Raw genomic sequence first — 123613 nt, forward strand, 5'->3', positions numbered from 1 at the left:
TGGGCGGACGAAGAGAGAGCAGTAGGAGTAGCAGTGTTATCTGTGGTGATCCATGTTTCTGTCAGTGCCAAGAAGTCGAGGGACTGGAGGGAGGCATAGGCTGAGATTAACTCTGCCTTGTTGGCTGCAGATCGGCAGTTCCAGAGGCTACCGGAGACCTGGAACTCCACGTGGGTCGTGCGCGCTGGGACCACCAGATTAGGGTGGCAGCGGCCACGCGGTGTGGAGCGTTTGTATGGTCTGTGCAGAGAGGAGAGAACAGGGATAGACAGACACATAGTTGACAGGCTACAGAAGAGGCTACGCTAATGCAAGGAGATTGGAATGACAAGTGGACTACACGTCTCGAATGTTCAGAAAGTTAAGCTTACGTAGCAAGAATCTTATTGACTAAAATTATTAAAAATGATACAGTACTGCTGAAGTAGGCTAGCTGGCAGTGGCTGCGTTGTTGACTTTGTAGGCTAGCTGACAGTGGCTGCGTTGTTGACACTACACTAATCAAGTCGTTCCGTTGAGTGTAGTAGTTTCTACAGTGCTGCTATTCGGGGGCTAGCTGGCTAGCTAGCAGTGTTGATTACGTTACGTTGCGTTAAAAGAACGACAATAGCTGGCTAGCTAACCTAGAAAATCGCTCTAGACTACACAATTATCTTTGATACACAGACGGCTATGTAGCTAGCTATGTAGCTAGCTACGATCAAACAAATCAAACCGTTGTGCTGTAATGAAATGAAATGAAAAATGTGATACTACCTGTGGAGCGAAGCGGAATGCGACCGGGTTGTAATCAACCCACCCAGGTGACGCATCCCCCCCCCCAGGGACGGCACGAGAGAGCCCCAGCAAGCCAGTGACTCAGCCCCCGTAACAGGGTTAGAGGCAGAGAATCCCAGTGGAAAAAAGGGGAACCGGCCAGGCAGAGACAGCAAGGGCGGTTCGTTGCTCCAGAGCCTTTCCGTTCACCTTCCCACTCCTGGGCCAGACTACACTCAATCATATGACCCACTGAAGAGATGAGTCTTCAGTAAAGACTTAAAGGTTGAGACCGAGTTTGCGTCTCTGACATGGGTAGGCAGACCGTTCCATAAAAATGGAGCTCTATAGGAGAAAGCCCTGCCTCCAGCTGTTTGCTTAGAAATTCTAGGGACAATTAGGAGGCCTGCGTCTTGTGACCGTAGCGTACGTATAGGTATGTACGGCAGGACCAAATCAGAGAGGTAGGTAGGAGCAAGCCCATGTAATGCTTTGTAGGTTAGCAGTAAAACCTTGAAATCAGCCCTTGCTTTGACAGGAAGCTAGTGTAGAGAGGCTAGCACTGGAGTAATATGATCAAATTTTTTGGTTCTAGTCAGGATTCTAGCAGCCGTATTTAGCACTAACTGAAGTTTATTTAGTGCTTTATCCGGGTAGCCGGAAAATAGAGCATTGCAGTAGTCTAACCTAGAAGTGACAAAAGCATGGATTAATTTTTCTGCATCATTTTTGGACAGAAAGTTTCTGATTTTTGCAATGTTACGTAGATGGAAAAAAGCTATCCTCGAAATGGTCTTGATGTGTTCTTCAAAAGAGAGATCAGGGTCCAGAGTAACGCCGAGGTCCTTCACAGTTTTATTTGAGATGACTGTACAACCATTAAGATTAATTGTCAGATTCAACAGAAGATCTCTTTGTTTCTTGGGACCTAGAACAAGCATCTCTGTTTTGTCCGAGTTTAATAGTAGAAAGTTTGCAGCCATCCACTTCCTTATGTCTGAAACACATGCTTCTAGCGAGGGCAATTTTGGTGCTTCACCATGTTTCATTGAAATGTACAGCTGTGTGTCATCCGCATAGCAGTGAAAGTTTACATTATGTTTTCGAATAACATCCCCAAGAGGTAAAATATATAGTGAAAACAATAGTGGTCCTAAAACAGAACCTTGAGGAACACCGAAATGTACAGTTGATTTGTCAGAGGACAAACCATTCACAGAGACAAACTGATATCTTTCCGACAGATAAGACCTAAACCAGGCCAGAACATGTCCGTGTAGACCAATTTGGGTTTCCAATCTCTCCAAAAGAATGTGGTGATCGATGGTATCAAAAGCAGCACTAAGGTCTAGGAGCACGAGGACAGATGCAGAGCCTCGGTCCGATGCCATCAAAATGTCATTTACCACCTTCACAAGTGCCGTCTCAGTGCTATGATGGGGTATAACAGTATAATTTTAAACCGTCCCCTCGCCCATACCCGGGCGTGAACCAGGGACCTTCTGCACACATCAACAACAGTCACCCACGAAGCGTCGTTACCCATCGCTCCACAAAAGCCGCGGACCTTGCAGAGCAAGGGGAAACACTACTTCAAGGTCTCAGAGCAAGTGATGTAACCGATTGAAACGCTATTTAGCGCACACCGCTAACTAAGCTAGCCGTTTCACATCCGTTACACTGGCGCGAACCAGGGACCCTCTGCACACATCGACAACAGTCACCCTCGAAGCATCGTTACCCATCGCTCCACAAAAGCTGCGGCCCTTGCAGAGCAAGGGGAACTACTACTTCAAGGTCTCAGAGCAAGTGACGTAACCGATTGAAACGCTATTTAGCGCACACAGCTAACTAAGCTAGCCGTTTCACATCCGTTACACCAGGATGTTACCAGACTGTGTTATCAGGCTGTGTTATCAGGCTGTGTTACCAGAATGTTCCGAAGCCGTTACCAAGCTGTGCTACCAGGCTGCACTACCAATCCATGCTAATAGGCTGTGCTACCAATCTGTGCTGCCAGGGTGTGCTGCGAGGCTGTGCTATCAAGCTGTGCTACCAGGCTGTGCGACCAAGCTGTGCTAATAGGCTGTGCTACCAATGAACTCATCACATGGTTTCAACAGCAATGCAACCATTTTGATATTAGAGAACTGCATTCATAACCACAGACTGTCATTCATATAATGTGGCTCTGGATGTTGTGGCCCATTGTTTGTATCTGTGTTCTATTATGTCCCAAAACAGTTATGAGGCGTCTTTCCAAACCATACAGAGACATGGGTTACAACAATCTCTGTAAAGTTAGCCATTTCCAGCAGTTAAACTGATAAGAACATTCAGGAATGCAGCATTTGACACCCCCTGGATACTGTATCAAATAATGACTGTGTGTTACCATGGCTGTGTTGATGCATTCACCACATTTGTTCTCCTTTATGTGATTAAAAATATGAATTTATCACAGTTCTAGTTAACATTTTTAGGAATGCTTTATACTTAATTATAATGTATTACATATGCTTTAAAATACTCTCAAATCTCATTCACAGGAAGTGAATTAATTGTCCCAGAATTCCCCATGAGGGATAATGAAGTTGTTTTGAATTGAATTGTCTTTACCTTGGCACCAGGGATTAAACAGCAGAAGGAGCTTTCCCAGACTGCTGCCCACTGAGGTGGTGGCGCTGTTCTTTACAGACAGGCTGTACTCTCCCACTGGGGCATCTGCTGGGCTGGTGATGTCCAGGGTGATTGAACCCGCCGGGAGCACTGAACCCTGGTGTACCTTGACCTTCCAGGAGGAACCCTTCCCACAGCCCTCAGGTAGCCCGAACACTGACCTGGTCCCCAATGCCTCTGAAGGCTGGGGTCCTGGATGGAGAAGGGAGGATGTTGTGTCCAGTAGGAAAAAATGGAAGAACATTTAGTTGTCCCCATTTGCCCTCAGACCAGCCTCAATTCGTCGGGGTATGAACACTACATGGTGTCGAAAGCGTTCCTCAGGGATTCTCGTCCATGTTAATGCCAATGCTTCTCACAGTTGGGGATGTCCTTTGGGTGGTGAACCATTCTTGATACACATGGGAAACTGTTTTGTGTGAAAAACCCAGAAGCATTGCAGTTCTTGACACACTCAAACTGGTGCGCTTGGCACCTACTACCATTCCCTGTTCAAAGGCACTTAAATCTAGTCTCTGTTGTCTCAAGGCTTAGAAATCCTTCTTTAACCCTCTCCTCCCTTTCATCTACACTGATTGAAGTGGATTCAATAAGGGATCATAACTTTCATCTGGATTCACCTGGTCAGTCTATGTCATGGAAAGAGCAGGTGTTCCTAATGTTTTATACACTGTGTATTTGATTCAATATTTTCTGACAGCGTAACTTTGATGTCAGGAGTACAGTACATATACAGTACAAGTGGAGGTATCTCAAATCCTGTCAGTGGTGCAATTCAGTCTTTAGATAAGATTGAATTGACCCCAACTCAGCTATCTACAACACATACAAGGATTAGTTTTAATATCTTTAATATCTTTATTACTGCACGTGTCTGTCTTGTCAAAGGGGACTAACATAGTGCCGGTTTCCCTGCCCTAGCCTAGATTCATCCTTGTGTTTTAGTCCAGGACTAACATATGGGAAACTAATACAAACAGCACTAATAAATAGCAGAGATAATTAAAGTTATTCTATTTTCTATTCTAACTCACCTGTCTCCACCGTCAGCTCCAGTAAGTCTGTTGTGGATCTGAAGGAGCCATGGAAGTCAAAGGTGACCAGGAAGGACTGGCCTCTCCTGACTATCAGTCTGTTCACTGAGATGTCATTGGTTTTGTGGGCTTTGTTGTTCTTCTCACAGTGGAGCTCTAATTTTCCAACGTCTTCAAGAAAGAAAGAAATTAATAAATATATAGATACTATATATATTTTTAATTTGAAACTGAATTATCCCAAAATTCAGATTTTACATTTTTCCTGATAATACAACTTTTTTTGTTTTCTAGTGTGGGTGTCTGTTTCTGCATTTTCCGTTGTCTTTCCCAATGTTTGTTTGTCACATTTGTTTCCTGACAGCAACATAGCAGAAACAGAACGTCAGTTGGGCTAGTTTAGACCACTGAATAGTAAAAACACTTGTGACCTATGACCTTGCATAATGCAGAAAAAATATGCAAAAAAACAAACTTGGTGAAAGACCATACATAGACTTAGGAATTAAGACTATAATTGAATATGTTCTCTATGTAAAAGACAGCGTTGGGCCAGTATGAAATGGAATGAGGAACCTATGACAATAATTCAAGTGAAATATGGCAGAAGATTAGTGATCAAAACAGCCCCTTAAAGGCAGGGAGAATCCCCCCCCCCCCAAAAGTAAGCCTGTATATTGCACAGGTAACACATTATAGTAAACTACAGTATACCTGTCTTCAAATACTGTATGTACAAAGACAGCAGCAGATCTACAAGTCCAGCTGTAACATTTGCTGATCTGCCCCTATCTGTAAATGTTTATATAATTTGCTGACGTGTTATCTATGCAAAACACTACAGACCAACGTTGCATATTTTCTCTAATGGCTCATAAATAATAAAAGCTGTCAGAAATCATATTAATTTAACAGAAGAACAAACACCAACAAGGATGATCTTCCATTCTACAAGTCAAGTTACCCAATTACCCATTCACTGTACTAAATTACCCTCTGTCACTAAACATGACATAGGCTACCTTGACAATACAATATCCACATTTTTCAGCATCTGAAAAATCTTGCAACGAGCAGTGTTTGTTGACTTACCAAAACCCATTGAAGCTGTCTCTCACGTGGTTGTGTTGGTAAGTAGATGCAGTTGCTTGTTGTAGTACTGCAGTAGTGTAAGTAATGAAAGGATGCCAGGGCTTTTAAAGGGAGCCCTACCCGTGTCATAAGAATGTCTCAAACATCACACAGAAAAATACACACCCTTTCACTAGAACGGTCTTTCTGATTCCTCCCCTGTGTATAGGTGAAAATAACTACTTTACATTTTTGGGCAAGTGATCATAATCTCCGTGCCTTTCAGACCTTAATGTCATTCCCCTTCCATGATTCTGGCTCAAATGGACATTTAGACCTTCTACTGGCCAAATTGGCAACTATTTCAGATCGAATCAGAGTGTATCTTTCAGTTGCACAGACTACAGCGTTGCAGTAATACTATGTCATATAAAATAAATACACACGAGAAATGAACAAAAGGTACAGAAGAATGAAGGAAATACACAGGAAAATATTGACAAGTAGAAGATAATGACATGGATGATATATTGATATGGGTAATATATTGATATGGGTAATATATTGATATGGATAATATATTGATATGGATAATATATTGATATATAGAATATAATGACATGGATAATATATTGACATATAGAATATAATGACATGGATAATATATTGGCATGGATAATATATTGACATGGATAATATATTGATATGGATAATATATTGATATGGATAATATATTGATATGGATAATATATTGATATGGATAATATATTGACATATAGAATATATTGGCATGGAGAATATAAGACATGGAGAATGTATTGATATGGATAATATATTGACATATAGAATATATTGGCATGGATAATATAATGACATGGAGAATGTATTGATATGGATAATATATTGACATATAGAATATATTGGCATGGATAATATAATGACATGGAGAATGTATTGATATGTATACAAAATCAAAAATAGACACTATTGAAATCTATATACATCTGGACTTCTATGCAGGGCAAATGACACATCAAATATTAATACTACCATCACTCCCCTGTATTCAGTGCATTTTGAAAGTATTCAGACCTCTTCACTTTCTCCAGAGATGTTTGATCGGGTTCAAGTCCAGGCTCTGGCTCAGCCACTAAAGGACATTCAGAGACTTGTACCCGAAGCCACTCCTACATTGTCTTAACTATGCGCTTATGGTTGTTGTCCTGTTGGAAGGTGAACCTCCGGCCAGGTCTGAGCGCTCTAGGAGCAGGTTTTCATCAACCATCACTCTATAATTTGCTCCGTTCATCTTTACCTTGATCCTGACTAGTATCCCAGTCCCTACCGCTGAAAAACATCCCCACAGCATGATGCTGCCACCACCATGCTTCACCGTAGGGATGATGCCAGGTTTCCTCCAGAAGTGACGCTTGGCATTCAGGCCAAAGAGTTCAATCTTGGTTTCATCACACCAGAAAATCTTGGCTTCGGTCTAGCCACTCTATCATAAAGGCCTGATTGGTGGAGAGCTGCAGAACTCTGGAGCTCTGTCAGAGTGACCATCGGGTTCTTGGTCACCTCCTTGACCAAGGCCCTTCTACCTCGATTGGGCAGTTTGGCCGGGCGGCTAGTCTTGGTGGTTCCAAACTTCTATTTAAGAGTGATGGAGGCCACTGTGTTCTTGGGGACATTCTATGCTGCAGAAATGTTTTGGTAGCCTTTCCCAGATCTGTGCCTCGACACAATCCTGTCTCCGAGTTCTACGGACAATTCATTCTACCTCATAGCTTGGTTTTTGCTCTGACATGCACTGTCAACTTTATATAAACAGGTGTCTGCCTTTCCAAATCATGTCCAATTTAATTTACCACAGGGGGACTCCAATCAAGTTGTAAAAACATCTGAAGGATGATCAATGGAAACAGGATGCACCTGAGCTCAATTTTGAGTCTCATAGCAAAGAGTCTGAATAACTATGTACCTACAGATAAGGAATCTGTTTTTTAAAATACATTTGCAAAAAGTTGCTTTGTCATTATTAAGTACTGTGTGTAGATTGATGTGGAAAAAAAGAACTTAATACATTTTAGAAAAAGGCTGTGAAAAAAAGTAAAGGTGTCTGAATACTTTCCGAAGGCACTGAATGTTGCCATGGTGGAACGGCAATACATTTGTTTGATAGAACAGTTCATAACTACAATCATTTAAACGTTAAAGGTACGTTAAACTTAAAAAAACATTTTTTTAAAGGTACTTTAAACATTAAAGGTACTTTGTTCTCATCTCTCTGGTTTCTACTTGTATTCACCAATAAGCAGTGTCACATTCTATCATCCAGGTTGCTCAAGACATCTTATTCCCCATCTCTGACTAATGTGATTACACCTTTTTGCTGCACCTTTTTTTCACTGGTTTATCTTGATTATAAATGTCAGTTCATCTACTTTTCTGCTTCTTGATAATTTCATGAAGGGAGTTTTGCTGCTCGGAACCATTGCGAAAGCACTTACTCAACGTCCGACGTAGGCAAACTTCTGACTAAATGAACAAGGGGGAAACATTGTCTGTTAGCAGGCTTTTGTTCCAACCCAACACTAACACATCTGATTCAAATGATCCGACTGCTCATGCGATTCAATCCAGAGTAGTTAGGAACTGGTGTGTTCGTGCTGGGCTGGAATAAAATCCTGTGTACATGGCTCTCCAGGACCAGGCTCTTGGCCATCTGCCCTGTTCTTGACATGCAGCTCTGGTCACGCATCCCCCATCCACGCCCTCCTTGCCTGGGCCCTCATGGCCGTGTTCTGCGGCGGCCCCAGCTGCCTCACTTCCACCCTTCCCTCCACCCCACGGCTACAGCGACCCAGGTGGGCCATGTATCTCTGAGCGTGGGCACCGCGGTGCCAGGTGCGTAGCTGGGAGTCATGTTTCTGGTGGGCGAACAGCTCTGTCTCATCCAGGTGAGGCTTGAGGCGCACGCCCTGCGCACGCTCCTGCCAGTGGAAGAGGAAGAGCTGCCGGGTGCTCTTCCTCTGGCCCCAGCGCATGGCGGTTCTCCGAGCTGTCATGCCCTCAGCGTCCTCCAGTTGGTGTGGGGCACCGCGCACCAGTAGCTCCTGGATAGACTGCAACTGGCCCTGGGCGGCTGCCGCGTGGAGGGCCCCGCGCCCCAGGGGAGTCTGGCCCTTAACGTTGGCCCCTAGATAACAGGGTCAATTTTGTTAGGCATACAGAAAGAAAACGGACTAGAACAACAAACTGGCTTGACTTTTGCTTTCTTCTGCCAAACGTTTCTGTTGCATGGCCTAATTAACATAACCCAGATATTGCCAGCGTACCAGAACAACCCTGTATCTCCAAAAAGTGAAATGTTTAGGAATTAAAAATAATAAATCATCTTTTTCAGACGTATTGTTATTTACTAATTAAAGTTCACAAAAGGCATTTTTTATTATTATTTATATTAGTCCTACAGAAAAAAAAATTCTTTCACAGAGCATGGAGGGGAATCAGGGGCATCATGCACACACAAATCTGAGGGGGAACAAAGTATGTGAGGATGGCTGGGGGTGGTAATGGTAGCAAAATTACAATATTATGTTTTAATATTGTTTATGCAACTAATGCTTGTTTTATGCAATATTTTAGAGTTTTTAGATAGTTCTCATCTATGTCTGTGTAAACTGAGAGGAGCCTAAAAACCCACAGCTGGCATTCCAGAGATAAGATGTGGTCAGTGTAAGCGAGATGGCCTGGAAGAGTTTAGAACAATCCCTTATTTTTCTAATCATCCTGGAATCTGGGAAACTAAGCCAAGGTGTGGTTAAAACAACACCCCCGTGCAAATGACCACAGGGTAGCCTAGTGGTTAGAGCATTGGACTAGTAACTGAAAGGTTGCAAGTTCAAATCCCCGAGCTGACAAGGTACAAAATCTGTCGTTCTGCCCTTGAACAGGCAGTTAACCCACTGTTCCTAGGCCATCATTGAAAATAAGAATTTGTTCTTAACTGACTTGCCTAGTTAAATAAAGGTAAAATAAATAAAAAACCCAAAGTGGCTTATGGAGCTCTGCAATTGAGGGGTGAAACCAGCCATGACTAAGCATTCTTTCTATATAAAGATCATTTCTGTGAAGGTTAGGCTGCTCGGCCCAAGAGTGTTGGGTTGACTAGTCTCATTATTCCAATAATGAATCGATATTGAATGAAGACGATTGTTTGAAGAAATGACAGTCTCTCTCACTTGATTAGAATATTCCACGACTGTAGTCTGGAGGGGGGCTAGTTCCCTCGTCCATAAATTGTAGAGTTTAGCTTTTTCAAACACTTGAAACAGCTTTTTTTCTGCAATCTACAGCCATAATCATTATGCCTAATTCCATGTAAAAAAAAAATAGTAACTCAATATATTTCTGCATATCTAAGCATAACTCTTGAGCTGTCTGTATCCTCCTGACTGGTGGTTCTTTTATTCTAATGAAGTAAATATGCTTATCTGCATTTCTTCCTAAAATCTGGGTAAAAGATTGAAATGAATACGAGTCTTAGTCAGTACATTTAGTGCTTGCGTTTCTAATGTCTACCAACCTTGCCAGCAGGCATGCCAGCTAAGATAGTTACAGTACACAAGCTAGCTACTCTTACTTGATTGATAGGCTGAATTGGCTTCTTGGTACTTGGGAGATCGGGAACCAATCTCTGCTAGCTAAAGCCAACTTCATAAAATTGCTAAGTGGCTAGTAGTATAACAGAGAGTATTACATGTTTTTTTGTTAAATATCTGAGGGGGGGCCTCCCGGGTGGCGCAATGGCCAAGGGCGCTGTACTGCAGCGCCAGCTGTGCCATCAGAGACTCTGGGTTCGTGTCATAACCGGCCGCGACCGGGAGGTCCATGGGGCGACGCACAATTGGCACTGCGTCGTCCGGGTTAGGGAGGGCCTAGCCGGTAGGGATATCCTTGTCTCATCGCGCACCAGCGACTCCTATGGCAGGCCGGGCGCAGTGCGCGCTAACCTAGCGTCGTCCGGGTTAGGGAGGGCCTGGCCGGTAGGGATATCCTTGTCTCATCGCGCACCAGCGACTCCTATGGCAGGCCGGGCGCAGTGCGTGCTAACCTAGCGTCGTCCGGGTTAGGGAGGGCCTGGCCGGTAGGGATATCCTTGCATGGTGTTTCCTCCGACACATCGGTGCGGCTGGCTTCCGGGTTGGATGCGCGCTGTGTTAAGAAGCAGTGCGGCTTGGTTATGCTGTGTATCGGAGGACGCATGACTTTCAACCTTCGTCTCTCCCGAGCCCGTACGGGAGTTGTAGCGATGAGACAAGATAGTAGCTACTAAAAACAATTGGATACCACGAAATTGGGGAGAAAAAGGAGTAAAACTTCAACAACAAAAAACAACAACAACAAAAATATATATCTGAGGGGGTACCTGCCCCTGTGCCCCATATGGGCATCATGCCTCTGTGAGGGATGTCTACATTTATGTCAAAATAATATTTATCAAAATCACCCCAAGTGAGATACAAGGTTTTTCCAGTGTGCCGGTGATATCCAGATGTTTTGCCTCTACGGTGGTGGGTACCTTGTTGGAGCAGGAAGCGGACAGCGGGCATGTGTCCACGGTGGGCACTGATGAACAGAGCAGAGAAGAGACGGTGAGAGAGCCAGGAAGGAGATCCACTCATAGAACCGATAGCACTGAGATGGGAGGAATGTGGCGGTGCTGGTTTGGACATCACACTCTTGAGCTACATGAAATAAAGAGAATTTATATGTGTGAAAAGTTGTGTGTGAAAAGTTGATGGAAAGTTGATGGAAATGTTCATCCTAAAAAAAGGGAAGAGTGAAGTAAATAAGGTTTACAGGTTGTAATAACAGCTGTGACATGCTGTTTAGATGTGCAGTAATTACAGGCTAGACACATTAGATCAAATAAGGAGGTGGATCATTCAGCAAGTCTTGTAAAGAAATGCAGTAATGCTATTAGGTGATGATGGTTTTTAACCTTTATTTAACTAGGCAAGACAGTTAAGAACCAATTCTTATTTACAATGACAGCCTACCCTGGCCAAACCCCTAACCCGGACGACGCTGGGTCAATTGTGCGCCGCCCTATGGGACTCCCAAACATGGCCGGTTGTGATATAGCCTGGAATTGAACCAGGGTCTGTAGTGACACCTCTTGCACTGAGATGCAGTGCCGTAGACCACTGAACCACTCAGAAGCCTACTTTTAAAAAAACTATGATCAATAATGACCTGAGACATAGAGAGTCTCTGTGTAGGACTGCTGTAGACTATTCTAGGTTCTTCTTTCAAGCCACATCACCTTGAATACATCCCCAGTAGCTGCAGCGATCACAAGCTCAGACCATCCATCATAAGGCCAGATCATCAGGGTGACAGTAGTTCCAGGGACGATGTCATTACAGTGGATAGTGGTGTCATCACATAGGTCACCTGTTGGTTGGAGAGAGTATACATTAGGTCTGGTCAGAGAAGCACATCATTAGATAATTAGTCTGACTGGAAAACACCCTCAATAAAATGTTCACCATGACGGGCCTGTCACTGCTAGCCTACGTTTGAGATTTATAAGGTCCGTGATTCTAACTTCATTAAACCCAATAAAAATCTATGAATACATATCTAATCAATTAATCAACAACATCTCCCCATTTCTCATTAACATATGTCAACAGTTAAACAAGCAAATTACATCAAAGGTATTTATTTTACCATTATCCAGGTAGCATACTCTCTGGAAGTCTGTGGGAATCCCAACCACTAATTCCATGGTGTTTTTTAGCTCTCTGATGCTCATATTGTGGTGGCAGTCGGGCACAACGAACATCTCTCCCGTTTCACGCAGCCTGGCACCAAGACTGAACTTGACTTTCTTCGACGGGTCACGGTAAACTGCACTTTTGGGCCTCGGTACACTCTTCGAGTTGATGTCGCGGTTAATCATCGCACTTTTGGGCCTCGGTACACTCTTCGAGTTGATGTCGCGGTTAATCATCGCACTTTTGGGTCTCGGTACCTGAAGTGAAATCTTCTTCGTTGTGGTGTAAAAATATGCCATTGGATTGCTCATAGAAACGCGCTCAATAATTTTTGTAGATTGCAAAGGATTTAGAATTCTGAAAGAATGAATTAATGAATTCTCTTCCATTTGGAATGTTGTCTGACTATTACTGTTGCTGTGGTGATAGACGTTAGAGTCCCATTGTTGCGCTTTCGGCTCATGTGCGACAGTAACATACACAGAGTTGAAAAAATGCCTATGTTTTTGACATGAAAGATATATGTTGCTATTGCAATGATGATAAGACCACTGAAATGATTGTTCGTTTTTTTAATTCTTGTTGCCAAATACTTTATACACAAACAAAAATTCCAAAATCCTATACCAAAATTACACATTTTTCTGATTTAATTTAATTATCTTATTAAAACATTAACCCCAGTGAATAACAACAAGAATAACATCTTCCTGAATCATTATAATAAGATATTTTCAGAGTGAATACAATTGCACTAAAATGGTTTATTTTTTGTATTATTTTATTTATATTTAGTGTGTTTTTGAGTATTTTCTTTTTAATGCCTGTGTTTTGTTTTGTTAGACATGTTTGATGTAGCAATGTAAGTTGATTTTTGTATTGTGAAAAACAATACACACAGTTGAAAATATCTAATGTTTAATGATAAACTGATACTTAGTATCAGTTTAGTTATATTGACTTGGAAGTCCCTGGTATATTATGGTCAGGAGGCAGGCCCACCTTTTAATGGATTTGCGACAGCAGTCCCACTTTAAATTCTGTACAACTTATTTCTGACTTTGTAACGTGATTGTCTCAGCGGTGACAATTGAAATCGGCTATATAGTCAGTGGTGAAATGGTGATTTTTAGGTGAGGGAGCAGAACAGTTTGATCTCATCATTTTCTCAATCAAAGCTTTACCCACCAGTGGTTTTGAGCCACACCTACTAAATAAAAATAATAATAATAATCTGAAATCTTTTTTGGTGTCACATATAAGTTTGCAAACAATGTAAAAAAAAAATATATATATATATATTGAGTTAATAAAGCCACATACAAAGCCACATCTTTCTGCTTTCTTAAGTAAATTTAAATAGGCATGTCCCTTAAGAACAAATTCTTATCAACAATGACTAAGAACAGTGTGTTAACTGCGTTGTTCAGGAGAAGAACGACAGATTTTTTATTAACTTGTCAGCTCGGGGATTCAATCAGCAACCTTTTGGCTTCTGGCCCAATGGTTTAACCACTAGGCTACCTCCCTAGTGGCTAGGCTACCTGCCTAGTGGTTAGAGCTAGAACGTTCAAGCCCATTTGGGTGCCGCCATAGATTTACAGTAGAAGTGCCCAACCAAGAAGGCTGAAGGTCATTGGCTAAAGATAAAATTACATCAAATCACATTTTTTTTCTACCGTTTCTACCGTAGCTTTGATTGGACTGATCATGTCAACATCATACTTTCAAAATCTTAGCAAGCAAGCTAGACAAGCAGTCATCATCATGAATCACGTTGACAATCTACTGGCAAATCCTTTTCCATGCTTATCATATGAAGAGAAATTATAGATACAACGTCTCTGTGTTCATTTGCCATAAACATTACACAACAAGTCGGAACTCACAAACTCAACTACGAGTGGTTTGGAAGGAAGCAGTGGCTAACTACAAGGATCTCAAAGCAATCACTATTTGATTCCTTTGCCTGCTATTCAATGGAGAGTGTGCGTGGTCCAAGTCTGGTTTTAAGGATTTAAAACATCTGTCTGAAAGGGTCTCTAAACATGGGAATTGTGCATCACATATACACAACGCTGTTAAACTCGAACTACTGGGGAAATCAAATGTTTTGACTCAGCTAGACACCTTATATACGAGCCATCGACCTTTTGTTTTGTTCATCGTTTGAATGAGGAGACCAAGGTGCAGTGTGGTAGGCGAACATCTTACTTTCATTACAATGAACACTGAAAAAAGAACAAAATACAAAACGAACGTAAAGTTCTGCAGGCTACACAGCAACTATACAAAATCAAGATCCCACAAACTAAGATGGAAAAAAGGCTGCCTAAGTATGATCCCCAATCAGAGACAACAATAGACGGCTGCCTCGGATTGGGAACCATAGCAGGCCAACATAGAACTACAAAATAGATTGCCCACCATAGTCACACCCTGACCTAACCAAATAGAGAATAAAAAGGCTCTCTAAGGTCAGGGCGTGACAGTGGCTCTGGACTGCAGACCATCGCTGGAGGCTCTGGACTGCAGACTGTCGCTGGAGACTCTGGACCTTGGATCGTCTCTGGAGGATCTGGGCCATGGATCATCACTGGAGGCTCCGGGCCATGGATCATCACTGGAGGCTCCGGGCCATGGATCATCACTGGAGGCTTCGGGCCATGCATCATCACTGGAGGCTCCGGGCCATGCATCATCACTTACTGTCACGCTCTGACCTTAGAGATCCTTTTAATTCTCTATTTTGGTTAGGTCAGGATGTGACTAGGGTGGGCAATCTAGTTTTCCTATTTCTTTGTTTGGCCTGGTATGGTTCCCAATCAGAGGCAGCTGTCTATTGTTGTCTCTGATTGAGGATCATACTTAGGCAGCCTTTTCCCCACCTTAGTTTGCTTATTTTCCACCATAATTTGCAAATAAATTCATTAAAAATCCTACAATGGGATTTTCTGGATTTTCATAGTTGAAGTGTACCTATGATGAAAATTACAGGCCTCTCTCATCTTTTTAAGTGGGAGAACATGCACAATTGGTGGCTGACTAAATACTTTTTGCCCACTGTGTATGGACGGAATTAATCGAACAAAAGGACCAATTGTGATGTTTATGGGACATATTGGAGTGCCAACAAAAGAAGCTCGTCAAAGGTAAAGCATGTTTTATATTTTATTTCTGCGTTTTGTGTAGCGCCTGCAGGGTTGAAACCCTCTTTGTTTACTGTTGTGCTATCATCAGATAGTAGCTTCTTATGTTTTCCCCTGAAAAGCATAAAAAAAATCTGACATGTTGGCTGGATTCACAATGAGTGTAGTTTTAATTGAGTATCTTACATGCGTGATGTAATGAAAGTTTGATTTTTATATAATTTATTTAAATTTGCCGCGCTGCATTTTCCCTGGCTTTTGGCAGAGTCAGACGCAAGCGTCCCCTATACCATAAGAAGTTAAGTCAAACAGCAGTTATATCAGTCAAATACAGAGTAGCCAGTTTCTGCTCTGCTTGCTTTTACAACTTAGAGAAAATGCACAACACACAGACAACAGCTGCCTCTGTTCGCAGGCTCTTTGGCGTCCGCACCGTCCTAAATCCAGCCGGCTGATACCGCTCTAAGGCGTCTGCATGGTCCTAAAGCATACTGATACTGTTTAAAAAAATGTATAACAGTGCAATGAAAAAACTGGGGTGGTGGTACAAAAATGCAATATCAGAATGTGTGTGTGTAGGGGGGGGTGAAAGTTGCACCCCTGCATAAAACAGTCCCTCCCTCTACCACAATGGCATCAATTCTTCAACACTAACAAACTTCTAAACTTCTTCCACTATGCACCATCATATTTCTCTCCCCAAATAAGCCTAAAATGTTTGTTATTCCTTATGAGTAAAAGTGTAGTAGTCTGAGTGCAGTTACTTGTGATGAAATATGTGATCTAAGTGCCCCACACACCAACGTAATAAGGTTGATATTTGAACTGAACACAAATATAGAACGCAACATGCAACAATTTTAAAGATGTTGCTGAGTTACAGTTCAAATAAGGGAATTAGTCAATTGAAATAAATTCATTTGGCCCTAATCTATGGATTTCACATGACTGGGCAAGGGCGCAGCCATGGCCCACCCACTGGGGAGCCAAAGCCAGTCAATCAGAATGAGGACTTGATTGACAATGTGTATGGGAATGTTCTTAAACAAATTATAACCTGGGTGGTTCGAGCCCTGAATACTGATTGACTGACAGCTGGTACAGGTACTCTCTCCTGTTCTCTGCATGGAGCAGAGACAAGACAGAAGACAGAAAGCTTTAACACCACAGCAACAGATCCAAGTTATGGGTCGTTCCACGAAAAGAGTGCCTTTTGTATTGCTTTGATATTTTCAGTAGAACTTGTGCACCGATATTGAATTTTTAAAAGCCTGTTATATTAAATGAAGTGCCCCTTAATATACACCAAATAGAGAATTCAATAAATCACCCAAAAAATGATGCATTTTTACCATGTCACTCTGTGCACACTGTGACTTCTAGGTAGATTTGAATCCACATAACCTTAACATTTCTCTAAGTTTCCACCATCATTGTAAAGCCCTAGTTATTTTGTTGCACTGTAAAATCACCCATGGCTGCGCCCCAGCCATGGGTGGGCCTGGTAGAGCATAGGCCCACCCATTTGGGAGCCAGGCTGACCCACTGGGGAGCGAAGCCCAGCCAATCAGAATTAGTTTTTCTCCACAAAAAGGCTCTATTACAAAGATAAATACTTTTCACCCCCTCTGACGATCCTGCAGGGAAAGAAGCCGGAGTTGGAGGCCCTGGGTTGGCATGGTTACACGTGGTCTGTGGATGTGAGGCTGGTTGGACGTACTGCCAAATTCTCCAAAATAACGTTATGGTAGAGAAAATAACATTGAATTATCAGCTCTGGTGGACATTCCTGCATGGCAATTGCACACTCCCTCAAAACTTGAGACATCTGTGGCATTCTGTTGTGTGACTAAACTGGATTATCTTGACAAAGGATAAAATGCTCAAACAGGGATGTAAACAAATGTGCACAAAATTTGAGAGAAATACACTTTTGGTGCGTATTACACATTTCTTGAATCTTTTATTTCAGCTCATAAATCATGAGACCAAGCACTTTAAATGTTGCGTTTATATTTTTGTTCAGTGTAGTAGTCTGTCGGTAGTAATCAGAACATAGATTTTACTGACTATATTTCACCGCTTCACTTTACGTTTTCAAACTTCAAGTATCGCAACAAAATACTTTTAAAGAAGCAAGTAAAAATTATTCTTCATGGAAAACTCACCTAGCTGAGTTTTATATTTATCAAAAATTTGTGCTGCAGGTGTTTTGAACCTTTGTGACAATGATATGACACTCATTTGCACAATTCATTTGTTGGTTATACAAGGTAGTTTGGAGACAGGCTACACATGTCTTGATTTTTCTGATTTATATTATTAATTTAATTACAGAATGCTAAAAATAACATTACATAAAAAATATTTTAAAGAAATTATTGAATGTTACAAAGGTTGTGAAATGCAAAGTTCGGATATAAAATATTTGAACAATGGTACATATTTGAAAAGAAAAATACATTTCATAAAATGCATATATATATTAACAGTCCTACCATAAAGAAAAACAAGATGGGGAAAATTGCTGATAGATGTGATGCGTTAGGTAGTCTACAGCAGTGAACATTTCCATAAGATGGAAGACAGACTTGAGATGCACGCCCCACCACAATCAGTTTAGGATCTCAAGTCGTGTTTATTTATGGTCAAAAATGGGTTGCCATGTGAACAGGTGAGAAAAAAAGAGAAAGACTACAAAAGTGACAGCTCTCATTATATCCACATTCATGTCTCTACAGAAAACCCTAAAACTGGCCTTGGATCCCCTGGCTATACAGGTTAAGCTATACAATGAAAGTTATTTATTCTCCAACATACTCATTTCACTACTAATGAGATTTACTAGTCAGAGCATCTTGGAACACAAACCCAGGCCACACAACCATTCCTATACTGTACAATTGATTGTGGTCAGTGCAGTGGTCTGACTGAAAAGCCAAAATGGGATTAGAATCCACAATGTTGAAGTGGATTTACATTTTTAAATTAATTTAACTTTATTTAACTAGGCAAGTCAGTTAAGAACAAATTCTTATTTACAATGACGGACTACACGGTGGATAAGGGGGGAGTGCTTCACAGGTCTTTACCAAACTATCAATCTCTTTTTCTGCTTCTTCTTTCTACAGGTTTTACAACAAACTCTGTTACTATATCATAAGCCCTTGAGTCGTGAACACCCCAAATAAGCCCAAAACACAATTGAAGGGCTGCATCCAATATGGCACCCTGTTCCCTATACAGTGCACTTTTTTGACCATTGCCCGATGGGCCCTGGTCAAAAGTAGTAACACTATAAAGGGAATAGGCTGCCATTTGGGATGCAAAATTGACTGTCCCGCTGACACCCGAGGTCCCGCTGACACCCGAGGTCCCGCTGACACCCGAGGTCCCGCTGACACCCGAGGACCCGCTGACACCCGAGGACCCGCTGACACCCGAGGACCCGCTGACACCCGAGGTCCCGCTGACACCCGAGGTCCCGCTAACACCCGAGGTCCCGCTAACACCCGAGGTCCCGCTAACACCCGAGGTCCCGCTAACACCCGAGGTCCCGCTAACACCCGAGGTCCCGCTAACACCCGAGGTTTATTCAGGGGAGCGCAACGTTACAGAATGTACAGATGCATTGTATATAGATGAATCACAATTCTAGTGAGTCTGTCTATAACTTCTATTTCTATCTGTGACGTTCTAAAGCGCTGCCCCTGTGGCGAAACTGGCCTGAGTTATGTCCAATCAGAGGTATTTCATTGGTCTCTGGGAGACTTGGATCACATTATTGACATAGTAAACAGACAGAGGGAAGATGCCATGATTTCATTAACATATTTTGTGGTGCGGTTGTTCCTTCTCCTAAGCAGTAGTGGTTACGGAGGTCATTGAAGACAAGATGAAAAGAGAGAGAGAAACCGTGATGAAACCAGAGGACCTGAGAGAACCAGCTGGATGCAGATTGGTTGAGGTGACTCGATGACGGGACCCGAGCCGAGCCGCATGGTGGGTTGTTTTCCACCTGGAATCCGATGCCATTTTGCTGTGGCTATTTTAGCTTAGCGAGGTGCGGTTTTCAGATCGTGTGTGTGTGTGAGAGAGAGACAGAGACAGAGCACATGACTGATTCTATGCATGTTTATGTATCAGTGCCTTTATTTCCTGCAGGCGAGTGTTCTGGTCAGGTCTGATGCTGGTGATAGTTATTGGCTGTGTGTTGGAGCAGGCTGGAAGGTTCTAGATTAAAGCAGAAGTGTCCATAAGCACCATGTCGGGGTCCAGGCTGGCAAAGAAGCGTACGTCTCGGTCCTTGTCCGCCTGCAGGGTCATCACCGTCTCCTCCAGCTCTTCTAAGTAGGCACGGCCCGGCTCTTTGAAGTACGCTGCAAGTACAAGTCAAGTCACTATTTATTTAAAGTGCATTTTACATGGGTCACAACTATAGAAATATAATTACTAGAATGGGTGTCCCAATTCAAGTCAATGAGGCCCTAATGGGTGGACCGGTGGGCAGTACTTAACATAATTAAATATAAGAATGTAGGAAACTGGGGAAATATGGAGAACGATAGGGAACCATGAGGAATAGAGGGCAAAACATGAACAACAAAATGAAGGGAGAAAATAGTCCACAGAAGAGAGAGGGAAAACAATATTCTAAGTGGTATGCTCGTTTGGATATCAGAAACATACGGCACAACACATTTTGGGAGGATGAAAAACAACAACATGCAACGAGAGAGAAAATCTGTTGGAACTGGGAAAGACTCACAAACAGGAAGTCGCTCTGGATAAGAGCTAAATGATTAAAATGTAAATGTACCTGCAAGACCAGTCACCATTTATTATCATGTACTGTGCTTGACTTGCCTATTGCTATTGCTCTATTCAATATAATTAGTAGTAATGCTCTTCTTCTGCTATTTATTCATTTCATGTGTATTGCATCATACGTCTATTTATGTTTCTATTTAAGCAATAAGGCACGAGGAGGTGTGGTATATGGCCAATATACCACGGCTAAGGACTGTTCTTAAGCATAACGCAACGCGGAGTGACTGGATACAGACCTTAGCCGTGGTATATTGGCCATATATCACCACCCCCAGAGCTGCCTTATTGCTATTATAAACTGGTTACCATTGTAATTAGAGCAATAAAAATACATGTTGTCATATCCATGGTATATGGTCTGATTACAGTACCACGGTTCAGCCAATCAGTATTCAGGGTTCGAACCACCCAGGTTATAATCTGTTTAAGAACATTCCCATACACATTATGTCAATCAAGCCCTCTGTTTGAAACACTTTGGAGGTTGCCTCATATCACTAACATGAGATAGCTCACACCCCATTTTAACATGCTCCATGGCTTAGGACAAAAGGATGTTTTGGCTCAGCTCATTTGCTAAGAGGAAGAACTTTGCAGCTGTTTCTGATTAATAAACAAAGTCATGCTGGTGGGTGGTAACATTTAAATAAAACCCAGCCCTGAAAATAAATGTAGTCTGAAAAGAATTTGCACGTTATCTCATAGGAAAAGACATGGCATTGACACAGATTTCCACAAATGTCCCACCTTGGATTTCCCACTTCAAGGACAAATAATTGACACTTTCACCAAAATGATGACCTATTGAGGTAAATCATATACAACACCATGGGTAAGCTCTGACCATCTTTCATCTCGAAAAAGTGGATTTATGGTGTGGGCTTTTAAATGTGTGAGACATATTCCCTCTCGAAGACAAATTATGTTCTATTCCATTCTTGACTTCCTCAATAGCATAAAGCATCTCATGCATGAACCATATTCTTGGGTCGATAAGAGGACCCAGTCTTTACCTTTCTCCATGACACTCTGCCGCAGTGCTTTGGCCACCAGCACGCGGACGTTGGCCACGGGGTCTAACGACAGGCTGAGGAGACTGGGGAGGAGGTGTTGGGCAAACTGGTCCATGGGCATACAGTCCTCCTCCACGATGGCCTGGGGAACACAGTGGAGAGTGAGTGAATAGAAAAACAGATTTAGATAGAAAGATAGATGACAGATGGTAAGCAGGGTCGTTCGTGTTCATTAGGGAATGCAACAGAAAATGTTTCAAAAATCAGTTTCCCTTCTGTTTGGTGCCTAATGAACATGACCAAGCAGTCAGGCATACAATTCTCACTTCCACCTTCTTTCAGAATAGTTCTATGGCAAGCATGGCTGATGCAATTTCACACTAAACATTATTTTGAAGGCAGCAGCTATTGGGATTAGTGTTTGTAAGGATTTATTTTCAGAAATACTGTGTGTGTCCTGACCTGGCAGATGAAGGCAAAGGCCTGGCGGCCCACCCATTTTGGACAGTGGCAGAAGCGGACGATGAGCTCGTTGCTGAAGTTCAGGCCCAGCTCGTGGGCTCCACACGCATACATCTTCTGTAAGATCTCCACCACCTGGGACAGACAAGATGATATTTGATGACATTTCCACAATACGAGGTCTTAATAACAGTATAAAATTGTGTATGAGCCGTTTGAAGAAAATGCCTGGAATTTCAGCCTGTTCAGGAAGGATGGATCTTTTGGCCCCACATCATGACGTCACAATGTGATCTGATCATAATAAACCAATGACTGTTCATCTGGGTAATGGGGTTGGCTGGAGAACATCCTATCAGGGCTGTGTATGTAAATACAATACATGACCAAAAGTATGTGGACACCTGCTCGTCGAACATCTTATTCCAAAATCATCAGCATTTATATGGCGTTGGTCCCCCCCCTTTGCTGTCATAACAGCCTCCACTCTTCTGGGAAGGCTTTCCACTAGATGGTGGAACATTGTTGTGGATACTTCATTGTCATGATGAAACAGGAAAAGGCCCCCAAACTGTTGTCACAAAATCATCTAGACATTCCTTGAATGTTGTAGCATTAAGATTTCCCTTCACTGGAACTAAGGGGCCAAGCCCAAACCTTGAAAAACAGCCCCAGACCATTTTTTACAGTTGGTAATTACGCATTCGGGTACCTAGCATTCTGCTGGCATCCGTCAAACCCAGATTAATCAGTTAGATTGCCAGATGGTGAAGCGTGCTTCATCACTCCAGGGAACGCGTCTCCACTGTTCCAGAGTCCAATGGCGGCGAGCTTAACACCATTACATCCAACGCTTGACAGTTTGGAACTCATTAGTGAATGTTGCGACTGAGGACAGATTATTACACGCTACAACACTCGGCGGTCCTGTTCTGTGAGCTTGTGTGGCCCTACCACTTCGCGGCTGAGCCGGTGTTGCCACTAGACGTTTCCACTCCACATAACAGCATTTACAGTTGATCGGGACAAACTGACTTGTAGGAAATGTGGCATCCTATGACGGTGCCACGTTGAAAGTCACTGAGCCTTTCAGTAAGGCCATTCTACTGCCAATGTTTGTCTATGGAGATTGCATGGCTGTGTGCTCTATTTTACACCTGTCAGCGACAGGTGTGGCTGAAATATCCGAATCCACTCATTTGAAGTGGTGTCTACATACTTTTGTCTATATAGTGTATGTGGGATGCTGGGCTGAAGGGAGTTGTAGTTTTCATGAAGCAAATATCCAAACTAGTTCAGCGCATAAACGTGGTAATTAAATACAATGACCACAATCCATTGTGCCTGTTCTTCCTGGCTCGGACAGAGCCCGCACAACAGACTGCATGAGAGTAATGTACACAACATGACGAGAGGGATAGAGACAGTACGCGAAGTAGCTCTACCCGATTGATAGTTATAGGAGCTGGATATAAGCAGTCTAGAAAGTATGCCATGTCTTCTTTAAAGAACTAGTCAAATGGTTTCGTCAGACAGCTCTGCAGCATACTTAGGCAGCTACCAGCTAGCCACTAGCCTTGCTAAGTAGGATGACTAAAAGACTGTTGAGTATGGGAAGCACAGAGATACCGTTGGCTGGCTGCTATTGCCTGAGCAGAGATGAGATGATCAAATAAAAACTAATAAAAAAGTAATATACACAACTGAAATATTTTGTTATTTCATAGTCGTTTCCTGTTTTTCTATTGATGTTTACCTAATGTGGACCTGACACAGACAATGGAATATTTTCAGCCATTTGTGAGGCAAACCATGTTTGGGTGCTTCCCATTCTTTAAGAAAGGCAGGTCACTGATGAGATGACTCACTTCCACAGACATTTGTCACAATACAGACATGCGAACACAAGCAGACCTCATATCATTGAGGACAATATGAGTACTTGAGGCTGTCAAACAATAATAAAGAAAACATTGTTACATCATTTCACCCCCCAAACAAATTCAAGTGCAAATGGCATGCCTACCAGCTGGTAAGAGATCCACCGGACCTCTGACACTTTGTCTGAGCAGAGGGTCAGTGCTATTTGTCTGAGGTAGTTATACACATCATCGTGGCTGTACAACTCCATGATCAAGATCAGCTGCCTGTGGACACACACATGAAGACGTTCTGTTCAACACACACGGGCTCTTCAGGGGGGTCATCCTAAAAATAAACATTTTCTTTCTCTGATATCTTCACTCCCCAAAGAAGTCCAAAAATACTTATATATGCATTGGGAGAGCAGAGTAAATAAAACCAAGAGGGTGACTGCTTTTGTGACAGCATGGAGCGCCATGTTAACCTGAGTGACCTGTCATTCATTGTTGTGTTTGGCTTGATGGAGTAGACAAGAGTACAAACAGATACGGGGCCAGGACCTGAATCCACAAACTGTCTCAGAGTAGGAGTGCTGATCTAGCATCTGTCCATATAATCTTATTACGATCTAAAAGGCTAAACTGGTTCTAGTTCAGCACTCCTACGCCGAGATACTGAGGATACGGGCCCAATGTTAGTGATTTATTGTCATATGCCGTCCTGCTCAGGAGCATCATTCATTGGCTGATCCACCCTGCTGACCTGGATGAAACCCTGTGATCATTGGAAGGCCCATCCAAGTGGAATACTAAAATTGTGCATGACATCAGTCTGGTGGCAAGTGCGCCCTCTATTGGGAGAAATCTGGAGGCCTCGATCCTAGATGAATGAGAAAGACTAGCCCTGATCTAAATGAATGGGAGACTCACCCGGCCAGCTGGTATCTAAATGAATGGGAGACTCACTCAGCCAGCTGGTATCTGAACCTCCAGTTGCGGCTGTTGTCCGTCACCATGAACTCCTGAAGCTGGTACAGGTACTCTCTCCTGTTCTCTGCATGGAGCAGCTGCCACAAGACAAGACAGAAAGCTTTAACACCACAGCAACAGATCCAAGTTATGGGTCGTTCCACGAAAAGAGTGCCTTTTGTATTGCTTTGATATTTTTGGTAGAAATTGTGCACCGATATTGAATTTTAAAAGCCTGTTCAATTAAAGTGCCCCTTAATATAGACCAAATAGAGAATTCAATTAGTCAAAATGTTTACATAAATAAAGACTTACTAAAGTGCTAAAATGATGCATTTCTACATGTCGCTCTGTGCACCCTCTGACTTCTGGGAAGATTTGAATCCACATAACCCCAAGTTTAAACCACCATTGTAAAGCCCTGATTATTGTGTTGCTTTGACAAAGTCATTTGTGAAGATTACTAAGATGAAATCATCAACCCTGTTATGTACAACCCAGTTACTTTATTCGACACTTACTTGAGATGGGAAAATGAGTTTGTTATGACAGAATGCTAAAATTGGGTGAAACCAAAAGTTACGCATCTCAAAAGGCACCGAATTGGTGGAAACACCCTCATCATGTTTCCCCATCATTACAAAACCCCTGGACAACAAATTATAATTTATTAGTGACGCAAGGCACAAGTATCAAAAGAAGTGGAGACAAACGAAATAAGAGTAAAAGGAGTCAACCTGTAAACTAAACATGTTGTTATTGTGAAAGAGAGATTGGTTCTATGACAACCATATGAACTCAGTACACAGGTCAAGTCAGGCAGACATCCACATTTAAAATCCACTCTAGATTTACCATGTGATACGTATTATGGTAGCCTGAGTTCCAGTCTGTTTGTGCTCTCATGACAACACCTTATCAATGTTTGGCTCGACAATGAGCAATGGAGTTGGTAAGAAGAGCACAAACAGATCTGGGACCAGGCTAGTAAAAGAGCACAGCAGGTGGACCAAATGTTTGCATTTTAATGTGTAGCCTATGTAGATGGCCGATTTAGAATCGCTACACAGATGCTCGTTACACGTATGGTGGTCTCACCTTGAGGAAGTCATAGAGGTGTTTGAGCACCCCGATGCGCACCTCGTCCAGGTCCTTAAGGAAGCCGTTGAAGATGGGCACCAGGTCGGCCGCCGTCAGCTGGTCCCCCAGGATCAGGGCCAGATCGTGGATGGAGAATGCCAGCGTCCGGCGCACTTTCCACTGTAGGGGTAATGAGTACAGCAAGGAGGTTAGCTTGACTCGTCACGAAACAAAACGTTTCCATGTTAGAGAGAATTAGGAGGAGTTTTGTCAACATGACCTTTGTCAGGTCAGAGGTGGTAATTGAGAGTTTAGCCACTGCTACTTCAGCACACTCTCTCCTCTCCATCGCTGTCCCATCTAATTTGGCCAGAAATAAGCAAACATTTGAGGGAACTGAAGTTCCGTACAGCCTCCAAGTCAAAATGACAAGCTGTATTGCTTTTGGTTGCAAACTAACACGTCAATATTACGTCATGAGACCTGTGACCAAGCAGTCACTGGACTGGCCATTAGCATAGCAACGTGCATAAGATTTCTAACAGAAATGTAACGGTTGTTTTCTGACGTATCAATCTCCAGTGATGAGATGATGTCAATACATAGTGTGTTGTTCACTTTTCGTTCCAAACCAAGCTCTTATCATTGAAGAGCCCGACTTATCTCTGTCGTGTTCTTGGGCACACAACGGAAAACTTTTGAATCCAAAAGCACCCACCTGTACGTCGGTGGCGAGGGTCTCGTACGTGTCCTTTAGGCAGTGCCAGTTCTGTCGGCCCAGGGTGAGGGCCACGCCAGGTAGGCTGAACGCACAGTGCTTGGCGATCTCGGTGTCCACCGTCTGAGCCTGTGCCGGGTCCGTCATGGAAAGATACTGGTCCAGCAGCTGCTGGGGAATCACATTCTGGAGGAGGAGGAGGAGGGGGCAAGAGTGGTTCAAACCTGTTACTATCATATCCATGGCAGCAGCTCTCAGATGAAGGGAGAAGAGGAGCTGATTTCCCCAGACACGGACGAAAGCCCGATTCACATTCAACAGCTGAGACGAGAATGGACTGCTTTACGTGTTCGTGATCTGAATGGTGTAGTTTCAGAACGTCTCGTGTCGGATGCTGAAGATTCCAAAATTCCACACGTCAAATCTTAGCGAAAGACTAGATGTGTCCGTTTAGCCAATACGATAACAGTGCGCTAACCTTCCGTGTTTAGCCAACCAAGGTTTCAGCCAGATATCCATTTCTGTGGGGCTAGCTGAAGTTAGCTAGCCTGGCTTGCTAATATTTCGTTGTCAAGTCACAAAGTGAGCTAGCCAGTGGCTGCATGTATTTCATGAAACTTGTTTGCTAAATACCTTGCTACAAGTAGCTAGCAACTGTGTAGCAAAGTTTCAGCACTGTGCTCAACCTTTTGCATTTCAATTCCCCAGTCAGCTGTTTTACAACATAGAATTCCAATTCTATCTTGTTTTGTCTCGTCTTTCCTTTTGTTGGCTGCTGGATCTGTACCAGGCTTAAGCCCGTCCAGGACTCAAATGCACCATCAATGGAGATATGCATTCTAGACCAGGACTAGACCAGGACTAGACCAGGACTAGGCGGAATCTGGTTCTGGAACACTGGCCCTAGATCTTGTCAATCGCAATTCCTTGGACACTGGATCATTTTACTATTCTCAGACAAAACAAATTAAAGATGTACCTCAGACTTGACTGGAACATAAATGTCCCTCTATGTGCACAGCAAGGTTTATTAGAAATTCAGAAATTCAGTGTTTGACAGAACTGACTAACTGACCTGGACCTTGGACTTCTCCTCACACACCTGGTTGAAAGCAGAGTCCTCTTTCCCCTCCAGGCTCTCCATCAGCTCCGGATCCTGACCAACAACAGGAGTAGATACATAGACAAATATACCAGTCAGCTAGCACAGACAAATATACCAGTCAGCTAGCACAGACAAATATACCAGTCTGAGGTCCGGACAACAGGACCACCGATTTGACACACTTAACTCTATCTGAGAAGTAGTTGGTGAACCAGGCGAGGCAGTCATTAGAGAAACCAAGGCGGTTGAGTCTGCCAATAAGAATACGGTGATTGACAGAGTAGAAAGCCTTGGCCAGGTCAATGAAAACGGCTGCACAGTACTGTTTTTTAATCAATGGTAGTTATGATATCGTTTAGGACCTTGAGTGTGGCTGAGGTGCACCCGTGACCAGCTCGGAAACCGGATTGCATAGCGGAGAAGGTACGGTGGGATTCAAGATGGTCGATGATCTGTTTGTTCACTAGGCTTTTGTGTCAAAGTTCAATATAGTCTCATTAACAGTGTCAAAGTTCCATTTAGTCTCTCAGTGTCAAAAAGCAATTAATCAAAATAATTTTGACTCACCACGCTGCTGTGGTCCGAGTCCTCCCGTACTAGGACAGGCGAGTTGGAGGGTGACTCAAAAGGCTCTGGCTCCTTCTCAGTCTCAGCTTCTGCCTCTTTCTGTTCCTCTGTGGGTGCTGGGTCCTTGGCCTGCTGGGTTGGTGGCTCAGGTGTCTGTGTCTCCTCTGTGGTCACTCTGTTCTGGGAGGACTCCTCATCTGGTTCTCCACCCTCTGGTGTCTGGCTCTCTGACTCACCCTCCTCCTCAGACTGGCTCTCCAGCTGGGCAGCCTTTAGGGCGGCTGAGAGCACCTGTACTTGGGCTGGGAGACACATGCGGAAAGACACACACACAGTTGTAATGTGACATAAAAAAGGTACCGGAGCTCCAAGTCTAGGACCAAAAAGCCCCCAACAGCTTTTACCCCAAAGCCATAAGACTGCTGAACAATTAATAAAAATCGCCACCCAATTAATAAAAATGTTGTACACTGATGCTACTCGCTGTTTATTATCTCTGCATAGTCACTACACCCCCACCTACATGTACAAATGACCTCAACTAACCTGTACCACCGCACACTGACTCTGTACCAGTGCCCCCTGTATATAGCCTCCACACTGACTCTGTACCGGTGCCCCCTGTATATAGTCTCCACACTGACTCTGTACCGGTGCCCCCTGTATATATAGCCTCCACACTGACTCTGTACCGGTGCCCCCTGTATATATAGCCTCCACACCGACTCTGTACCGGTGCCCCCTGTATATATAGCCTCCACACTGACTGCTGTACCGGTGCCCCCTGTATATAGTCTCCACACTGACTCTGTACCGGTGCCCCCTGTATATAGTCTCCACACTGACTCTGTACCGGTGCCCCCTGTATATAGTCTCCACACTGACTCTGTACCGGTGCCCCCTGTATATAGTCTCCACACTGACTCTGTACCGGTGCCCCCTGTATGACTCTGTAGCCCCCTCCACACTGACTCTGTACCGGTGCCCCCTGTATATAGTCTCCACACTGACTCTGTACCGGTGCCCCCTGTATATAGTCTCCACACTGACTCTGTACCGGTGCCCCCTGTATATATAGCCTCCACACTGACTCTGTACCGGTGCCCCCTGTATATAGTCTCCACACTGACTCTGTACCGGTGCCCCCTGTATATAGTCTCCACACTGACTCTGTACCGGTGCCCCCTGTATATATAGCCTCCACACTGACTCTGTACCGGTGCCCCCTGTATATAGTCTCCACACTGACTCTGTACCGGTGCCCCCTGTATATAGTCTCCACACTGACTCTGTACCGGTGCCCCCTGTATATAGTCTCCACACTGACTCTGTACCGGTGCCCCCTGTATATAGCCTCCACACTGACTCTGTACCGGTGCCCCTGTATATATAGCCACACTGACTCTGTACCGGTGCCCCCTGTATATAGTCTCCACACTGACTCTGTACCGGTGCCCCCTGTATATAGTCTCCACACTGACTCTGTACCGGTGCCCCCTGTATATAGTCTCCACACTGACTCTGTACCGGTGCCCCCTGTATATAGCCTCCACACTGACTCTGTACCGGTGCCCCCTGTATATATAGCCTCGTTGTTTTTCTCATTGTGTACTTTTTCTTATTACTTTTTATTTTATTTTTTCTATTTGGTAAATATTATCTTAACTCTTCTTGAACTGCACTGTTGGTTATGGGCTTTCACAGTAAAGTCTACACTTGTTGTATATGGCACATGTGACAAATAAAGTTGGACTTGATTTGAATACACAGGTCACGCTCAAACTCCTAAATGTCCAGACTATTAAGTTCACTGTGTGTTAAATAATGTTGTGAAGGTTGGATGATATCCAGCGCATTGTGTCACCATAAAACACAACTTGTCCAAAACCAATTTCTTTACTTAATTGACAACCTTTGACGAGACATGTTTCCCTCAATCCTCACCTTGTACATCAGGGTCGTCCATGTGGGGCTGGAGGCAGTCCAACACCTTCTGGATCTGAGAGCAGGTGGCTGGATCCAGACTGGACACCACCACCTCCTCCTCCTTTTCTCCCTCTGTCCGAGTCCGAGGACCCTGGCCCTTCAGCATCTCCAGCTCCTGGCTGATATCCACTAACGGAGGCCTCCAGTAGAGGAAAGAGTTAAAATTCTGGTCTGTTTGTTCCGTCTCCTTGTTTTTATTATTTGTGGGAGGAAGGTTGTTGTTGTTGCACGCCTGGCCTTCGTGTTGGTTTTGGGGAGGAGTGTGTGTGGAGTCGCTGTCGCTGTTCCCCCTGGACATGGATTCCAGGGATGGGGTGGAGCGGCCATCTTGGTTAATGGGTGTGTGTGAGGGTCTCGCTGTGGGGCCGTTGGAGGACTCTATGCAGAGGGGGGAATTGCTGCAACAGAGAGCCAACAAATATCAGAGAGCCCCATTATCTCCCTCTAACTATATCAACATTATTTAAAAACAAATGCATTTGGAATAAATTATCACAACACAACTTTGTGACACAACACAACACACATTAATTCAAACCCATTTAACACTAGTGATTTTGACTGCTCATGAACTGTATTAATTTATTACTCCATTTTTTTTCTCATGCAGGCCTCTGTCCTCGACTTTTCCAAAATAAGTCTATATAACACACTGTCGTTGTTAGAATCTTAATATCAGGTACTGGAGTTTACAACCAGTTGATTGAGGTAATGTCATTCATTGAATGGTTTTCCCCCATTGCTCCGCTCCTCCCAACAGTAGGGCCTGCTCCTTTCTACCTCCTTCTCCCAACAGTAGGGCCTGCTCCTTTCCTCCCAACAGTAGGGCCTGCTCCACTCCTCCCAACAGTAGGGCCTGCTCCACTCCTCCCAACAGTAGGGCCTGCTCCACTCTTCCCAACAGTCCCAACAGTAGGGCCTGCTCCACTCTTCCCAACAGTAGGGCCTGCTCCACTCCTGCTCCACTCCCAACAGTAGGGCCTGCTCCACTCTTCCCAACAGTAGGGCCTGCTCCACTCTTCCCAACAGTAGGGCCTGCTCCACTCTTCCCAACAGTAGGTCCTGCTCCACTCTTCCCAACAGTAGGGCCTGCTCCACTCTTCCCAACAGTAGGGCCTGCTCCACTCTTCCCAACAGTAGGTCCTGCTCCACTCTTCCCAACAGTAGGTCCTGCTCCACTCTTCCCAACAGTAGGTCCTGCTCCACTCTTCCCAACAGTAGGTCCTGCTCCACTCTTCCCAACAGTAGGTCCTGCTCCACTCTTCCCAACAGTAGGCCCTGCTCCACTCTTCCCAACAGTAGGCCCTGCTCCACTCTTCCCAACAGTAGGCCCTGCTCCACTCTTCCCAACAGTAGGCCCTGCTCCACTCTTCCCAACAGTAGGCCCTGCTCCACTCTTCCCAACAGTAGGCCCTGCTCCACTCTTCCCAACAGTAGGCCCTGCTCCACTCTTCCAAACAGTAGGCCCTGCCCTCCCACTCTTCCCAACAGTAGGCCCTGCTCCACTCTTCCAAACAGTAGGCCCTGCTCCACTCCTCCAAACAGTAGGCCCTGCTCCACTCCTCCAAACAGTAGGCCCTGCTCCACTCCTCCAAACAGTAGGCCCTGCTCCACTCCTCCCAACAGTAGGTCCTGCTCCACTGCTCCCAACAGTAGGTCCTGCTCCACTCCTCCCAACATTTGAAAGTGCAGTGCCCAGCTGATAATCACCCAGATAATGAAACTGAATCTAAACTAATTTCACAAATAAAACAGATTAAATATGTTTTATTTATTTATTTATTTTATTTTACCTTTATTTTACTAGGCAAGTCAGTTAAGAACAAATTCTTATTTTCAATGACGGCCTAGGAACAGTGGGTTAACTGCCTGTTCAGGGGCAGAACGACAGATTTGTACCTTGTCAGCTCGGGGATTCGAACTTGCAACCTTTCAGTTACTAGTGCAATGCTCAAACCACTAGGCTACCCTGCCGCCCCAAAAATTAAGTGAAGTATGTTGGGAAGAAAGGGGGAGAATGGGTGAGTTGATGAGCGGTCTTATCAGTCTACTCTGGCCTACAGGGAATACAGGCTAGACAGCGAGAGTGTGCGTAAATGTACATGCTGAACTGCTTTCAATATCTGGAAAGATATCCACATGAGGCAGCAGGTGAGAGAGTGTGGGAGAATGTGGTGATGAGGCTTATGGAACCTTATACTGGCAAGGGGACGAATGTCACCATGGACAATTTCTTCACTTCACTGTCATTGGAAAATAAGTTGGCTTGTAAAGAAAACAATTCTGGTCGCACCATGAACAAAGTGAAACAGGAGCTATCTCCCTCTGTGCAAAATTCAGCACCTACACAGCCATGGTGGAGTACAACGGTGCTGAAAAATGTCAAGATGATGGGAACAAAAAGAGAACCGTAGACTGTTACGCACTACAACTAAACAAAGGTATGACAAAGTGTCAAGCAAGTGAAAGTTACCAAAATTGTGTCAACTGTTAGGACAAGGAATAATAGCTGCTAAAACTCTCAACCATTGTTATTCTACCTTCCAGAATGCATATAATGCCCTCCCCCGCTCTCCATTCAGCAAATCAGACCACGATTCCATCTTGCTCCTCCCCTCCTATTGGCAGAAACTCAAACAGGAAGCACCTGGGGTGAGGACTATTCAACGCTGGTCTGACCAATCGGAAATCACGCTTCAAGATTGTTTTGGTCACTGGGATATGTTCAGTGTAGCCTCAGAATATAATAGACACATACGGTGAATTAATAACAGCTAAATGAAATCCAACTGATGCCATTGCTTGAAGACGCACACAAGATGATATTAATTGACTGATGTCCTATCGACACTTACATTCATTATAACTATAATAAAAATCACAACACTCAAAACTCTAAATTCAAAAGTGAAAACAAGAAAAGGCTAATGGTTCATTTTCCTAGTATGGTACATTTCAAATAGGGTTTTTTTGGACCCAGAGTGGTGCGGTGACAATGTGTGTGTTTTGCTGTTGGTTTGTGTTTGTGTCCTAACCTGTCAGAGGGACACGTGGGGACCTCCAGCAGTGTGCCGTCCTCTTTGAAGTAGAGGCCCGTGCTGGAGGGGTTGGCAAAGGTGGAGATGAAGCGTCCCAAAGACTGGAAGGCAGCCTGGCGCACCTGGAGGGTCAAGAGAGCGTGTCGACCACGTCATTAAACACACATAATAATATATGCATCTCTATGATGTTCACCGTCAATCTATCATCACTGTTATTATTGTAATAGGTGGTCATTCATGCGGAAAAATATCTCATACAAACAACACCAGAATAGAATGATGTTTATACTGTGTGTGTGTGTGTGTGTGTGTGTGTGTGTGTGTACAGTCTCTTACCCAGCGAGACTGGTCACTGATGAGGCTACTGAAAAGGGGGGACAGTTTAGTGCGTCGCACCTCAGGGGAGGTGGAGTTGGAGACTATCATGAAGCAGTCGGCGCATGCCTTCCGGATGCCCCACAGGCTGTCAGAGCACAGGTCAAAGAACTTGGACATCTGGGCAGTGACAGAAGATAATCATTACAAGGGATGTATTCATTAGTGGAGATCGTTGCAAACTGTAGCAAAACATTTTCCAATGAAAAACTAGAATTTCTTATTAGACAAAGGTAGGTTGCACTTAAGGAAATCACAAATATCATGGATATATGGAGGATTAAATGTCCTGACCTAGTGAGATATACATGGTGGAGGCTCCATTAGGCTAGTCACATTGACTACTTTCTTATGTCATTCTCGCTGGCACCAAAAGTTTGAAAAGTGTTGATACGGGACAGAATGCAGTAGGACCATAAAATAATTGGCATATACATACAGTGCTTTGCAAATCATTTTGCACGCCCAATTTTTCAGTTTTTGATTTGTTAAAAAAGTTTGAAATATCCAATAAATGTTGTTCCACTTCATGATTGTGTCCCACTTGTTGTTGACTCTTCACAAAAAATACAGTTTTATATCTTTATGTTTGAAGCCTGAAATGTGGCAAAAGGTCACAAAGTTCAAGGGGGGCGAATACTTTCGCAAGGCACTGTATATCATCAAGGACAACAACCACCCGAGCCACTGCCTGTTCACCCCGCTATCATCCAGAAGGCGAGGTCAGTACAGGTGCATCAAAGCAGGGACCGAGAGACTGAAAAACAGCGTCTATCTCAAGGCCATCAGACTGTTAAACAGCCACCACTAACATTGAGTGGCTGCTGCCAACACACTGACTCAACTCCAGCCACTTTAATAATGGGAATTGATGGAAATTGATGCAAAATATATCACTAGCCACTTTAAACAATGCCACTTAATATGATGTTTACATACCCTACATTATTCATCTCATATGTATATACTGTACTCGATACCATCTACTGCATCTTGCCTATGCCGTTCTGTACCATCACTCATTCATATATTTTTGTGTACATATTCTTTATCCCTTTACACTTGTGTGTATAAGGTAGTAGTTTTGGAATTGTTAGGTTAGATTACTCGTTGGTTATTACTGCATTGTCGGAACTAGAAGCACAAGCATTTCGCTACACTCGCATTAACAGCTGCTAACCACGTGTATGCGACAAATGAATTTGATTTGATTACATTACTCTTACATAATGTCCACGTGGGCGAGGATTTTGGAAACTTGTGACAGAGTGTGCAAAGCTGTCATCAAGGCAAAAGGTGGTTTCTTAGAAGAATCTCAAATATATGTTGATTTGTTTAACACTTTTTGGTTACTACAGGATTCCACATGTTATTTCATAGTTTTGATGTCTTCACTATTATTCTACAATGTAGAAAATAGTAAAAGTAAAGAAAAACCCTTGAATGAGTAGGTGTGTCCAAACTTTTGACTGGTACTGTGCTTCTACACCTGCATTACTTTCTGTTTGGGGTTTTAGGCTGGGATTCTGTACAGCACTCTGACACCAGCTGATGTAAGAATGGCTTTATAAATACATTTGATTGATTGATTTATTGATACTGCATCTTTGAGTGTGATGATGAAATAAAGCAACATCCTAGTGACTCACCAGTAGTTTCTCTGTGGCATCCCGGCCCACAATGGAACAGAACTCTCCGAAATTGGCTGCACACACCTGAAGGAAAACAGTGTCAAAAACCTGTTAAAACTGGTTTGTTCATGCAGCTTTTTTGCTCACTCGTACGACTGGAGAAAAAAAAAAAAAAAAAAAACTTTATTCTAAAAAGTATTTACCCGTGTCGGCCTTATAGACTTAATACGGTTGGTTCTGAATAATAAGGGGCAACATTGGGACACACCAAGGCACATTACAGTCGTTACAAGCTCAGGAAAATCTCCAAAATAAATACCCCTCCCCAACTGGCACTAAGTTCCCAAGGGGATTACAATTCCAAACAGATAGTTTAGGCAGTCATACTGAATCATAAAACACACTGCATTCATTCAGTTTGTGAACATTTCAGAAGATTCAAGATGGGAAACACAATCCTTGAGCGACTACCATAAACAGTGAGTCATGTTTATTGTCAAAACTGCGCTCTAGTTGGATCCGGAGAACTGTGTGTTTGAGTTTACCTTGCGGACTTGGAAGAGCCTGGCGTCGCTGCACAGCTCACAGAAACGCTGCAACAGCTGCTCCACGGTCTCTTTGCTCAGCATGGTTACCAGCTTACACATGATCTACAGAGCAGGGAGAGAGGATCACAATCAATGGAATTCTAATGGAATCCACAGGGGCTCCAGAGTACAGATTTGGGATCAGCTTCCCCTCCCCCAATCTTAAAAAATGTTTGCTGGGGAAAATGCTAAACTGACCCAAGATCTGCGTCTAGGGGCACCCTTACACCTCCACATGGATCAGAGCACAAAGGAAGCACAGTGCTTGATTCTCAAACAGCACTGTTGGACTTGGTGGAGGATTCAGCTGGGCATTCCACACAGCCTTACCATTCCACAGATAACCGTATTAGAGAAGGCATCATCAAGGTTACAAAAATAAACAATTTTTATAAACACAGTACTGGTGATAGTGACCTTGCATTTATGCTGACTTGTCTACCCACTGCAAATTCCTCTGAAGCTGCATCTCATATTGACTTCAATATTGTGGCTAGGGTCCACTAACAACCATCCTCATTATTCCCATCCAGGGATCAGTCTTAGCCAATATCCTCATTCTTCCCATCCAGGGATCAGTCTTAGCCGATATCCTCATTCTTCCCATCCAGGGATCAGTCTTAGCCGAGATCATCTTTGTCTGACGTGTTTTTGGTAGAATGCCTCAGAACCACTACTCTTGCATCTGTGTCCTGTATGTCTTTGTGTTGTGCTTTCGGAAAGTATTCAGACCCCTTGCCTTTGTTCCCCACATTTTGTTACGTTACAGCTTTATTCTAAAAATGATTTTATTGTTTTTTTCCCTTATAAAATCAACACACAAGAGCAAAGCATTTTTTTTGCATATTTATTCAAAATAAAACCCATAAATATCACATTTACATAAGTATTCAGATCATTTACTCGGTACTTTGTTGAAGCACCTTTCAGAGTGATTACAGCCTCAAAGGCTTCTGGGGTATGACGCGACAAGCTTGGCACACCTGTATGTGAGTTTCTCCCATTGTTCTCTGCAGATCCTCTCAAGCTCTGTCAGGTTGGATGGGGAGCGTCGCTGCACCACTATTTTCAGGTCTCTCCAGAGATGTTTGATCGGGTTCAAATCAGGGTTCTGGCTGGGCCACTCAAAGACATTCAGAGACTTGTCCCAAAGCCACTCTTGCATTGTCTTGGCTGTGTGCTTAGGGTTGTTGTCCTGTTCGAAGGTGAACCTTCACCCCCAGTCTGAGGTCCTGGGTGCTCTGGAGCAGGTTTTCATCAAGGATCTCTCTGCACTTTGCTCCTTTCATCATTCCCTCGATTCTGACTAGTCTCCCAGTCCCTACCACTGAAAAACATCCCCACAGCATGATGCTGCCACCACCATGCTTCACCGTAGAGATGGTGCCAGGTTTCCTCCAGACATGCCGCTTGGCATTCAGGACAAAGAGTTGAATCTTGGTTTTGTTAGACCAGAGAATCTTGTTTCTCATGGTCTGAGGGTCCTTTAGGCAAACTCCAAGCGGGCTGGCATGTGCCTTTTACTGAGGAGTGGCTTCGGTCTGGCCACTCTACCGTAAAGGTCTGATTGTTGGAGTGCTGCAGAGATGGTTGTCCTTCTGGAAGTTTCTCCAATCTCCACAGAGGAACTCTGGAGCTCTGTCAGAGTGACCATCGGGTTCTTGGTCACCTCCCTGACCAAGGCCCTTCTTCCCCAAATGCTCAGTTTGGCCGGGTGGCCAGCTCTAGGAAGAGTCTTGGTAGTTCCAAACTTCTTCCAATGATAACAAATCATTTAACAATGATGGAGGCCATTTTGTTCCCGGGGACCTTCAATGCTGCAGGTATTTTTTGGTACCCTTCCCCAGATTTGTGCATCGATACTATCCTGTCTCGGAGCTCTACGGACAATTGTTTTGACCTCGTGGCTTGGTTTTTGCTCTGACATGCACTGTCAACTGTGGGACCTTATATAGACAATCAGTTTAATTTACCACATGTGGACTCACAGTTGTTGAAACATCTCAAAGATGATCAATAGCAAAGGGTCTGAATACTTATATAAATAAGGTATCTGTTTTCATTTTGTCATTATGGGTTATTGTGTGTAGATTGATGAGGCTTAAAAAAAAAAATCAATTTTAGAATAAGGCTGAAACGTAACTAAATGTGAGCTTTAATCATCAATAAACCCAAAGCCAAAGTCATATTACCGCGACGGCCTCTATCTTGTAGTCGTCGTCGCTGCTGGGCTCGGTGAGGTCCAGTAGAACAGGACACACCTTGGTCTCCATGTCGCCTTTGCAGATGAGGCCCTGCTCTAACAGCACCAACAGGGCCGCCTGACTGGTCTTCCTCACCTGGGGAAAAATACCCTCTCTGTAAGTACGGACGGCTTTACTTCAAAATATGCTATACAATATATAGTGTTTACTTAGCCTGGAAATGCACACTGATTGTGCGCTGCACGTGTTCTGTTCAGTTCACTATGGTAGCCTTTTTTCCTAGAATTTGTTTAATGTATTATGAGCTCGTTGAATTTCCAATTGCTTAAGATAATGTCACGGTTTTGTTGTGGTCTGTTGGGAATCCTGTGTGTTCCTACCTGGTTATTGGGGTCTGTGAGATAATGAACCACGATGGGCACCAGATATCTGGAGAAGGCTGCTGGGAAGTTGGGCTGGCTCTCGTGTAGGAACATTGCGATGTTGGGCACCTGCTCCATCAGCTCAGCGCGCACTGTGGGCTCTGAGGGCACACACAAAGAGGACACAGACACACACATAGGGAGATGGTCACAAACATGCGTACAAAAAAAGTTCTAACAAAACATTTTTATTTGGGGTTAATTGCATGTAAAAGTTAGTCAATTGACCCCAACGTCACAAACAATTGACAGATGTCAAATAATATGAGACAGATAAAAACAACATCTACCTCCATCTTCAGACATTCGGGCAACTGTCTCCATGACACTGATAAAGTCATTCTCATTGTCACTGAACTCTCGAAGCACATCAAGCAACCCACGTGCCACGATCTGCCTAGAAAGCAACACAAGCCCCAAGTTAGTGCCTGTGCCAAGATCTAGCCCAAGTAGCACAACACAGCGTTACCGGCCCGTAGCTGATGAGAAAATTACACACATGCACTTGGAAATCACCCCAATTACTCAACAAGCAGAGCATGAAAAATTCATTCCCATGAGTGGAGTTCAACTGGGGGCAATGGAGGTGTTTGGAGAGGTGATGTGCATGCTAACGTCTTTAAACCCACTGAGGGCATCAGGCTTTTATCGTTGATTGAGCAGAAAGCAAGAAGAGACCAAATCAGAAACACCAAGGTCAAACTATGCCCGTCATAACAATCGTGGCGCCTCATGAGTTCATGTCTTGAAGCACAGGGTGAAAAGACCTGGTAGTATGGAATGCCCAGCCTACACTCAGCCCATTCACTGATGCCAGACATCTGTTATATTACAGCCATGCCATGGCATGAGCTCAGGTTTGGTGAATTCACAAGAACCAGAACTTTTAAATCCAATGTGTACTGTGGTCATTACATTGCAAAAACAAATGGCAGTCATCATGAGCATCACATTACGTCTAAACTTTTGCTTCCCTGTGCCGTGTTTGCAAGTGCATCATCATTTCCGTTCCTACCTGTTGAAGACATTTTCGCTGAAAGCGTATTTCTCTAGTCTCCCCAGGGGGGTGAGATTGTCCTGCCCTGCATCCAGAAAAGCTGTGATCCGAATCCCGTCGCACTCTGATCCGTAGTCATCAAACCCAACTATCCGGGAAAGAAAATTTAAATTTAAATCACAACTTCACAAACATGTTTGATTCACGCTGAGGTGAGTGAGTGTGGAGACAACGTACGGTGCAGTCGGGAAAGTTACTTTTTCCACTTTTGTTACGTTTCAGTCTTATTCTAAAATTGATTCAATAAAATGTTTTTCTCATCAATCTACACACAATACCCCATAACGACAAAGCAAAAACAGGTTTTTAGATTTTTTTTTGCAAATGTATGAAATCTTATTTGCATATGTATTCAGACCCTTTGCAAGGAGACTGGAAATTAAGCTCAGGTACGTCCTGTTTTCATTGATCATCCTTGAGATGATTCTACAACTTAATTGGAGTCCACCTGTGGTAAATTCAATTGATTGGACATGATTTGGAAAGGTACACCCTGTCTATATAAAAGGTCCCACAGTTGATAGCGCATGTCAGAGCAAAAATTCTGCAACATTGAAGGTCCCCAAGAACACAGCAGCCTCCATCATACTTAAATGGAAGAGAACCACCAAGACTCTTCCTAGAGCTGGCCACCCGGCCAAACGGAGCAATCGGGGGAGAAGGGCCTTGGTCAGGAAGGTGACCAAGAACCCGATGGTCACTCTGACAGAGCTCCAGAGTTCCTCTGTGGAGATTGGAAAACCTTCCAGAAGGACAACCATCTCTGCAGCACTCCACCAATCATTCCTTTATGGTAGAGTGGCCAGACCAAAGCAACTCCTCAGTGAAAGGCACATGACAGCCCGCTTGGAGTTTGCCAAAAGGCAACCAATTGACTCTCAGACCATGAGAAACAAGTTCTCTGGTCTGATGAAACCTAGATTGAAGTATTTTGCCTGAATGCAAAGCGTCACGTCTGGAGGAAACCTGGCTCAGACTGGGGCGGAAGTTCACCTTCCAACAGGACAACGACCCTAATGACACAGCCAAGAAAACGCAGGAGTGCCTTCGGGACAAGTCTCTTAATGTCTTTGAGTGGTCCAGCCAGTACCCAGATTTGAAACCGATCAAAGATCTCTGGAGAGACCTGAAAATAGCTGTGCAGCAACGCTCCCCATCCAACCTGACAGAGCATGAGAGGATCTGCAGTGAAAAATGGGAGAAACCACCAAATACAGGTATGCCAAGCTTGTAGCATCATAACCAAGAAGAATCTCAGCTGTAATTGCTGTCAAATGTGCTTTAACAAAATATTGAGCAAATGATCTGAATACTTATGTAAATGTGATATTTCCAGGTAATTTTTTTATACATTTGCAAAGAAATCCTAAAAAACTGTTTTTGCTTCATCATTATGGGGTTTTGTGTGTTGATTGATGACATACATTTAATTTAAAAAACATTTTTTTAGAATAAGGCTGTAATGTAACATGTGGAAAAAGTCAAGGGGTCTGAATACTTTCCAAATGCACTGCAAGTAAGCACTTTCACCCAGACAAGGAACCACTGCTGTCAGATTAGGCTCAGTGTTAGAATTATAATGTTGATATAAGTGCGCTTTGGGTTAACCCTGGCGCAAGTAGTAAGACACCACATTTAACCTCAATATACATAGTAAGCAAAGTGAGAAAGTGACAGCTATTGCACTGCCTGTTTCAGTTACAAAATGAGTAGCCTATGACAAGAGGGATAGATGGATATTGGTAATAATAGCTTGCCTGACACAAAGTTAAGGGGTAGCCTAGCGGTAAAGAGTGTTGGGCGAGTAACCGAAAGGTCGCTGGTTTGAATCCCCGAGCTGACTAAGTAAAGAAAACTATGTTGATGTGCCCTTGAGCAAGGCACTTAACCGTAATTGTTCCTGTGGATAACAGCATCTGCTAAATGACTACAATGTCAATGTAAAATGCAACAGCCTTACATTTCATGTGGACCAAGACGGTCAACCAGAAACTACAGGCTTCCCTCACCACACTTTGGAAGGTGTCAGTAAAATCCTGCATTGTATGTGCCTCGGTAAATCTTATCTACATGAACTTCACAAGAATTCAACATGGCATTTGAAACATATTGGTGAGGGGGAAATACTCACAGTCATCCAAATCATCATGGCCATCTTCAAAATATAAAGACAGACCTGCAAAATGGAATGGCGATGAGGACAGATTTTTACAAACATAAAACCATTAATACCTTCAGCCAAATGCCAGCTATACGACGAGCTGGGGATTAGCAAATACATCAACTGTTGCTATGTTACGTAAGAGAGAAAAGGGGCAAGCTAGCAAAAAAATAGCAATCATTCAATCTTGTCTGTAACAGTTGACATAATGGGAAAATTCAGAGTACAACGCATTTCTCATCCTTGGATTGAGGTATGTTTTCCACACCGTATCGTGCACCAGCTCTGCATAGTCTTAATCCTTAAGAGTCTAAGTCAGAATAAATAGAAAAATAAAATAGATTAAAACAACAACCGTTGGTAAGTCATTTGTAATGTCACACTGAGTATGTTTTGAGATGATGGCCATACCAAGGATCATTTTGCTATTTGAAAAAATATATACAGTACCAGTCAAAAGTTTGGACACACCTATTGATTCAAGGGTTTTTCTTTATTTTTAACATTTTCTACATTGTAGAATAATAGTGAAGATGTTGTAGAATCACCGAGCAAACAAGGTACAAATCTGTCATTCTGTCCCTGAATAGGCAGTTAAACCACTGTTCCTAGGTCGTCATTGAAAATAAGAATTTGTTCTAGTTAAATAAAAGGTTAAAAAAATAAAAAAATAACAAACATCACAACTATGAAATATGTTTTTCAACAGGACAAAGACCCAACACATCTCCAGGCTGTGTAAGGGCTACATGACCAAGAAGGAGAGTGATGGAGTGCTGCATCAGATGACCTTGCCTCCATAATCACCCACCCTCAAACCAATTTGAGATGGTTTGGGATGAGTTGGACCACAGAGTGAAGGAAAAACAGCCAACAAGTGCTCAGCATGTGTAAGAACTCCTTCAAGACTGTTGGAAAAGCATTGGATTGCAATTGTTGGATTGCCAAGAGTGTGCAAAGCTGTCATCAAGGCAAAGGGTGGCTACTTGGAAGAAGGTTCTTGGAGTTTGCCAAAAGGCACCTAAAGGACTCTCAGCCCATGAGAAACAAGATTCTCTGGTCTAATGAAACCAAGATTGAACTCTTTAGCCAGAATGCCAAGCTTCACGTCTGGAGGAAACCTGGCACCATCTCTACGGTGAAGCATGGTGGTGGCAGCATCATGCAGTGGGGATGTTTTTCAGAGGCAGGGACTGGGAGACTAGTCAGTATCGAGGGAAAGATGAACAGATTAAAGTACAGAGAGATCCTTGATGAAAACCTGCTCCAGAGTGCTCCGGACTTCAGACTGGGGCGGACGTTTACCTTCCAACAGGACAACGACCCTAAGCACACAGCCAAGACAATGCAGGAGTGGCTTTGGGACAAGTCTCTGAATGCCTGAGTGGCCCAGCCAGAGCCCAGACTTGAACCCGATCGAACATCTCTAAAGAGACTTGAAAATATCTGTGCAGCAACGCTCCCCATTCAACCTGACAGAGCTAGAAAGGATCTGCAGAGAAGAATGGGATAAACAGATGTGCCACGCATGTAGCATCATACCCAAGAAGACTTGAGGCTGTAATCACTCCCAAAGCTGCTTCAACAAAGTACTGAGTAAAGGGTCTGAATATTTATGTACGTCATTATTTAAAAAAAATACATTTCTAAAACCCTGGTTTTGCTTTGTCATGGGTTGTTTGTAGATGAGGAAAAAAATCAAATGTAATCTATTTTAGAATAAGGCTGTAATGTAGGAAATGGGAGGGGAAAAGTCAAGGGGTCTGAATACTTTCCGAAAACACTGTACTTATATAATAAAAAAATAAAAAACTGGTACCCATCTACATCCAGACTGGTCTTGTGAGTGTCCTGGAGCTAAACAACCAATATGTATACTACCTTTCAAAAGTTTGGGGTCACTTAGAAATGTCATTGTTTTTTAAAGCATTTTTTACTTTTTTTTGTCCATTAAAATAACATCAAATTGATCAGAAATACAGTGTAGACATTGTTAATGTTCTAAATGACTATTGTAGCTGGAAACAGCAACAACAACCAAATTATGTAATATCTACAAGAGGCCCATTATCAGCAACCATCACTCCTGTTTTCCAATGGCATGTTGTGTTAGCTATCCCAAGTTTATCATTTTAAAGGGCTTAATTGATCATTAGAAAACCATTTAGCAATTATGTTAGCACAGCTGAAAACAGTTGTTCTGATTAAAGAAGCAATACAACTGTCTTTCTTTAGACTAGTTGAGTATCTGGAGCATCAGCAATTGTGAGTTCGATTACAGGCTCAAAATGGCCAGAAACAAATACCTTTGAGCTGAAAATCGTTAGTCTATTCTTGTTCTGGCCTGTGTGACATAGGATGTAAAATCTGAAAACAATTGAACCCTACGTCACAGCCACCGAGTTCCCTGCCATCCTTACATCGTAACTCAGCAGGAGAGACTGGTTTCATCACTGTAGCACATTCAGAGCTTGATTTATAGCCATTTGTCTAAAATAATTCAGATTTTAAACAAGATTAATATAAGATGAAAGGTGAGTTCCTAATGAGTTTAGGAAGCCAAACTATAGCTCTGTGAGATGTTCACAGTGATGGGGGCAGATGTTTTGAACAAGAGAGACCTTTAGAAAATATGCAAATTTTCTCTAACACTAAGCATACAAATATGTATTTTACAGTTAAGGTCAAATCTTAGTTAGTAATTTTATAATTTAATTAAACAATATTTAGAAAGCATAAGTAATTCCAAGCCGTATTCATACAGTTTTGTTGAATTGGAAATACAAAATATTTAATGGTTTCATAATTATTATATTTGTACTGTGTACTTGAGCTTGTATCCTCAAGCGACTACATGTCAGCAATTGTATAACTATAAATAATTACATTTGAGATTACTTTTAACTGTTTTTAATACAACCTCACATTTGTTTTGAGCCAACTTCGCTGTCAGACAGAGAGGGGCACCTGGATGACAGCTGGGAGGCAGCCAGGTTCCAAATCATATGCAAGGGGGTGATTAATCGGACCCCTCAATACACACAGGAATGCTGTCTGACCCTAGTACAGCTGTAAACAAGCGGTTCGGATCTGCTGGCTAGTGGGGCATTTAGCCTAATCCAGTGGTAACAAGTAAAACCAAGAGAACAGTGGCCAGCCAATGTTAATAAAACACAGAACTGGGAAATGTTCATCCAACTCAAAAAAAAAACCTTTCCAATAACAATTTAATGTATGCTGTTTCAGCCAATGAAAATAACTAACTAACATGAGCCACGGACCTAATTTGCGCTAGTATTGGAAAGGTATATACGGTTGCCAAATCACAAGGTAGCTTGCTTGCTGCATACCATTGTTTTAAGATGGATTTGGAATGCCAAGATATCGATGTAAAGGCTAGCAAGCTAGCTAGCAAGATACAGTAGTTTAGGCATGAAAGCAAGTCGACCTGACATTTAACTAACATTACATTTTAAATTGACCTAACACACAATACATTATAGCTACAACCCATACCTAGAAACATGTGCAGTGTTTGTGTTGTCAACAGGCAGATATAAACACTAGAACTGGCTAGCTAAGATATCCCTTTCGCTTGAAAACACAGCTTGCTGCCCATGTAACGATAGCTAGCTATCCTTATTGCTTGAAAACACACAATAAATCTAGAAACTGTGTCAATGTAGGCTACTTTTCACAAGACACCCTAAACAGTATTTGGACAAAAACGATTTCGTTAAAGTTTCGAATAAACGTTATTATCATAGCTAGCCACATACCTGCCATCTTGATGATATGCTCGGTGATCGATTGTTTGGTCTGTCACCATAGAGAATGATATAGAGGCCTCTGGTGGCCAGGAGACTCTCGTAGCAGGGGCAATGCCAGTGAGGGCTTCCACCATTTTAACAAATACAGTATAGCTGCAGTCCAAACAACATTTATTTTTATTTTTGATCTCCTCTGCCCTCACACTACCCACTTTGATTGCCATCTTTAAGTGAAGGTCCACTTCACTAACGTTATCCCCTCACCCTCGTTTTAGCTCATGGCAGCGAGTGAAGAACTTTGATCACTTGTGGGGTTGATATGACCCACAATTCAATGCAAATTGTAGTCACGAGTCATACTCTGGAGGCCACACAGTGTGGAAATGAATCGACACGGCTGCATTTTAACCACTAGGCTACCTGCCGCCCCGGGTGTGACGATGTAAAATGTTATTTAAGGGTTTAGGGCCGAGGACTGTCTACTTTGAATTTGGACTGCAGGCTTTGAAGATAAGGGTTAGATAAGATAAGGCTAAAACTACTTCTCACTTCTTCGATACAAAGTAATTTCACAAGGTTGGAGTAATAAGCCGTTCAACTACTTAAGACATTGGCCAAATCTAGGTTTTGGCAATAAATTATAAGAAAATTAACAACTAAGGTATCATTATTCACTTCTCAAACCCCAGCCTGATCTGTTTGGCAAGCGTTTCTGGAAATATCGCGATGTTGCGCCTCTGGGTTTAGAAACTCCACAGCTGGGCATTTTGTCACAGATACGAAGACGAGTCACCTATCTATCTCTATGGCTTTACAATCAACGTAGCCAATACTACTTCCTGAAAGTACTTCCTGATTTAGTTTTTCAAGTTTAAAATAATAATAATGTAAACAATAATGTCGTTAAATATGTAGGAGATATACGTTGGTATTATTAAAACGAACATAAAGAAAGCGTGTTGGCTACATACATTTCTAAACTAAAAATAACTACGGAGTGTCACGTGACACGACATTGGACCGTAGTTCAAGATGGAGTCTGCGCCTTATTTTGTAGCTTTCCACCTACAGTAATCATAATATGGCAAATTATATCAGTGATTTTTAAAGTTCTGAGTTTGAGAAGTTCATTTTTTCTTTGCTTCTCGTCAATCTGTTTGGGATTTGAATATAGGTATTTGATGAAAAGAGAGGTTATTTGCTAAAAATCTTGTCTACTGAAACATCTAGCTAGGTAGCGATCGCTTAAGTGGTTGGAATGTTCATAAACGTTCTATTAATTCGGAGATCGATATGACGTTGAGAGAGTTAAAGGTTTGCCTTCTTGGGGTAAGACAATCTGATTTGTATTCATCTAACTATCTGTTCATTCAGATTGCAGTATGTCAAGTGACAGACGCCACAGCAATGCTACTAAACGTTTTGTGCACCGCACTACCTAATATGTAGCTGGCTGAACTCTCCTCCATGGCGAAGTAAGTTTCTGATTAACTCCACCAACGGAGTGGGGCAGAGACCAGTTCGTCAAACTCCAATAACCGTGGAGTTTAGTCAGTTAGCTAATATTTAAATGACATCACTCTATTTTACTCATCAGTAGTAGATTAGTCGTCCAGACTAATGTTGATAAACATTACATGTGTATGTATTGCACAAGTGTTGCGAAATATTTGCATCATATCAGTAGGAATATTTCTTCTTCTTGAACCAATGGGGTATTCTCTTCACATAATGATGTTATCCTGACGATGAGTTAATGGTCTGTGTGGTCTTGGCAGTAACCGAGTATGGATGAATTCTAACATTCACTAAACTCCTTTCCCTTGTGATTCTTCAGGACACTGGGGTTGGAAAGTCAAGCATTGTTTGGAGGTTTGTGGAGGACAACTTTGACCCTAACATTAATCCAACTATTGGGTAAGTGTTATAGTCCTTCACCCACTAAATATTCTGGAAAGATGATTTCCTATCCTACAAGGTCCAACTGAAATTTGACTTACTCTTTCAAACCCAACCGCTCCGGAAAAAATACACACATACAGTACACACACAGGTTTTGAAGAGGTGGGGGGGGGGCTGCCACACTGGGTGCCCAGTGAGCTGTTACACTGGGTGCCCAGTGAGCTGTTACACTAGGTGCCCAGTGAGCTGTTACACTGGGTGCCCAGTGAGCTGTTACACTGGGTGCCCAGGGAGCTGTTACACTGGGTGCCCAGGGAGCTGTTACACTGGGTGCCCAGGGAGCTGTTACACTGGGTGCCCAGGGAGCTGTTACACTGGGTGCCCAGGGAGCTGTTACACTGGGTGCCCAGGGAGCTGTTACACTGGGTGCCCAGGGAGCTGTTACACTGGGTGCCCAGGGAGCTGTTACACTGGGTGCCCAGTGAGCTGTTACACAGGGTGCCCAGGGAGCTGTTACACTGGGTGCCCAGGGAGCTGTTACACTGGGTGCCCAGGGAGCTGTTACACTGGGTGCCCAGGGAGCTGTTACACTGGGTGCCCAGGGAGCTGTTACACTGGGTGCCCAGGGAGCTGTTACACTGGGTGCCCAGTGAGCTGTTACACAGGGTGCCCAGTGAGCTGTTGTGGGAAGTTAAGTGTAATGGCATGTAGGATTTGATTCCAGCAACCCTCCGGTTGCCAGCTCACTTCCTGCCAGATTTTTCCCGCGGATCCGGGATTTGAACTGGCAACCCTCCGGTTGCTGGCTCGCATCTCTAACCTGCCGCTTACTGTACTGTACTGCCTGCCAATGCATTGAGTAATACATTTAGAAAAATGCATGCACATATTGGGATTTACTGGGAGTGATGTCATCCCAGTCTTATTCATTTATAGCCTAGCTTCAGATCTGTTTCTGCTATCATGTCAACTCATGACAGTGAGAGGCAAGGAGTTGACATGATCGCACAAACAGATCTGGGACCAGGCTAATCAATCAATGTATCACTTCTGTACTTTTTTGTGTAATGTGGTAAAAGGGTGAGCCTTATTGTACACTCAACAAAAATATAAACGCAACAATTTCAATGATCTTACTGATTTACAGTTCATAAGGAAATCATTCAATTGAAATAAATAAATCAAGGCCCTAATGGATTACACACGACTGGGAATACTCATATGCATCTGTTAGTCACAGATACCTTTAAAAAAAGATAGGGGTGTGGATCAGAAAACCAGTCAGTATCAGGTGTGACCATCGTTTACCTCATGCAGCATGACACATCTCCTTCGCATAGAGTTTATCAGGCTGTTGATTTTGTCCTGTGGAATGTTGTCCCACTCTTCAATGGATGTGCGAAGTTGCTGGATATTGGTGGGAACTGGAAAACTGTCAAACACTTAAATCCAGAGCATCCCAAACATGCTCAATGGGTGACATGTCTGGTGAGTATGCAGGCCATGGAAGAAATGGGACATTTACAGCTTCCAGGAATTGTGTACAGATCCTTGCCACATGGGGCTGTGTATTATCATGCGAAACATGAGGTGATGACAGCGGATGAATTGCACGACAATGGGCCTCAGGATCTCATCACGGTATCGCTGTGCATTCAAATTGCCATCGATAAAATGCAATTGTGTTCGTTGCTCATAGCTTGCGCCTGCCCATACCATAACCCCACCGCCAACCATACCTCTTGCCCACACAACACTATACATGCTGTCTGCCATCTGCCCCATATAGTTGAAACCAGGATTCATCCTTGAAGAGCACAGTTCTCCTGCGTGCCCACTAAAGTTGGTTACGACGCTGAACTGCAGTCAGGTCATGACCTTGGTGAGGATGGTGAGCACACAGATGAGCTTCCCTGAGATGGTTTCTGACAGTGCAGAAATTGCAGTGCAGAAATTATTACATTGTGCAGTCCCACAGTTTCATCAGTTGTCCGGGTGACTGGTCTCCGATGACCCCGCAGGTGAAGAAGCCGGATGTGGAGGTCGTGAGCTGTCGTGGTTACACGTGGTCTGCGGTTATGAGGCTGGTAGGACGTACTGCCAAATTCTTTAAAATTATGTTGGAGGTGACTTATGGTAGAGAAATGAACGTTACATTCTCTGGCAACATCTCTGGTGGACATTCCTGCAGTCAGCATGCCAATTGCACACTCAACTTGAGACATGTGGCATTGTGTTTTATGGTGCACTTGTGTAATTATTATGCTGTTTAATCAGCTTCTTGATATACCACACTGGTCAGGTGGATGGATTATCTTGACAAACAAGAAATGCTCTCTAACAGGGATGTAAACAAATTTGTGCATAAAATTTGCGAGAAATAAGCTTCTTGTGCATATGTACAATTTTATTTCAGCTCATGAAATATGGCATCAACACTTTACATGTTGCACTTTATATTTTTGTTCAGTGTCATAAACTAGTTGTTACCAACTCCGGTCCCCGAGTACCCCCAACAGTACAAATTTTGAATGTAGCCCCGGACAAGAACTACTGATTCAACTTGTCAACTTTATCATCAGGCCCTCTTGAGTTGAATCAGGTACTGTATATTTGTCTGGGGCTACAACGTGCTGTTGGGGGAAGTCAAGGACTGGAGTTGGGAAACACTGTATTAAACCATGTTAACATTATTTTGAAATGTGACTCGCATTGTATGGTTGTATTTTTGTTTTCCAGGGCATCCTTCATGACAAAGACCGTGCAGTATCAAAATGAGCTTCACAAATTTCTCATCTGGGACACTGCAGGGCAAGAGAGAGTTAGTAATCTTCTATCTTTTACAATATATTTTTCTCCAGATGAAGTGGTCCCTGTTAGATATAGGCCTTGTTTGAATAAAAATGCATCCTTCATTCCTCACTTCATTGAGGTAGCTTAATTACTGATATCACATGATATGTAAAATCAACATGTTGGAAGTATCACTCTCACTGACCTATCCAATCAGATAAGAGATGACATCAAGAAAGAAAGAGAAGAAGGAAAGAAAGAACACCACATTTCTAAGGAATTTGACCAGGGCCATAGAGGTCTATGTTAGGGCTCCCGAGTGGCACATCGGTGCAATAAGCAACACAGTCCCTGACTCGAATCCAGGCTGAATCACATCCGGCCGTGATTGGGAGTCGCATAGGGCAGCGCACAATCGGCCCAGCGTCGTCCGGGGTAGGCCGTCATTGTAAATAAGAATTTGTTATTAACTGACTTGCCTAGTTAAATAAAAAATAATTTATATGTTGAAGGTACATACTCCAAGTGCAGTATGTCATTGTACCTGATAGGGGGCGATATTTAGCTTACATTTAGCTGCCCCCACCAAAACATCAGCTTCTCTTTCCTCTCTCACTCTCTACCACAGCAAAGTTTCACTTTCAGCTATTAGTGAAGGGGGGGGGACATTGATACTGTTTAATATTTCAATATTGTTTTTGAGGGTATTATATAGATATTTTGACTCCAGATATCGTCGCTCTGGATAAGAGCGTCTGCTAAATGACTTAAATGTAAATATCGATTTGTAAAGTTGCGCTTTGTCGACTAGCGCTAGTCGACTGTACCTGTGCCAAAACTCTGGTAATTTTCATCCTCGGGCTTGTTCTCCATCTTCTTTTTAAATAGTAAGCCGCTACCATATTTTACAGTACTTTTATTTTCATGACTGATCAAAACAAATTTTCTCATGGCTCTCTCTTGTCCCTCTGCAGCAGACATATAATGAGCTATATGTTTGGAACATCAAATCGCAATATCGAGTTGCAATACATATCATATCGACACCGAAGTATCAAGATAATACAGGATCGTGAGGTCCCTGGCAATTCCCAGCTCTATCATCTATGTGTACTGTGTCATTGGAGCGCACTCCACATTATGCTAAATCATGCCTTCCATGTGCATCGTCCTTTGAACAGTCCAGACGAGTGGCTCATCAGCAGTCATAACGTGAGAGGCGAAAGTCTAGGGGCCACTCGCAACATGATCTGCTGTGATGTTAAATCTGGAATGCCTTGTAGCCCACACAGACGGACGACTGAAATAGATTATCTTTCAAAAGATGCACCACTTGAGTAATATAACACGATGTAGAAACCTATCATACATGTACACTAATATACTCTGTTGAATACAGTTCTGAAACCAGGTTAATATACAACAACTGTGTTGAATACAGTTCTGAAACCAGGTTAATATACAACAACTGTGTTGAATACAGATCTGAAACCAGGTTAATATACAACAACTCTGTTGAATACAGTTCTGAAACCAGGTTAATATACAACAACTCTGTTGAATACAGTTCTGAAACCAGGTTAATATACAACAACTCTGTTGAATACAGTTCTGAAACCAGGTTAATATACAACAACTCTGTTGAATACAGTTCTGAAACCAGGTTAATATACAACAACTCTGAATACAGTTCTGAAACCAGGTTAATATACAACAACTCTGTTGAATACAGTTCTGAAACCAGGTTAATATACAACAACTCTGTTGAATACAGTTCTGAAACCAGGTTAATATACAACAACTCTGTTGAATACAGTTCTGAAACCAGGTTAATATACAACAACTCTGTTGAATACAGTTCTGAAACCAGGTTAATATACAACAACTCTGTTGAATACAGTTCTGAAACCAGGTTAATATACAACAACTGTGTTGAATACAGTTCTGAAACCAGGTTAATATACAACAACTGTGTTGAATACAGATCTGAAACCAGGTTAATATACAACAACTCTGTTGAATACAGATCTGAAACCAGGTTAATATACAACAACTAGTCTGGCTCCGGATGGGTTTGTGCCATATAGCCAACTTTTTATGGTCGTTATCGTAACAAACATGAAGTTTGGCATACCTGTTTACGGTGGTGAGATAATGGTCTGTTCCTCTGTGTTGTGTTCTAGAGAGGGGTGGTGAGATAATGGTCTGTTCCTCTGTGTTGTGTTCTAGAGAGGGGTGGTGAGATAATGGTCTGTTCCTCTGTGTTGTGTTCTGGAGAGGGGTGGTGAGATAATGGTCTGTTCCTCTGTGTTGTGTTCTGGAGAGGGGTGGCGAGATCATGGTCTGTTCCCCTGTGTTGTGTTCTGGAGAGGGGTGGCGAGATAATGGTCTGTTCCTCTGTGTTGTGTTCTGGAGAGGGGTGGTGAGATAATGGTCTGTTCCTCTGTGTTGTGTTCTGGAGAGGGGTGGCGAGATAATGGTCTGTTCCTCTGTGTTGTATTCTGGAGAGGGGTGGCGAGATAATGGTCTGTTCCTCTGTGTTGTCTTCTAAAGAGGGGTGGTGCGATAAAACAGGTTTTTTTCTTCAGTTCTTTGAGCTTGTCTGAGGGCTTGGCCTGAAACGACGCTTACATTTGATTTTCCCTTAAGATAAGACACTCTCTCTGCCTGCTCCCTAGTTCCATCTGATCCACAGCCACTCTCCCTGCCAGCTCTCCTGCTCTCTCTCTCTCTCTCTCTGCATAGGTATATTCAGGGTAGTGGTGAAGGCCACACCATATTGCTGAGGCGTTCAGATCTACTCAGAGGGTAGAGCCAAAAGGAAGGGATTTGGGACTCTCTCGCACACACTCACTCCGTCTCTCCCAGTGTTCCACGGCTGTGAGTGAGAAGACGGGAACATTTCTGGCCTGCTTCACTGTTGTCTTCCTTCATTGTAAATCTGCAGCTGCCTTGTTTCGATGCTGATCGCCTCTGGAGAAGTTGTGGTCATCAGAACCAGTTTGTGTAAATAACAGTATTGGAGTTCGGTTAGAGGTTTAGTAGAAGCCGGTGGAATGAGAGAGAGCTGTGGTTAGAGCTGTGATGATGCACCCTCTGATGGCCTGACGGGTGCATCATCTTAGCTGTGCTTGTCAACACCCCTGTCCAGAGACCTCCCATCTCACCCTGCTGCTGCACAGAGAAGAAGTTGGGTCTCCCCTTTGCTCATGCATGGATGGGCACCTTTCATTGGGTGCCAGGCTCATAATTTCAGTAAATCATCTACACATGTTTAGCAAAATAAGGGCCGCTTTTTTTTAATTTTTATTTTTACAGCTCTGGTGTGGCCGGATGTCTGGGCCCGTATCAACAAAGCCTCTCGAAGTAGAGTAGGCAGTTTCACCTTTTTCTATCATAATGAAATAACATTATATGGACAGGTTGGGACCTGATCCTAGATCAGCACTCCTACTTTGAGATGCGTTGTGGATTCTAGCCCTCACTGTGAAAATGCTCTCTGGATACACTTTGGAAGGGGACCACACAAGACTGGCTGTACTGCGTCTAGCTACACATCGCTAGCCAGTCAGACAGGCAGCATCCCTTTCCGCCATCTGCCAAGTATCCCAAGTTGGACTCCCTCCGGTAGTCTCGGGGCCAGTAACAACTATAATTGCAAGGAATGTGTGCTTTTCCAGAGGTAACCGTGTCATTCCAAGCTGGGATAGTTTATTCCTTTTTATCGTAAAGGAAAATGAGAATTGGCCCAGGTCGTGCCAAGTCAATGTATGACTGGGATCACTCCTGTTTGTTTTAAAGCTAATCTCTTTATTTCATTAGCTAATAGATTACATGCCTATTATTCCTTTCATGGTTAAATATGCTAATTATGTTAGAAGATTTGTGTGGTAGATTATCCTAAGATGTAGGAGGATCTAGTCTAAATGTTAGCCTAACTTATGACAGGTGTGTTACCTTCCACTTGTTTGTTTTTCTTCATACAGTAGATGGTCTGAATACCATTCATTGTTACTTCTCAGTATATGCGATAACAATCATACCACATCAAACATATGCTGCATGCCTTTTCAACAATATCAAAATACCTGTGTTCACATAATTTGAAAGAGGGAGTCTGAAATTGATTGTGAATGAAGATACTTTTCTGCAGGTAATTTAGGCTTTAGCCTGCACATTTTTAGAGATATTGGATTTGGTATTTGGACAAGAATGCTTAGGTTCGCATTTGGTGACAGCAGCTAGGTAAATGAAACCAAAGTATGGATCGCTGTCTCTCCTGGTCCAATAGTTAGGTGAACTATCCTTAAGCTTGACAACAGGTTTAAAAACAGTCATCGCAGAGACCTTTTGCATTTACCCATCCAGTGGGAGGAAAGGTCTGAAATATGCATTTGATTTAGAGTTCTATGAACACAGGCATATGCTAATTGCGTTGGCATTTTCAAGCCAGAACTCATAAGCTTTTGGAAAATATTATACCAGAAGAAATGGAGAACTGGCAAACATCAGGCACCCCCCCCCCAACAATGGAATGGGAAACGCTGTAAACTCAGCTTGTTTTTATTATGCAGGGATTTGTGATCTGCTGGGTGAAGACCAAATGTATAGTTGTCCATTAATATGAAATGGCTAACTGCCTTTGACACATTGTGCTCCTCTTTATCCTGATGCTTACCACATGTGAGTCCTCCATGGAAAGGCTTGCCATACTTCCCATGTAACGAAAGCCCAAAAGGAACAGAATTCCTTTTGGGGTTTTCAAAAAGGTCCATCGTTTCTCTTTGCTTTAGTTTCACCCCTCCATTTTGAGTTTGATGTTTTATCTCGTAACACGTTCAGGTAAAACGGAAAGTGAAGTAAGTTACGTAACGGTGACGAAATGTAACCGTATACGGCTTAATAAAGATTGGGTAGTTTGACTGTGTAATATTTTGGAAACGGGCGGTAGAACGTATTGCAATGCTATTTTGGTAGCCTTTGATTTTTCTCATGGATGTCCTAAATAAAAAATTATGAGCGATCTAGATACACAATCCTTGAAGATGAGCCAAAAATGTCTGTGACTGTTTCTTTAAAGCATAGCATCTCTTAGGATAAGTCATGTACTGTTACTTTAATTATGATCTACACTACCACAAATGCATACATGGCCCCTTGACCTCACTATAACAGTGCAACCGGTTTGGCTGTAGATAAATCCCTGTTGAAAGCTTTAGAAAACCAACTATCTTCTCTGTCCAGAGGGACAGCCTCTTTATCTGAAGAATGGTTGCAGTCCATTACTCACCGTGCTCTTTCTCCACTTCTCTCTGCTTTCCCATAGTTCCGTGCGTTGGCGCCAATGTACTACAGAGGCTCTGCGGCAGCCATCATTGTTTATGACATCACTAAAGAGGTCAAGTTTTTCCCTTTGGTAACATGCTGTGATATGACATTTGTTTAGTTGTTGTTTTTTTCCTCATGTTTAAAAGGACACTGTACCACTCTTTTCCTGTGATGTCATTTTGCTAAATTATATTTTTTTTTACCACAGAAAAAAATCTCTAAATAGATTGACCTTTTGCAAAACACAGGTATCCATGCACAGAATTCTGCTGTCAACTGTAGGCAACTATGGGGGCCCACTGGTCACTGAGTCCAATGTAGGCATGTTCAGTAAACATCTGATACTTGCCACTCTCACATTCCATGTGGAGAGAGGCATACCCATTTGTCTGCATATCATGTTTACATTGCCTATGTTTTTCATGAATGTTTAAACCACATACTCCCACACAATCATGCATTGCATAACATTTTCTCAAACTCTGACATCTTACAATATAAGATGTTTACTAGGCCTATATACTGTATACTATAAAGTTAGTAAGAATGGCTCGAACCGTTGTTTCTCAGGACTCGTTCCAGACGTTAAAGAACTGGGTGAAGGAGCTTCGTCAGCACGGCCCGCCCAACATCGTGGTAGCCATCGCTGGCAACAAGTGTGACCTATCCGATGCCAGGTAAATAAATCCCTCATGTCCCCCCAGGAAGACATGGTTGCGTCCCAAATGGCACTATATTCCATATATAGTGCACTACTTTGGACCAGGGTCCTGGTCAAAAGTAGTGCACTATATAGGGAATAGGGTGTCATTTGGGACACAGACACTGGTTTATTGTTACAAATCAGCAGCATGGCTTCCATACTCTCATTTTACCAGACGAATTGCTGAATTGTTGACACGAGATTTGCTTGTGCTACATTTTCTAATGAAAGTTAAAGGACTCATTCCACACTTTGTTTGTGCAAGGGACGTCATCGGCCGAGCCAAGCGTGTATCTTGAAACTTTCGACTCTCAATAATTTGAACATACCGAGGAACGGTAACAAGCTCTCTGCTGGAGATACACTTCTCCCAGTTTATCTAATGTCACTCAAACATGCTGGCTTTAGATGAGAGGACTAACTACTAGAGTAGCTTAATTTGCATTGAAGCAATGGAGAGAACTGATGCTTGAAAATCGATGACATTTTTTTCCCATCTACTATCCATTAGTAATAGTCTTAATTGACAATCTAAGCAGTTGTTAGACATGACTGTACATGGAAATGTTATACAGCACAGGTCTGGTTGAAATAGAGAAACATGGATATGCTATTGTTTGCAGTCGGGAGTGAACTCTGGAGCGTACGATGCTTGTTCGCCTCCATGTAGTCCACTGTAATAAGATGAGCATTAGCTGGATTGAATGACAGAACAGTAGCACTGGGGAAAGAAATCTAGCAGAGATGAGCACTGTGATACTGGTGGGGTGGTGCCACCTTGGGTCCCATTCTCTGTTCATCTCCCTGTTGGGTTCGTCTCATGTTTGAAGGGGTGTGTCCTCGTGCCTCCTCTTTCTCATCTGCACTGATGTGAAACAACTGGACAGGCTGACGTGAATTCTTGGCTCATGTCTCCCCAGTATTGAGCTGCACCCATAAAAATCCCCATTTAAAAGCTTTCTGTTTAAGCTAGAGATATTTGTTTTTGCATTGGATGTATCTCAAGAGTGTGCAAAGCTGTCATCAAGGCATTGGGTTGCTATTTTGAAGAATCTCAAATATAAAATATATTTGGATTTGTTTAACACTTTTGTTGGTTACTACATGACTCCATATGTGTTATTTCATAGTTTTGATGTCTACAATGTAGAAAATAGTAAAAATAAAGAAAAACCCTTGAATGAGTAGATGTGTCCAAACTTTTGACTGGTACTGTATATGAAACCTTTTTTTTACTGTACTCAGAGGACCTTTATTAGCATATGGAGACTGTTTAGTGCCAAGAAAATAAGGGGTTAAATACATGTAAAAATGTTTTAAATGTTTCCTGGTTTTTCTTATATCTCTCAGATAAAGGACAGACACTTCAGAACAAACTTACTTCAGATTTTTGGGGGACTATCTGTTGTTCCATGTAGTGAATCTGTTATTCAATGTGTTTGTATGGGCTAATAGCAGTAAGGACTACCTGTTGTTCCATGTAGTGAATCTGTTATTCAATGTGTTTGTATGGGCTAATAGCAGTAAGGACTACCTGTTGTTCCATGTAGTGAATCTGTTATTCAATACGTTCGTATGGGCTAATAGCAGCAAGACACCAAAAAATATTCTGTATATATTTTTTTTGATACTTTGAGTGGTCTTAAAATTCTAAATCAAATGGCTAAATGATCCTTGGTATGATCTTCTTAAAACAATTGCACATAGCTTAGTAGAACCCCCTTCTCCGTCTGTTACTGGTTAAGACTTGAACACACCCGTCTTTTATAGGGAGGTCTCGGAGAAGGATGCCAAGGACTACGCTGACTCCATCCACGCCATCTTTGTGGAGACCAGCGCCAAGAACGCCATTAACATCAATGAGGTCTTTATAGAGATAAGTAAGTGTGTTTTTTTTTTTTTTTCACTAGCTTTTGGAGGCATCCAATATTTTAGGCCAAATATATGCTTTATGGTTTACCATTTTTATTACTAGTGGTGTATAACGGCTGAAATTGTCCTTGTTTATTTAAGTGTACCAAGCAATATTGTGTGAGCTTCTGCTGATGTTTCCTATTTTAACCAATGGTTTCTGGGTGTAACTTTGTTTTTTTCTGTCCCTCTTGCACATTTTGTTCCCGCCTTCAGGTCAACGGATCCCTGTCCTAGATGCAGGGGGAGGGGCTGCAGGGAATGGCTTCAAACTGCGCCGGCGGCCCTCAGAGACCCGGACCCGGACCTGCTGCTGATGCTGCCAGTGATTCCTGACCGTAGTCCCCACATTGACCCTTGACCCCTGACCCTTCTCTGCTTGCAGCCTCCATAATCCCCCCCCCCCTAACCACAGACCTGCGTCACAGAGACCTGGGAGCTGTAAATTCCACTCCTCCATCAGGAAACCCTGATTACTACCGCCATTGCGTCTTGCGTCTAATGCTACACTGTAAAGAGAGAGCAGCCGAGCAAATTACAGTTCACTGGGATATATGACCATATCTCATCGTTCTATGCGGCTAACTTTGGCTCAGTTATTGTGAAGCTGTAGTCTTGTGTTGTTAATGCCTATCTGGAGCCCAAAAGGTTCAAATGAAGTCCACAGCCTTTAAAGGCGCTGTATTTGTCGTGCAGCATTTACAGTGATATGACCTCTGCAGAAGTCATGGCATTTTATTATTCTTGCTCTTAACCAAGCAGCACAGAGCTGTTGTGAAGGAAGTTGTCAAGGTAGTGAGTTTGTGTTTATGCAGGACCTCCCGCCCACTCCTACCGTCAACCAATCATGTCACTGCGGAGTTATACGGAGCACTCTGTATTGTTACAAAATTTGAGATGCGCACAGCGATGTGGTGTGGAGCTGATGTGTGTCACACCATCCTTACGGTGAATCCGACTACATTTTTGGATTAAGCATAAATTGGATCTCAGTATTTAGCCTTTAGGATCGCCAAGTAGGTCTATGGCAGCTATTCTTTAGGATCGCCAGGTAGGTCTATGGCTGCTATTCTTTAGGATCGCCAAGTAGGTCTATGGCTGCTATTCTTTAGGATCGCCAAGTAGGTCTATGGCAGCTATTCTTTAGGATCGCCAAGTAGGTCTATGGCAGCTATTCTTTAGGATCGCCAAGTAGGTCTATGGCAGCTATTCTTTAGGATCGCCAAGTAGGTCTATGGCAGCTATCCTTTAGGATCGCCAAGTAGGTCTATGGCAGCTATCCTTTAGGATCGCCAAGTAGGTCTATGGCAGCTATTCTTTAGGATCGCCAAGTAGGTCTATGGCAGCTATTCTTTAGGATCGCCAAGTAGGTCTATGGCAGCTATTCTTTAGGATCGCCAGGTAGGCCTATGGCAGCTATCCTTTAGGATCGCCAAGTAGGTCTATGGCAGCTATCCTTTAGGATCGCCAAGTAGGTCTATGGCAGCTATCCTTTAGGATCGCCAAGTAGGTCTATGGCAGCTATCCTTTAGGATCGCCAAGTAGGTCTATGGCAGCTATCCTTTAGGATCGCCAAGTAGGTCTATGGCAGCTATCCTTTAGGATCGCCAAGAAGGTCTATGGCAGCTATCCTTTAGGATCGCCTAAGCTATCCTTTAGGTCTATGGCAGCTATCCTTTAGGATCGCCAAGTAGGTCTATGGCAGCTATCCTTTAGGATCGCCAAGTAGGTCTATGGCAGCTATCCTTTAGGATCGCCAAGTAGGTCTATGGCAGCTATCCTTTAGGATCGCCAAGTAGGTCTATGGCAGCTATCCTTTAGGATCGCCAAGTAGGTCTATGGCAGCTATCCTTTAGGATCGCCAAGTAGGTCTATGGCAGCTATCCTTTAGGTTTGCCAAGTAGGTCTATGGCAGTCTCACCCCCCTCCTTGCTGTGTTCACTTCATCCTCCCGTTTTCCAGATCTGTGGCTCGTCCAAGCCTATGGCACCAGATTCCTATGTGGCTCTGGTCAAAAGTAGTGCACCTAATACAGCGACTGTACAAAACATTAAGAACACCTTCCTAATATTGAGTTGTCAGTCTCGTTTCGTTGGGGCATGGACTCTACAAGGTGTAGAGTCCTCTGAATGGCACACCACAGGATGTTGGTGGCACCTTAATTTAAGAAGAACAGGATCGTGGTAATGGCCGGAGCGTAATCAGTGGAATGGTATCATGTACATTAAACACATGGTCTCCAGGTCTTTGATGCCATTCCATCTGCTCCGTTCCAGACATTATTATGAGCCATTTTCCCCTCAGCAGCCTCCACTGTGGCACACAGACAATACATGTCTCAAGGCTTAAAAATCCTTCTTTAACCTGTCTCCTCCCCTTCATCTACACTGATTGAAGTGGATTTAACAGGTGACATCAATAAGGGATCACCTGGTCATTCTCTGTCATGGAAAGAGCAGGTATTCCTAATGATTTGTCCACTCAGTTTAGAGAAATGGGGTACCATCTGAGAGGAATCCTACATCTGTCCTGTCCTTGAAGCTTTTCTGCGTGAATTGTCCCCGAGTGGTCCAAAGCCACAGCAGTTGCTATGGTTTCCCCAAGTTGTAAGAGCTCCCCTCCCGGCTTTTTTAAAAATATGTCTTGTAATACTTCTGAAAAGTTTACACAGATTTTTATTTCCGTTCTTATCTTGTAAACCTCTACACGGGTCATGGCATCATTGGATCTGCAGCATGCAGTGCTTCTTCTCTTGAAACAACCACATGATCTATTTTCCAACAGGAGACTAAATGAATGTTCTATTTGTTAAATTGTGCTAGTGTAAAAGAAGTCATTGTTCCATTTGATTTTTCTTCCCAAATTTAAGAAGAAACATCCCCAACTCTAACTCTTGTGAACCAGGTAGATGATCAGTCAGGTGCATGATGGGAAGTGTAGTTGTGTAGTCTGTTACATTTTAAGGACCTTCACACAGTGCTTTGCAGCACAGGGCCACGGCAGGTGTTTGCCAAACCGCTTGATCCCTAATGGGGGTAATGTGTGCTTTTTCTGTCATATTGTTTCTCCATTACAATTTCAGTGCTCATCAATATCATTGTCTCTCAGTGACTGCTTTAGCCTTGACACTTTGGAGGGAAAATGTGTTTGATAAAAGGGATTTTAACTTGGCTGGTTGATGGTTACCACCGAAAAGGAGTCATTTTATTGCTGTCTTCTACATTGAGGCCTCGTCTCTTAGAGGGCCAGGCTGTTTGAGTGCTGACAAGACTGGCAGTCAGCAAGTGTGCGGTTATAACTGCTAACGTTTTCCACTTTAATAGTTGACAGTTGGGGCGGCAGGGTGGCCTAGTGGTTAGAGCGTTGGACTAGTAACCGGAAGGTTGCAAGTTCAAACCCCCCGAGCTGACACGGTACAAATCTGTCGTTCTGCCTGTGAACAGGCAGTTAACCCACTGTTCCTAGGCCGTCATTGAAAAATAAGAATTTGTTCTTAACTGACTTGCCTACTAGTTAAATAAAGGTAAAACATTTTTATTTTTTTATTTAGCCAATCGCTGAAATTCTGTAAATGAATTTCCCTGGAGTGCTTGGAGTATACTGCCAGCCCTTTTACAGTGTTTTCATTGCGTTTCAATGTTTTTGAAATGGCATTTGAACTGTTTGTGTTAGTTGGCAACCCCCGTCCGTCTGCGATCTCTCACTGTTTTTTTTTTGTTGTTATGACCGTTTTACAGGAGAGTGATTTTGTGAGGTCCTGCCAATTCTTTAATTGTCCCATAATTTTTTTTTTTTTAAATCATCGTTCTTTTCTCATTCCTTTACAGAATAAGCACTGGCTCGCACATCCAACATAGTTTTACTACCTGGCCAGAGATAAAAAAGGACCATATCTGGAAACTGGACTTGTTCTAAGAAGAACAAGTCGACAATCTTTAGATCTTTCTAAAGAAAAGGTTTCCCGCAGAGAACCAGGCACAGCTTTCCATTGACATGCTGACCCGCTGATGAACCGTGCTCTCTTTTCAATTCCAAATGATGTGCTCTACTCCGGGGACCTGTTTCATTCGTTCCCCTTGCTTCTTCTTTCTGCTGCTGGCTGCCTTCACTACGCTGTGAAGCAAGCAATTAAGGAAATCTTGAATATGGTGTGCATCTGGAACACCTTGTCCAAAAATACAAAGAGAAGCGATGAAGGAACACTGAGCAATGTGTTCACTCTTAAATTGCTCCTTTGTGTCGTACAGTAATGTAAAGTCTCACATTTTAGTTCCTGACCTATTGCCATTTGACAGGCAATTTAGGGATAATGCCTAGCATAGAGTGATCCATGTAGTTGTTCCCCTTTTGATTTCCTCCTAGTGTCTTTCTCTCTTGCCGAAAACACGTGAATGGGCCACATTTAACACCAGTTGAGGACTGGCCAGCCTGCCTCTAGCTGTGGACTGGCCAGCCTGCCTCTAGCTGTGGACTGGCCAGCCTGCCTCTAGCTGTGGACTGGCCAGCCTGCCTCTAGCTGTGGACTGGCCAGCCTGCCTCTAGCTGTGGACTGGTCAGCCTGCCTCTAGCTGTGGACTGGCCAGCCTGCCGTCTGAATTGTCTGTCCTTTATCGTAATGTGTGCATTTGTTCACTTCCTTTCATTGATTTAAAGGAAACGACTGGTTTAAGAAATATGATGTAAAAACTCTGTATTCAGTGGACACCAATCTAACCCAATGCTTTTAAATGAGCGGGGAGGAGTACACAATTGCACCCTGTTTAAGGGATAGGAGGGATAATTGTGTTTCAGGGTGGGTCTCTTGAGGTGAAGTTGTCTTAGTCTTTTGTCCTTTCCATTATAATCAGTGCTGATGGGAAGGTGTGTTAATAGCAGGGTTGACTAATGTTCTTCAGGATTTTTTTTTTTGACAACCATGTCAGTGCAATAATTGTATTTATGGCAAGGGTTACTAAAATGTGACAAGAATTTTTAGGTATTGAGAAGATCTAGTTTCAAGTTTTATTGTCACATGCACAAGTACAGTGAAATGCTTGACTTGCACGCTCTACCCAACAGTGCAGTAATCAATATCAAAATAGTATAACTCATTTTTTTTGTGTGTGTGTGTGTGTGTGTGTATATACTGAACAAAAAATATAAACGCAATGATTTTACTGAGTTACAGTTCATAAGGAAATCAGTCAATTGAAATAAATTTATTGGGCCCTAATCTATGGATTTCACATAACTGCTTAGGGACACAGCCATGCGTGATCTTGGGAGGGCATTGGCCCACCCACTTGGGAACCAGATCCAGCCAATCGGAATGAGTTTTTCTTTTTCACCACAAAAGTGCTTTATTGCAGACAGCAATACTCCTCAGTCGATCCCACACGTGAAGAAGCCGGATGTGGAGTACCTGGGCTGACGTGGTAACACGTGGTCTGTGGTTGTGAGGCCGGTTGGACGTACTGCCAAATTCTCTAAAATGGAGGCGGCATATGGTACTGAAATTAACATTAAATTCTCTGGCAACAGCTCTGGTGTATATCCCCGCAGTCAGCATGCCAATTGCAAGCTCCCTCAATTTGAGACATATGTGGCATTGTGTTTTGACAAAACTGCACATTTTAGTGGCCTTTTGTAACCAGAACAAGTTGCACCTGTGCAATGATAATGCTGTTTAATCAGCTTCTTGATATGCACACCTGTCAGGTGGATGGATTATTTTAGTAAATGAGAAATGCTTACTAACCGGAATGTAGACAAAATTCTGCACAAAATTTGAGATACACACTAAAAGTTTATAATGGAAAATCTGGGATCTTTTATTTCAGCCCATGAAACATGGGACCAACACTTTACATGTTACGTTTATATCTTTGTTTAGTGTAATTAAGAAACCACATGGCAAGGGGCTGATGAGTCTGTTTGTCTGAGCCTTGATACACCAGTATCTTCTACTCAGTCACCGCCTGGCATGTATGTCCTGGATGGCTGGGAGCTCACCCACAATGATGAGGTGGAACTGTCCGTACCACCCTCTGTGGGGCCTTCCGGTCGAGGGCGTTGTAGTTGCTATATCAGACAGTGATACCACCAGGCAGGATGTTCTCGGTGGTGTAGCTGTAAAAGTTCCTAAGGATCTGATGGGCCATGCCAAATCATTTCAGCCTCCAGAGGGAGAAGAGGCTCTGCCGTGCCTTCTTTACGACTATGCTGTTGTAGGAGGACAATGATAAGTCTTCAGTGATGTAGACATAGAGGAACTTGAAGCTCTTGACCCTCTTCACTGCAGCCCCGTTGGAGGGGCCCCTCTTTCCTCAGTTCCAGGATCAGCTCATTGGTCTTGTTGACATTTAGGGAGAGGTTGTTGTGCTGACCTCTTCCCTGTAGGGTTTCCCAAATGCGGTCCTCGGGACCCCAAGGGGTGCAAGTTTTTAGTTTTTTGCCCTAGCACTGCATAGCTGATTAGTTGATTATTTTAATAATCAAGTTTTGATCATTTCAATCAGCTGTGTAGTGTTAGGGGAAAAAAACAGAATGTACACCCCTTGGGGTCTCGAGGACCGAGTTTGGGAATCGCTGCTGTAGGCTGTCTCATCGTCATTGGTGATCAGGCAGACCACCGTCGTGTCGTTAGCAAAGCTATGAGTACAGGAGGGGGCTAAGCACACACAGTTTGGGGGTCCCCTGTGTTGAGGGTCAGCTTGTTGACTGTGTTGTTGCCTACCCTCACCACCTGATGTCGGTCTGTCAGGAAGTCCAGGATCCAGTTGCATAGGGAGGTGTTCAGTCCCAGGGTCCTGAGCTTGGTGACGAGCTATAATATGCTTACATGTTACTTTTAGTGATTGATTAAGTAAGTTTTGAGCTTCTGATCATCAATTATTCAAAAGGCCTTTAAAAATACAATGTTTTTATTGTTGTGGCGTTTTTAAGTGTTCCTCAATGATTTCCACTTGAAATGATAGTAGTTAGCCAGGACAGTGCATTTATTAAAAAGGGAAATGTATTTCTGGTACTTTACAACTGCACTTTCAGATGAAATATTTGTGTACCTTACCTTTTTAGGTATTTTATTTTGCTGACATTTTTCTGCAGCAAACCTATCTGAAAAAATATTAACCAGACAAGTCCCAATACGTCTTGTACTGTTTGTTTGAGTAAATCATTTTCTTTCTTTTTTTTCATAGCCTTTGTAATGGCATTGCATCATATGCCTTTTGTATTCCAGCAATCATTATTTTACAGTATGACTTTTTATTTTGCCCTCTATCTTTGTAGAAGATGAGGCAGCTTCTTCTCTGTGACATTTTAAAATGTTATTTCAATAACACACATCACAATTGCATTGCTCACATTTGTTCTAATGCTTAACAGTTGGAAATGTAGATATTTGTAACATAAATAACAGTGTAATGTCTAGGTGTACTCATTTTATGTCTGGTGTGTGAAAAGATTAAGTTACTGAATTTGACATATTTGGCATTTGAGTGCTAAGGGCCTATCATAGAAAGACAACCAGTTGCATTAATAATTTTTGGGGAAAAATACCAACAGTCTTAGGCTGGTCCTGAGAGGTTTTGCAGCAACACATTATGTGACTTGTCTTATTCGATGTAGATGCCACCAAACATGCACACAAATCAATGACTATTTAGCCTGTAAGATTGAATATAATGTATGTTACATTGTCGGAGATGCTAGACCAGGCATATCTACACATGTATAGTAACTCCACCACTACTTTGTCATATTTAGCTTTCATACTTGTCATAATGACTGTTAAACAATAACCACACAAAAAAAGAGAGTCTGAAACATGTTAGCATTGTTTTGTTGAATGTCTAAAAGGGAATTGTCAAGCAGTTTACTAATAAATAAAAACATATTGAAGGAATGTGTGTGTGAGTGGGATACCGTCTGCTGGGCTGGGCTGTGAATAACTCTGGTCCAGGGTGTTGGTGCACATTCCTCTTCTAAGTTAAGAGGTACAGGTACGACCTGGACCAGAGGTACCTTGGAGGCTGTGTGCTTATGTGAGACAGGGAGATAAAGTGAAAGTGGTGTTATGTAATTGGTCCTCTTGCGCCAGTGGCAGTTAGCCTTCTGGTTATTTATATATATATATTTAATACATGACTCTTCAGGCATGTGTATCACTGGGATAGGATTCCATGCTGCACTTTGAATAGTGCTGAGGATGCTGAACATTCACCTGACAACCTCTCAACACGCCAACACTGGGGTCAATCAGGTTAGTTATTTTAAGTAAACCTGTGTGTCACATGCATGTTATAAAGGGACATTGTGAAGGGTGATAATTTGCACTTGCCTGAAACTGTACAGGATTAACAGGAATGCCATTATAGGTCGTTAGAAATGCATGATGTATGGCATTAATTATAAGAGGCCATAACACTGTGATAACATGATACATAAGAAGGTCCTGAGAAAGATTGATGAGCATGAGACACCTGTCCCTCCCTCCCAGGCTTAGGTGTCCCAACTCCCAAGCTTTGCCCGGACTCCGTCTCGCATCACCTCTTCACTCCTCGTTGAGTGGCTATGCAGGGGCTGTGACGTTGCACAAAGCCTCTCTCTCACTCCTTTCTTGCTGCATCACAACCGCCGCTAGTAGCTCCCTGGCTATTTGCACTGACCGGGGGACAGGATAATCGCATAGCTAATTAGCATAATAATAACTCTAACGAGAACACTAGCTAACATCACCACAACAGGAGTAATCTACGGAAACGATTTACATTGAGCTATCCCCTTGGAACCGCTGGGTCATGGCCAGACAAGATCAGGTCCTGCTCTTGGAGCCACAGCACGAACTGAAATTCCGAGGTAAGATACTACTGAGGAGGGGAGGGCCCAACTCTGAAGGGAGGGAGGGGGGGAGACATTTTTGTGAGTGGGGTAGTTAGTAACAGGCCCATTTAATAAGGAGGGGGCACACCATATGCCCATTAATTTGTAAAATAACAGTGAGCTAGGGAGGAGAATAATTTCAAACGACTGGTTGGCAGCGTACACAGCCTTTCCTGAACATTAACCTGTGCTTGCTAGCTAGCTAGCTATTCCTGCAGCTCCCTGACAAGTCTTTACTGCTAATAATGTCGAGTTGACCTTCTAGTAAGGTAACTAGTTAGCTGGTAGCTAGCCTAGTAACATCAGTTAGTGCATTACGTTTCAGGTGCATTGTGCAATATCGTTCCAGTGATTTAGGCGAGTCAGTCTGTTTATTATTGTGCTAGCTGTGTTTCAAGCACAATGTCAAAATACAATTACTGGTTGAATCGCAGCTATTATCGTTCATGTCCGACGACAATCATGTCAGTGTAATTTATGAGTTAACAATGAATAGCAGCTGTTTGTCCCAACATGCATGTTGAAAGCATCATGATAGGCAGCTAACGTTAACTAATTTGTCTAGTTTGCTAGTTACTGTAATTAGCTAGCGGTTAGTCTAACTGCTAGCAAGATGGAACTGGGCATGAAATACTAGCTAACATTAGCTATATTGCTATCTGGCGGTTCTTCTCATCAATTGGCAAGTGTTGTTCATGACCAGGTGTGGAAAGCAGCAATATGGGTCAGGATACCATATGGACACTTTGTACTGGGCATCCTAAGAATTACAATGTGTCCAGTTAGTTAAATATTAATTTATTGACTCCACTCAATAGGCAACGTTCCCTGAAGCATTATCACAATGTGACTCTAGGCCATTTTTGAGATACAAAATAACAAATAGCCTTTCATCAGTGTTTGTTGAATTATATATATATATATATATATATATATATATATATATATATATATATATATATATATATATATATGGTATTTCCACAGTAATTTGAGATGCCCTATTGCCTTGTCAAGCCAATATAATCCATTGCTTAAAGGTGCAATATGCAGACATTGCTCTGCCATTTCCTGGTTGCAAAAATTCTAGTACCTCGCCGAATTTCAGTTTGTGACAAAACAAGCAACATATAGTGTAGAGAATCATTGTACCATATAAACCGCTGTGAAATATATTTTCAATAACCAAAAATATTGTATTTTCAGCTGTTCTAAAGCTGGTTTACAAAAATGAAAGGAAGCGATGCAAAAACTAAACTTAAGAAAGGGAAACATAAATAGAGCACAAAGAACAGATCTACCACGTCTTAGACTTGCTTTCAATGACAATGACAGATCTTTAACTCACATTTCTATGTGAATTTGGTTGGGTCCCAGAAAAAGTTAAAGCAGCTTTAAACTGCACTGCTTGTTCTGAAGGTAGCCATTTTGTTTGTCTTGGCTCATTGCAAACAAACTAAGCCCGCGAATTGATAACTAGGACAAATAGGTTTACCTCAAGGAAATCCCAAGACACCCGGCCAAGTACAGGGGTTCCCAAACTGGGGTTCATGGGCCCCCGGAGATCCGCATGGGGCTTTCAGGGTATTCATTAAAGTGACAGAAATAACTAAAATGTCAAGACTTCTGTTAGGTCAAATCACAATCAGGTATAAGCCTGATAGTGTTATTTTTGTTATTTACGGGGCCTCAACATGAACAAGTTGGGGAACCCAGTGCTAACATGCCTACAAAGTCATTGTCAATATAGAGCAGGAATGGGCAACTGGTGTCCCTTTTTGTAGGTCCGTGGATCAATTTCCCCCAAAATGTATATTATTTGTATTTTTCATGGGAAGATATTCTACTAGAATAGGTGCAATTCTGAAATTTGGTTCTGCATCAGCACTTTTTCTCTCATTATGTTATCTCGTTATGAGATGAGTAATGCAGCTTATGTAAACATTTATTCAAGTGGCATTATTAATGTGACTAGTGATCCATTTATTAAAGTGGCCAGTGATTTCAAGTCTGTATGTAGGCAGCAGCCTCTCTGTGTTAGTGATGGCTGTTAAACAGTCTGATGGCCTTGAGATAGAAGCCGTTTTTCAGTCTCTCGGTACCAGCTTTGATGCACTTGTACTGACCTCACCTTCTGGATGGTAGCAGGGTGAACAGGCAGTGTCTCGGGTGGTGGTTGTCCTTGAAGATCTTTTTGGCTTTCCTGTGACATCGGGTGCTGTAGGTGTCCTGGAGGGCAGGTAGTTTGCCCCCGGTGATGCGTTGTGCAGGAGGGTCTTGCGGTTGTGGGCGGTGCAGTTGCATCAACAAAGCAGAGTGGGTGGACACCCTACACTATGTTACCATGAAATTATGGCCATGTTTTGAGAACATTGCAACACATCTGAGCTAAACTATTGAAGCAGTTTTGAATGTCTATTAGTAGTGATATTGTACTTATAGCCATTTTCCATTGTTTGGTAACACCTAAATTACTAATTAAAGTATTTGACTGGACAGATAATCAAATCACCTAACCTCTTAGACTAAAATTGCCCATTGAAAGGAAGGCCTGTGTTGACAACAAATCCAGCTTAGTTCCTTTCGGGTTCTTTATAAATTTCCTTATTCTTTATTAGTATCAATTTGGAACCGCACACTCAAGGTACACAGTCTTGCTCTTTCTCAATAACAAACCTTTCAGACGACACAACAGCATTAAATATTTTCTTCAGAACTCTCTTTTTGTGACTATTTTTTTTCTGCCAGTTGGAAAGCTGTTGTAGATAAGGTATAGGCTACAGTAGTTAGCTGCATGAGTCGTTTCATTGAACAATGTTTCACCAGTTGTGAGGGTTTAAAATTCGCCTCTTGTCTTGGCTCTGTGTGTGAAGGGAAGTGTCAGTTCCTGTGGACATTTGCTGGCTGAAACCTTATCTTAGTCTATGTGCTAATTCACACTACGAGGCAGCTCCCTTCCACATTTCCATCCACAATGCACCTTTGTTTCCCTCAAACACAAGGGTTTCCTCTACACCAGCTAGTAGGGCTGGGAATTGCTAGTAGGGACCTGGCAATTCGGCAGTGTAGCCTAGTTGTTAGAGTGTTGGACTAGTAACCGTAAGGTTGCGAGTTCAAACCCCCGAGCTGACAAGGTACAAATCTGTCGTTCTGCCCCTGAACAGGCAGTTAACCCACTGTTCCCAGGCCGTCATTGAAAATAAGAATATGTTCTTGACTTGCCTAGTTAAATAAAGATAAAATGTAAAACAAAATACGATATCATAATACTTAAGTGTCAATATGATATGTATTGCGATTCTCACGATTCTATATATATATATATATATATATGTGTATTACAATTCAATACTGCGATTTGATATTCCAAACATACAGTGGGGCAAAAAGTATTTAGTCAGCCACCTATTGTGCAAGTTAAAAAGACTTAAAAAGATGAGAGCCCTGTAATTTTTGTCATAGGTACACTTTCAACTATGGCAGACAAAATTAGGGGAAAAATGCAGAGAATCACATTGTAGGATTTTAAATGTATTTATTTGCAAATTATGGTGGAAAATAAGTATTTGGTCAATAACCAAAAGTTTATTTCAATACTTTGTTATATACCCTTTGTTGGCAATGACAGAGGTCAAACGTTTTCTGTAAGTCTTCACAAGGTTTTCACACACTGTTGCTGGTATTTTGGCCCATTCCTCCATGCAGATCTCCTCTAGAGCAGTGATGTTTTGGGGCTGTTGCTGGGCAACACGGACTTTCAACTCCCTCCAAAGATGTTCTATGGGGTTGAGATCTGGAGACTGGCTAGGCCACTCTAGGACCTTGAAATGCTTCTTACGAAGCCACTCCTTCGTTGCCCGGGCGGTGTGTTTGGGATCATCAAACTATTTTCACAAAGCCAACGTTGTAGCTGACCTGAGTCATTCTGTTGAGGCTACTGTTTTGTTGTCTGGTTAGTGAGCTCACCCGCGTAATGCAACCCGCATGATTACAAGTTGTGAAACAAAAGTAGTTTAATGTTGAGCAAGTCCACAACAGAGACGTGGATCTTCAGATGACTCTTCAGTGAAACAATTGGGGTGGTTTATTATCATTTACAAATCGGATTTGATTTACACTGGTATGTGTTGGGGCGGCAGCGTAGCCTAGTGGTTAGAGCGTTGGACTAGTAACCAAAGGTTGCAAGTTCGAATCCCCGAGCTGACAAGGTCCAACCTGGTAGTGAAGAAACCTAGGCTTATGAGTGTCTTAACAATGTGGCTGAAGATGTAGGCCGTTTCCCAAAACACCACGGCACGCAGAGAACGTTGGCTAAGTGCGTCAGCAAGACGAAGGCGCTGAATGTGGACCACAGGAAACGGAGGGCCAAGCACCCCCCCATTCACATCGACGGGCTGTAGTGGAGCGGATTGAGAGCTTCAAGTGTCTGTGTCCACATCACTAAGGATCTATCATGGTCCACACACACCGTGTTGCTGAAGAGGACACCACAATGTTAATTTCCCCCTCGGGAGGCTGAAAAGATTTGGCATGGGCCCTCAGATCCTCAAAATGTACTATTGATAGCAGGCGGTGTCAGAGGAAGTCCCTAAAAAGTGCTGAAGACTTCAGCCACCCAAGTCATAGAGGGTGGTACCGATGCACCAAGTGTGGAACTAACAGCCATAAATAAGACTGCTAAATTATTAGTCCGGGTAGCTGTTTGGTTAACTTTTTAACCACCTACATTGACCATTTTTGTACTAACTTTTTAAACTCGTCACAAACGTTGCTGCTACTGTTTATCACCTGTCCTGTTGCCTAGTTACTTCATTCCTAGTTGCATGTACGTTCAGTGCCTTTAAGAAAGTATTCATAACATTTTGTTGTGTTAGAGCCTGAATTCAAAATGTAGGGTACAATTATTTAATTCAATGTTAATAAATTAAATTAAAAGTCCAAACCCTATGTCTTTACCATAAATGGTTCACAATTTAATGGTTCAGATAATTTAGCATGATTAAAGTGAATAGAATTTCGTTATGGCCACAGTAAAGTGGTTGCTGCTCAATAGAATTATCACTGCTCCACGGGCAGAATGGCGCTAGTTTTGAATGTCAACTGACAAGCTAGCTAGTGGCTGCAGGTTGCTGTGTGAGAACATGGGGTTTTTCTAAATTAATACATCCGCAGAATACAAAACAAAATTGGGTCTATATATTTATTAATTTACAAAGCTAACAGACTGTCTTCGGGGAAGATATACATTGAAACTCAATCTGTTCCCTTTATAATGCCATGGAAACACCCCCTCAACGTTGATTGACTGGGGTTAGAGGAATAGAAAGCCACAGATTTGCTGATTAAAAATCACGAGGCCATCAAGTTGATTTTGATTCGTCCAAACTGTGGAAACAGCTCCAAGTGTTACCACCTCCCAACGGCGAAAAATGGAAGATACAACCAAGAGTTGGGCGGTTTAAACGAGCAACGGTCACAACAAACTAACGTTCTTATTTAATCAACGCTGTTAAGTACAAGCATATTAAGGTTATACTATTGTAGAGAATCTAATGATTAGTTGACTCTGATTTATAATGGCATAGGGCAAATAAGTACATTTATACACTACTGACAACTGATCATTTAGTAGCATCCTCTTGAATTGACCCTTTTTTTCACTACATTCTAGAGCAGTGAGTGAATGCCCTTCAAAATAGCCCCCCTCTCTTTTTTTTCTCAGCCATCTACACACAATACCCCATAATCACATTTTTGCACATTTATTGAAAAATGAACTACAGAAGTATTTACACCTGAGTCAATACTTTGTAGAAGCACCTTTTGGAGGCGATTACAGCTTTGAGTCACCTTGGGTATGTCTGGATCAGCTTTGAGTCACCTTGGGTATGTCTGTATCAGCTTTGAGTCACCTTGGGTATGTCTGTATCAGCTTTGAGTCACCTTGGGTATGTCTGTATCAGCTTTGAGTCACCTTGGGTATGTCTGTATCAGCTTTGAGTCACCTTGGGTATGTCTGTATCAGCTTTGAGTCACCTTGGGTATGTCTGTATCAGCTTTGAGTCACCTTGGGTATGTCTGTATCAGCTTTGAGTCACCTTGGGTATGTCTGGATCAGCTTTGAGTCACCTTGGGTATGTCTGGATCAGCTTTGAGTCACCTTGGGTATGTCTGGATCAGCTTTGAGTCACCTTGGGTATGTCTGGATCAGCTTTGAGTCGTCTTGGGTATGTCTGGATCAGCTTTGAGTCGTCTTGGGTATGTCTGGATCAGCTTTGAGTCGTCTTGGGTATGTCTGGATCAGCTTTGAGTCGTCTTGGGTATGTCTGGATCAGCTTTGAGTCGTCTTGGGTATGTCTGGATCAGCTTTGAGTCGTCTTGGGTATGTCTGGATCAGCTTTGCACATATGGATTTGGGTGTTTTTCCCCCCATTCTTGAATAGCAATCTTCAAGTCTTTTATCATCCTTGAGATGTTTCTACAATTTGATTGGACTCCACATGTGGTAAATTCAATTGATTGGACATGATTTGGAAAGGCACACACCTGACTATATAAGGTCCCACAGGTGACAGTGCATGTCAGATCAAAAACCAAGCCATGAGGTCAAAGGAATTGTCCGTAGAGCTCCAAGACAGGATTGTGTCGAGGCACAGACCTGAGGAAGTGTACCAAAACATTTCTGCAGCATTGAAGGTCCCCAAGAACACAATGGCCTCCATCATTCTTAAATGAAAGAAGTTTGGAACCACCAAGACTCTTCCGAGAGCTGGCCGCCCCACCAAACTGAACAATCGGAGAAGGGCCTTGGTCAGAGAGGTGACCAAGAACCCGATGGTCATTCTGACTGGGCTCCAGAGTTCCTCTGTTTACAAAAAAACTGTTTTTGCTTTATCATTATGGGGTAATGTGTGTAGAATGATGAGGGGGGGGGGGCATTTTAATACATTTTAGAATAAGGCTGTAATGTAACAATGTGGAAAAGTTCAAGGGGTCTGAATATGCAAACATTGCAGTATTGGCGAAATAGATTTCAATTGATTAAACATGAAATTGATTTCATTATGATTGAAATATATGGGCCCATGTAGCCTATATCTTTTAATGCAGTTTTTAAAGCATATGTTTATCCTTCACGTATTTGTAACAATTGCAAAGACTTTGGCAACTTTGTATTTGTAGTCAACTTCATTCTGAAGAAGTCACAGAGACGATAGAGAGACGATAAGATCTTAATTTTACATTTAGCTGAGATCTTTTATGAATAAAGTGATGTGGAAGGGCAAACAAGCATCTTAGCTGTTCTATGAGTGGTCTGAGGCAGTTGGTAAATAACGAGCGCTTTCAAGTGCAACTTCAGTAACAATGGTTTTTGGGAAACCGCTTGGAGATTTAACAATGATTTCTAATGATGAATGCTTTTGGGAAACCAGGCCATGGTTGGTTGCAGGGACTTGAGGCAAGTAGTGTTCCTTCCATTCCCCTGGTGCCTCATGTCTACTTGTTCTTCAAGGACAGCCATTAGCCTACCTTGACTAGACAATTAGAGATTATTAGAAGCAAATTGAAGGTAATTGGAGCCCTCAGTGATTCAAGGTATTCCACACAGTTTTGACCAAATGAAATAAACCTGTAAAAATATAGGCCTACGGCCCTCCCGAGTGGCGCTGCAGTCTAAGCACGCAGTGCTTGAGGCGTCACTACAGACCCGGGTTCGATCCCAGGCTGTGTCACAGCTGGCCGTGACCAGGAGATCCATGAGGTGGCACACAATTGGTCCAGTATCGTCCAGGTTAGGGGAGGGTTTGGCTGGCCAGGAAGTCCCATCGTGCTCAAGCGACACCTTGTGGTGGGTCTGGGCGTCTGCAGTACATTATTTCCTCTGACACATTGATGCAGCTGACTTCCAGGTTATGCGAGCAGTGTTTCAAGAAGCAGTGCGGCTAGGCGGGGTCCTGTTTCAGAGGACGCTCTCAACCTTCGCCTCACCCGAGTCTGTACGGGAGTTGCAGCGATGGGACAAGACTGTAACTACCAATTTGGGAATCACGAAATTTGGGAGAAAAAGGGTTTAAAGTTTAAAAAAAAATAATATATATATATATATATATACATTTTAAAAAATCATACAAATATATTTGCACCACACCTGGTTGGTTGACCCTCACAGCCAGCTACGTCCTTCCCAATTCTCCTCCCCCAACCAATAGTTTCCTATTTCCTCCAAACCCTGCTTTCCTTTAGATAGGTCTACTAGGCCCAGGCTGTTGTTTACGTTTAGGCTTCTTTTCTTATTGATAGGCCTAATAGGTTAAACATACCAAATTATTGTCCCTGTGGCACTGAAGTAATTTATTTCCAGTTCATCTAGAACAGGGTTTCTTAAACTTAAAAGTGGTGCACATTTTGGTTTTTGCACTAGTACTACACAGCAGATTCAAACAATAAACGAATCATCAAGCTTTGATCATTTGAATCAGCTGTGTAGTGTCACTGAGGACCGAGTTTGGGAAACGCTGCTCTAAGAAGGTCTATGCCTTCTCCTCTTAGATGTTTTGTGAGCTGAACCTAGTAGGCTAAACTATATGTTTAATCTAGGCTGTCAGTTTAAAGGCCACTTTGTTTTTATAGATCTGTAGAACGAGAGCCATTAGTGACAGTAATACTGGTAGCCAATCCTTTCTTAGAAGTAAAAGAAAACCTGCCCTCATATTAAGCCCACTCTGGTGTTTTAAAATAAAAAATGTTTAACAAAGACTTGATTCACTACAACCGAGCAATTAAGGGAACTGCACCTGGATATAGGGCCCAACGATATATGCTTTCATCTCATCTTCTAAATGACATGTTATTATTATATTATTATATTTCTAAATTAGCCATGGCCTTAATTGCATCAGCTGCTCTACTTATTCAAAATGACTAATAACAGCTAGTTTTCAGTTTTCCCCTGACCACTCCCAAATTGCTATTTGCTGAGAAGCTATTTGTTTCTTTTTTTTGACCATTTTAATTAAAAACAATCACAGTAAGGTACTCAATTGTTACCCAGAAATGATTTGATATTGAGATAGCAATGGACCTTTTAATAAAACCAATAAAACCATTTTTTAACCTTTATTTAACCAGGCAAGTCAGTTAAGAACAAATTCTTATTTTCAATGACGGCCTAGGAACAGTGGGTTAACTGCCTGTTCAGGGGCAGAACGACCGGTTTGTACCTTGTCAGCTCGGGGGTTTGAACTCGCAACCTTCCGGTTACTAGTCCAACGCTCTACCCACTGGAACTCGCAAAAAAACTAAATAAAACCTGTCATCTTTATATGTGTTGTAGCGTCGTCTGTTGTTACATCATTTGAGGTGTTTGTGTTGTGCCTGCCATCGATTGAGACACAGCATACTCTTGAATACAGGGTGGGTGTCATGTAAGTATGTGAGTAAAATATTTGTTTAAACTTTCAAATGGTACCACAAAGATGGTTGGAGATCCACACATCAGAGAATATTGATTTAAGTGGGATTATCCATTGTTATAAATTAGACTGTTAATCCTCCATAAGAACCCTATGGAAACAAAAATATAGATAATGGAATAGATATTCCCATTCAATTTGACATTCGACCGTGGATGGACCGACGGCCATGTTTCTGGTAGTAATTGTAAGTTAAAGTTTCAATTAAATGTATATATGTCAATGGTGTACCAGCTAAATTGCAGTGGTCTGAAAGGATAGGCCCATTCTATGAATTCTATATGATTGAAATGACAGCCACCCTGTATTCAGGAGAATGCTGTGTCTCAACCGATGGCTGTAACTCTGTGTTCTGTTCACACTGCTATGCTTTATCTTGGCCAGGTTTGCAAATGAGAACTTGTTCTCAACTAGCCTACCTGGTTAAATAAAGGTGAAATAAAATAAAATAAAAAACACAAACACCTAAGATGATATGAAAGAGTCTAAGCTACAGTACAACATTTGTGAAAATTAGAAAAATCTAAGTTTACGCCTTTTTAGATCATTAACATTAAAGGTTAAAAAATGACTTTTTATTATTATTTTTTTTCAAGAAATCACAGAATAGTTTGACAACCCTGTTTGTAACCTATACAATTATATCAAATTCAACCGTTTGTCTCTTTCAGTGATGACAACATGGTGGGGTATGCAAAATGGGTCAACTTTGAGAACCTTTGAGTGTTTTGGCATTCATGTCCAAAAAGTCCCTTTCTAACCACTTCTACCATGGGAAAAACATGTATGGAAGGTTTCATTCACATCAAAAAGGGTGCAGTCAAAGGGATTTAAATCAGATGGAACGACCCCAGACTGAGGTTAGTAGAGGCAACTGTGTTTTGGTTCAGGCTATAACCAAGTCTGGGGTTCTATTTTGGTGTTGGCATCTGACCTAATGTGTCAACGTCCATACACCTCAAACGCATGTGGATGAAGCCTTGCTCCAGATGATAATTTGACGGTATCAATTAGGCCTTACTGCCCTTTCAGTGAATAGGCCTACACGTCTGCATGTGGGTCATTAACTAATACAGTTCATAGATGTCCCCACTCAAAAGCATAGCTCAAAAGTAGGCCTCCTAAACCTTGGATTAGTATTCAGACTTGTTGTCCTTAGGATGTGTTCCTCTATGTTACTTAATGTGCATCGCCTTAAGCCTGATTTTTGTATTGTAACTTCCCTCTATTTCTTCAAATCATTTCCTCATTCTGAAATGGCGATCCGGCACATGACAGACCTCCGCACATGCCTTTTGATGTGCTGATTCAGTAACTTCATTTGATTAGCTCAGCATGTTTTCTCAGCTTTCACATGCATTAGTCTGTCTGCTTGTGGCAATTTTGTACACTCTCTTTCTGTCAGCGTTACCGACCATCAATCCCAGTGTTATGGAATGTGATAGCCTTGTGATTGGAACCCCAGGTGATATAGAATGTGATAGCCTTGTGATTGGAACCCCAGGTGATATAGAATGTGATAGCCTTGTGATTGGAACCCCAGGTGATATGGAATGTGATAGCCTTGTGATTGGAACCCCAGGTGATATGGAATGTGATAGCCTTGTGATTGGAACCCCAGGTGATATGGAATGTGATAGCCTTGTGATTGGAACCCCAGGTGATATGGAATGTGATAGCCTTGTGATTGGAACCCCAGGTGATATGGAATGTGATAGCCTTGTGATTGGAACCCCAGGTGATATAGAATGTGATAGCCTTGTGATTGGAACCCCAGGTGATATAGAATGTGATAGCCTTGTGATTGGAACCCCAGGTGATATGGAATGTGATAGCCTTGTGATTGGAACCCCAGGTGATATGGAATGTGATAGCCTTGTGATTGGAACCCCAGGTGATATGGAATGTGATAGCCTTGTGATTGGAACCCCAGGTGATATGGAATGTGATAGCCTTGTGATTGGAACCCCAGGTGATATGGAATGTGATAGCCTTGTGATTGGAACCCCAGGTGATATGGAATGTGATAGCCTTGTGATTGGAACCCCAGGTGATATGGAATGTGATAGCCTTGTGATTGGAACCCCAGGTGATATGGAATGTGATAGCCTTGTGATTGGAACCCCAGGTGATATAGAATGTGATAGCCTTGTGATTGGAACCCCAGGTGATATAGAATGTGATAGCCTTGTGATTGGAACCCCAGGTGATATAGAATGTGATAGCCTTGTGATTGGAACCCCAGGTGATATGGAATGTGAAAGTCTGGTGATTGGAACCCCAGGGGGTATGGAATGTGATAGTCTGGTGATTGGAATCCCAGGTGATATGGAATGTGATAGCCTTGTGATTGGAACCCCAGGGGGTATGGAATGTGAAAGTCTGGTGATTGGAATCCCAGGTGTCTGTAACCTGCCTGGCGGTCTTCAGCATAGGTTTTAAAAGTAGACTAGCTGATTTGTCCGTCTCTCATTGTCTCAAAGCAAGTAGATGTGAATCATGACCCCTTTGGGCAAATCCAGATTTGTATTGTGTTGTTGTTCATTTCTTTAATCAGGAAGTTGCCCAACTGTGTACAATGATGTCATTATTGAATCTACCTTTTTTAAAGGGCCAATCGGCAATTGAAACAATAACAAAGTCCATCCCTTCCTCTGGTAAACAGCTTATATTTTGGGTTCTGATGACAGTGTATCTATGCTCATGAGGCATTAATTAATATGTTATTTTCTTCAAGAATCAATGGGTACATCATTAATTTAAGTCCAAACATTTGTGTAGCAACTGCAGATTGTCCCTTTTAGGCCCACGTCTGTAAAGCCTGTTGTCTGTGAAGTCGCCTATTGTCAGTCTAAATCCCAGTATATATTTAGGTTTGATTAAAAAATAATAATAATAATAAAAAGATGGAGGCTCCAGCTTCTCTAACCCTTTTCCTTTTTGGGACCTTGTTCTCCCTCTACAGGTCCCTTCTCGGATGTGGTCAACACCACCCTAAAGCTCGCCAACCCTACAGACAGGAATGTGTGCTTCAAAGTCAAGACGACAGCCCCGCGCCGTTACTGCGTCCGGCCAAACAGCGGCGTCCTCGACGCCGGCACCTCAATCAACGTCTCAGGTAGGCCTAAGTATCATATTGTGTATCTCATCGCAAAATTCCAGAAACTTTCCCAACGTTCCCAGGTTTTTCAGAAATCCTTGTTGAAGGAATTGAGTGTGGATTGCAGTCTCTCCTTCTCCGTAGACTGTTTTCAATGTAAGGAAACAAATATGCACCTTAGAGACTGCTGCCCCATGAGCACTGGTCACTTTAATAATGTTTACAGTGTATTTGGAATCTATTCATTCCCCTCTTTCCACATTTTGTTACGTTACAGCCTTATTCTAAAATGTATTAAATAAAACATTTTCCTCAATCTACACACCATACCCCATAATGACAAAGTGAAAACAGGTTTTGCAAATGTATTTTAAAAAATTAAACTGATACCTTATTTATATAAGTATTCAGACCCTTTGCGATGAGACTTGAAATGTAGCTGTTTCCATTTATCATCCTTGAGATATTTCTACAATTTGATTGGACTCCACATGTGGTAAATTCAATTGATTGCACATGATTTGAAAAGGCACACACTTGTCTATATAAGGTTCCACAGTTGAAAGTGCATGTCAGAGCAAAAACCATGAGGTCGAAGGAATTGTCCGTAGAGCTCCAAGACAGGATTGTGTCGAGGCACAGATCTGGGTAAGGGTAACAAAACATTTCAGCAGCATTGAAGGTCCCGACGAACACAGTGGCCTTCATCATTCTTAAATGGAAGAAGTTTGGATCCACCAAGACTCTTCCTAAAGCTCCCCGCCCAGTAAAACTGAGCAATTGGGGAAGAAGGGACTTGACCAAGAACCAGGTGGTCACTCTGACAGCTCCAGCATTCCTCTGTGGAGAGAACCTTCCAGGAGGACAACCACCTCTGCAGCACTCCATCAATCGGGCCTTAATGGTAGAGTGGCCAGACGGAAGCCACTGCTCAGTAAAACGCACATGACAGCCCGCTGCCAAAAGGCACCTAAAGGACTGACCATGAGAAACAGGATTCTTTGGTCTGATGAAACCAAGATTGAACTCTTTGGCCTGAATGCCAAGCGTCACATCTGGAAGAAACAGGGCACCGTCCCTACAGTGAAGCAGGGTGGTGGCAGCATCATGCTGTGGGAATGTTTTTCAGTGGCAGGGACTGGGAGACTAGTCAGGATCAAGGGAAAGATGAACGGAGCAAAGTACAGAGAGATCCTTGTTGAAAACCTGCTCCAGAGCCCTCAAGACATCAGACTGGGGTGAAGGTTCACCTTCCAACAGGACAACGATCCTAAGTACACAGTCAAGACAATGCAGGAGTGGCTTCGGGACAAGTTTCTGAATGTCCTTGAGTGCCCCAGCCAGAGCCCAGACTTGAACCTGATCAAACATCTCTGGAGAGACCTGAAAATAGCTATGCAGCAACGCTCCCCATCCAACCTGACCGAGCTTGAGAAGATCTGCAGAGGAGAATGGGAGAAGTTCCCCAAATACAGGCATGCCAAGCTTGTAGCGTCATACCCAAGAAGACTTGAGGCTATAATCGCTGCTTCAACAAAGTACTGAGTAACATGCTGACCAGACACATCACGTGTGTGACTCAAAATAAATATAGAGAAATCCATGTAATTAAATTATTGCACCCACACTGCTCGCGCGCGCCAACGAGCATCTGCGTTGCCAAGGGCTAAAATAGAACTCCTTTGTATTTCTGACGCAGATCGCGTTGCAAGTCCTGCTTCTCCCATCTCCTCATTGGTTTATAGAAGCAGGTACCCACGCGCCATCTCCTCATAGGTTATACCAATGTTGGTGATGGAAAGATGAAATGTTTTGCCGGTTGTCGTGGTAATACTATGAAAGTGTAGATGCCAATCACCATAGAAGTTCAAAGATTAAAAAGCCTGGAAGAGGAGAGATGACTTGAAACGATTCGGTTGGCCATTTTATGCATGGATTAATTGTCAGTGTAGAGGACCTTGTGCATTTCAGGTAAAATAACAACTCAATGTTTATATCCCAGGACTAATTAGCTAGCCACAGCAAGCTAGCTAAATAGTACAAATTAGCTAGAAAGTGAAAGCTAACAAGCTAAATAGCATTACATATTTAATGCTTTACGACCTGTCCCCAAATTAATGTCATTGGTTCAGAGTTTGTTTTGATATTTTAACCTGCGTGATCGCGTTTGGTGTAGGGGGACAAAATAAATGTATGCACGATAGCACACAGATGGCGCAAGTGTGCAGCCGGTTTGGGTTCCGTGTAAAGGGTCTGAATACTTATGTAAATGTGATATTCCACTTTATTTACTTTTTTTTGCAAAACATTTAAAAAATCTGTTTTTGCTTTGTCATTATGGGGTATTATGTGTAGATTGATGATGAAAATAAACTATATAGTCCATTTTAGAATAAGGCTGTAATGTAACAAAATATGGAAAAAGTCCAGGGGTCTGAATACTTTCCGAATGTTCATATAGTTTTACACACTTCATATGTATAGTCAAGGCCAAATGTTTTGAGAATGACAAAAATATAAATTTTCAAAGTCTGCTGCCTCCGTTTATATGATGGCAATTTGCATATACTCCAGAATGTTATGTTATGTTATGTTCTGATTGTTTGGGGCATCCGGAAAAAAGCTTGTCCGGAGAAGAAAGGTGAGCGCTACCATCAGTCCTGTGTCATGCCAACAGTAAAGCATCCTGAGACCATTCATGTGTGGGGTTGCTTCTCAACCAAGTGAGTGGGCTCTCTCACCTTTTCCAGCATGATGGAGCACCTTGCCATAAGATGAAAAATGATAACTAAGTGGCTCGGGGAACAAAACATCGATATTTTGGGCCAGGAAACTCCCCAGACCTTAATCCCGTTGAGAACTTGTGGTCAATCCTCAAGAGGCGGGTGGACAAACAAAAACCCACAATTTCTGACAAACTCCAAGCATTGATTATGCAAGAATGGAATGCCATCAGTCAGGATGAGGCCCAGAAGTTGACAGCATGCCAGGGTGGATTGCAGAGGTCCTGAAAAAGAAGGGTTAACACGGCAAATATTGACTCTTTGCATCAACTTCATGCAATTGTCAATAAAATCCTTTGACACATATGAAATGCTTGTAATTATACTTCAGTATTCCATAGTAACATCTGACAAAAGTATCTAAAGACACTGAGGCAGCAGACTTTGTGCAAATTAATATTTGTGTCATTCTCAAAACCTTTGGCCACGACTGTATTCAAGTCCCGCATAATCCTATATAACTACTGCTGTACAAACCTTTTCTAGTCATATACTGTCTATACTCACCATCATATACACTGAACAAAAATATAAACGCAAGTAGCTACCCTTGCGCTGATGACATCTTTGAACACTCTTGGCATTCTCTCAACCAGCTTCACCTGGATAGCTTTTCCAACAGTCTTGACAGAGTAATTCCCACATATACTGAGCACTTGTTGGCTGCTTCTCCTTCACTCTGCGGTCCAACTCATCCCAAACCATCTCAATTGGGTTGAGGTCGGGTGATTGTGGAGGTCAGGTCATCTGATGTAGCACTTCTTCACTCTCCTTCTTGGTCAAATAGCCATTACACAGCCTGGAGATTGTTGGCTGGAGATTGTTGAAAAACAAATGAAAGTCCCAAACCAGATGGGATGGCGTATCGCTGCAGAATGATGTGGTAGCCATGCTGGTTATGTGTGCCTTTTAATTCTAAATAAATCACAGACAGTTTCACTAGCAAAGCACCATCACACCTCCTCCATGCTTCACGGTGGGAACTACACATGCAGAGATCATCCATTCACCTACTCTGCGTCTCACAAAGACACAGCGGTTGGAACCAAAAATCTCAAATTTGGACTCATCAGACCAAAGGACAGATTTCCACCAGTCTAATGTACATTGCTTGGGCCAAGAAACACGAGCAATATCTTTTTTAAATGTTTATTTATTTCACTTTTATTTAACCAGGTAGGTCAGTTGAGAACAAGTTCTCATTTACAACTGCACCTGGCCAAGATGAAGCAAAGCAGTGGGACACAACACAGTTACACATGGGATAAACAAACATACATTCAATAACACAATAGAAAAATCTATATACAGTGTGTGCAAATGTAGTAAGATCAGGGAGGTAAGGCAATAAATAGGCCATAGTGGCAAAATATTTACAGTTTAGCAATTAAACACTCGTCTGATAGATGTGCCGAAGATGAATGTGCAAGTGGAGATACTGGGGTGCAAAGGAGCAAAGAAATAACAATATGGGGATGAGATAGTTGGGTGGGCTATTTACAGATGGGCTGTGTACAGGTGCAATGATTGGTAAGCTGCTCTGACAGCTGATGCTAAAATTTAGTGAGGGACATATAAGACTCCAGCTTTAGTGGTTTTTGCCATTTGTTCCAGTCATCGGCAGGAAAGGCAGCCAAAGGAGGAGTTGGCTCAGTGGATGACCTATGACATATACCTGCTGGAGCGTGTGCTACGGGTGGGTGCTGCTATGGTGACCAGTGAGCTGAGATAAGGCGGAGCTTTACCTAGCAAAGATTTATAGATGACCTGGAGCCAGTGGGTTTGGCAACGAACATGAATTATTAATTGAGAGCATACAGGTCGCAGTGGTGGGTAGGAAATGGGGCTTTGGTGACAAAACGGATGGCACTGGGATAGACTACATCCAATTTGCTGAGTAGAGTGTTGGAGGCTATTTTGTAAATGACATCGCCGAAGTCAAGGATCGGTAGGATGGTCAGTTTTACGGGGGTATGTTTGACAGCATGAGTGAATGATGCTTTGTTGCGAAATAGGAAGCCGAGAATTAATTTCGGATTGGAGATGCTTAATGTGAGTCTGGAAGGAGAGTTTACAGTCTAGCCAGACACTTAGGTATTTGTAGTTGCCCACATATTCTAAGTAAGAACCGTCCAGAGTAGTGATGCTAGGCGGGCTGGTGCGGGCAGCGTTCGGTTGAAGAGCATGCATTTAGTTTTAATTGCATTTAAGAGCAGTTGGCGGCCACAGAAGAAGCTCGTTTGGAGGTTTGTTAATAACCTGTTACTCCTACCCCCTACTTTTCCAACATTCTCTTAAAAATCGCGCAACATTTCAGCGCCCTGCTACTCATGCCAGGAATATAGTATATGCATGTGATTAGTATGTGTGGATAGAAAACACTAAGACGTTTATAAAACTGGTTAAATCACGGCTTTGACTATAACAGAACGTGCGTTTCATCGAAAAGTGCAGGAAAATCTGATCACTGAAAATGGGAAAATATATCCATGCGCCACTTCAACCAATTGTTAAACGTGAACCACATTAAATGGGGCCGAGGTTGCAATACCTACAGCTTCCACACGGTGTCAACAGTCTTGTCATTTGCCTACGATTTGTTTCTTGGTCAAACAGACACAAGACAGCGCAGTTCTTCCGGTCTCTGACCGGATATTTTGGTTGAGATTTACCCGGACATTATTTCCAGACGTACAGCTATAGAATATACATCGCCTCGTGATCAATTTGATCGCTTATTAACATTTACTAATACCTAAAGTTGCATTACAAAAGTATTTTGAAGTGTTTTGTGAAAGTTTATCGTTGACTTTTTTAATTAAACAAATGACGTTACATTATAAAACGCTATTTTTTTCGTTGATCACACAGTCTTCGTAGATCGATATCTAGGCTATATATGGACCGATTTAATCAAAAAAAAGACTCAATAGTGATGTTTATGGGACATCTAGGAGTGCCAACAAAGAAGATGGTCAAAGGTAATGAATGTTTTATATTTTATTTGTGCGTTTTGTGTAGCGCCGACTATGCTAATTATTTTGTTTACGTCCCCTTCGGGTCTTTTGGGGTGTTACATGCTATCAGATAATAGCTTCTCATGCTTTTGCCGAAAAGCATTATACAAATCTGACTTGTTGCCTGGATTCACAACGAGTGTAGCTTTAATTCAATACCGTGCATGTGTATTTTAATGAACGTTTGAGTTTTAACGAGTGCTATTAGCATTTAGCGTAGCGCATTTGCATTTCCAGATGTCTAGATGGGACGCCTGCGTGTCAGGTAGGAGCAAGTTAACAGTGTCCAAAGAAGGGCCAGAATTATACAGAATTGTATCGTCTGCGTAGAGGTGGATTATAGAATCACCAGCAGCAAGAGCGACATCATTAATGTATACAGAGAAAGGAGTCGGACCGAAAATTGAACCCTGTGGCACCCCCAAAGACTGCCACAGGTCCGGACAACAGGCCCTCCAATTTGCCACACTGAACTCTGAGAAGTAGTTGGTGAACCAGTTGAGGCAGTCATTTGTGAGATACCAAGGCTGTTGAGTCTGCTGATAAGAATGGGGTGATTGACAGAGTCGAAAGCCTTGGCCAGGTTGATGAAGACGGCTGCACAGTATTGTCTTTTATCGATGGTAGTTATGATATCGTTTAGGACCTTGAGCGTGCCTGAGGTACACCCATGACCAGCTCGGAAACCAGATTGCATAGTGGAGAAGGTATGGTGGGATTCAAAATGGTCAGGGATCTGTTTGTTAACTTGGCTTTCAAAGACTTTAGAAAGGCAGGGTAGGATAGATATAGGTCTGTAACAGTTTGCGTCTGGAGTGTCTCCCCCATTGATGAGTGGGATGACTGCGGCAGCTTTCCAATCTTTAGGGATCTCAGACGATACGAAAGAGAGTTTGAACAGGCTAGTAATAGGGGTTGCAACAATTGTGGCGGATAATTTTAGAACGAGAGGGTCCAGATTGTCTAGCCCAGCTGATTTGTAGGGGTCCAGATTTTGCAGCTCTTTCAGAACATCAGCTATCTGGATTTGGGTGAAGGAGAAATGGGGGAAGCTTGGGCAAGTTGCTGTGGGGGGGGGGGGGGTGCAGAGCTGTTGACCAGGTAGGGCATGGCCATCCATAGAAAAATGCTTATTAAAATTCTCGATTATCGTAGATGTGACAGTGTTTCCTAGCCTCAGTGCAGTGGGCAGGTGGGAGGAGGTGCTCTTATTCTCCATGGACTTTAGTGTCCCAGAACCTTTTGGAGTTTGTGCTACAGGATGGTGTCCTTTAGCAAGGGATTGGGAAAGGGGGATATTAAAGTAAAGGTAGTGGTTTCTTTGTGGCAATTCGACCATGAAGGCCTGATTCACACAGTCTCCTGAACAGTTGATGTTGAGATGTGTCTGTTACTTGAACTCTTTGAAGCATTTATTTGGGCTGCAATTTCTGATGCTGGTAACTAATGAACTTCTCCTCTGCAGCAGAGGTAACTCTGGGGGTCTTCCTTTCCCGTGGCGGTCCTCATGAGAGCCAGTTTTATCACAGCGCTTGATGGTTTTTGTGGCTGCACTTGAAGAAACCTTCAAAGTTCTTGACATTTTTCAGACTGACTGACCTTCATGTCTTAAAGTAATGAAGGACTGTCGTTTCTTTGCTTATTTGAGCTGTTCTTGCCATAATATGGACTTGATCTTTTACCAAATAGGGCCATATTCTGTATACCACCCCTACCTTGTCACAACACAACTGATTGTCTCAAATGCATTAAGAAGGAAAGAAACAAGGCACACATGTTAATTGAAATGCATACCAGGTGACTACCTCATGAGGCTGGTTGAGAGAATGCAAAGAGTGTGCAAAGCTGTCATCAAAGCAAAGGGTGGCTACTTTGAAGAATCTCAATTATAAATATATTTTGATTTGTTTAACAATTTGTTTGGTTACTACATGATTCAATGTGTTATTTTCATCTATTTTTGATGTCTTCACTATTATTCTACAATGTAGAAAATAGTAAAATACAGAAAAACCCTTGAATGAGTAGGTGTGTCCAAACTTTTGACTGGTACTGTGTAACCCTTTTCAACAAAAGTCTGTCTAAGTAATGGAACTTCCTTACAGAATTGCATGCAAGTTATTCAAAAAATTGGGTTTGAATGTTGTCATAAGTGTGCTGGCGCATTCAAACAATATTAAAATGAAAGGTACTTGCCATTTTAACCATTGTCCATGTAACAGACCATTTACATTTTTGGGGCAAGTGGCCATGACCTTTGGGAAAGTAAAACATTAACTGGACTTGCCTGATGGGCAAGTGCCTTTAAGAGCTTAATGGCAACCCCTGCAGTAATATACATTCTCTTCACCACATCAAGCCCACTAATAACAGGCAGTTAACCCACTGTTCCTAGGACGTCATTGAAAATAAGAGTTTGTTCTTAACTGACTTGCCTAGTTAAGTAAAGGTTAAAAAATAAATAAACAGCTAGACAGTAGGAGAGCATAGGAAAACGACAGATAGAGAAATGCTTTTGGACAGATTGTGACAGCGAGGCAATATAACCCATTTTCAGACCAAAATTGTGACATCCCTGCACCTCTTAGAATCAAATCATTGGAGAAATAATGTGTACATGAGGTATTTATGTAAAGTAGTATTTTGTCAAATCAGTTGAGAAGTCCAGGCAGTTCTGCAGAATAGTATGCAGACCGTATGCTTTCTGTTGGCTTGAAATGGGGTTCTCTCTCTGCCCCCCTTGGACCAACAGCTGTGTTCTCACCCCGGGACTGCTCTTTGAGGGAGACAGGACCTGGCTAGTGTTTCCTGAGTCCACTAACGTGGCTATTTGCTGCCACCAGCTCCATTTTCACTGGCTGGATTCAGTTTCAGGCCACACTTCGAGTCACCAAGGGAATCTGTAGTGGGCGACAAAGAACCCCGGGTTCAGACAGCCACAGCCCTTCTCCTCCAACAGAAGATTTTCTCTCTAATTGTAAACAGATTAGCACAAAAGGCAATGTGGAAATTCACTTTGCCTAGACCGAAAGGGAATACTTTGCCAAAGTATATCTAAAATCCCTAATGTGTCATTTGCAGGCTCAGTTGGAGACACACACTGTGCTTTTAAAGCTTAGGTTAACCCCCACAAAACGTTATATGTTAAACGCACACCACAGAGATGCTCAACTTGATTGGTATTGTGCTGCTGTTTTATGATAAAATATTAGTGATTGGGGGATCGATACAGTTACATATTGTAACATGGTTTCAGCCCTTTTTATTTCCCAACTAATTTTTTGTTTTCTCATGTCTCTCTCGTGCCCCTCTGCAACAGACACATAGTGAGCAATATGTTTGTAACATCAAATCGCAATACAATCGCAGTATCGAATCGCAATACACATAGAATCGTGAGAATCGCAATACATATCGTATCGTGCTAATATCGTATCGTGAGGTCCCTGGCAATTCCCAGCCCTAGAAACTATAGAGCTCTCGAAAGCACCGAGAGGGGCCTTGTGTCAACAAATTGAAGGAGTTTTAAGCCCTCAAGTCATTTCAACATTCTATAGAAAAAGCTTAGGCAATTCCTTTCTTTTTGGCTGGCCAATGTTTTGCCATCTTTTTCCTCAGGACACATTATTGGTCCACATTATTGGTCCACATTATTGTTGTGAGAGATCCAATCTCCCGATCAAGATGTAGATCAGTATCTAGAGTGATGATGTTGCTTCATGAATCATCTCACTCCATTTGGATGGGAAATTACTTGAAGGAAGAAATATCCACAACTCTAATGCTCACCAGGGGTTCATTGAGATGGTGTGTCTCAAGAAACCACTAAGGAACATTACAGAGTTTTGGATATTTATTCTTGAACTGCATATGAATTATTGCTATACAGTACAAATGGTAATTCAATCAATTTCTTAACTCTTGAAAGCACACAATCCTTAGCTAAGCTAACAATATAATTTATGCACAAGACTTCTTCCACTTAGGGGACCCCTTTTTAGTTTAAGGGCACTTTCAGGGGCAAAAGTGCTATACAGTGGGGCAAAATGTGATTTTCTGGATTTTTTTTCCCTCATTTTGTCTGTCATAGTTGAAGTGTACCTATGATGAAAATTACAGGCCTCTCATCTTTTTAAGTGGGAGAACTTGCACAATTGGTGGCTGACTAAATACTTTTTTGCCCCACTGTATATACTAATCTCTGCTGGAATGCTGGAAGTAGCCTATAGGTCTAACCATACAATCCTATCACTATAGCTTTCAGAGTGCTTGGGGCCCTTTTTCTCTGTCAATCACTATAGCTTTCAGAGTGCTTGGGGCCCTTGTTCTCTCAGTCTCTCACTATAGCTTTCAGAGTGCTTGGGGCCCTTGTTCTCTCAGTCTCTCACTATAGCTTTCAGAGTGCTTGGGGCCCTTGTTCTCTCAGTCTCTCACTATAGCTTTCAGAGTGCTTGGGGCCCTTGTTCTCTCAGTCTCTCACTATAGCTTTCAGAGTGCTTGGGGCCCTTGTTCTCTCAGTCTCTCACTATAGCTTTCAGAGTGCTTGGGGCCCTTGTTCTCTCAGTCTCTCACTATAGCTTTCAGAGTGCTTGGGGCCCTTGTTCTCTCAGTTGTAGCTTGTGGTATTTAGCAGTAGTCATGGCCTCCCTCTGTCTTTCCTTTGTGAATGGATCCACTAGCAGACTTAGGTTGATATGGATAATAATTCCATAGTTTAGTCCCCATGGACCCAATCATTTAAGCACTCCCAACTCTCCCTCTTCTAATAGCTCTATTTAATCAACAACCAGTAAGGAAAAACAAGCAAATAATTTTCTGTTTTACTACAATTAACTTCTCTGAATATTAGGAACGTTATCCCCCATATGAAGGTGTCCATAATATATCACAGGATAAAAAGGAGCTGTCAGGACTGGTTTAGTTATGTCATTCAAAGCGTGTGAGTTTTGAAAAATATTTTTTGACAAATTTGGGGCTTATTTTAGGTTATTTAATGACCCTCCAAGAACGTACATGTTTTCCTTCCCTTTGGACCCAGGGTGGATGGCTGCGCAAATTGGGTCTGACTGCAACAGGATGTCAATCTGTTTCAGCCGTCTGTTTTTGGTTTGCAATATTGAACTTGCTTGATTGCCGTAATGGCATACAAGAACACTTGTGAAGTTTTTTGTACTCCGGAGAGAATTGGCATGTGCCATATACGAGAGCCGTCCTAGTTCGCCACATCTGAGAGCGCTAGCACTGGCTTTGAAATGAAGAGGTCATTTGTTTTGAATGAAAGTTAGCCATAGCTCCCCCAAAATCACTCCCACAGTCGGTATTGATGTTAAACGCGCAGCCCCTTTGAGTCCAAACGCGCTCCTCTTAAAACAGTAATGAATATGAGGAAAAAGATTACCCATCAATACCCATTTTATTCCCTGCCAGAGCAGTGGAGACGCCAACATAAGAAAGTGATCATTGTAAATCATTTGAACAGCTTGAAAATACCTTTTGGTCATTGGAATGACATCAAATAACACTTGATTGGATGATGTGAAGAGACGATGGGTAAAATCATTTTCAGACACACCTGTTTTTTATTAGGGCAATTTGTAATGTTAAAGTGAAAAACATTGAAGCTGTTCGAAAAATTGCCATCAGTGATGAGTTATGTAGATCCGTCAATGTTTTGCAGTCATGGTAACATGAATATATCACATCCCCAAATGGCACCCCATTCCCTTTATTATAGTGCACTACTTTTGACCAGAGCCTTTATGCCCTATAACAGGAATAGGGTACCACATCGTTTATCGTTTGAATACTTGTTAATAAATCTCCTTAAAATCAGAGTACTTCAACTGAAACACAGAATTAGGAGAATGTGCTGACAAAAGCATGCATTTTATTGAAGTTGAAGGTAGTTTCGTGAGTGATTGCTAACTAGCGTTAGCGCAATGAATGGGAGTTTGTGGAAGTCTGATCCCATGGACTACCAGCCATTACGCTAACGCAAGTTAGCAACTTCAATCAAACTGCACGCAGAGACATCCAATTAACAAAATCTCGCACTATCCCTATAACGCTCATTGACTTTGAACATCCACATTTTCAACAGTCATATTCTTTTCACCCACCAGACAACTTTGCTATTGTCTGGTAAGGGATCATATATAAGCACCACTCCGCTATAGAGACGCTCTGCTGTCCCAAAGCTCATAGACCTAGGGCAAACAATAGCAAAACATTTTGAAATGCAAAACGAAAATCAGGGTTTCTTAATGGACAGGTCCAGGCAGGCCCCTCCTCTTTCAGGTTTCTTCAGTTTTGTGCCTAAGGAACACAATTCTGTATGTATATTTATGTTTCTTTCTGCTGTGCCCTTCTCCCAGTGATGCTGCAGCCTTTCGACTACGACCCCAACGAGAAAAGCAAACACAAGTTCATGGTGCAGTCCATGCTGGCCCCACCCGAAATGACAGACATGGAGGGAGTGGTGAGTGTGTCCTGTCACCGTCCAGTCACTCACTCACTCACTCACTCACTCACTCACACACACTCACACACTCACACTCACTCACTCACTCACACACACACACACACACACACACACACACACACACACACACACACACACACACACACACACACACACACACACACACACACACACACACACACACACACACACACACACACACACGCATACGCATACTATAGAAGAAATTGCACCAATATGGAAATCTGGACCGTTAATTATAGCATAGATATTTTTACACATCTGCTGATATGACTAGTATATTGTACATACCTGACAATCATCTGCCAATACGAAGATGACGAATATATTGTGCTTACCTGAGTATTATCTGACAATACCAACATGACAGATATATTGTGCTTACCTGAGTATTATCTGACAATACCAACATGACAGATATATTGTGCTTACCTGAGTATTATCTGACAATACCAACATGACAGATATATTGTGCATTTCGAACAATGATTTGACAATACCAATATAACTGATATCCCCACGTCTCAAGTTGACCACCATCATTCCTGTTTCCAAGAACTGTTAAGGCTTCATGCCAAAATGACTACCACCCTGCAGCACTCACATCTGTAATCATGAAGTGCTTTGAAAGGCTGGTCATGGCACACATCAACTACATTATCCCAGACATGCTAGACCCACTCCAATTTGCATACCGCCCCATCAGAACCATAGACAATGCAATCTGAATTGCTCTCCACACTGCCCTCTCCCACCTGGACAAGAGGAATACCTGTGAGAATGCTGTTCCTCGACTACAGCTCAGCGTTCAGCACCATAGTGCCCTCTAAGCTTGTCACCAAGCTTAGGACCCTGGGACTGAATACCTCCCTCTGCAACTGTATCCTGGACTTCCTGACAGGCCGGTAGGCAACAACACATCCGTCACGCTGACCCTCAACACAGGGGCCCTCCAGGGGTGGGTACTTAGCCCCCTCCTGTATTTCCTGTTTACCCACGACTGCGTGGCTAAGCACAACTCCAACACCATCATCAAGTTTGCTGACGACACGACGGTGGTGGGATCACCAACAGCGATGAGACAGCATACAGGGAGGAGGTCAGAGAACTGGCAGCATGGTGCCAGGACAACAACCTCTCACTCAACGTCAGCAAGACAAAGGCACAGACGTCAATTCAACGTCTATTCTACGTTGGTTCAACATATTTTAATTGAAATGACGTGGGAAAAAAACATTGATTCAACCAGTGTGTGCCCAGTGGGGAGCTGATCGTGAACATCAGGAAATAGGGGTGGATGCACAACCACAACCACAACCACATCCACATCAACTGGGCCGCAGTGAAGAGGGTCAAGAGTGTCTACATCACTGAGGACTTATCATGGTTCTCTCACACCGGTACAGTCGTAAAGAAGGCACGTCAACCCCCTTTTTCTCCCTCAGGAGGCTGAAATGATTTGGCACGGACCCTCAGATCCTGCTGCACCACCGAGAGCATCCTGACTGGTTGTATCACTGTCTGGTATGGCAACTGCACCGCCCTCGACCAGAGGGCCCTATAGAGGGTGGTAGTACGGCCCAGCGCATCACTGGGGGTGAGCCGCCAGCCACCCAGGACATACACGCCAGGCGGTATCTGAGAAAGGCACGAGAAATTGCCAAAGTCTCTAGCCGCCCGACATGGACTGTTCTCCATGCTCCCATCCGGCAAGCGCAACCAGTGCATCAAGGCTCAGACAAATAGACACCAAAATAGACTCCTAAACAGCTTCAATCCCCCGACCATAAGAGTGTTAAATGGCTAACAACTACTGCCACAGACTCTCCACACTGACTCTGTGCCCATCTACCCACTCATACACAACCTACACTGCTGCTAAAATGATTATTGATTAGATGTAATTACTCCATTACGCTGCTGTCCATTGATTGCCATTACCAATTCCATTACCGATAGTATTGATCCATTTATTCTGCTACTGGTCACTAGTACTCCTGTTTACATGTATCACTACCGGTCTAAAGTTTTAAAACACCTACTCATTCAAGGGTTTTTCTTTATTTTTACTATTTTCTACATTGTATAACAATAGTGAAGACATCAAAACTATGAAATAGCACATATGGAATCATGTGGTAACCAAAAAAAGTGTTAAACAAATCAGAATATATTTTATATTTCATATTCTTCAAATAGCCACCCTTTGCCTTGATGACAGCTTTGCACACTTTTGGCCTTCTCTCAACCAGCTTCATGAGGTAGTCACTTGGAATGCATTTCAATTCAAAGTGAATTTGTGGAATTGGTTTCTTTCTTAATGCATTGGAGCCAATCAGTTGTGTTGTGACAAGGTAGGGATGGTATACAGAAAATACCCCTATTTGGTAAAAGACCAATTTCCTATTGTGGCAAGAACAGCTCAAATAAGCAAAGAGAACACTTTTTGGGGGATATTACATGATTCCATATGTGTTATTTCATAGTTTTGATGTCTTCACTATTATCCTACAATGTAGAAAATAGTAAAAAATAAAGAAAACCCCATCAGTAGGTGTCCTAAAACTTCTGACTGCTAGTGTATATTACATTTACATTACATTTACATTTAAGTCATTTAGCAGACGCTCTTATCCAGAGCCACTAGTATACCACTAGTATATTACCATACGTATTTATATATTCCTTCTACCAGTCACTTTTCAGCCATGTTTACATGTATATCCTTCTACCAGTCACTTTTTATGTGTAAACACACCACTCCTGCACATTGATTAAGGTACTGACACTGACCTGTATATACTTGCATTCGCGTGTGTCTTTACCTCACATTGTAGTTTATATATATATATATATATATATATATCAATATCAACAACAACAACAACATATATATATTTGTTGTCATCATTGTTGGAAAGAGGTCTCAAGGTAAGAATGTCACTGTACTGTTTTACACCTGTTCTATCCTGTGCACATGGCAAATACACTTTGGGACTTAAAACTTACCTGACATTTATCTGCCAATACAGATATATGACTAATATATCATGCATACCTGACAGTCACCCCTAACACACACACACACACACACACACACACACACACACACACACACACACACACACACACACACACACACACACACACACACACACACACACACACACACTTTGCATACCACAAAATCCATAAATCAGTCTAGGCCAAGGGTCACACACCCTGAGGAAGATGATGACAAAGCACCCAGGCTAGGCCCACAGCTTGATTGAGGACCAACAAGCCTTACAAACATTTGTTCCACTGTCACTGCTTTCTGTTTCTCTCTCTCTCTATCTGTTTCTCTTTCTTTCTGTTTCTCTTTCTGTTTCTCTCACTATCTGTTTCTCTTTCTGTTTCTCTCTCTTTCTGTTTCTCTCTGTTTATCTCTCTTTCTGTTTCTCTTTCTGTTTCTCTTTCTGTTACTCTCTCTTTCTGTTTCTCTCTCTTTCTGTTTCTCTCTCTTTCTGTTTCTCTCTGTTTCTCTCTCTTTCTGTTTCTCTCTCTTTCTGTTTCGCTCTCTCTGTTTTCTGTTTCGCTCTCTATCTGTTTTCTGTTTCGCTCTCTGTCTGTTTTCTCTCTCTCTCTCTCTGTTTCTCTTTCTTTCTGTTTCTCTCTCTCTCTGTTTCTCTCTCTCTCTGTTTATCTCTCTTTCTGTTTATCTCTCTTTCTGTTTCTCTCTCTTTCTGTTTCTCTCTCTTTCTGTTTCTCTCTCTGTTTCTCTCTCTATCTGTTTCTCTCTCTTTCTGTTTCTCTCTCTATCTGTTTCTCTCTCTTTCTGTTTCTCTCTCTATCTGTTTATCTCTATCTGTTTCTCTCTATCTGTTTCTCTCTCTTTCTGTTTATCTCTCTTTCTGTTTCTGTTTCTCTCTCTTTCTGTTTCTCTCTCTGTTACTCTCTCTTTCTGTTTCTCTCTCTGTTACTCTCTCTCTCTGTTTCTCTCTCTGTTTCTCTCTCTGTTTCTCTCTCTGTTTCTCTCTTTCTGTTTCTCTCACTATCTGTTTCTCTCTGTTTCTCTTTCTCTCTCTTTCTGTTTCTCTCTCTGTTTCTCTCTCTCTCTCTCTCTCTATCTGTTTCTCTCTCTTTCTGTTTCTCTCTATCTGTTTCTCTCTTTCTGTTTCTCTCTCTGTTTCTCTCTCTTTCTGTTTATCTCTCTTTCTGTTTCTGTTTCTCTCTCTATCTGTTTCTCTCTTTCTGTTTCTCTCTTTCTGTTTCTCTCTTTCTGTTTCTCTCTCTTTCTGTTTCTCTCTCTGTTTCTCTCTCTTTCTGTTTCTCTCTCTTTCTGTTTCTCTCTCTTTCTGTTTCTCTCTCTTTCTGTTTCTCTCTCTTTCTGTTTCTCTCTCTTTCTGTTTCTCTCTGTTTATCTCTCTCTGTTTATCTCTCTTTCTGTTTCTCTCTCTGTTTCTCTCTGTTTATCTCTCTATCTGTTTCTCTCTCTTTCTGTTTCTCTCTCTGTTTATCTCTCTTTCTGTTTCTCTCTCTATCTGTTTCGCTCTCTATCTGTTTTCTCTCTGTTTCTCTTTCTGTTTATCTCTCTCTGTTTTCTGTTTCTGTTTTCTGTTTCGCTCTCTATCTGTTTTCTGTTTCGCTCTCTGTCTGTTTTCTCTCTCTCTCTCTATCTGTTTCTCTTTCTTTCTGTTTATCTTTCTTTCTGTTTCTCTCTCTTTCTGTTTCTCTCTCTCTCTGTTTCTCTCTCTTTCTGTTTATCTCTCTTTCTGTTTATCTCTCTTTCTGTTTATCTCTCTTTCTGTTTATCTCTCTCTGTTTATCTCTTTCTCTCTCTCTGTTTCTCTCTCTCTCTGTTTATCTCTCTCTCTGTTTATCTCTCTTTCTGTTTCTCTCTCTTTCTGTTTCTCTCTCTTTCTGTTTCTCTCTCTTTCTGTTTCTCTCTCTTTCTGTTTCTCTCTCTTTCTGTTTCTCTCTCTTTCTGTTTGTTTCTCTCTTTCTGTTTCTGTTTCTCTCTTCTGTTTCTGTTTCTCTCTTTGTTTCTGTTTCTCTCTCTTTCTGTTTCTGTTTCTCTCTTTCTGTTTCTCTCTCTTTCTGTTTCTCTCTCTTTCTGTTTCTCTCTTTCTGTTTCTCTCTTTCTGTTTCTGTTTCTCTCTCTTTCTGTTTCTCTCTCTTTCTGTTTCTCTCTCTTTCTGTTTCTCTCTCTTTCTGTTTCTCTCTCTGTTTCTGTTTCTCTCTTTCTGTTTCTGTTTCTCTCTCTATCTGTTTCTCTCTTTCTGTTTCTCTCTCTGTTACTCTCTCTTTCTGTTTCTCTCTTTCTGTTTCTCTCTTTCTGTTTCTGTTTCTCTCTTTCTGTTTCTGTTTCTCTCTTTCTGTTTCTGTTTCTCTCTTCTGTTTCTGTTTCTCTCTTTCTGTTTCTGTTTCTCTCTTTCTGTTTCTCTCTTTCTGTTTCTCTCTCTTTCTGTTTATCTCTCTTTCTGTTTCTCTCTCTTTCTGTTTCTCTCTCTTTCTGTTTCTGTTTCTCTCTTTCTGTTTCTGTTTCTCTCTTTCTGTTTCTGTTTCTCTCTCTTTCTGTTTATCTCTCTATCTGTTTCTCTCTATCTGTTTCTCTCGCTTTCTGTTTATCTCTCTTTCTGTTTCTGTTTCTCTCTCTTTCTGTTTCTCTCTCTGTTACTCTCTCTTTCTGTTTCTCTCTCTGTTACTCTCTCTCTCTGTTTCTCTCTCTCTCTGTTTATCTCTCTCTCTATCTGTTTCTCTCTTTCTGTTTCTCTCTCTGTTTCTCTCTCTGTTTCTCTTTCTGTTTCTCTCACTATCTGTTTCTCTCTCTCTTCTCTTTCTGTTTCTCTCTGTTTCTCTCTCTTCTGTTTCTCTCTCTTTCTGTTTCTCTCTTTTTCTGTTTCTCTCTCTCTCTATCTGTTTCTCTCTCTCTCTATCTGTTTCTCTCACTATCTGTTTCTCTCTTTCTGTTTCTCTCTATCTGTTTCTCTCTATCTGTTTCTCTCTTTCTGTTTCTCTCTCTTTCTGTTTATCTCTCTTTCTGTTTCTGTTTATCTCTCTTTCTGTTTCTGTTTCTCTCTCTATCTGTTTCTCTCTTTCTGTTTCTGTTTCTCTCTTTCTGTTTCTGTTTCTCTCTTTCTGTTTCTGTTTCTCTCTCTATCTGTTTCTCTCTATCTGTTTCTCTCTATCTGTTTCTCTCTTTCTGTTTCTCTCTCTATCTGTTTCTCTCTTTCTGTTTCTCTCTCTCACTATCTGTTTCTCTCTTTCTGTTTCTCTCTTTTTCTGTTTCTGTTTCTCTCTCTATCTGTTTCTCTCTTTCTGTTTCTCTCTCTATCTGTTTCTCTCTCTCTCTATCTGTTTCTCTCTCTCTCTATCTGTTTCTCTCTCTCTCTATCTGTTTCTCTCTCTCTCTATCTGTTTCTCTCACTATCTGTTTCTCTCTTTCTGTTTCTCTCTGTTTCTGTTTCTCTCTTTCTGTTTCTCTCTCTTTCTGTTTCTCTCTCTTTCTGTTTCTGTTTCTCTTTCTCTCTGTTTCTCTCTTTCTGTTTCTCTTTCTGTTTCTCTCTATCTGTTTCTCTCTTTCTGTTTCTCTCTTTGTTTCTCTTCTCTCTCTGTTACTCTCTCTTTCTGTTTCTCTCTCTGTTCTGTTACTCTCTCTTTCTGTTTCTCTCACTCTCTCTCTTCTGTTTCTCTCTTTCTGTTTCTCTCTTTCTGTTTCTCTTTCTGTTTCTCTCTTTCTGTTTCTGTTCTCTCTTTCTGTTTCTCTCTTTCTGTCTGTTTCTCTCTCTCTGTTTCTCTCTTTCTGTTTCTCTCTTTCTGTTTCTCTCTTTTTCTGTTTCTCTCTCTTTCTGTTTCTCTCTCTTTCTGTTTCTCTCTCTTTTCTGTTTCTCTCTCTTTCTGTTTCTCTCTCTTTCTGTTTCTCTCTCTTTCTGTTTCTCTCTCTTTCTGTTTATCTCTCTTTCTGTTTATCTCTCTGTTTCTCTCTCTCTGTTTCTCTCTCTTCTGTTTCTCTCTCTTTCTGTTTCTCTCTCTTTCTGTTTCTCTCTCTCTGTTTCTCTCTCTTTCTGTTTATCTCTCTTTCTGTTTCTCTCTCTTTCTGTTTCTCTCTCTTTCTGTTTCTGTTTCTCTGTTTCTCTCTGTTTCTGTTTCTCTCTTTCTGTTTCTGTTTCTCTCTCTTCTGTTTCTGTTTCTCTCTTTCTGTTTCTCTCTCTTTCTGTTTCTCTCTCTTTCTGTTTCTCTCTTTCTGTTTCTGTTTCTCTCTTTCTGTTTCTGTTTCTCTCTTTCTGTTTCTGTTTCTCTCTTTCTGTTTCTGTTTCTCTCTTTTCTGTTTCTCTCTTTCTGTTTCTCTCTCTTTCTGTTTCTCTCTCTTTCTGTTTCTCTCTCTTTCTGTTTCTCTCTCTTTCTGTTTCTCTCTCTTTCTGTTTCTGTTTCTCTCTTTCTGTTTCTGTTTCTCTCTCTATCTGTTTCTCTCTATCTGTTTCTCTCTTTCTGTTTCTCTCTTTCTGTTTCTCTCTTTCTGTTTCTCTCTTTCTGTTTCTCTTTTCTGTTTCTGTTTCTCTCTTTCTGTTTCTCTCTTTTTCTGTTTCTCTCTTTTCTGTTTCTCTCTCTTTCTGTTTCTCTCTTTCTTTCTGTTTCTCTCTCTTTTCTGTTTCTCTCTTTCTGTTTCTGTTTCTCTCTTTCTGTTTCTGTTTCTCTCTCTCTATCTGTTTCTCTCTCTATTCTGTTTCTCTGTTTCTCTCTCTATCTGTTTCTCTCTCTATCTGTTTCTCTCTATCTGTTTCTCTCTCTATCTGTTTCTCTCTCTATCTGTTTATCTCTCTGTTTCTCTCTCTGTTTCTCTCTCTGTTTCTCTCTCTCTCTCTATCTGTTTCTCTCACTATCTGTTTCTCTCTTTCTGTTTCTCTCTCTGTTTCTCTCTCTGTTTCTCTCTTTCTGTTTCTCTCACTATCTGTTTCTCTCTCTCTTTCTCTCTCTGTTTCTCTCTCTGTTTCTCTCTCTGTTTCTCTCTCTCTGTTTCTCTCTCTATCTGTTTCTCTCTTTCTGTTTCTCTCTCTCTCTATCTGTTTCTCTCTCTCTCTATCTGTTTCTCTCACTATCTGTTTCTCTCTTTCTGTTTCTCTCTATCTGTTTCTCTCTTTCTGTTTCTCTCTCTTTCTGTTTATCTCTCTTTCTGTTTCTGTTTCTCTCTCTATCTGTTTCTCTCTTTCTGTTTCTCTCTCTCTCTATCTGTTTCTCTCTCTCTCTATCTGTTTCTCTCACTATCTGTTTCTCTCTTTCTGTTTCTCTCTATCTGTTTCTCTCTTTCTGTTTCTCTCTCTTTCTGTTTATCTCTCTTTCTGTTTCTGTTTCTCTCTATCTGTTTCTCTCTTTCTGTTTCTCTCTCTATCTGTTTCTCTCTTTCTGTTTCTCTCTATCTGTTTCTCTCTTTCTGTTTCTCTCTCTCTCTATCTGTTTCTCTCTCTCTCTATCTGTTTCTCTCTCTTCTGTTTCTCTCTCTCTCTATCTGTTTCTCTCACTATCTGTTTCTCTCTATCTGTTTCTCTCTTTCTGTTTATCTCTCTTTCTGTTTCTGTTTCTCTCTCTATCTGTTTCTCTCTTTCTGTTTCTGTTTCTCTCTCTATCTGTTTCTCTCTCTGTTACTCTCTCTTTCTGTTACTCTCTCTTTCTGTTACTCACTCTTTCTGTTACTCTCTTTTCTGTTTCTCTCTTTCTGTTTCTCTCTCTTTCTGTTTCTCTCTTTCTGTTTCTGTTTCTCTCTTTCTGTTTCTCTCTATCTGTTTCTCTCTATCTGTTTCTCTCTTTCTGTTTCTCTCTTTCTGTTTCTCTCTTTCTGTTTCTCTCTCTTTCTGTTTCTCTCTCTGTTTCTTTTCTCTCTTTCTGTTTCTCTCTCTTTCTGTTTCTCTCTCTTTCTGTTTCTCTCTCTTTCTGTTTCTCTCTCTTTCTGTTTCTCTCTCTTTCTGTTTCTCTCTCTTTCTGTTTCTCTCTCTTTCTGTTTCTCTCTCTTTCTGTTTAGCTCTCTTTCTGTTTAGCTCTATCTGTTTCTCTCTCTATCTGTCTCTCTCTCTGTTTAGCTCTCTCTCTCTCTCTCTCTCTCTGTCTCTCTCTCTCTCTCTCTCTCTGTGTTTCTCTCTCTCTATCTGTTTCTCTCTCTCTCTATCTGTTTCTCTCTTTCTGTTTCTCTCTCTATCTGTTTCTCTCTCTGTCTTTCTGCTTCTCTCTCGGTCTTGTTTGCGTGCGGAAGTAGGCCTAAGTGGTCTCTTGTGTGCTGTACTTGCAGTGACAGGACTCTTGAGAATTTGGTTTGCTATTACAATTGAGACACACACACAGGAACACACACTTGGAATAGGTGAGAAACAGGTTTGGGCGGTATACTGTTTTCTGGGGTGTTTTTAAAATACCCACGGGATGATTTTCAATACCTTTACAACTATTTTCAGTGTTTTATTTAATTGTCATATTTATTTAGATTTTTTAAGTAAATATCTGCAGTCAACTTGGGCACTCGGTTATGGAATAAAGCAGATCGCGTTCTTCAATTTATGTGTTTGATTATTTTTCATTATGAAGCTTACCAGTAGTTCCCTGAAACAGCTGAGCCATCACGTTGTTTGTTTCCAAGCGCACAACGACGAGAGACCCGAGCCTCGTGAATAGGGTTGGGGATCAATTCCATTTCAGTTCCTGTCAATTCAGGAAGTAAACCAAATTCCAATTCCAGATTTTCCTCATTGAAAGGCATTGGAATTAAAGTTTGGGATTCATTGTACTTCCTGAATTGACTGGAATTTTAAATGGACTTGACCCCACCCTGTTTGTGAGCCACTCTCACTGTTGTGCAGTATGCAATGATCTGGAAACACCTCACAACTAAATCATTTCCAGACAGATATCTTAACTATTAAGTTAACGTTGTTTAAATTGCAGTTGTGAATTTGGTTTGCTAACTTAGTAGCTAGTTATCCAAGTGGTAAGCTTTTCTTGATAACAGTAGAGAATTCCAACCTGGATCAAGATCCTTTCTGTGTAAGATTAGTTTTGTGCAGAAAACTGTGAGTAGCATTTTCTTGTTACATGTGTAAGTTTATGAGCTGGGATGTCTGTCCTGTATAAAATGTTTGCATGTGCTCATTAGCAATTCGCTAACAATCCCCAGTGTAATTCTTATATGTACGCGTTAGCATTGCTAACCTTTGGATTACAGAGACTCAGTGGGGTCTTTTGCGTTTTTAAAAATAGCAACCTTGTGTTCAGTGCCTGTAATTCCGCATACTCCGGGATGACACAAGGACAGAATGAAAATATGGATACCCCCCAAACCTAGTGAAAAACAAAACACTGCCAAGTCTGAAGCCTCTTGATTGTGACAGAACAGAAAGGTTTGATAAACACTTCACACAAGTGGAGGAGGAAGACAATGGGGGAACAAATCTCACTGCCGGTAAACCACTGTCCAGTTTGCTTTCCCCGGTCTTGGGCTCACAATTGTTGGCTGTGGTCTCTCCCTCTCTCTCTGCAGTGGAAGGAGGCGAAGCCAGAAGAGCTGATGGACTCCAAACTGAGGTGTGTCTTTGAGCTGCCGGCGGAGAACGAGAAAACGGTGGGTTCATAGAGACTTATTACTTCTCTCTTGCAATATTTATATAGTTGCCCCCCCCAAAAAATTGACAGCCTACTATAAAATACATAATTACATTTACATTTAAGTCATTTAGCAGACGCTCTTATCCAGAGCGACTTACAAATTCAACTACTGAGCCGTATTGTATGCTCAAATAAATGGGGAATTTATATTATTTCATACTAATACAATTTGTCAGAGAAATTGATTTTGTTAAACGAGTGATATTTTTTTTTCTCAAAAGGTAGGGGTCAATGATTGACACCCTTGTTTTCAATACCTCAACCTTTGCGAGGATAACAGCACTGAGCCTTTTTCTGAAATGTTTTATTAGTTTTAGAACATATTGGGAGGGGGATCTTAACCATTCCAGACCCTCTGTGCGTAAACACTGCCCTCTCCAATACAAAACTACCGAGGGGGGGGGTTTGGGACCAACTTTTTATTTAGTTTTCAGGAGAGGGGTTATTGGTACAGGTGTAACATTCAAAGTCATAATCATTCAGATATGTTCATAATTCAGTCACACACACATAAAAACACTCAGAGAAATGCATCCAAAGATAACCCTAACACATTCTCCCCCTCAGTCTCCTTCCACCCTCCCCACTCGGAAACCATGTTTCCCACCCCGCCTAGCCGACCTCCCCGACTCGAAGAAAGCATGCCACCCATCCCACCCAGCAACCGCGGTTGCTTGTCAGTCCCTCCTCCCACCCATCCATCTCCTGAGACTCCCCCCATAACATCCAGAGATTCTAATAGTAACTGTATCCACTGGTTAAATGGGAGAGAAAGAGAGAACAATATTTTGTCAGTAATCATTTTGAAATTAATTTTGTACCTTTGTCCCAGAATCATTTAACTGCATGGCACTCCCACATCATATGACGGAATGTGCCTTACTGATTTAGGGGACATAGTGAACAATAGGGAGTTGGGGATCATTTCAGCCTAAAATATTTAATTGCCGTTAAATACAGTCTGTGAACAAACTTTAAATGTAAAGTACCATTTAAAAAGTTTGGACTATGTTGTAGAATAATAGTGTAGACGTCAAAACTATGAAATAACACAAATGGAATCATGAAGTAACCTAAAAAAGTGTTTTTATTTTTATCTAAATATATTTTAGAAGTAGCCACCCTTTGCCTTGATGACAGCGTTGCACACTCTTGCCGTTCTCTCAACCAGATTTTTTTCAACTGCATATTTACCATCTTCTGTCATCTTCCCTCTTCCTTGTTTTTCTCACACACACGTATTTTTCTTTCCCTGTCGCTCCGTCTCATCCGTTACACGTCTCTAAAGCTCAAGTGATTTAGTGGAGAAAATCCCTGTGGAGAAAATCCCTGTCATCAGGAGTCGAGGCAGAGCTTCCCTTGTCTTGCCATAACCCCAGCCATAGCCCCAGCCATAGCCCCAGCCATAGCCCCAGCCATAGCCCCAGCCATAGCCCCATAACCATAGCCCCAGCCATAGCCCCAGCCATAACCCCATAACCATAGCCTCAGCCATAGCCCCAGCCATAACCCCATAACCATAGCCCCAGCCATAACCCCAGCCATAGCCCCAGCCATAGCCCCAGCCATAGCCCCAGCCATAGCCCCATAACCATAGCCCCAGCCATAGCCCCAGCCATAGCCCCAGCCATAACCCCAGCCATAGCCCCAGCCATAACCCCAGCCATAGCCCCAGCCATAGCCCCATAACCATAACCCCAGCCATAGCCCCAGCCATAGCCCCAGCCATAACCCCAGCCATAACCATAGCCCCAGCCATAGCCCCAGCCATAGCCCCGGCCATAACCATAGCCCCAGCCATAACCCCATAACCATAGCCCCAGCCATAGCCCCAGCCATAACCCCATAACCATAGCCCCAGCCATAGCCCCAGCCATAACCATAGCCCCAGCCATAACCATAGCCCCAGCCATAACTCCAGCCATAACCATAGCCCCAGCCATAACCATAACCCCAGCCATAACCCCAGCCATAACCATAGCCCCAGCCATAGCCCCATAACCATAGCCCCAGCCATAGCCCCAGCCATAACCCCAGCCATAACCCCAGCCATAACCCCAGCCATAGCCCCAGCCATAGCCCCATAACCATAGCCCCAGCCATAGCCCCAGCCATAGCCCCAGCCATAGCCCCAGCCATAGCCCCATAACCATAGCCCCAGCCATAGCCCCAGCCATAACCCCATAACCATAGCCTCAGCCATAGCCCCAGCCATAACCCCATAACCATAGCCCCAGCCATAACCCCAGCCATAGCCCCAGCCATAGCCCCAGCCATAGCCCCATAACCATAGCCCCAGCCATAGCCCCAGCCATAACCCCATAACCATAGCCTCAGCCATAGCCCCAGCCATAACCCCATAACCATAGCCCCAGCCATAACCCCAGCCATAGCCCCAGCCATAGCCCCAGCCATAGCCCCAGCCATAGCCCCATAACCATAGCCCCAGCCATAGCCCCAGCCATAGCCCCAGCCATAACCCCAGCCATAGCCCCAGCCATAACCCCAGCCATAGCCCCAGCCATAGCCCCATAACCATAACCCCAGCCATAGCCCCAGCCATAGCCCCAGCCATAACCCCAGCCATAACCATAGCCCCAGCCATAGCCCCAGCCATAGCCCCGGCCATAACCCCATAACCATAGCCCCAGCCATAACCCCATAACCATAGCCCCAGCCATAGCCCCAGCCATAACCCCATAACCATAGCCCCAGCCATAGCCCCAGCCCTAACCCCATAACCATAGCCCCAGCCATAGCCCCAGCCATAACTCCAGCCATAACCATAGCCCCAGCCATAACCATAACCCCAGCCATAACCCCAGCCATAACCATAGCCCCAGCCATAGCCCCATAACCATAGCCCCAGCCATAGCCCCAGCCATAGCCCCAGCCATAGCCCCAACCATAGCCCCAGCCATAGCCCCAGCCATAGCCCCAGCCATAAGCCATAGCCCCAGCCATAGCCCCAGCCATAGCCCCAGCCATAGCCCCAGCCATAACCCCATAACCATAGCCCCAGCCATAGCCCCAGCCATAACCCCATAACCATAGCCTCAGCCATAACCCCAGCCATAACCCCAGCCATAGCCCCAGCCATAGCCCCAGCCATAGCCCCAGCCATAGCCCCAGCCATAGCCCCAGCCATAGCCCCAGCCATAACCCCAGCCATAGCCCCAGCCATAACCCCAGCCATAGCCCCAGCCATAGCCCCATAACCATAACCCCAGCCATAGCCCCAGCCATAGCCCCAGCCATAACCCCAGCCATAACCATAGCCCCAGCCATAGCCCCAGCCATAGCCCCGGCCATAACCCCATAACCATAGCCCCAGCCATAACCCCATAACCATAGCCCCAGCCATAGCCCCAGCCATAACCCCATAACCATAGCCCCAGCCATAGCCCCAGCCATAACCATAGCCCCAGCCATAACCATAGCCCCAGCCATAACTCCAGCCATAACCATAGCCCCAGCCATAACCATAACCCCAGCCATAACCCCAGCCATAACCATAGCCCCAGCCATAACCCCAGCCATAACCATAGCCCCAGCCATAACCCCAGCCATAACCATAGCCCCAGCCATAACTCCAGCCATAACTCCAGCCATAACCATAGCCCCAGCCATAACCCCAGCCATAACCATAGCCCCAGCCATAACCTCAGCCATAGCCCCAGCCATAGCCCCAGCCATAACCCCAGCCATAACCATAGCCCCAGCCATAGCCCCAGCCATAACCCCAGCCATAACCATAGCCCCAGCCATAGCCCCAGCCATAACCCCATAACCATAGCCCCAGCCATAGCCCCAGCCATAACCCCATGACCATAGCCCCAGCCATAGCCCCAGCCATAACCCCATCCATAACCATAGCCCCAGCCATAACCATAGCCCCAGCCATAACCATAGCCCCAGCCATAACTCCAGCCATAACCATAGCCCCAGCCATAACCATAACCCCAGCCATAACCATAGCCCCAGCCATAACCATAGCCCCAGCCATAACCCCCATAGCCCCAGCCATAGCCCCAGCCCCCCAGCCATAACCATAGCCCCAGCCATAACTCCAGCCATAACCATAGCCCCAGCCATAACTCCAGCCATAACCATAGCCCCAGCCATAACTCCAACCATAGCCCCAGCCATAACCCCATAACCATAGCCCCAGCCATAGCCCCAGCCATAACCCCAGCCATAACCCCAGCCCCAGCCATAACTCCAGCCATAACCATAGCCCCAGCCATAACCCCAGCCATAACCATAGCCCCAGCCATAACCCCAGCCATAACCATAGCCCCAGCCATAACTCCAGCCATAACCATAACTCCAGCCATAACCATAACCCCAGCCATAACCATAGCCCCAGCCATAACTCCAGCCATAACCATAGCCCCAGCCATAACCATAGCCCCAGCCATAACCATAGCCCCAGCCATAACCATAACCCCAGCCATAACCATAGCCCCAGCCATAACCATAGCCCCAGCCATAACCATAGCCATAACCCCAGCCATAACCATAGCCCCAGCCATAACCCCAGCCATAACCATAGCCCCAGCCATAACCATAGCCATAACCATAACCCCAGCCATAACCATAGCCCCAGCCATAACCATAACCCCAGCCATAACCATAACCCCAGCCATAACCATAACCCCAGCCATAACCATAACCCCAGCCATAACCATAGCCCCAGCCATAACCATAGCCCCAGCCATAACCATAACCCCAGCCATAACCATAACCCCAGCCATAACCATAGCCCCAGCCATAACCATAGCCCCAACCATAACCATAACCCCAGCCATAACCATAACCCCAGCCATAACCATAGCCCCAGCCATAACCATAGCCCCAACCATAACCATAACCCCAGCCATAACCATAACCCCAGCCATAACTATAACCCCAGCCATAACCATAGCCCCAGCCATAACCCCAGCCATAACCATAGCCCCAGCCATAACCATAGCCCCAGCCATAACCATAGCCCCAGCCATAACCATAGCCATAACCATAACCCCAGCCATAACCATAGCCCCAGCCATAACCATAGCCATAACCATAACCCCAGCCATAACCATAGCCCCAGCCATAACCATAGCCCCAGCCATAACCATAGCCCCAGCCATAACCCCAGCCATAACCATAGCCCCAGCCATAACCATAGCCCCAGCCATAACCATAGCCCCAGCCATAACCATAACCATAACCCCAGCCATAACCATAGCCCCAGCCATAACCATAGCCCCAGCCATAACCATAACCCCAGCCATAACCATAACCCCAGCCATAACCATAGCCCCAGCCATAACCATAGCCCCAGCCATAACCATAGCCCCAGCCATAACCATAGCCCCAGCCATAACCATAGCCCCAGAATTAACCATAGCCATAACCATAGCCCCAGCCATAACCATAGCCATAACCATAACCCCAGCCATAACCCCAGCCATAACCATAGCCCCAGCCATAACCCCAGCCATAACCATAGCCCCAGCCATAACCCCAGCCATAACCATAGCCCCAGCCATAGCCCCAGCCATAACCATAGCCCCAGCCATAACCATAGCCCCAGCCATAACCATAACCCCAGCCATAGCCCCAGCCATAACCATAGCCCCAGCCATAGCCCCAGCCATAACCATAGCCCCAGCCATAACCATAGCCCCAGCCATAACCATAACCCCAGCCATAACCATAACCCCAGCCATAGCCCCAGCCATAACCATAGCCCCAGCCATAACCATAGCCCCAGCCATAACCATAGCCCCAGCCATAACCATAACCCCAGCCATAACCATAGCCCCAGCCATAACCATAGCCCCAGCCATAACCCCAGCCATAACCATAGCCCCAGCCATAACCATAGCCCCAGCCAAAACCATAGCCCCAGTCATAACCATAGCCCCAGCCATAACCATAACCCCAGCCATAGCCATAGCCCCAGCCATAACCATAACCCCAGCCATAACCATAGCCATAACCATAACCCCAGCCATAGCCATAACCCCAGCCATAACCATAGCCCCAGCCATAACCATAGCCCCAGCCATAACCATAACCCCAGCCATAACCATAACCCCAGCCATAACCATAGCCCCAGCCATAACCATAACCCCAGCCATAGCCATAGCCCCAGCCATAACTCCAGCCATAACCATAGCCCCAGCCATAACTCCAGCCATATCCCCAGCCATAACCATAACCCCAGCCATAACCATAACCCCAGCCATAACCATAGCCATAGCCCCATAACCATAGCCCCAGCCATAACCCCAGCCATAGCCCCAGCCATAACCCCAGCCATAACCATAACCCCAGCCATAACCATAACCCCAGCCATAACCATAACCCCAGCCATAGCCATAACCATAACCCCAGCCATAGCCATAACCATAACCCCAGCCATAACCATAACCCCAGCCATAACCATAGCCCCAGCCATAACCATAACCCCAGCCATAACCATAACCCCAGCCATAACCATAGCCCCAGCCATAACCCCAGCCCCAACCATAACCCCAGCCATAACCATAACCCCAGCCATAGCCATAACCCCAGCCATAACCCCAGCCATAACCATAACCCCAGCCATAGCCATAACCCCAGCCATAGCCATAACCCCAGCCATAGCCATAACCCCAGCCATAACCCCAGCCATAACCATAACCCCAGCCATAACCATAACCCCAGCCATAACCATAACCCCAGCCATAGCCCCAGCCATAACCATAACCCCAGCCATAACCATAACCCCAGCCATAGCCATAACCCCAGCCATAACCATAACTCCAGCCATAACCATAGCCCCAGCCATAACCCCAGCCATAGCCATAACCCCAGCCATAGCCCCAGCCATAACCATAGCCCCAGCCATAACCCCAGCCTTAACCCCAGCCATAGCCCCAGCCATAGCCATAGCCCCAGCCATAACCATAACCCCAGCCATAGCCCCAGCCATAACCATAACCCCAGCCATAGCCATAACCCCAGCCATAACCCCAGCCATAACCATAACCCCAGTCATAGCCATAGCCCCAGCCATAACCATAACCCCAGCCATAGCCATAACCCCAGCCATAACCCCAGCCATAACCATAACCCCAGCCATAACCATAGCCCCAGCCATAACCAGCCATAACCATAACTCCAGCCATAACCATAGCCCCAGCCATAACCCCAGCCATAGCCATAACCCCAGCCATAACCATAGCCCCAGCCATAACCCCAGCCTTAGCCCCAGCCATAACCATAACCATAGCCCCAGCCATAGCCCCAGCCATAACCCCAGCCATAGCCATAACCATAGCCCCAGCCATAACCCCAGCCTTAGCCATAGCCCCAGTCGTAACCATAGCCCCAGCCATAACCCCAGCCATAGCCCCAGCCTTAGCCATAGCCCCAGCCATAGCCCCAGCCTTAACCATAGCCCCAGTCGTAACCATAGCCCCAGCCTTAACCATAGCCCCAGTCGTAACCATAGCCCCAGCCTTAACCATAGCCCCAGCCTTAACCATAGCCCCAGCCTTAGCCATAGCCCCAGCCTGTAACCATAGCCCCAGCCTTAACCATAGCCCCAGCCTGTAACCATAGCCCCAGCCTTAACCATAGCCCCAGTCGTAACCATAGCCCCAGCCTTAACCATAGCCCCAGCCTGTAACCATAGCCCCAGCCTTAACCATAGCCCCAGCCTTAACCATAGCCCCAGCCTGTAACCATAGCCCCAGCCTTAGCCATAGCCCCAGCCTGTAACCATAGCCCCAGCCTTAGCCATAGCCCCAGCCTTAGCCATAGCCCCAGTCGTAACCATAGCCCCAGCCATAACCATAGTTCCCTGGGCCACACTCTCACTTTTCACACAGTTTATTATTGTTGCAATTACTCTGCAAAGCACACACAGATGGTAGAAGATCACTTCCCCCGGGATGAGCAGAAAATATGAGCCCCATAAACAAAGCCACAGGGAAAATGGGCCGTTGTTGTTTTTGTTAATTATGATCAGCGAGATATATGGCTGGAAGCAACAGCATCGTCGTGCCACGTAGTTGGGACTGAAAATGGAAACCAGCTTTTGCGTCTCTTTTTGGAAGTATTGGGATTGGGGGAGTGTGTGCGTGTGTGCGTGCGTGCGTGTTTGACTGCACTCGCCTGCCTCTCTCTTAGTGTACGACATGACTGCAATCACTACCAGCCAGGCCTGCAGCAGAACAAGTTACCAACATTCACTTTCTCCATATTGATTCCTTATTGTGACATTACCTTTGAGGTATGTTTCTGCATATGTACCAAGATGTTGAAATAAACCTAAGCCCTCTCCCTCTTCCCGCTTCTTCACCCACAGCACCAAGACCCGGATGCCATCAAGATGATGTCGTCCAACCTGCTCAAGTCAGAGTCCTCCACACTGTCCATGAAGTCCATGAGCTCCACCCTGGACGACGGCGAGGTCAAGAAGGTCATGGAGGAGTGTAAGAGGTTGCAGACGGAGGCACAGCGGCTACGGGAAGAGAACAAGCAGATCAGGGTGAGAACCAAGGAGATGTCTGGGATTCAATCAAGGACTCAGTCAATGGCTATACACTGAGTGGACAAAACATTAAGAACAGTGCTCTTTCCATGGCATAGCCTGACCAGGTGATCTATGATCCCTTGTTGATGTCACTTGTTAAATCCACTTCAATCAGTGTAGATGAAAGGGAGAAGAGGTTTAAAGAAGGATTTTTAAGTCTTGAGACAACTGAGACATGGATTGTGTATGTGTACCATTCAGAGGGTGAATGGGCAAGGCAAAAGATTGAAGTGCCTTTGAACGGGGGTATGGTAGTACAGTAGGGACCAGGCGTACAGGTTTGTTTCAAGAACTGCAACGCTGCTGGGTTTTTCACGCTCAACAATTTCCCTGTGTGTGTCAAGAATGGTTCACCACCCAAAGGATATTCATTATCCAGCCAACTTAACACAACTGTGGGAAGCATTGGAGTCAACATGGGCCAACATCCCTGTGGAAAGCTTTCCACACCTAGTAGTGTCAACATGGGCCAACATCCCTGTGGAAAGCTTTCCACACCTTGTAGAGTCAACATGGGCCAACATCCCTGTGGAAAGCTTTCCACACCTTGTAGAGTCAACATGGGCCAACATCCCTGTGGAAAGCTTTCCACACCTTGTAGAGTCAACATGGGCCAACATCCCTGTGGAAAGCTTTCCACACCTTGTAGTGTCAACATGGGCCAACATCCCTGTGGAAAGCTTTCCACACCTTGTAGTGTCAACATGGGCCAACATCCCTGTGGAAAGCTTTCAACACCTAGTAGTGTCAACATGGGCCAACATCCCTGTGGAATGCTTTCCACACCTAGTAGTGTCAACATGGGCCAACATCCCTGTGGAATGCTTTCAACACCTAGTAGTGTCAACATGGGCCAACATCCCTGTGGAATGCTTTCAACACCTAGTAGAGTCAACATGGGCCAACATCCCTGTGGAATGCTTTCAACACCTAGTAGTGTCAACATGGGCCAACATCCCTGTGGAAAGCTTTCCACACCTAGTAGAGTCCATATCCTGTCGATTTGAGGCTGTTCTTAAGGCAAAAGGGAGTGCAACTGAAGGTGTTCCTAATGTTTTATACACTCAGTGTAAATCATTCATTTTAAATTCAAAAAATGGATGTAGCAGCCCCAGATTTCCCCTTTTAAAGAGCAGCACGCCACCCGCTGGCCTGCCACCTCCCCTTTAAGTAGTGCCAGAGGCGGAATTGCTTTTGGCCACTCCCATCCCTGGATCCAGATAACACTAACAGAGCCCGCCCACCCGCTGTTGGGAAATGAAGTGTGTTAAAAGCTGGCGCCTGGTGGAGTTTAGATGATTTAAACATCCCCTTTGAATCAATGGACGACATTACCTATCTCTGACTGAATAAATGACATTACCTATCTCTGACTGAATAAATGACATTACCTATCTTTGACTGAATAAATGACATTACCTATCTCTGACTGAATAAATGACATTACCTATCTTTGACTGAATAAATGACATTACCTATCTCTGACTGAATAAATGACATTACCTATCTCTGACTGAATAAATGACATTACCTATCTCTGACTGAATAAATGACATTACCTATCTCTGACTGAATAAATGACATTACCTATCTCTGACTGTAGGGATGTGGATAATACTGATGGTAATTTTTCCCCCTCTCTATTTCACCATATCTATCCCTCTCCCCCTCTTTCTCTTTTTTCTTTCCTCTCATATCTATCCCTCTCTTTCTCCTCTCTCCATATCTATCCCTCTCCTTCTCCTCTCTCCATATCTATCCCTCTCTTTCTCCTCTCCATATCTATCCCTCTCTTTCTCCTCTCTCCATATCTATCCCTCTCTTTCTCCTCTCTCCATATCTATCCCTCTCTTTCTCCTCTCTCCATATCTATCCCTCTCTTTCTCCTCTCTCCATATCTATCCCTCTCTTTCTCCTCTCTCCATATCTATCCCTCTCCTTCTCCTCTCTCCATATCTATCCCTCTCTTTCTCCTCTCCATATCTATCCCTCTCTTTCTCCTCTCTCCATATCTATCCCTCCTTCTTCTCTCTCCATATCTATCCCTCTCTTTCTCCTCTCCATATATATCCATCTCTTTCTCCTCTCTCCATATCTATCCCTCTCCTTATCCTCTCTCCATATCTATCCCTCTCTTTCTCCTCTTTCCATATCTATCCCTCTCTTTCTCTTCTCTCCATATCTATCCCTCTCTTTCTCTTCTCTCCATATCTATCCCTCTCCTTCTCCTCTCTCCATATCTATCCCTCTCCTTCTCCTCTCCATATCTATCCCTCTCCTTCTCCTCTCCATATCTATCCCTCTCTTTCTCCTCTCTCCATATCTATCCCTCTCTTTCTCCTCTCTCCATATCTATCCCTCTCTTTCTCCTCTCTCCATATCTATCCCTCTCTTTCTCCTCTCTCCATATCTATCCCTCTCTTTCTCCTCTCTCCATATCTATCCCTCTCTTTATTCTCTCTCCATATCTATCCCTCTCTTTATTCTCTCTCCATATCTATCCCTCTCTTTCTCTTCTCTCCATATCTATCCCTCTCCTCCTCTCTCCATATCTATCCCTCTCCTTATCCTCTCTCCATATCTATCCCTCTCTTTCTCCTCTCTCCATATCTATCCCTCTCTTTCTTCTCTCTCCATATCTATCCCTCTCTTTCTCTTCTCTCCATATCTATCCCTCTCCTCCTCTCTCCATATCTATCCCTCTCTTTATCCTCTCTCCATATCTATCCCTCTCTTTCTCCTCTCCATATCTATCCCTCTCCCCTCTCTATACCCCTCTTTTCTCTCTTTCTCTATCTCTTCACCCTCTCTCTCTCTGTTCCTATTTAATCTTTCTCCTTCTCTCACTCGCTTGGTTTCACCACCCCATCCAGGAAGACGATGGCCTGCGGATGAGGAAGAGCAATGTGTTGTCCTCCTCCCAGCACTCCTCCCACTCCATGGTGAAGGAGGAGGGGCTGAGCCTGCGCACAGTGGCCCTCATCGTGCTCTTCTTTGTGGTCGGAGTCATCATCGGCAAGTTGGTCTTGTAAGAGCAAGCGGCGAGCGAGAGACGGCCAACCGCATGCTTTCGGGGGATTGAAACAAACGGATTTGGGATTTTTTTAAATTCAGAAATGCCATATCAATGGGGTAGTTTTGAATCGTTCATTTATGTACAAATAAAAAAAGATACAAATGAAAATTCCATGTTATGAACAAACCAACGAGAGAAAAAACAACAACAACTTGTTACAAGATCTCTTTAATCATAACATAATCATTCTGGCCTATGCCACAGATACAGTAGGAGGGAGTAAAATGCAGATCATTGATAGTCACTGAAGTGAAGGATTTTCTAAACACCGTGGGGGGGGCCTTGTGATTGAGTCAGTTTGCGTTGTGTGAATGAATGTTTTCACGGATTGTCATTTATTTTCACAAGTGGCCACAGGCCGTAGGCATACTCTGTGTAGTGAATCCATAGTAACCCTGGATTAAAGTAATACCAGGTGGGCAGCACTCTTTTTGTCTCACCTCCTTTACAACATGATTGACAGGGAGGCTTCAGGAAGTAGATGGGATTATGCACAGGGCTACTGTCAACCAAACTGACTCTTCCAATCAGAGTCTTTGTATAGACCGTCTCCTCTGTGATTGGGGAACATCCTTAATCGACACAACAACCCCCTCCTCCGTCTCCCCATGCTCTGTTTTTCCAAGCTAGAACATTTCCCTCGTTTTGATCATAAATACCTGAGTTGGCAGTATATTCTTGATTGCATGTGTCCACTAAAGAGCATTGCATTTTTTGGGACATTTTAAATTTAATTGAATTGCTTTCATCATTGTGATGTTTCTTTTCAGCCTTAGATTTTCTCAACTCAACCTTCATTTTCTTTTTCATTTTCTTTTCTTTTTTGTGATAAAGTTTTTTTGGTTTTTAGGGTTTGAGGTATTATTAAAAAATGTATGCAGCTAAATGAACTCCGGATGGGTTGGGACTGAGTCACTGAATAGCCTACTTACTTTGTGACTGTTATTAGCACGTTATTCTAGAAGGAAAGAAGGGAGAGAGGGAATGAGGAAAGGTACTTGTAGAAGTGAGTTTTGTTGAGGTTTTTGTCGGTTTTCTTTTTTCTTCTCCAAGCTGTACATTTGTTGATCTGTCAGGCAGAACTGTCATTTAAATGGTTTATGCAGTCCGTTCACCATGCTGTGACTGTCCACGTAACTCCAACTGTATGGTCATGGTCATTGGCTTCATTCTCCCCACTACGGTCAGCGTCGATACGTTTGGATCTTTAACCGTTATAGTTATCACTACACTCATGTTTATTTTCATGCACTACATTCTCAAGAATGTTTTTTTCCCCATTATCTATCAATGTAACTGTTTTGTTAGCTGACGTGTCTCTGCATTTAACTCACAAGAAAACTAAAACATACTAAACTATATCCTGAAGGGACCATTCTGCCTTTTGTGTTTGTCCCTACTGTCTTTGATTGCTTTGTCCTTAATGTGATTCATGTCAAAAATGCAAAAACACTCAATTTCTTTCATGTCACTGTCGCAGATTATGGATAACAAAAATTAACTTGCCGATGAAAGTAGGAATTTGAGGAAAGAGCGAGGGAGAGAGTAACCTACTGTATCTACGTGTGACTGAGCGTAACCTCCTGTATCTACGTGTGACTGAGCGTAACCTACTGTATCTACGTGTGGCTGAGCGTAACCTACTGTATCTACATGTGACTGAGCGTAACCTACTGTATCTACGTGTGACTGAGCGTAACCTACTGTATCTACGTGTGACTGAGAGTAACCTACTGTATCTACGTGTGACTGAGAGTAACCTCCTGTATCTACGTGTGACTGAGAGTAACCTCCTGTATCTACGTGTGACTGAGAGTAACTTACTGTATCTACGTGTGACTGAGCGTAACCTACTGTATCTACGTGTGACTGAGCGTAGCCTACTGTATCTACGTGTGACTGAGCGTAACCTACTGTATCTACGTGTGACTGAGCGTAACCTACTGTATCTACGTGTGACTGAGCGTAACCTACTGTATCTACGTGTGACTGAGCGTAGCCTACTGTATCTACGTGTGACTGAGCGTAGCCTACTGTATCTACGTGTGACTGAGCGTAGCCTACTGTATCTACGTGTGACTGAGCGTAACCTACTGTATCTACGTGTGACTGAGCGTAGCCTACTGTATCTACTTGTGTGAAGCATGACTGCTTAGAGAGAGGGCAGAACAGGTCTGAGCTGAGCTACTCTGTCCCAATGGTTGTGAAAACACTCAAATTGACCTGTCTACCATCGTGCTCCATGTAAGCAGTCGGCAACTGTTTTGTATGTATATAAATAAGTCTAAGAAAAATTCCTATTCCTAGTCAAGTAGTCAGTCTATGGTGTTATACCTTGATGGACTATGTAGCATCTTAATAATTTAAATGAATAAAGACCCTACCTAATTCTGTGTGAAGTAATTTCTTCTTTGTTCAACAAACCGGTCCGGAAAACAATTCCATTTTTCATCCTCTGACTGAGAAAGCCGACAGCCTTGTTGACCGGTTTCATCTACTTTACAAAGTGTCAAGCTGTAAAAAGCTCATCACCGTGTCCGAGGGAAGAGGGACTTCGTTGGATGTCACTACTTTCACGTCTAGATTAAATAATGGAGAGGGAAATGTCAGCATCTGAAATTAGCATTCCCCTCACAGCCAATACATCTCCACTGACATCTGCTGCTACATTAGCTATAGATGGTTTGCTTTATTTGGCTGTGGTTCTTGCAATGTTTTTTTATATTTTTAGTTGAAAATGATGTTTCCTTCTGGTAATTGGCTTTCAATGTGTCGTGGTGTTAAATGAGAAGTTGTTTTATTCATGTTATTGTATCTTTAACACCCTGTAAATGTTCTGTCAGCACTTCAGGTTTTGGTTTGACGTCCTGAGGTGCACCTGAAGTCAGTAGGAACTGTGGTGTTTAAGTGGGTGGGGCCTAGATACTGTACATCTAGAGGCACTGTTGTGGAAATGACCCCCATATTAATTTACATTTTTTGATTCAGCTAGGGAATTGTAATTTCCAAGAAAAATAGCAATGGAATGTTCTCAAAACTGTCAAAATGATAATCGACCCTATTCGACACACCTAAAAACGGGTCAACTCAGAAATACCCTATGCATTGACACCGTGTGTTGACGTGTGCCAATTTTCCATCGGGAATGTTTATATACACTTAAGGAAGGAGGAATTTACACCAGAAGACTTGTCATAGAGATTTATGAGGAAATGGATGGTTTCCAATCATTCTCTTCACAGCCTTCACAGACCTATAGTCTGGTGGATGAAACTCTACAGATGTTTTTTACTCCACAGTGACCACAGGAAAACCACATTAGATGTTACGTGTTTGAGTTTTGGCCCTTGACTGGATTGGTTCCAATTGTGTCTGTAGTGTACATACAAGGCCTTCAGAAAGTATTCATACACCTTGACCTATTCTACATTTTGTTGTGTTACAGACTCAATTCAAAATAGACAATATATATAAATATTTCTTTTAGTCTCTCACCCATGTACACACAATACGTGTGACTGAGCATAACCTACTGTATTATTGACAAAGTCAAAACATTGGAATTTTTTGCAAATGTATTGAAAATGAAGTGGAGATATATCTAATTTACGTAAGTATTTACACCCCTTTGCTATGACACTCCACATTGAGCTCAGGTGTTTCCAATTCCCTTTGATCATCCTGGATGTTGCTACAACGTGATTGGAGACCACCTGTGGCCAATTCAATTATTTGGACATGATTTAAAGAATCACACCTGTCTATATAAGGTCCCTACAGTTGGTGTGCACGTTCGAGCAGAAACTATACCATGAAGTACAATAAACTGTAGATTGCTGAGAATTGTGTTGAGGCGTGTATATGGGGATGGTTATAAAAAAAATTATAGAGTGTGGAAATTGTAAAAATATGGAACTACCGAGACTACCTAGAGCTTGCGTCCGACCAAATTGAGCAACCGGGAAAGAAGGATAATGGTCAGGGTGGTGACCAAGAACCCAATGACCACTCTGACAGAACTTCCTTGGCCGAGAACCTGCCTGGTGGACAACAGTCTCTACAGCACTTCACCAATCTGGGCTTCATGGGAGAGTGGCCAGACGGAAGACACTCCTGAGAAAAAGGTACATGACGGCACGCCTGGAGTTTGCAAAAAGGCACATGGACGATTCGGAGCATAAGGCAAAAGAGTGTGGTCTGATAAGACAAAAGGGTAGCTCTTTGGCCTAAATACAAAGCGCCATGTTTGTAGGAAACCAGGCACAGCTCATCACCCATCTAACACAATCCCTACCGTGAAGCATGGTGGTGGCAGCATCATGCTATGGGGATGCTTTTCAGCAGCAGGAACTGGGAGACAAGTAAATATAGAGGGACCAATGAATGGAGCCAAAAATAGGCAAATCCTTGATGAGAACCTGCTTCAAAGTGTAAATAACCTTAGACTGTGGTGACAATTTTACCTTCCTACAGGACAATGACCCAAACCATACAGCCAAAGCAATGCTGGGATGGCTTCGGAATAAGAATGTGAAAGTCTTTGAGTGGCCCGGCCAAAGCCCAGACTTGAATCCAATTGAAAATCTGTGGAAGGACTTGAAGATTGCTGTTCACCACCACTCCCATCTAATTTAATCTACAGGGAAGAACGGAAGAAATCCCCAAATCCAGATGTGCAAAGCTGATACAGACGTACCCAAGACAATGCAAAGCTGTACTCGCTGCCAAAGGTACTTCTATAAAGCATTGATTCGGGTATTTTAATATTTATGTAAATTAGATATTTCTGTATTTAATTTTAAATAAATGTGCAAACATTTCTGAAAACATGTTTTTACTTTGTCATTATGGGTTATTGGTGAAAAAATAAACATTGAATCAAATTAGAATTCAGGCTGTAACACAACAAAATGTGTAATAAGTCCAGGGGTATGAATACTTTCTGAAGGCACTAGCTATTTGAATGCCGGCAGACTCTGACAAAGTGAGTTCCAGAAAGTGCCTGTCTATGGCTACGTTGCCTTTTAGGCCTGAATGAATTCAATCCTAAATTAGGTTGTGCTGATGTTTGAAACCATATCAGCAAATGTCACTCTACGTAGCTAGCTGACTCAAATTTATATTCAAATCAATGTCTGTCACAGGAGAGATTGTGCAGATGTAACTGTCCTCCTAGAAACAGAATCCACTGTAGGATGAGACATTGTGAAGGTGTCAGGTCAGGACTGTATTCACTTGTGCTCCAGTTTAAATGTTGTCCTCCCCATTTTGATTGAGGGTTGTGACTTTAATCCAACAACTGTCAAGTCAAATCAAATTTGATTGGTCACATACACGTGTTTAGCAGATGTTATTGCGGGTGTAGCGAAATGCTTGTGCTTCTAGCTCCAACAGTGCAGTAATATCTAACAATTACACAACATATACACAATAGACAGAAATCTAGTAAAGGAAAGGAATTAAGAATATAAAAATATATGGATGAGCAATGTCAGAGCGGCATAGACTAAGATACAGTAGAATAGTATAGGATGCAGTATATACATATGAGTTGGGTAATGCAAGATATGTAAACATTATTAAAGTGACTAGTGTTCCATTTATTAAAGTGGCCAGTGATTTCAAGTCTATGTATATAGGCAGCAGCCTCTAATGTGCTAGTGTCTAGCTCAATCACCTCTTTATTTTAATGAATCTGGTACTCATTGAGGTATTTTCAATAAAACTGAGGTCTGGCTGAGTTTCCAAGTTTTTAAAAAACAAATAAAATATTAACTGTCCAAGTGCACTACATTAAACTATGCATCAAGCACACTTATTCACCATCAAATAGGCTTCTTGGTGTTAACTGTATGCCATAATTAGTATTGGCAATGTGCGGACCATTGTTTGTAACTTGTTCAAGTACATGGGGAAAACAATCCACCTTCCTGCTTCTAACAGTTTGAGCAACAAGTAACAAGCAAACAGCGTATGTTTACATTTTATTTGTTGTCCTTTGCAGACATAAGTGTAACCTCGAACATTTTTAATGGCCTTTAAGCCAGAAATATTTGTCTGACGAGGAAGCCGATTGCATGCAACCCATTTCAACCTGTAAATATGCAAAGACCATGTTACAATTTTGATACATGGGACCATTACTGTTTAAATAGGATTTGAAAGCAGGAGTATGCCAGATCTGTTGGAGTCATGACAACTAGCACCCATTGCGTCTTTTTTAGGGGGAGGGAGAACAATAACTGCTGAAGCTTTTCCAGTAACATTGTGATGGCTCTTCGAAGCAGATGTTGTGATTTAGAGCGTCGCCAATAGAAACAGTAGCTGTTTTAGGGTACCTTCAATCCACAAAATGTTTATCTTGTTTCTCAATGGGAGACAACATAACTGGCTGTTGACTAGTGGGACCTAATAGGTTGGTTCAAAGTAACTTAATGAGGATTTCTCCACCATTTTTCCAGATTAACATTAGGTCATGATATACAGGCCCTTGTTCCTGGTAGCTGATGAGGCACCAGTACAGTACCCATAATGCAGCAGGTCTGTGGTCGTACACAGCACGCCATTTGTTTCAACAAGGAAAGAAGTTAACATTTTATAATAGCGATGCATTCTCAGAGCCAGAGAAGCTGAAGTGCAGCTGATGTTTTTAACTCATATGCGCACAAAAAATAATGGGATTTTCTTAACAGCTTGAAATGAGAACAAAAGTGTGAGAGAGGAAGTCTATCGAAGTCATGGGTACAAACAGTGATGTAAAGTTTCTCAGCAGTTTGGCTTTGTGGCGAGGGTTAATGTGTGGGCTCTGCTGCGTATGAAGGGGTAACGGCGGCCATCCATATCCATACGATGAGGTGAGATGCTCCAAAAACTATTTCAGCACGTTGGCCCTTGTCCATTTTCTCTGTAGTCTGCAGTCGTGGCATCTGTAGTCTACGGTCGTGGCATCTGTAGTCTACAGTCGTGGCATCTGTAGTCTACAGTCGTGGCATCTGTAGTCTACAGTCGATGGCAGCCTATTCTTGCATAATCAATGCTTGGAGTTTGTCAGAATTTGTGGGTTTTTGCTTGTCACCCACTTCTTGAGGATTGACCACAAGTTCTCAATGGGATTAAGGTCTGGGAAGTTTCCTGGCCATGGACCCAAAATATTGATGTTTTGTTCCGCGAGCCACTTAGCTATCACTTTGGCCTTATGGCAAAGTGCTCCATCGTGCTGGAAAAGGCATTGTTCGTCACCAAACTGTTCCTCGATGGTTGGGAGAAGTTGCTCCCGGAGCGTGTTGGTACCATTCTTTATTCATGGCTGTGTTCTTAGGCAAAATTGTGAGTGAGCCCACTCCCTTGGCTGAGAAGCAACCCCACACATGAATGGTCTCAGGATGCTTTTGTTTTGCTGCTTTTTGTTCTATGTTGCTCTGTCTGTATGCTATGTCTTGCTTGTCCTATGTTGCTATGTCTTGCTTGTTCTATGGTGCTATTGTCTATATTGTAATTGTTTTTAATAACCTGCCCAGGGACTGCGATTGAAAATTAGCCGACTGTCTAAAACCGGCACTTTTACTGAAACGTTGATTAATGTGCACTGTCCCTGTAAAAATAAAATAAACTAAACTAAAACTAAACTAAAACTTTACTGTTGGCATGACACAGGACTGATGGACAAGCTTTTCCGGATGCCCCAAACAATCAGAAAGGGGATTCATCAGAGAAAATGACTTCACTCCAGTGCTCAGCAGTCCAATCCCTGTACCTTTTGCAGAATATCAGTCTGTCCCTGATGTTTTTCCTGGAGAGAAGTGGCTTCTTTGCTGCCCTTCTTGACACCAGGCCATCCTCCAAAAGTCTTTGCCTCACTGTGCATGCAGATGCACTCACACCTGCCTGCTGCCATTCCTGAGCAAGCTCTGTACTGGTGGCGGCCTGATCCCGCAGCTGCATCAACTTTAGGAGACGGTCCTGGCGCTTGCTGGACATTCTTGGGCGCCCTGAAGCATTCTTCACAACAATTGAACCTCTCTCCTTGAAGTTCTTGATGATCCGATAAATGGTTGATTTAGGTGCAATATCCTTGCCTGTGAAGCCCTTTTTGTGCAAAGCAATGATGACGGCACGTGTTTCCTTGCAGGTAACCATGTTTGACAGAGGAAGAACAATGATTCCAAGCACCACCCTCCTTTTGAAGCTTCCAGTCTATTATTCGAACTCAATCAGCATGACAGTGTGATCTCCAGCCTTGTCCTCGTCAACACTCACACCTGTGTTAACGAGAGAATCACTGACATGATGTCAGTTGGTTCTTTTGTGTCAGGGCTGAAATGCAGTTCAAATGTTTTTAGGGGATTCATTTGCATGGCAAAGAGGGGACGTTGCAATGAATTGCAATTAATCTGATCACTCTTCATAACATTCTGGAGTATATGCAAATTTCCATCATACAAACTGAGGCAGCAGACTTTGTGAAACAGTATTTGTGTCATTCTCAAAACTTTTGGCCACGACTGTACATTATAAAGACTCACAGGGCATTAGTAAGACAAACCCACCGAAATGTCTGAGGTTTGGAAACCCTGTTTCGCTGAAAGGAAACCTTTCTCAGCATGTTTGGCTTCTTTCTAGTTATTTTACAAAGCACTCTTTTCCTGCACGAAGTATGACACTTTTCTGAGATCCCACTTCAGAATCCAGACTTTCCCACAGTGGGTGAAGCTCTCCAGATAATTGAATGTCTGAGCACATATTTAGATTAGCATTGTGCATCAGGTACAATGGCACTACAATGGATTGGTTCTGATTTTGCTAACAGAACTCACTGGCTAAACGTTCGTCCAAAGTCAACTGCTCAACGAACTGCCCATTCAATTAACTCCGCAGCCAAATTGACACGCAACAACGCATGTCCCTGGAAGGAGTCGCTTTCACCAAATAGGGAGCAGTAAAAAGCACTTTTATCATTTATTTTTAACGGATGCCTTTAACGAGCCACTGGCTTGATTGCAAACAGGTTACCCTGTAATTCGCCCTTGCCTGACGCTCAGCTTTTATGGCGCGCAACAGAAACCGCAAACAGACTATAAAAAGTGGTCGTTCCCCAGCCTTCCTCAGTCATCACTGCTCTCCTCCTAGCCATCCTGGAACATAACCATGGTGGATCAATGTGTTGTTATTGGCCCAATTGTGTAACATGGATTTAGGAGGCTTTAGAGTCCATTAAATGACAATCCTGCACATTAGTGTTCTGATAAATGCCAGTCATTTTCCATCTTTTTTTCTTTCCCTCTTGGTTTTTCGTTAGATTTTCAATCCAAGCCTGGAGTACACTTGCTCAAACCCGAACGATGACCTCATGGGTCTAGCAGCCACCATCACTATTATGAGAGGAGTTAATCTGAACAGTATGTTGCCTTTGAAAGTGACTCATATGGATCTTCTCCTCTTGGGCTTTTTATGACTGCACCACCGAAGCCCAGCTTCAATCTTTCGTCCGTTCTTTCACAGAACAACCTCAGTCTTTTCCTATTTTATTACGCCGATGGAGACTTAAAAATAATAGAAATGGTCAACTACCAATCCAAAATGATAATGTTCACTGTAATATGCTGACCAGATCGCTTGCATGCAGGTGAAGAAGCTGCATGTGTAGTT

At 43.0% G+C, this 123613-nt stretch overlaps 4 protein-coding genes across 8 annotated transcripts; 2 read left to right on the top strand and 2 right to left on the bottom strand.

Moving 5' to 3' along the window:
• Window positions 1-7821: 7821 nt before the first annotated feature.
• On the bottom strand, window positions 7822-12703 carry LOC124018516 (ankyrin repeat domain-containing protein 60-like). Its single transcript, XM_046333851.1, has 4 exons — window positions 12282-12703; window positions 11872-12002; window positions 11125-11290; window positions 7822-8739 (listed from the first exon to the last, which is right to left on the bottom strand). Exons 1-4 carry the CDS (start codon window positions 12637-12639, stop codon window positions 8294-8296), a joined length of 1101 nt encoding a protein of 366 aa, XP_046189807.1. The 5' UTR covers window positions 12640-12703; the 3' UTR covers window positions 7822-8293.
• A 5074-nt stretch (window positions 12704-17777) lies between these two features.
• LOC124025943 (serine/threonine-protein phosphatase 4 regulatory subunit 1-like) lies at window positions 17778-45454 on the bottom strand. Of its 2 annotated transcripts, none has more exons than XM_046339209.1 (20): window positions 45327-45454; window positions 41518-41562; window positions 39345-39474; window positions 38620-38726; window positions 38288-38430; window positions 37896-38042; window positions 35662-35766; window positions 35135-35200; window positions 33447-33605; window positions 33105-33229; window positions 30028-30467; window positions 28084-28385; window positions 27514-27567; window positions 26412-26597; window positions 25712-25873; window positions 24611-24711; window positions 23809-23929; window positions 21783-21917; window positions 21321-21462; window positions 17778-19856 (listed from the first exon to the last, which is right to left on the bottom strand). In XM_046339209.1, exons 1-20 carry the CDS (start codon window positions 45331-45333, stop codon window positions 19711-19713), a joined length of 2823 nt encoding a protein of 940 aa, XP_046195165.1. In that variant the 5' UTR covers window positions 45334-45454; the 3' UTR covers window positions 17778-19710. The 2 variants fall into 2 exon arrangements, with proteins under 2 accessions (XP_046195165.1, XP_046195164.1); XM_046339208.1 differs by having other exon boundaries at window positions 27487-27567; window positions 45327-45451.
• Window positions 45455-46348: 894 nt separating this feature from the next.
• Window positions 46349-63458, top strand: LOC124025969 (ras-related protein Rab-22A). Of its 4 annotated transcripts, none has more exons than XM_046339210.1 (8): window positions 46349-46646; window positions 47155-47234; window positions 49959-50040; window positions 55339-55410; window positions 55911-56017; window positions 57814-57923; window positions 58171-59569; window positions 59614-63458. In XM_046339210.1, exons 1-7 carry the CDS (start codon window positions 46611-46613, stop codon window positions 58269-58271), a joined length of 588 nt encoding a protein of 195 aa, XP_046195166.1. In that variant the 5' UTR covers window positions 46349-46610; the 3' UTR covers window positions 58272-59569; window positions 59614-63458. The 4 variants fall into 4 exon arrangements, with proteins under 4 accessions (XP_046195166.1, XP_046195167.1, XP_046195168.1 ...); XM_046339211.1 differs by having other exon boundaries at window positions 58171-59534; XM_046339212.1 differs by having other exon boundaries at window positions 58171-59219.
• A 3005-nt stretch (window positions 63459-66463) lies between these two features.
• LOC124026016 (vesicle-associated membrane protein-associated protein B-like) lies at window positions 66464-116361 on the top strand. The gene is made up of 6 exons (XM_046339214.1): window positions 66464-66792; window positions 79255-79407; window positions 91564-91667; window positions 102193-102273; window positions 110665-110847; window positions 113766-116361. Exons 1-6 carry the CDS (start codon window positions 66735-66737, stop codon window positions 113922-113924), a joined length of 738 nt encoding a protein of 245 aa, XP_046195170.1. The 5' UTR covers window positions 66464-66734; the 3' UTR covers window positions 113925-116361.
• Window positions 116362-123613: the final 7252 nt, after the last annotated feature.

Source organism: Oncorhynchus gorbuscha, linkage group LG03 (assembly GCF_021184085.1).
Source record: "Oncorhynchus gorbuscha isolate QuinsamMale2020 ecotype Even-year linkage group LG03, OgorEven_v1.0, whole genome shotgun sequence".
Taxonomy (NCBI): Eukaryota; Metazoa; Chordata; class Actinopteri; order Salmoniformes; family Salmonidae; genus Oncorhynchus; species Oncorhynchus gorbuscha.

Coding starts and splice junctions, on each gene's coding strand:
- LOC124018516 (XM_046333851.1), bottom strand. CDS start 12,639: ATGAGCAATCCAATGGCATATTTTTACACCACAACGAAGAAGATTTCA. Junction 11,291..11,871: donor CTACTGGGGATGTATTCAAG/GTGATGTGGCTT, acceptor TATTTCATGTAG/CTCAAGAGTGTGATGTCCAA. Junction 8,740..11,124: donor CCGCTTCCTGCTCCAACAAG/GTACCCACCACC, acceptor CCTGTTATCTAG/GGGCCAACGTTAAGGGCCAG.
- LOC124025943 (XM_046339208.1), bottom strand. Junction 35,767..37,895: donor ACAAGATAGAGGCCGTCGCG/GTAATATGACTT, acceptor CCTGCTCTGTAG/ATCATGTGTAAGCTGGTAAC. Junction 24,712..25,711: donor ACCTCTATGACTTCCTCAAG/GTGAGACCACCA, acceptor GTCTTGTGGCAG/CTGCTCCATGCAGAGAACAG.
- LOC124025969 (XM_046339210.1), top strand. CDS start 46,611: ATGACGTTGAGAGAGTTAAAGGTTTGCCTTCTTGGG. Junction 46,647..47,154: donor TAAAGGTTTGCCTTCTTGGG/GTAAGACAATCT, acceptor GTGATTCTTCAG/GACACTGGGGTTGGAAAGTC. Junction 50,041..55,338: donor ACACTGCAGGGCAAGAGAGA/GTTAGTAATCTT, acceptor GCTTTCCCATAG/TTCCGTGCGTTGGCGCCAAT.
- LOC124026016 (XM_046339214.1), top strand. CDS start 66,735: ATGGCCAGACAAGATCAGGTCCTGCTCTTGGAGCCACAGCACGAACTG. Junction 66,793..79,254: donor GCACGAACTGAAATTCCGAG/GTAAGATACTAC, acceptor CTCCCTCTACAG/GTCCCTTCTCGGATGTGGTC. Junction 91,668..102,192: donor TGACAGACATGGAGGGAGTG/GTGAGTGTGTCC, acceptor CTCTCTCTGCAG/TGGAAGGAGGCGAAGCCAGA.